This window comes from Microtus oregoni, unplaced genomic scaffold (assembly GCF_018167655.1).
Source record: "Microtus oregoni isolate MIOR12 unplaced genomic scaffold, Mior012 000022F_ref0000154, whole genome shotgun sequence".
NCBI classification, from domain to species: domain Eukaryota; kingdom Metazoa; phylum Chordata; class Mammalia; order Rodentia; family Cricetidae; genus Microtus; species Microtus oregoni.
The window spans coordinates 33,557,721-33,701,899 of NW_024543081.1; positions in this window are offsets into that span (position 1 = coordinate 33,557,721).

Consider the following 144,179-nt stretch of genomic DNA (forward strand, 5'->3'; position numbering starts at 1 on the left):
TGCTATGCTTGATTAAGCAGAGCTAATTAGTTCATAGTTCAGTGTATTTGCTTCCTTTTTATTTTGAGAAGGGACGGTGATCAGCTTCTACATGACACAGTACAATGGAGGAGATGAAAAAATTTGTCACTCTCTGTGCAACTCCATTTTGCCAGCCAAAAGCCCCTAGAGGGCAGCTCAACAAGTTCCAAAGTCATTCTGGAAATTTTGGTATGTCAAGTTAGTTTAGGGCCCTCATACCCTAACATTTCTACTACTTCTAAACAGTGCCACCACCTGAGACCAAACCCTTGGAGTTTGTGACTAAAGTTAGGCCTTAATTTATAGCCAGGAAAAGGTGAGGGCAATTGACTGAATAACAAACAGCCTGTGTGAGCTTGGAGAGCAAGGAGAGCAAGTCTTCTCCAGTCAGACCTGCAGATGAGAACACAGCCCATTTGGAACCCTGGTTACAGCCTTGTAGAAAACCCAGGGAATCTGGGCTCACAATCCTGATCATGGAAATTGTGGATTGATAAATGTGTGTTGTCAGTGTCTTAAGTTTGTGTCTATTTGTTAGACAAAAATAGACAATGATGACTATAATTTCACATTAAAGTAAATGCAATAATAATAATCTTTGTAGAAGTGGTTTTAAAATTCATATTTTACAGTTCAATAACCAATAGCCTGTGTAACATACCTGTATTTTGGCTTTGCATAATGGTTTGGCAACTCAGATTCACTTTATTGGAATATCCTTCAGCAAGAGATTTGAATGCCTTTGTTTGCACTGCCAAAAGTCTTGCATTCTGGATAATATTTCTAGGCATATGGTCTATCTGTCAACCTATCAGCCTTTTCCTTATTGTCATAGATCTCATGCCAAAACCAAGGTTCATAAAATCCCCTAAATGCTTTGATTAATTTTAATTACAATAAATCTATTGATGTGAAACTAAATACCATTTCTAACAATGATCATTCTGCCAAGAAATCAGCAAATCTAGAGGAAGTGGCTTCCAAAACCAAGCCCTTCGACAGCCACCTCTTCCTGTGTAATATGTCCTGTGCGTTTTTTCACACCCCAGCTTTGTCCACTCCTATCAGACTGTGAAGTTCTTCTGAATTTTTAAGGAAGTTGAAATAATTTCCTACCATGTCAGAAAGCTACAAAGAACTATACAGGAAAGAAGAAAAAAGAAGGAACACATTAGAGATTAGGTTATACACAAGGCTATTAGTTTGGCTCTAGAACGTCATCAAGTGCTCATCCTCCAAGGGTTTGGTCTCAGGTGGTGGTACTGTTTAGAAGTGGTAGAAATGTTAGGGTATGAGGACCCATATGGGAAAAAGTAGATTACTTGGGGGGGGGGGGGAGAGTCTGACAGTCAATGGTACAGACCTCTCTCTCTCTCTCTCTCTTTCTCTCTCTTTCCCTCCCTCCCTCCATCCCTCCCTACCTCCTTCTCTCTTTCCCTCCCTTCCTCCCTCTTCTCTTCCCCTCCCTTTCTCTCTCTGACTCTCTCTCAGCAGCCTTCCTTCATCCCACCCTCACACCAAATTACAATGCTTGGTTACCGGCCCAGAAGAATGAAAATACAAAGGAGACCTAGGGCTAAAACTTCTGAAAGAAGGTGGTAAAGCAAACATTTCCTCCTTTTAACATGCTTTTCCTCTTTTAAGATGATTTTCTCAAAGCATTGGAAGCCTATCACGGAGAATTGGCAGTGTCAGAATTGATGCGATTATATAAGGACAGAAGCATTGGAAAATATTCCATGGGGGTCATTTCAACAAGTATGGGAGAAGCTTGGAACATACTGGGAAGTGAGTAGAACTCTGAGGACTTGGAGGCTGATAGGCACGTGCCTCACAAAGGTTATGTTTATGAGACTTTAGCTGGAAATTGAAAAAAATGTAGCATTAAAGCTGTTCTGCTGTCTTCTGACAAAGGTCCTGTGTTCATTCTGTCTCTTCCTTAAGAGTGCGTGGCTGAATCAAAAGGTAAAGGGATATATTAGCTTGCAGGTAAATCATTTCACAGACTTTCAGGTGGCAAACGTTAAACGCCCAGGATGCGATGTGGGGATTTAACCCAGAGGGTCAACAAGAAATCAGCGGCAACATTTAGACTGGAAAGACAGAAACTTGTAGCCTGGCCAGAGAAGTGTGTGTCAGTTTTGCTGGTGGCATATGTGGTTGCTATAGCATGCCTATCATCTCAGCACCCAAGAAAGAAGGGACAGAAGCTCATGAGGACCAAGCCATCACTGTATTAGTTTTTCCAGATGTTCATTTCTATTCACCCAGATGTAGAAGGCTCTGCAAGTCAAAGGAACCATTCCACCCACGTGTAGCTTTGGCAATCTAATGACTTTATATGGGTTTCTTACAGGAACTTGAAAGAGATAAGGCAATACTTATAGGAACATGGGGAAATAATAATAGTTGCACCATCGAACTGTACCCCTCACCCAGCAGCAATTATTAACCCCTTGTATGTCCTTGGGGAGGGAAGGGAGCCCATGAGTTACTTCAAGTTTCATCTCATGAACTCTGTACCCTTTACATTTGGGTAACATGTCCAATCTTCTGGGGGTCTCCTGTGGGTAATCATGGCTATTCCAATCTCAAAACTGCAATCAATACTCAGGTGACACCGAGGTGATGTCATTCCACAAGGGCTTTAATGGGCTTCCTTGGGAACTCAAAGCCAACCAAGGCAACATAGTAGGACTCTGTTTTAAAGAAGTACTAGGATGAAAAGCAGCAAGGACGGTACTTGGATCTGGAGTAACAGAGGCCACAATGAGAGCACCTCGGGAATTGACTCTATGGGATGCTAGATCAACAGAACAGAAGAAAGGAAGCCTTCAGACTTGAGTTTCAGCTAACCCTCAACCCCAAATTAGTTGTACTACTTAAGATTGTTTAGCTCCTACTCTCTATAGATAGGGGGTTCCTATCACTCTGGAGCTATTATATTTTGTGAGCCTGTGGCCAGTTTATTCTTGTCGCAGATGGTTATATATTTACCTAACACTAAATTATTTCCAGTACAAGAACTGCTTAACCCCTTTCAAAGGATTATCTAAGACAAGTGGAAAATAAGCGGTTATCATATGTTGACCTATATACTAGGCCTTCCATTCTTCATATATCACAATAATCTTGTGATTAAATGTCACAGTCACCACTTTATAGATAAGCAAAGGAAACCAAGAGAAAAATTCTTAGGAACACCAGGGCAGGGAAGAGCATTATACCCGGGCACATTCACCACAACCATTATCTCCACTCAGCTTGCTGCTGTGTTTTCTGGGTATAATTTAAATGATAATTTAAAATTCATTTTAAGGCAGATGCCTGTTTTTTCGCTTTATTGTATAAATAATAAGATGTGCTGAAAGAAAGAGAGAGAGTGAGGGAGAGGAAGGAGGAAAAATAAAGAAAAACGATCAGGAGGTTTATTCTTAACCTCCTTTGAACCATTTAGTAGGCATGCTTCCTTCAATAAGGAAAAAAGGGGAAGGGAAGAAGGAAGAGAGAGAGGGAAAGAGGGAGGGAAGGAGAGAGGGAGGACAGATTGCAGAGGTAAGAAAATAATGAGTCAGGGTTTGTTTTCCAGCAGAGATATATGTGTAAATTGAGGCTGAATTAGCTCACATTGTTCAACATTTTCCCACATAGGTTTCACGTTAGACTCTTTCCTTTCTCTAATGAGATCTTTGAGGAAAGACTGAAGGAAAACTGTGATGGCATTTAATTATGTTCAAAGAAAGTTCCCGAATTCCCAGCAGATGTCAAGCTTGCATCTGGGAATCCTGTAACAAACACCACTCCACTATCTTGCCTTCCACATTATTGTACCAAAGCAAGACCCAGAAAATGCCCAGGAGACACACTGGCTGGGGCTGAGTGAGAAAAGATAACAAATCTCAAGGAAACATGTTGCCTATTACTCCTCGTAATGAGGACCGCCCGAGTGTACACTAAACAGGCCTCTGGCTGATAGGGGATACAAAGGCTCTTTAATGCATCCCACACCGGGATGTCATTTGCAATCTTGAGCGGCAGAAAGTGATGGAAGCCTTGGAAGGTAGACCTTGCTTCTTCATGCGTTAGTTTCCAGAAAGGACAAATAACAACCACACTGTTTGCTCTCTGCAGCTCTATAAGCGTTCAAAGGAAACCCATTGACTGCAATTAGAAAGCCTCAGCTTTTAAAAGCCTGCCCTCTCGGGAAGCAGCAGGACTCCATCATGGCTGATGCGATTCCGGGCATGTTTCAGATTTACCACGGAGGCAGGCTCACTGAAGGAGATGACAAGGGGCAAAACCCTAATGACTTAAAATTCATGGCACCTACCCAGGGGGTCCCCAGTGGTGCCTCCCAGAAAGAACAGGCTGGTTTACATTTTCGCTGAAGAAAAATGATCCCACTTCTATCAAATCGGCCCACCTAAGAGTTTGCCTGGATATGGTTCCCTATGCTAGCTAAATTTGCTTCAGCCCTCCATCTGATGAGGAGCTGCGGAGGGTCAAAGTATAAGCTACAGAGGAAAGACTGGTACTTTCAGGGTTGAAGGTAGACTAAATGGAGAACAGAGTGTGGGCAGCAAAGCCTCGGAATCCTCCTGCCCGGGAGGACAATCTAACTCCTGGCGTTTCCCAGCTTGACCATGATGGATGTCACCACATACATCTGACATCCACAATGGCATTCCTCTTTCTCTGTCTCCCTTCTGTGTTCCCTTAGCTTGATTCCTGATATCGAGCCTCAGGGAAGTTACTCCAGTCAAAAACTTTATCTTGTGATTCACATTTTTGATATCTAGTTTAGGAAGATGGACGTCTGATTGCAGGAGGTCTTTCTGTGTTTTATTTGTATATATTGGAGAGTTTCCTACTTACTTCTTCCCCATCGGAATAAGTAGAAAAATTTCAGGATGATGTCTGTGATTCCTCATAGCTCAGATCTCATACAGCTTCCATACCAGTTGCAGAATATTCTTTATACGTTCACTTTTTAATCTTTCTTTCAGTCTAACACCTTCACCTAGCAAATAAATATTTTTCCTGTAGCCCCTATTTGTATACATTGGTTCCACAAAGGATTTTATGGCTCCAGTAGTAGAGTGACATTTTCCCTTGCTAAAGCACACAATTCTTTCCTTTTTTTTTGGGGGGGGGTTCAAGACAGGTTTTCTCTGTAGCTTTGGAGCCTGTCCTAGAAGCAGCTCTTGTAGACCAGGATGACCTTGAACTCACAGACATCCTCCTGCTTCTGCCTGCTGAGTGCTGGGATTAAAGATGTGCACCACCACCACCGGCAAGCACATGCTTCTTTAAATCTGCTAAATGCATTTGCAGCTTTCACTACTAGACAGCAAGCGGCATGAGTGTGAGTCTCTCCTATGGTTACTGTATACTTCCAAGTCCTGTGGCAACAGCTCTTACTTCAGAGATGGCCAATGACACTGTTCTATCTCAGTGACCAAAGAAAGAAAATAGCTGTCTCCTTTTCAAAGACATATATTAACATTTCTGTCACCACTTCCCTAGTTCAGGTGAAGAAAGATGATACACATTTCCTTCCCAGAGTAAAGTTATCTTCAGAGTGAATAATATTTTTCAATGATATGTAAAAGACAAGCATCATAATTTACTGTGTGGGAGGCTTTGGAGGAGCTTTGATTTGTGTCATTCTTTTAAGTATATATGTTAACTATAAAATACTCTTTTTTATAAATAACATGGAGAAGGGATGGTGGCTAAGAGCTGAGAGTGGAGAAAGAGATCTCTGCAGCTAGACAGGAATGTTGGACACAAAGTCTGTTTCTGGTACTCCATTTGTCTATATGTTTCTATCAAGTCACTTCCAGCTTTTTCTGTGTTAAAAGGGAAAGTAAGAAAATGTTAGGTGCAAAAACACACTTTGTAAAATGTATAAAAGATAAATATAAGTAAATGTAAATGTATAGCCATAGCTACACATATATCTACATGTGCAAATATACTAATTTGTAGCTCTTATTTTAATGTTGAATGTTTTAGGCAAAGTGAGCTTTCACTGGCTAAAAGGAAGACAATGAAATGCAGCCTCCAGTTCTGGGATTGCCAAGGGTCTGATAAACAGGATTAGAAATTTGCCTTGAGAATGTATCCTGTTATTACTAGTGAGTAAGCCCTGCTATTTCTCATTGGTCTTCACAATTCGAGCAATAAATATAAATAGGACCTATCTAAATGTGTAATGCAACACAAGGCTGCCTCTTTCTTCTTAGATATAGGAGAAGAAACTGCTGTGATGAAGATAACACAGAGGTGTTTTGTTTTATTCTTTTTTTCCCAACAAGAATTGTTTCCAGGACTGATACTTGATATCTTCCTTGCTCTCACAGAATAATTCAAGTGGTTTCCCAGGGTGTTGCAAAATGTAATACTTCTGTTTGTGATTATTTCCAGGAAGAAGAACCCTTGCTGAAGAGAGTGTGCCAGCAGTACTCTTGGCATGTGGGATTGTGCAACCACACACACTGACCAGAGTTCAGTATCTGTCTGCATATTCAATAGTTTGGATTTATGGGGTCCTGTGTGTGATTTGTCTGCTCAAGATCCAGTGATGAAATAAAATGAGGTAAACAGAAAGTCTCAGGAAAAGCTGAGTGCGGGAAAGACATTGGACCTAGGTGGAAGTCTGTCCAGTCCAACATAACCTCCAAAGGAAAGCGTACCGGCACAAGAGTAGTCAAAAGCATTCATTATGAGAAGGATGGCAGTGGGCATATCTAAAGAAAGCTGTCAAGGGCATGGAAATCTAGACCAAGAGATAGGGATCCAAGCAGCTGGAAGGTATTAAAAGGAATCTGTGATTGGGTAAAACTGCCCCCAGCATTAGGCAAAGAGCCAGGTTAGGACTTTAGCTCACAGCAACTTGTCTAAGAATTACAAAACTAGATCTCTTTCTTAGAGGACTGGGATTCTGTTAGGGTTTTTCTCTGAAATGCCCTGTGAAAGGTTTCTGTTGTTAAAAATCCTGATCTACCTCTACTGGATCCAATCACTGAGTTATTATTGATCATAAAATGGTTTCACCAGTGGATCAATCCATTCAGCGATTCATAATACAAATTGCTGGGAGGTAGGGGATATGAATGCCAGCAAGAGGATGTAGAACAGTGGAGATATGCTTTTTTAGGAAGTACTGGAAACTCGGACTTTCCTTCTGCCTCTCTCTGCTTAAGGCCACCTCAAGGTGAGCATCCTTCCTCTCCTATACCCAAAATGGATATTTGTCTCATTCTGGGTCTAGAAACAATAGAGCCACTCAGTTATAACAGAGTGAAAGTTGAAATCGTGAGCCAATTTTTTTCTCCCTTTAGATGCTTTTCTTGGGTATTTTGTTGCAAAAAAAAAAAGAATGTAAGTATCAAGTGTGAAGAAAAATGTGAACCATATCTGAAAAATAAAGGCGATCTGCATTCCAGGATATTGGTGGCATGTTTTGTATCTTGAGCTACAATGTCCCGTAAAGATGATGCCCTGGGTAAATTGGACTAGGTTGCTCTGGTTTGGACAAACAGGTATTCTAAAAAGCAGGTAGAGACTTACATACATATACTGAAGCAGTAAAATAGTAATTGCCTATTGATTTCTAGAGAGGCACTAACTGTGCCTCATTGTGCAAATCTTCATAATCTCTTTTAAGACATCAGGTCTGCAGCGTCCTGTACCTTCTCTGAGCAGAAGCACTTTTCTCTCTCTAAAGCTTTGGGATTAGAGATCTCTCTCCTATTTTGTCTTGAAGGCTACAGTGATGACTTACTCAAGTTTCTTGATGGGAATTATCCTTTCCCCAATCCAACTGCCATCCAGCTGGCAAAAGAGCACTGGCTCTCTCTAAGCCCAAACATCTGGAATAAGATTGAATTGACCATTTCCCTGCCTCTTATATCTTGAAACCTTTCTTAGATAGAAAGTTAAAATTAAAAAACTCATCTCTGTTTGTATAAGATGAATATATGTATTTTAGCCTACCAAATATCTAATCAGACCAAATAATTTATAGACAGTATCACAATATTTTATAATTAATTTACTTAAAGTTCTTTATACATTAAAATGCTAAGACCAAGAAAGTGAGAAGAATATTGTCAGTAAACTGTATTTTGACCCTACAAAGATTAACGTGACCACTTGTTTGTGGTCAAGTGTTCTTCTGTCATCAAAAAGGTGGTTCAGCTGCGGAAACGCTGATCTCAACAGAGTTGCTGCTAGACACTATGTAACCCCAGATGTTATAAAGAGGAACTAACTTATCATTTTCAAATTTGATCTTTACTTTAGGGTTAAACATGAAGCAAAGCTTCAAGGGAACTCATAGTGTGAGTTACTAGTCTCTAATTTTTTACTCTAGGAATAGTCTTGTTAGACCTGTTGGTCTTTGTTATGCCTTTTCATCTGCAAACTGTGGGTGGTACTCCTTTATAGGTTTGCTGTGAGAACTTCAACCGACAATGTACATGAAGACATGTCAAAGGGCAAGTCCTCCATTCATGGGTGTTACTGCTGTTATTAGTTTTTACTATTACCTATGAAGCAGAGATCAGAGGGGCAACGCAGGTCTGCCAAGGCCACTGCTTAAAAAGGACCTGGCATCACAGCACACAGTCCTAACTGGTGAGATGTCTCAGGAGTGGGCAACAAGAACAACCACAGTGTGGTCCTCTGCATCCATCTTGGTCTCTGCCTATCATATTCTCCTTTATAACAGCCACATAAATATAAGACAAGTGTTGTCCTTTTTCCTCGTTCCCAGCTGAGAGCAAATCTGTGCAGAAGGTTTCCCACTGAATTTCCTTTGTCTGTTTTCCTGTTACCTGCTGTGAAAATAGATTTGATAATACCCCTCATTATCTGAAATTCTTTGTCTAATCCCAGGCATTCTGAGAGTTGGTTTTTGAAAAGACTAGAAGATTAGTGATAGTTTATGTCCCCTCATATTCTCATCCTCCCATTAAATTTTATAACCCTGTATGATAAATTTTTGAAAAATCTAAGTCACTCATAATGTAAATCTATATTACTAAATAAACAATTATGTATGGGAATAATTGACCTAATAAAGCATTAAGCACTGATATGATAATGTTCTACATTTTATTAGTTTTTCCATATATTTTATAAAATGATAAAATAGTGTTTCTCAGAAATCCCCTGAAATTCTAAGTTTCTTGACTCATTCAATGAATATTTATGTGAGTAAATAATGAACCTCAGGAATAGAATTGTCTCTTCCTTTTATTAAAAAAAAGATTAAGAAAGCACTATTCTTGCCTTCATGAACTCTATAGTCTAATAAATTAATAAATACTAAGCAAATAAATAAAAAATTCAACCTATTGTTTTTCTACTCCTGGGCCTGGGGCTTGTTCTTGAGTGTCATTGAAATTCTCAGTGAGATTTCATTGGAGAATACTGATATTTTTCCCCCATTGCCAATGGGTCTCCATTAAAAATAGCTTCTTTGTTAGAGCTGAGACCCTGTCTTCACTCCATTCTCTCTACTTTGGGACTCCATCTGGCTTGTATCTGTGCAGGTCCTGTGAACACCATCACAGTCTCTGTGAATTCATGTGTGAACCAGTACTACTGTGTCTGCAAAGCACTGTTGATAGCTAATGTAATTTGTTTTATTGTCATGAAAGGAATGTGACAACATTGTGTATAAAGTGAGGTGCAGGGACTAATACATATTGGTAGCAGGATATATAAAACAGGGTTAGCTTCTTTTGGGGGCTATGGACATAAACAATTTAATACAATTTAATTTATATTCTTATTAATTTTGTGTCCGTTATTTAAAAATGCATTGACACTATCTTTGGGAGATGTTGTCCTGTGTGTTGAAGTAACTATAATAATGAATAACTACCTATAACACTTAAGTCACTTGCAGACCAAAGTGTGCACTACATAGATGTAAAAAGTACTAAATTAGGAAATAAAACATGGTTGAATACTTTAACAAAACAAAAAAGAAATTTATTTAAAATTTAAAGTTTGACAAAGAAGTTTTGAGTAAGCCCTGGTAAATAATTACCAGAAAAATTTAACAGTTCTCTTTCTTAAAAAATTAATATTTGGAAATCTCTCTGCTATTGTGTGGTTTGGGACCTTTTATAACGATGCCTCAAAAATGAAGGAATTATTGAATCAAGATTTCCCTTCCAGAACTAAGCAACAGGCCAATTGTGTCTGACTAGAACAAAAACATGACAAATGAGTTCAAAATAATGAAGTAACAGATATAAACATAGAATAAGTGGATAAAAAGATAGAACCCAACTAAAGAGGCCAGCAAACAGAAACAAACAGTGGGAACCAACAAATAGCAGAAGGAGAGAGCAAGCCTAAGCCATTATCTATGGTTTTTAATTTTTTTCTAGTCCTCACAGTAAAGCTACTTCAGGTCTGGAAAAGATGGCTTCACCACTGTGACATCAATCTTAGGCAAAACTCTGCTATAGCATATTTGCTCTCATTGGCAAGCTCACCGTGTGGGGAGCTGTACTGTTTGACCTATGAATCACCAAACGCCCTGCATCTGATTCCATGTCTATGAAGCAACCTTCTGATTAAGATTTGGCTTTGCCTGCACATCTGCCTACAGGGACACAAGGGGCTGATTTTATAGACTTTGAATATGTCAAGTTCTCATGAAACTGTGCAGTAGCTTCTCATTATGTTTTGGCATCCTGTTTATCTTGACTACACGGAGAAAATAAATTGCTTACATGAACTCTTTGGTTGTGTGACAATATACTCATTGTAAATTCAAACACTGTGGTTTACAACATTAGTCTTAGGATCTTGATTTGAATTTATCCTAAGACAGAACTGTCCTTGGTTGATGCTAAGTTTGAATACATAAACCTGAAATACAGAGATTCTGAGACACACTCCCTACAGCAGATTCTGTAGTTGACTCTCGGAAAAATGATGCCTTTTTTCTACTGTCATTATGACAAGGCATGGTCTTTCTTTTGAGTGTTTTTCTTTCCTGCATAGCTATTGTTTAGTTCTGCTTGCTTCAACTTAACACATTGACCAACCCCAACATGCTACATAAGGGCTATTTCAGGGGTGATGTATTTGTTAGAGCAATATAGCAATATGTAACATCCGGTAACAACTTGGCTCATCCTGTGAGGGCTTAAGTAAGATGTTAAAAATCTTTTTGTCAGAAATATATTCATGAAATGAGATGGTGGGTCAACCATGAGATGGTTTTTCTGCTCCATGACTTGATACAAGGCATCTGAACTCCATATGTTTCTATATTCATAGAAACTCACTCTCCTATTGATATCTCCCCACTTCCATGCAAGTGCTAAATGAATAAAGAGGGAATTTATGGTAGTCGACCAAATGCTTGTGAGATGCTAGTCCAAATTCCTTTATTTTAGACTCAGTGCCCTTCTTTATGGTAATAGGAGATGTGTCCACATTGTAATAATTTTGTAAACATTAAAGAGTTAATACATACTTTAGTAAATGTACTTGCTCATATACTAAGGACTTCATGTGTCATTATTAACTTCATTTTCATATCTTGAGTTAATAATTATAATACTCTTATATAGCTATGATGTGTTTCAAACAGAGAAGGCGTGCATCTCTGAATACAAAATAACAAGAATGTCAGTATGTGTCTCTATGATTTTGTGCTTAAAAATTACACAGGGTCAAGTATGAGTGAGAATGACTATTATGTAATTTGTCCCCATATTTTACATTTCAGTGCTTTAATCCTTTGGATTCACCAGGGATTTGCTTTCCTTCTTTCATACTTTCAAGACATTAATCTCTGCTTTGTAGTGATTCTCTCTCTCTCTCTCTCTCTCTCTCTCTCTCTCTTTCTCTCTCTGACATGAATACACATGGTTGTTTGGTGATATAGCTATAAAAATCCAGGAAAACTTACACTTGGGAACTAGCTGAAGATTGCAAGGACCCTAAAGACCATGAATTTGACACACACCATCAGAGGCATTGTTCTGGAAACTATCAAAGTTGTTGTATATTTCCCATATGTCATTTTACAAATGGCATGTCATTTATGACTGCTTCAATAAATATTTATTGAGCATCCATTATGAGTCAAAATTTGCATTTGGCACCAGAGTAATAATGTGCCTTGCTCTGTTGGAGAATAGAGTTTGGTAGAGATGCAACCATTGCAAAAATAATGTATTTAAATATTAAGTTGCAAGCATGTAAAATGGCACAAAAATATTCTATATGAAATCTGCTCTATATGTTTGCTTGTAAAAAGTGGGTATCAGATACAGACCTGAGATTTGAAGACATTTTCTTCAGGTACGAAAGCTGAACAGATATCTCAAAAGAAAGTGTTTGTTTAAAGAATGCAAGAAAAGTCTGGAGGAAATTTCTTAACTGGCCTTGTGAACAATTACTATGTTGTAGAACATTTTTAGATTATCTATGATTATGTGCAGCTTTCTCCTATATATTCAATGTCATTTCTTCCATACGGGATTACTAAAAAGTGATTCTTCAGGTCTCTGTTATATTTGAAAATCTATTTTATGGTACTGCAATGCCTTATAGGTCATGGAAAAATGTGTCACACAGAAAGAAAAAAAATGGCAACCCAACTTTACAGTTAATAATCATATAAGTTTTATGAAGGTTGTCACTTATCTGATTATCAAACTAAAAGTATTTTCCAAAAGCATCTATTATGCTGCGTCTCATAAATGTATATATAATAACAAAAGTGCCTAGCAGAAAAATAGATGTTTGCTAATGTAGTAATGCAAAGAATTAAATATAGTTCTCAGAAATAAAGAATAATTACATGATTCAAACTAATTATCTATCAAAAACACATAATGCCCACAAAATTAATTCCTGAATCTAAAGTGAAACTAAGGAGAAGATAAGTTATCCATGCAAGGTAGGTAAACAACATTTTGTCGAAGCAAATTTCATCGTATCTCATTTTGTATCTGTAATTCAAGAAAGTATATGTTATTATTCATATTAAAGACTTAGAAATTTCCACCCTTATGGATCTAACATGGCAATATTGGTTGTCAACTTGACAAGACCTGGATTTATCTAGGAGACAAACTTCTGGATATGACTGTGAAGGATTTTCTAAATTAAATTAACTGAGGTGGTGAAACCTATTTTAATGTAGACATATCATCTCACTACCCAGAGTCCAGGACTGATTAAGATAGAATTAATAAATGAATTAATTAAGTTATTAGCACCAGAATTCTCTCTCTACTTTATGAACGTAGATGGAGTCACCATCATCCAACATACTATACTTACTATAGTGAGCTGCCCCTGTTAACCAAAATAAATACTTTTTATTTTACTGCTTTCACCAGGTGATTTTTCCCCCATGGCAATAAGAAAAATACTATATATCCCCAAAGAAATTATTGTAATCAGAGATTCAAACCCTCTTGTATTTGTGAATAGATTGATTTCCATTTGATTTAAATATTTTCTTCCTACTTAATTCTTTTTTAAAAAAATATTTATTCATTTATTATGTATACAAAATTCTGTCTCTGTGTATGCCTGTAGCCCAGAAGAGGGCACCAGACCTCATTACAGATGGTTGTGAGCCATCATGTGGTTGCTGGGAATTGAACTCAGGACATTTGGAAGAGCAGGAAATGCTCTTAACCTCTGAGCCATCTCTCTAGCCCCTTCCTACTTAATTCTTATTTGCAGTCCAAGTTTACATTCTGGGACTTCTGACTCTCTTACTTCAGTTTTCTCCTTTCCAATAAGGATTTCAATTTCTTTTCCTACCTAAACTTTTTTCAGAGGACAAACAAAGGGCCATTATGAAAATCTAATGTCGATAATCAGGAGATTTTTTTGTCTTTGAAATATTACCATTACTTAAAACTTGAAGTTACATTAAAATCCTGACACTAACATTTCAGAAGACCAGAAAGCTATCTGCTAGACATGACTTCATGCTGTTGTACTTGAAGCCGTCTTCCTAAGACAATTGCTTTCTCTACCCAGGTGGTATAGTTTGAATATTAAACACAAGCCTTAAGGTATTTGGTATTTACTAGGTCCCTAGATGGTGGCATCAATTTTGAAAAGTTATGAAAACTTTAGGTGATAGGGTCTAGCTAGCAGAAGAAAGTCACTTCTTGTGGGTCATTGGATATGACTATGGCCATTTTGTTTCTCTCTCTTTGCTTTCTGCCCTACAGTGAAGTGAATTCAACTGCTTTCCCCATCATGATGGACTGGGATTTCTGAGACTGTGAGTTAAATAAATCTTCCACATGTAACTTCTGTTTTTAAAGAGCAGGTTTAAATCCAAGTTTAAGTTTTAATTTAGCCAAAACTTTTCAGTAGAAATTTGGAATAAACAATGGAAAGAACTATTAATGGGTAATGTACCTCTTGTTTCCTGGGGATAAAAATTAACTAAAGATTAAGCTGTAATTAACACCAAATGAATGACACGAGAAACTACTTTATGAAGTACAACCACATGTGATTTTTGTATTTTTCCTCGCCAGTAAAGTCAATCATGCAATATTTCTGTTTTGCAAGGGGAGAATTTGTCCACATTTTCAAAAATTCTGGTTTCTTTTCCTTTTTCTGTGATAAAATGCTTTGACACAAGCAACCAAAGGGAGAAATGGTGTATTTCAGTTCTCAGTTCAGGGAACAAACTGTCATGTCGGGAAAGTGACAGCAACAGGTCGCATCACATCTACGGTCATGAAACATAGAGACGAAAGTATGTCATCTCCCTCCTCCCATCTTCTCTAGGGTTCAGACTATGAAATGATCCCATTCAACATTATGATGAGTGTTCACACATCAATTAATATAATTGAGACAGTCTCTCCACAGGCATATTCAAAGGTCCATCTTCTACGTTATTATAGGTTCTGTTAGATTGACAATTAATGAAGACTGTATATACCAAGTGTGGATACACTTCTCTCTCTCTCTCTCTCTCTCTCTCTCTCTCTCTCTCCGTCACTCCCTCCCTCCCCTTCCTTCCTTCCTTCCTTCCTTCCTTCCTTCCTTTCTCAAATAATATTTTAATGACATCCATACTTCAGAATTTTGTAATTATTTTTATTTTTATTTCAATTTATTTTTATCTATGTGCATGTGTGTATGTCGATGTGTAAATATTGTCTGTACCCATGAAGGCCAGAAGAGGGCCTTCCAGGAGCTGGAAGCTAGAACTACTGATGTTTCTGAGACATGTGATATGGTTTTCTAGCAACCAAATTTTATTTCTCTGCAAGAACCACAAGTGCTCTTCAGTGCTAAGCTGTTTCTCCAGTCACCATTTTGGAAATTTGAGTAAAGATTTTATAAACATTTGTTCCCAAGATTTTTCTGTGAGAATAAATTTTCTGGTCCTTTGGGAATATATCAAAGAAGATGATTTGAGGGGTGCGTGATCATGGAATTGTTGGTATTGTGAAAAAATGGGCACACTATCTTCCAGTGATGCTATAATCTTTATTCTATTCCCACCAGCAGTGAATGAGTTCCTGTATCCCATATTATTGATGTCATTTGTTGTCAGTGATCTGAATTTGGACTACTCTAAGTGGATGTATATATTGGTAGCAAATGTTGCCTTGATTGGCATGACTTTGATCACACACAAGGTGAGCATCTCTTTGAGTATTTGTCAGTGTCATATCTTATTTAGTGAAACATTTGCCAAAAATAATTTTGTATAATTTCAATTGTTTACTTTATTATTGTTATGCTCTACAAATTACTGCATATTTTGTTAACACTTTCTTTCAGACATCCCAAAGTCATTTTCAAATATTTTCTAGAAATAAATACTGTATTTTTATCCTTTTTGTAGTTCTTATTCAAAAGAAAAGAGAAACACAATGAATTTCAATAAATCCATTAACAGATTTTTCATGGATAAAATATTTGTTATATCTAAAAATTAATCATCATTCAAGGTTATCCAGTAATTCTCTTTATATCATCTAGGAATATTATGGTTTTAAATTTTAAAGATAGATTTGTGATTCATTTTAATTAATGAATTAAGAGCAGTATGAGGGTTCTAGGTATGCTCATGGTTGTAAGTGCATGCTTATTTCATCACGACTGGGAAGATTCTTATTTTGCCATTAATTCTTTTTGGTTATGTGATAATGCTAAATAAGTGTGCGTGTGTGTGTGTGTGTGTGTGTGTGTGTGTGTGTTTGTGTGATCTCACGATTGTCTTCTGCTCTGTGATTCATTTGATTGTTCATTAATCATTTTACACTGCTGGTTGGTTTTGCATTAAGCCAGACCTGAGGTAGGTTAAATCTTCCAACTTTGTTACATTGCCTTATTCTGTTGGCTACTGTGATTCCTTTTCTGATCCAAAAACATTTATAACAATTTTGTTACTACCTAAAGCAATTATTAATATTTTGAATTATTGTTAGGAAGAACTGACATATGAAGAGAATTGTGTCTTCATTTGCACATGGATTAGATAGTTCTCTGTTTAGTATTTATTTCCACCATCAGAATTGGATAGTTTTCCTTGTGAAAATTTTGCCCATATTTGAATATTACATCTGAGCATGAGCATACTCTGCTTTCATTATCACTTGGATAAGGTCCAAAATGGGAGTTCAGAACTATATTTTAAATACTTTGCTACTTAATAGTTATGTTAATCTTTTTCAAAGTAAAACTCCAAGGGCATTTAGTATAGTATCTCCATCGTTCCATCAGCTAATTGGTCTATCTGGAGCAAAACAAAATACTAAGGACACAATTTTAAGAATCAATGAACAATAGTGGAAGGCATATGGCATTGGATGATATAATGACTATAATTTTTTAATTTCTATGAATGGACCTTAATATTTCTACAGTTTTGTCTAAATGTTTGCCAAGGTAGAAATACTGAGATTGACTATTTGATTTTATCAAAACTGATTTAAATGGAGAGTTTGAATTTTAGGGCTTTTACTTGGTTTAACTCTCTGAAGGCAGAATATTTTTATTGTACATGATCTAGTAATCAAAGACCTCAGATTAAAAGGTAAATATCCACATGAATATAGTTAGTAACAGCCACCAAAAGAAATAAGCATGATACAGGATCCAGTTGTGCCACAATTAATTCAAATAATTATCAAATATGATACCATTTTGTCTAGTTCTAAGATGTTTCACAGATTATTATTGATACAGGTCCATGTTTAAAATAAATTTACCCAAGAAAATATGCTGCCTCAATGATAATTTAGTAGCAGAGGTCAATGTCCCTCACTGTTTCAGTAAAAGAGAGAAGACAGCAAAAGAAAAAAAATACAATAACAGTCAAAATTTTTACAGAAGATACTTATGGAGCACTTTCTCCTCCTTGGGATGAGCAATTGCTGATTACCTTTGTGGGATAACAAAAACAAGACTTCATAAGCCAGATCTCTTGGAAGCCTGGGATATGAGCACAATTTTGGGCATGAAACACACAAGGGAGAAGTGCTCTGGCATCAGGACCACATGTGGTCACGACAACATGAGTGGGTAAAGGCCAAAAGAACTTTTTTATTAAGCAAAATAAAATTTTGCATTGAAATGTGTGGCTTTCCCAAACAATTGCATTATTTGAAAAATAACAGAGATGCATTCCTCTGATTTCACTGGGAAATTTTGCCTCATCATTCTTTCATTTCGAAGACTTTTCTTCTTCCCTCATATTTAAAAAAAAATGGAAGAATACGAAAGGAGAGATTACTTTGTCACACTAAGAAATCTCAACATGATACTGTTTATTGGATCCTCTTTATAACAGAAAAGTAGAAACAGATTTGGTCTCTGCTAAGATAGCCAAAGCAGCTGAACTCTCCCGTGGAGATTGACAATCGAAATTTCTTTTTAGTGGAGAAAATAGTCTAGCATTAGAAACTGAAGTAAACAAAACACATTAAAATTATTTCAAAGAACTCTAAAGATGGTAGAAATAAAATAGTGCAGGTTGAGAAATGACAGTGCATCCGGGTATGTTCATTTTTCATTTTGTCTAATCAAAACTGAGCAACAAAAAGCAGCTAAGAAGTCTGGGCACTAGTTACTTGGTTTCTGGTAAAGTTCTCAGTAGAGCAAAATGAAGCGGTTGCCTGTGGTTACTCTTGCCTGAAGAACATACTTTTAAAGTGTTCACTTAATTAGGTGAGGTGCATCCAGGAAAATTGACTAATTCATAGTCAATTGATATGAACCTTAATTATGATATGCAGCATATAACATACCTTTTCTATTCTTTCTATAAGTCTGTTCTGAATTCAAAGTGATGGTATCATATACAACAATGTACATCTTCTTGGAATTTTGATGGCAGTGAGTAAGCACATGACCTTGGCTAGGTGGTCATAGAAGACTTCTCTAAAAAGTAATATTTTGACTGAAATTTGAAATTTAAGGACCATCTAGTCATATGATAGTTGTAGAAAAAGTTATTGCAGCAAAATAAATAATCTGTATAGAAATAATATATAGCATTCAAGTATCAAGAACTGATCACAATTCATCTCTCAGGGAAGTTGAGACAGGAACTCAAGGCAAGAGCTGGAAGCAGAAAAAAAAAACCAGAGGATTACTGCCTACTTGCTTGCGCCTATAAGCTAACATTCTTAGATAGCCCAGGCCCACCTGTCCAGGAATGACATAATCCATGGTGGACATGGCTCTCTCACAAGACATTATTCTTTATAAATAATTAAAAAGCATTCAGGTTATTTTCATAATTGCCGGTAGTAGTTAAAACATATCACAAAAGATAAATGACTAGAGAAATTCTAAGTTTGAACTCATTCACCGAAAACAATTTGTGGTGCACTTTGTTTTAGATTGTAGACTTTTTTATTAACCTAAAAAACACTCATTGTCCAATTTTCCCACATTTTTGCCCGAATTTGATGTCATTTCATTTATTTATTTATCTACTTATTTATTTATTTTGGTTTTTTGAGACAGGGTTTCTCTGTAGCTTTGCAGCCTGTCCTAGAGCTAGCTCTCATAGACCAGGTTGGCCTCGAACTCAAAGAGATCCACCTGCCTCTGCCTCCCGAGTGCTGAGATTAAAAGGAGTATGCCACCACCACCTGGCCCTCTTTTCTTTTTTAAAAATTTTAAAAGAAATTGAGATTGAGTAAGAGGCAGGGCATGACCTTGTAAGCCACCGAGTGACATTTAATGGATGTGAAGTCATAAGAAAAAGGAAGATTCCGTGACAAACTTCACCTAAATACATATGACTGTTCTGTGATTTAAAGGTAAGTGAGGTCAGTCAATAGGAAGTGCTATGCTTCTACAAACATTTTCTGAGGTTTTGGTAGGCTTTATGTTTTAAAGACCATAGCATTGCCCTAAAACTATTCTTAAAGACTTAGTGTAAAGTCAAGTCTTTCATGGGATGAACCTGGAGTTTAAACTTAGTACTGTTTCAACATCATTGGAGCTGGGGATGGCTCTCTACGAGGTCTATTTAATGCCTAGATAGCGGCAGACTACCTGGTAGTACTTAGGCAGTCCTGGAACTGTAATGAGATGGTGTAATGAAACAACTCTCGGACTGAAAAACTCATCCGCTTCATTATTCATGTTTAGAATTTTGCAAACATGTGTACATGTTGTCTGAAGATAGATGAGCCAAGAAATCTCAGATTTAATTAAATATGGGAAATCAAGGTGAATTGTACCCATGAAAGGTAAGGAAGATGGATGGAGCTTCTGCGGATGAGAATGCTCTTAAGAGTCTTGCAATTGTAAAGTTGATAGGGAGTAGAAGGAACGCAGAGAAAAAAACAGAGAGAGAGACAGAAGAAGAGATGGAGTTGGAAGAGAAAATGGTAGGGGGTAGGAAAGGAACTGGGAGGTACTGAATGGGAGTGGATTTGATCAAATATTTTTCAGTCCTACAGCAAAACAAAAAACATTTCAACATTGGATTTCTGCCCACCTTTTTCTGGGTTGGATTTCTCACTGTGTATCCCTACACTTTCTCACCAAGGAGGTGACTAATCTCAAGGTCTGTTTCTTTCTCCAACAGAACTAACTTCCTTTCAATCTGTACAGGTGAAAACAACTGGCAAAGGATTTGAGGCTCCAAATAGATAAAGAATAGATAGTAAGACACGGTCCTGTACTGCTTGGAGAGTTTGCTGTTCTGCATAAAGAGCATTGATTCTTGTCAGCCAGACAAGAATAAACTGGGATAAGCAGCATAGAGTCTTGTGGTACCCAACAGTGGAGCACAGAGCACATGGGGTGACACATGGTTCACGTGTCACTAAATGAGGCGTTCATTAAATATTTAGGATCTCAGGTTCCAGATTTAAGATGTTTCACAACAAAGCTCCATTCGAGCCATAAAGCAAATTAGCTTTTTGCATCATTTAATGTGAAGTTGAAATGAGAATCAAACTGAGCTTAAGTGATAGGAAGTATAATAAGCAAGGCTTTTCTTTTGTGCTTAAAGTATAAGCTCTCACTGAAAGTCTTGCCCTGCTGATTTTATCAGAAGCTATGTATTTTCTGAGGATGAGATATAAGAAAGTAGAGATAAATAAAATAAGGCAAAACCACAAATTGGAAGGAAAAGAGTCACAAACTGGATTCTAGACCCCTGCCAGTGATGAACAGTGACCTATAATCCCTGGTCCTTGATTGCTCTGAGACCATGTCCTTACATGAAACATATTCTGCTCTCAAAAAGACAATTTAAAGATACATAATAGTATCTTTATTAGGTGTTTTTATAAAACCTTTTGCCCTGTAGTTCCTTTCCACTCTACCTGTCTAATGGGATTAGGAAAGGCAAATCCTCTAGTCTAGATATGGAGCAAGCATGCTTAACCCAGGACCCAGTGCTAGGGCACAATGGTGAAAGACAATATTAGATTGGAGTCCCCACAGAATGGGAAAGTATTCAGTCAATCTGCTTGAAAGGAAGGAGACACCAGAAAGGAGTATTTGATTTGCGAGTATTTGGGAAGAGTTTGGGTGGGGTCAAGAGGGCCATCTCATGATGTGTGTGGACAGACACTCTAGCACAACTCTGTGTATTTGCTGTTGCTTTTCCAATAACTCCTCAATGCCATGGGTCTACTCTCTGGTTTACCTCCTTATATAGGTCCACAGCCCTTTCCATTTCACTGTGTTTATATTCCTTTCCTTACCTTAACATTATTGCTGTTTCTAAGGTTCATAAGCACCCAGAGAAACCAATGACCCAGCCAGCGCAGTGCATAAAAATGGAAAGACAATTGTCAAGACCACTGACGCTTGATTTAATTGAGATGGCACAATTGTGGAATTGGTAATCACAGAACTATATTTGTGAAACTGATAAATTTGCATTCCAGTTATTTATCAGAGAAGACCATCATTCATTCTCACGCATTAACTTGCTCATTCCTTCTACAGACACTAAGAATTATTTGTACTGTGTTAAATAATGTACTGGGAACTTTAAGATAAAATTTCAAGAGGAAATGTAGGGAGCTCAGACAGGACAAGCATTTCTGAACACGCACCACTTCTTCCTCTCATGATTGTGTTGGCTCTCATGACTTGCTTACATTGCCTCAGATCTAAGCAAGCATGTAATGTTTAGTGTAAACATTTCCAGGTTTCAGAGTTGGCATGAGTAGTGAGCCCTTCTGTCTAGTATCACTGTAAAAGTATGTGTGAATGTATTGCTATGTTTCTGCACTGTGTTTGGCATCCATTAGACACCAAGTTTCTGCCACATAAATGGGCATATTGAAAATGGATTAACTCTTGTGTCAACATTAGACATCGTACTTTCAGCAGAATCTGACTCTGGTACCATTTCTGACAAATCTTGTGATCTTCAAATTGAGAAGTGTGTGTGTGTGTGTGTGTGTGTGTGCGCGCTTATAATTTTGAGGAGAGATTTGTGCAGCTATTAATGATTTCTTATGAGAAAACTGCAGTATCTTTTCATTATGCATTTTTAAATGAGAATTTTTTGACCTCACCTTGTGAGAACCATTCTATCGGGTACTATCCTTTGGAGCAAGAAGATACCCATTTTATTTCAGGCTACCAGATAAAATCTATATGAAAAATAGACAAATCACATTAAACAATGACAGAAGAGTGCATAGAATTTCAGGGGACTCCAAAAGAAAAACTAATCAGTTTATCTGTAAACACAAGAAATTTTCTTTAAGCCGGGTGGTGGTGGCACACGCTTTTAATTCCAGCACTCAGGAGCAGAGGCAGGCAGATCTCTGTGAGTTTGAGGTCAACCTGGACTATAAGAGCTAGTTCCAAGACAGGGTCCAAACAAAGCTACAGAAAAACCCTGTCTGGAAACAAACAAACAAACAAAACCAAAACAACAAAAAAGAAATTTTATTTAGAATAAGGAATGTGGGTGGGGCTTGTATTTTTGAGGCAAGGTGCGTGCAAAAGACTTTGAGGACAAAAAGCACATTCTCAAAAAAGGAACACAGAGTGTTGACTACACAGAGATTTGAAGAGGTAAAACAAGGCTGCTAAACCTTGGACTCAGGTTATTAAAATCCTTGAATACCAGGGTCATCATAAACTGTAAGAACAAATAATCCTTCTGATTTGTTTATTGACACTATTCCCATATTCTGTACTTTCTAGGCCAAGTGAACATTTACAAGCCAAAGAGCTGTTGTAGCCTGCCATTCAGTGAGGCAGTTCATTAACAGGGTAAGCCTTTCATGACATTAGAAAGAAAAAAGAAAAGAAAGAAAATTGGCAAATGGATGGAAGAAAAGAGAGAATATGAGAATAAGGTAGAAAAATACATAGCTGAAGGAAAAAAGGAGAAAAGTAAATGGGAAAATACAAAATAAGAAATCATTTGCGTCAACTGCCAACAAGAGTTAGGAAACCTGATTTCCTAAGATAAACTGAAGTAAAACAAAATATACTCCATATGTTGAAACTATATACTTAGCTTCAGATAAACAAAAACATGTTTGTTGAATAGCTTCCATAATTAAAAAGAAATTAAAATAAGAAAGACAAACCATATGGGGATAGATGCACATTTAAATACACATACATGCACACTCCTTCATGGAGACACATGCACTATATACAAAAAGACTGCAAAGCTTGAACTTTTTAAAATTTATATAAACTCACTGATTGCTAAAGAAAATTGCAATAGGCTCTGTTGAAAACATCTCACACTTGGGCTTCAGGCTGCAGCTATGAAGGCTACTTGGAGTTATTCAGAAAGAAATACCTTTCCAAACTCTCTCCATTGCTCCTACTTTATTCATGACTATGAATAGACTAATTCCCTCTGCTCTCTGATAACACATACTAACCTCCCTGTCCCTCAGCAGTCAACTCAAATTTCACCTGTTCCTCGTACTGTGCTTAGATTCTCATACACTAGTAGGTGTTGCAAAAAGAGAGCCTGCTTGTTTGTTCCTGACTGCCTGGCTAACTTACACCTGAAATAACCACACAGGAACTGTATTAATTAAAACACTGCTTGGCCCACTAGCTCTAGCCTCTTATTGTCTAACTCTCATCTCTTGATTTAACCCATTTCTATTAATCTGTATATCATCACATGACAGGGGCTTACCAGGAAAGATTCAAAATGTCTGTCTCTGGTGGCTTCATGGGGTTCCTCTCCTTCTCTGCCTTTCGTCCTCCCGGCATTCTGTTCTGTCTTCTCCGTCTATCTAACTTCTGTCCTATCAACTAGGCAAAGGCAGTTTATTTATTCATTAACCAATAAAGGCAACACACAAACAGAAGTACCTCCTACACCAAGTAGGAATTTCTCTTTTTTTTTGAGCATTACACACATGCATTAGTTACTTAAGGATGCCCAAACACAATAGTGCTGAGTGGATGACCTCAGACAGTAAAAGTTTGTCTCTTCCTGCTGTAGGACAATGGTTTGTACCCTGTCAATTGTATTTTAATAAAACAGTGATTGGCCAGTAGCCAGGCAGGAAGTATAGGTGGGACAACCACACAGGAAGTAGAGGCAGGTCAATGAAAACAGAAGAATTTTGGGAAGAAGGAAGTCCTAGTCTGCAGTTGTGACCCAGCCACAGAGCAAGCAAGATGTGACTGTCTCCCCGAAAAAGGTACCAAGCCATGTGGCTAACATATACAAGAATAATGGGCTAATATAAGTTATAAGAGTTAATAAGATTCTTTCTTCTATCTCTTGGACTTCCCACAGGGCAGGGAACCCTGACTGCTCTTTGGGCTGATGAGGGAGGGGAACTTGATTGGGGATGGGGGAGGGGATGGGAGGCAGTGGCGGGGAAGAGACAAAAATCTTTAATAAATAAATTATAAAAAAGAGTTAATAAGAAGCCTGAGCTAATGGGCTAATCAGTTTATAACTAATGTAGACCTGTGTGATTTTTGGGGGGGACTTAACGACTGCGGGAATCAGGCAGGACAGAAACCTCAGTCAACATCTTCCCATTGAGATAGTTGTACTAGAATAGTATGCTTCCAGTCATACTTACAACATGACTAAAACTTCATACAAAGATGTTCATCTAAGGACAGAGAGACACAGGAACATGGCATATGGAAATGGACAAAGAGATCAGGACAATACATTTACAATATAAGAAGAACTCCTACCCATTGTCAGAAGCTAGGGAATGGAACATACTTATCTGTTTCTATGCATAGCTAGTACTTTCTGGATTTAAGATTGAGAACAGTAAGTTTTGTGTGACTGTGGCTAGTGTTTGCTAGATTTAATTACTAATGAGTTATAGAAATTGTAGTCAGAGCTTTTGTTTCTGAATCAAGCTAAAAGAAGAAGGCTAATAAGAGTCTCAGTTTATCTCTAGCGTAAACAATGTGTATGCTTGCCAAGCTGACATCTCTTTCCTGATGCAGAAGATAACTTCTGTTGGAATGACTAAAGTAAAGCTCCTTGGGGAGCTGGAGACGCAGGTTTGTATGGAACTCTGTCTGTCTGTATAACTGTATATCTTTCACAGATGAGAATTAGAGATATTAGAGGGAATGTAAGGGCAGAGCAGAACTACCTTCTCTTTTCAAGTAAAGTATTGTCAACAGTTACAGTTTATGCAGCATCCATGTGAGTCTTTCAGAGTTCAAGTGAGGAGCGTGAGCCTAGAGTCTCACTGGTCAACTTCCCCTGAGAAGTTCCCCAGAGGGAGAACCGAAAGAATTTTGGAAACATAGATGTGACTTTCCTTGGCCAGAAGAAAGGCTTTCTTTAATGTAATCACACAGATAGTATTCTTCTTCTTCCATTCCAGAACTAGCAAGCATTACAGGTCATACATCTCCACAGTGTTTATTTATATTTACTAACACACCCCATGCAAGTGCAGATGTTTGGAGCACTTAGTCATATAATGCATGTTTCAGGAATTAAGGAATTAATTATGGAACACTTGAATGTGATTAGCTAATTTTCTGCCATCCATTAGCAGGCCCTGAACAGTTCTCAACTACTTAATTAGAAATGTATGTCCATCTACCTGGTGATGCAGAATGTAAAAGTGGGATACAAACTCCTGATCTGCTGAATAGGCTAAAATCAATAGCTAAAACTCAATTATTTCTACATTTGCTGAGGTGGTTATTTGTCCCGTCTATTCTCCACTGATGTGTGAGACTAAGTTTTGTCTATTAAGATTGTCATCGATCTTATTAACATAATCTGACGATGGGAACACATTCTATGTTTTCTTTAGGAGTAATATAGTCCAGTAGATTCTGACATCATCTTAGAAATGGAGGATCACAGTATATTTACATCCCTGGAAATCTCAAATTTGACACCTGTGACAGGCAGGCAGACCCAATATCAGAGCCTTAATTTAAATACATAAATTTTACCTTTTTAATGAATTTCCAGAAAAAGCTGTTGGAAAGGAAACCTATAATCTGTGTCACCACACAATGAACCTTTGAATCAATATGTACATCCCGACTAAGTTGACATGTTCTTCTTGCAGGGGAAGTTCACGGGAACATTTTAAATGTAGAGAGAAATTAAGTAAAAAAAACAAACAAAACAAAAAAAAAACCCCAGCAACATAGCAACATAATAAAACTGAAGTATTAGTATGTCATTAATGGCTTTCCCAAAGAAATATAATGTTGTAAATTTTCAAGTAAAATTTTTTCTATAGATTTTTTATTTGTGAGAAGAAAAAAAAACCTATGACTTTTTAATAGTTATGAACCTGTGTCTTTTTCTTTAAATTTTCTTTGTATTTGTGTGCCTGCTATAAGAACTCAAATCCTTGTTTATTTGACACATTTTTCGTTGGCAATTTTCTTTGTACTATTTACTAAGGATGGGTATTTGACAAATATAACATAGCTTAAACATGAGGCAGTTTAAACCTAAGGAGAGAATAGGTATGAATGGATATCAAGGAACAGAACATCAGTCAACATGCTCAGACCAGACTGTCGGGTAAGGAGATAAGGCCAAGGAGTGGACCAGGCCACACACAGTATAGGTCATGGCTGGAATTTGAGATGCTCTGAAACCATAATGGCATCTCAAATTGCTCAACAAATGTTTGTATTTTATAAAGAAATAATCATATACACATATATAATCATATATTATGTATGCTTATATAATATTATATATATAGTAACAATAACATGAGGATCAGAGAATCTTACATTAATAAATTTGTTTTGATTATCTAGAATTTCCCAGAATTTTGTTATTAACACTTTGACCTAAATAATTAGTTACAGAATGTTGCCTCATGATCTGTAAGAAGGTTAAAATCAGCTCTGTCCTTCACCCTCAGGAGAGTAGCATACCTCCTCTAAGTGTGGCAATCAGATATGTCTCAGTGACAAAAGACAAATAGTTCTTCTTTAGAACCATGGGTCTCTTCTAATCTATTTTATAGATTCAGTAATGGTGGTTTTTTTTTTTTTTTGTAGTGTAGGTATTGAATGCAGTGGTTTGTATATGTTCGTGTTCTCTCTCACAGGGAGTTACACTAACCTGTAATACATTTTGACACTATTAAATATCTTGTACGAGAAAGAAGAACCCAGAAATCCCACACTAGCTCAGAACTGAGAAATAGATGGTTATTTATGTAGAGGTAGACTCACAAATCAGAATCCTCTGTTTGAACAGAGATCAGAAACTGAATCTCACAGCTGGAAAAGAGGCCGGACGCGTGCTCTATATTGGCATAATTAGTATAAGAGGCCACGCCCCAGAGCGCCAGTAATTATTGTCTGTAGGATTTCCTACAGCAAGAGAGGACCAGAAAACAAAGCCAGTAAGAATAAGTATGTATGAAATCCCATAACAAAATTCATTGTTTTCCATAGCAATTAAAAAATAATCTAAAACTAATGAATAAATATCCAGATGAGCTTCTGTGAATATGTTGGTGAATTTAGCTCATTTAATGAACAGAGTATGAAAGAAAAACAGCTTGTTCACTGGACAGAAAGTGGTCATAATGATGCCAAGGGAGTAATATGGTGGAGATGAGGAGCTCAAAAACACAATTAATTAATTTACAAAAAAAGTCTGCCTATGTAAGGAGGAAACTCAGGGAGAAGCCCTAGGGATAACCAATGCTCAATCTGCTCTCTAGTATTTCCTCTGAGATTAAACATTTTAATTTAGTTAAAATATAATTATATCAATCTTCTCCTCCTTCTTCCTAAGTTTCCCTTGCCTAACACCGCTTTCTCTCCCAAATTCAAGGTTTTGTTTTCTTTAATCATTGTTGTTACAAGTACATATAAATGAATCAACATACACATACAACCCGCTGAGTCCCTTCAGTATGGAATGCATGTATATGTTTCTAGGACTGGCCACTTAGTAGTGGATAACAAATTAGGTGGTTAATCCATGGGAAAGACCAATTCTACTTGTCTCATCTATTTTAAGTTAATTATAGTCCTAATTCTTGAATTGAGGGAACAACTAAAGAAGTTAAATTGCTCAAAGTCTGTCACGTGTATTCTGAGGGACTAATGTCTGAACCCAGACAACTCACACATTTAATGACTGGAGTGAGTGAGTGCCGCACATTTGTATTTCTTGTGTTAAGGATACAATAAATAAACATTACAAACACAGTCACTTTTCATTTGAAACACAGGAAATAAGTGAACATATTTCATGCAAAGATATAATTAAAGTCAAGCTATCTGAAAAATGATTAGTTATTTTCCTTTGCTTTGCTTGCACAATCCTCTGTGTGTGTTTACGCATGCCTGGGTGCAGATGCAGATATATGTGCATGTGCATGTACAGGACAGAGAACAGCCTAGAGAGTAATTCCTTACACACCATCTACCTTGTTTTCGGGGGGTAAGGTCTCCCACTAGCCTGGAACTTTTGAAGTAAGCTGTACTGGCAGACCAGAAAACCCTAAATATCTACTTGTCTATCCCTCTCCAGCACTGGGATTACAAATACAGGTCATCAAATCTGGAAATTTTCATATGGATTTGGGAGATAGAACTTGGTGAGCATTTTACTGATTATTCTTAGTTTAGCAGTTCTCAAACTTTGGGCTGTGATCCCCCTGACAAACCTTTATCTACAAAAGTATTTACATTATGATTCATAACAGTAGCAAAATTGCACTTATGAAGTAGCAACAAAAATAACTTTTATGGCTGGAAGTCAGCACATGAGGAACTGTATTAAAGGATCATGGCATCAGTAACATTAAGAACCACTGCTTTAGCTCCAAGAATAGATCTTTTATGTAAGGCTAATCTTTGAATATTTTGTTAATGTTGTGTTGAACTTTGAATGTTGATTTGATAATTAAATTGTTGAAGGATAATTAAAGGAAACTTCTAAGCATCAAAGATCTCAAATACAGTCTCAGAACAATAAAGACATGAGCATAGAATGAGAACTACAGTTAGGGGTGGACGGAAGAGAGATACAGCAAATAATACCAGAAATGCAACAGAGAGCTGAGCTGATGGTGAAGTTTCTTAGGGAAAGTCATAAGGATGCTAAAATTCTGCCTTAACTGAGATTTAAGAAGTCATTGAATGAAGCGAGGCAGAGAAATGACATGATCTGCCATGCTTTTATCAGCCTGACCCTCCAAGTATTCAGTGTGTGTTAGACCTGCTGAGAGTCACAAAAGTAGAGGTATAGAGAGACATTATATTCTGGTTATATGTTGATGGTAAAATACCGTCATGTAACGGATGTGAATTTCATATACACACATTAGACAGTCCTGAGCAACTAATATCAAGAATGCAAATATGCAAAACTGGAGCCTGTGACTGGGAGAACAAGAGATATTTTATGGAAATGATACTTTTGAGATGTTTGTTAGGTCCATAGTTGTTTATACTAAAACGTCAATTTGATGCATATCTAGAAGTCAGCAAATAGGGTGAACTTCAGACCTAAATTCAAAGATTCAGAGATAGTAGTAAGTCCACACCAAAGAATGCTGCATAAAGACCCAAGTGCAAACAAGGCAGAGATTCAAAAGTTGCATTGTGGAAAAAGTGGATGATTAGCTTTATGGAGGAGCCAACAAGCAGGTGGGGCATAAATAGTACCAATTGAAACGTATATTTTGTACCCAAACATGGAAAGAATTTAAGGCAGGGGCTGGAGAGATGGCAAAACATTTAAGAGCACTGGTTGCTCTTCCAAAGGTTTTGAGTTTAATTCCTAGCAATCAGGTGGTGTCTCATAGTCATCTATAACATGATCTGATGCCCTCTTGATGAAAAGACCTGGTCAGTCGTCCTCATCAACTTAGACCATGAAACCCAATGTAGACAAGTTCAACAGAACCGTCATATACGAGCTGCCCATGCATGCTTCAGCATTTCCAGGGAATAAATTTTATTTTCTGTACTACAAAGATTGTAGGCCATGTATAGATCAATACCTCTACATTTTTCAAAATATTTTATGATAAACTATAAATACAACATTTACAACCTTCTTCAGTCAACCCTTATATGTGAATGCTAAAAGTTTGTACTTCGTGAAGTACATAGTCATTCTTCTACTAATTCCAAGACATTTCTGTTCTGTAAGCAGGTCAAATTTATGACATGCAAGATGAGATTAAAATATTGTGTCAAGGTCCTGATAAGGCAGGTGGACATATCATCTAAACACAGGTCTCATATAATAATTAAGAAATAACTCTAAAAGTGTAGGATGATAAAACACTGAAAGTATGGAATGTCTTTGAGATCAGATCACCACAGAATGTCACTTTCTTCCAGCGGCTCACTTAAGACTAAAAGGTAGAGCGGGAGTATGTGCAAGCAGCATTTTCCACAGTCTGTACAAAGGTTCAAAGGAATTCAAATGCCTACACTGACTCATATTTTACTAATGGTGTATGAGCTGTTAAAAAATGATCAGGAATAAATGTCAACCATGAATTCACTGAGAATTCTGTAAGTTGGCAAAGTTTTAGTTCAAGTTTGAACATGGCCTGTGCCTTTGCTTTGGTTATGTTGGCACACACAAGCATAGTTTCATCAACCTTTGTTTGCCTATGAAGGTGAATTAACAAAATTCTTTAGCTTAATAAAAGCTAAAGAAGGACGGGGTTAAGTGGTTGCTTGTTTCAGAACAGAAAGTCCCAGTGCAGGCAGGGAAGAAAATTCTTGGATACGTAGTTGTATGAGAGGCAGGGAGAGGCAGCGACCTTCTGTATTTGCAAGGTCATGGTATAAACATGGAGCTGTGTGATGCTCAGAGAACACGAGAACACATTGAGCTGGTCACCACTCACTCACTTCATAGTACCCAGTGGTGGTGTAAAAACGCCTTTTGATGGTTGTCCCAACTGTGATTCCTTGGGGTTATACAAAAACTAACCAGAGCAGGAGAAAAAAAAAGAGAAAACAGTAGTGATTAGTTTTCTTTTCCTGATACATTAAGCTGCTGGTCTTCCTGAAGAAACAGGTGTGTCCTATTCTAAAAAAAGAAATATTCACCATCAATTACTTACGTCTTCAGAGCACTTGAGAACAATTTGTTTCATGCAATGACTCATAACAGGTGAATCATTAAATAATCATTGGGGAAATAGTCAAAAAATGCTCGTAGCATGACAGGGACACTCCCTAGCATTCTCTATACATAAAAATAAAGTAAAAATCAAAGAAGATTATATTCCACTGACATATAGAATAATCAGTTAAATATTCAACTGGGTGAAATAATATACTTTCTGGAGAGACTGCATTTTAATATAAAATCAAAGAGAAACCATGGATGAAGAAGAAATCCTGGAAAAGGAATCAGCAACACTGGTGTTTATGATTCTGTAATGTGAAACAGTTATTCAGAATGGTATTACTAAGTTTTTCTTTGTCTTCCCCCCTTGCCTGTTCTCATGTCTGATTTATTCATCAGGGAACCCACCAATATACAACTATAAGCCTCTCTTTCTACATCTCTGAAAGAGCCATTTGAGCTGTTCCTCTGTTAAGATGTGTGTGCTGGAGAGTGATAAAATACCATGAGTTATTTTTCCAACTTCGACATACTGTCTTTCATACCAGAGTGTCTCTAACTCCCTTCCCTAATAGAGGGACGACTGTGAATCCAACCTAATTAGCCTGATTATCAACTCTGTCGTACTGAGACACTGAGTAATCCTGTTTTGAAGTTGTGCAGTATATTACCAAAAATAGCGAATCTCTATTCTTCCTCCTTGGAATTTTACACCTAGATATAATGTGTATATCCACTCTCTCCTCTTTAAAATAGCTGTGACAATAGCTGTCATTTCTTGTCTAACCCAAGCACTCAAAATAACATTCCCTAATACTTCCTGTCTTAAAGACTTGCTCTTTATCTTTCGGTATGCTATACATATATTTACCATATTCATGTGTTCCATATCCATCAAAAACTCAGTTCTTAAAGAATAAGAATTCTACTATTTTGTACAATTTATTTCTCTGTTCTCATCATGATGCCTACCCTAGTACCAGAACAGGAAGTGTAGATAGGCACTAACATAGATGAAGTGTTAATGAATGACATCATACTTGTCCACTGGCTAATGAAAGAGAAGCAACAGAGTTTCAGCTCCTGGGACCCCAAGTAAACCTTTATTGGCCTCTTGTACTACATGCTTTAATGACCCTTTTCTTCTGTGAACACTGTTTAATGACACAAATCATCTCAATTCTTTTTAAAAGAAAGCCTATACTTTGGTGGCTTGGTTCCACATCTCTCCCTTATCAGTGTCTTAATTGATAAAGCTACTATTGGACTGAATCCATAAGTTATTAGGAACTGATGATATTTGTTGTTTTTGTTGCTGGTTTTAATCTTAATATTGTGTTTCGGAAGTACAAAAGAAGCTGGCCAAACATTTCTCAGGAAGAACCAAGCATTTCCACATAGCCATGTACTCGCTTGCTTTGGCATAACGAGTGTGATGTGCTCTCAAACTGACTTTCTTGGTCTTGAAAACTCCAGTCTACATTGTGACTGTCTCTTGGCTTCTGAGAGTCATTTGTTAGGGTGAAAAGTAAAGATTGATTTTGTTTTTAAATTCAAGTTGAAACTTCTAAACACACTTATGCTAGTATTTGACTTTTTACAAGTGTCTGTGCTAGATACAGGTTTGCCAATGACAGACTGAAATAAAAACTTTGAAAACTATCTCAATAACCACTTTCTCCAAAAAGGTAAATTTGTATGTACTTAATGTAGTTTTAAATGTTGAAATGTCCCAAGAGTTCATTTTATGAGCATATTAGCAACTTAGTGATTGCTACGTTGGATCTAGGGCCTAGGGAAGAGGATAGTGAGATATGATTAGACATGTTTTTTAAACTCCAGCTTTTGCAGTTTAGGATTCAATTACTAGTTACTAATAGTAACATTAAATTTGTAACTGCCTGTGAGTGGTTCAATTCAAGACACGTTTTGTCTTTTTTTCCCCTAAAGTTTAGAAAACTAGTCTAAATTTGTAAATGTTTGTGAATTTGTGAATAATTGCGGATAGACAGTTTGCTAAAGTCTAGAAAATAATATTATGAGCTGCATTTAGATGCATAAGAATTTAAATACGGGGTTTTGAGATGCTGTGAATTTTTTCCAAATTAAAAATATTTTAAAATTGTAGATAATATATTGTCTTTTAAAAATTAATTAACCTCACTTCACGAGTAAGTAAAGTGTCCATGGTTTCTATGTTAATAATCTGTAACATTTATAACATTTAATATAACAAATCCATTTTAACTGGCCTCCTTTAATTTTGATAACTAGAATAATCTTCATAAAAGGCATCATATTTTTGCAATTTTGCATTATAGTTATATATCATATTAAATACATTCAACTTTGAAGTGGCCATCATCTCTGAGACTGAAATGATGAAGTGAGAAGCCTCTGGTCTATTTATGCCATAATGGTTTATATTACAGACAATGGCTGTAAACAAGCATTCTTATAATCTGAGCTATTTTAATCAAAATGTCAATCTCAACAAAGACAGAACTTTCCAAACTGATGATAAAAATTGACATTTCTAATATTTTTATCCACTATACATGAGGAATGGTAACAGCAAACAGGGTCATATAGAAGTCAATTAAGTTTATTTATAACTGTAGATTGATTGTTGATTAATTTTGCCCTTAAATCACTCTGACCAGTTCCATTTTAATTCATTGAACTTTTGTATCTGCGCTTATATATGTGTAATATGTATATGTGCATGTATGCATATACTTACATATCAAATACACACATATGAACATCTTCACAATATTCTTTTTGTAAAGATAAAGAACTACCACTATTTATCAGTCACCAAAAATGATATAAACATCCCTGCCATCCTAAAAAACTCTGTATTAAATTGTTACTGAGTTGAGTATTTATTCGGAAAAACAAAAGAGCTCAGTGCATTCATCTAAAGGATCAGGTAACCGTAATAACTAAGAATACAGTCATGTGTCTAATGCTCTTAAAATTCCGTTTTTTCACATGAATAGGCCTGACGGAGGAAATGTTGAAACTGGATGATTTTTTTTCCTCCCTTGGATGGAGTTTGTTTTCAAACGGAGGGCCAACAATGCAGTGTGAGTTTCCTTTGACTTGCTAAACTGTGAACAGCTCTTCAAGTTAAGTCTCTTCGACAACAAAATTTAGACAACCTGGATACATGATCCAGTCCTCTGAGCCTTATCTGACATTTGAATCCATTTGTCTTTTCAAAGTCACTCATCGGGAAGTGGACAGGGAGCTCAACTTCTCAAATGCCTACTGTTTACTCATAAACACAGGAAGTTCGTGTCTCTCTTTCGCGGAATTAAACCTGATGACTATCTTTGTGAACTGAATTCCACAGGGTTCAGAGGAAACCCAGGTGACGAATACTTGTAGGAACCTGTCCATTCATGTACGCTTTACCGATTCTAGTCCTACTATTTTACAAGCTGGAGTCACCCAGACAGTATGTGTAAAATAGAATATTTTATCTGTTCAGAGAGAACAACCTTCTAAGCAGATCCACAGTGAGAATTTCCAAGAGACACTTGCCATTCAAGATATAAGTCATATTTTAAATGCTTTGCTTGACTGTTGTTAATTGATCTGTTTTAGCATAATTGTCATCACATCTGAAGTGCCTACCATCAGTAAATGATCAAGACACCTCTGAGAGGCACAAACCAATGCAAGCATTTCCTACTCCTATCTCTAATACTTTGTAGAGCACCATCCATTGAATCTCACCCCACACTCTCACAAATGGAAACTTGCAGAGCAGACTGGAAAGGCAGTGCTGTATATAACCTATTCCTACACCATCAGCATCCTAAGAAACAAAACTTTGTGTCTCCAGCTTGAGTTGTAAAACCCTTTTGGAAAGCTGAACAGACATAAATACAAGTGCTATTGGTATGATGTTATTTTGTTTATTTATAGTTCCTCCACAGATCGAAGAAATGTGCTTGATTGTTTACAGTCAATGTATTAAAACTTCAAGGCTCCAAATATAATGCAAATAATTCAATGCTGAACAGCTATGTAGGTAATGAAAGTCATCCATATATCACCTTCTTGGATTTTGACTATCATGGTCTGTCAAAGACACTATTGTTTACCTATTAAGTGCTGCAAGCGTAGAACCCTGAACACAGGCCTTTAGCTAGCATTTCATGTATGTTCACTTTATTTTGGGAAAGTGTGTATATGGACAATCTACCTCTGAATAGGGAACTTTGTCTTCTTTACACTGAGGTCCATGAAAGCTGGAACATACTGTCACACGGCTCAAAAGATTTAGATGAAATGAATGTGTTTAGGATTATAGGGACTAATTCATAAACTCAGTAGAGAGATGGTACAGAGGCAGTGGTTATATTAACAATGTCTATTTAAATGAAATAGAAGAATAGCTGGGTGGCGCAGGCCTTCAATCCTAGGAAGTTAGAAAACTGAGTCAGGAAGGACTCAAACTTAAGTTTTCCTTGAGCTCAAGGCCAGCCTAGAGAACTTAGTGAGCCTCTGTCTCAAGCTAAAACGTAAAGGATGGTTGGAGTAGGCAAACCAGTAAGCAGTAGAACTCTTGCTAGTGTGTGTGAAGCCCCTGTTCACTTGCCATTGCCACAAACAGATCCAACACAATAGAAAATGCTACTGATAATCTGTGAGTTAAACAGACGTTCTCCAAGTTTCCCTTGGGACACAGTAGGCAGAATTCTAGAAATTGCTTTCAAACTTGAACACTCTAATTCTGAAAGCTCACAAGTATGCTGAGATCTCTTCCAGTGTCTCATTATCCCATGTGACCTACATGTCATAGGAGTCAACTTTTCAGGAGGAAGATTTTTCTCTGTTGAGTTACTGAATGAGTGACTCAGAAGGATTCAAAGCCGGAGAACTACCTTTTCTGTCAAACTGAGAGCCCTAGCTTCAAAGAAGAGAGTTCTGTGAGCAAAAGAAATAAGCATGGAGGGGACAAGAGTACAGTAAGCCAAAGACTTGTCTTGTAACAGAAAACGCAGGTTTTCTCAATCGCACACTTGTGGACCAATCACTGACTATGTGATAATACGCTCCATAATGATAGAAGATGGTCACACCTAATGCAATTCTAAAACAAATGACATTCAATACCCTTTTAAAAATAAAAGTGTGCCAAGACCATTAGAAGGAAGTTTGGAGAACGATCCCCATGAGTTTTGAGGGGTTCAGCAGGGAATGGCTTTATTACTCAATCATAAGTTTACCTTATGCAGCTCTAGTTGTTTCCAGAACACAGGGGTGGATATGTGTGCACAGCATTTAATGTATTCTGTGAGTTTTCATCCATATTAAATAGGCAAATGCTTTTATTTGGGGGGAAAGGGCATTTTAATGATCTATGAGAGATGCCAAGGCCTTTTTGTGGCCTCATCCAACTTCTCCCAGAACTTGACTCAAACCCTGTCACACTGAGAAAATATATGACATTTTCCTTTATTCTTTCATGTGTTTTGAGTTTAATAACATATGCTGTTTATAATCAGTTTCTATAGAGCTCCTCTTTGTCTTGTAAACAATTGCAAGGATTTACCTAGATTTGTGGGGGGTTTCTCTTTCTATATGCACCATACCGTCTCTGCCTTGGAAAGTCTGAGTAGGTCCAGAAATTGGCAATGATTTAACTTCAGTCTTGTTTTCTGATAGATAATGCAGTTATTGTTCAATTTGGGCTCTTTGGGGTGGTGTGGAACTAACTAGTTGTCTTATTCTTCCTGGAGTTGGCTCACAGTTCCCTTCTTAACGGTCGTGCCTGCTTGAGCTTCATCGATTTGTCAGAGAATCCTGTAAATGAATCCTCTGTGGGCAATGAGGCACCGAGGTCAAGTTATTCTTATTCCAAATGAATTAGATTCTTCTTGAAGAGGTAATTGGCTCCTGTCTCTTAAGGACTTAACCCAAGGCAGCTATTAACTACTTAATAACATATTCTATTTTTGTTGCTATTCTCGTATTTCAGATGAAGGTGCTGCCACTCCGAGCTGAAAGACCTGTGAGCAGTCATAGATACTAAGTACAAGATTAGCACATTGCCCGATCCAAGGTGAATACATGCTGCTGACATGGAGGGAAGGCTCATAAATTGCCACGCTATCATCTACACGCTTTTGTCTCCTGGGAAATGTTTTTCTCCTGACTCTGACACTTGAAATTTATTACAGTAGAAGGTGATAGTTTCTTTCAACTCCATATCAAAAATGTCAACAATAAAATGACATGCCCACCTGTAATGTTTTATTTCTAACCTTTCATAGTCTAGGTCATTACTAGTCAATGAACCTTTTTCACTTTTAAGTTGCTTATGCTTTTCTGGGTATGGTAGCTTGCAACTGTAATTTTTTTTTATTCATTTAACTTATCAGTCAGAATTCCCCCTCCCATCCCTACTCTCATTCCCCCCCCCCCCATTGCCACCTACCCTCATCCACTACTCCAAAAGGCAAAGGCCTCCCATGGGGAGTATGCAAAGCCTGGTATATTCAGTTGAGGCAGGACCAAGCTCCCCTGCCCCTCCTTATCAAGAGCAAGTCATTCCACCACAAGAAATGTACTCCAAAAATCCAATCATGCACCAGGGATAGATCTTGATCCCACTGCCTGGAGCCCCACAAACAGAATAAGCTACACAACTGTCTTCCACATGCTGAGAGCCTAGTTTGGTCCTATGCAGGCTCTACAGCTGTCTGTCTAGAGTGTGTGAGTGCCAATGAGCTTGAATTGGTTCTCTATAAATCTCATCTTGAGCTTGATCCCCACCCAGCGGGCTCCTATTATCCCTCCTCCCTCTCTTTTACTGAACTCCTGGAGCTCTGCCTGGCACTTGCATCTACTTCCATGAGTAATTGGATGAAGGCTCTATGATGATAGTTAGGGTATTCACCATTCTGATTACAAGAGAAGGCCAGTTCAGGCACCCTCTCCACTATTGCTATGGTCTTATCTGAGGTCATCCTTGTGAGTTCCTGGGAGTTTCCCTAGCACCAGGTTTCTCCCTAACCCCATAATGGTTTTCTCTATTAAGATATCTCTTTCATTGCTTTCCCCTTCTGCCCCTCACCCAGCTCAACCATTCTGTTCCCCCATGTTCTCATTCAGTCTCCTCCCCTCCACCTCCACCTCCAGCTTACCCAGGAGATCTCATCTATTTCCCCTTCCCAGGGTCATCCCTATGTCCCTCTTGGGATCATCCTTATTTCCTAGTTTCTCTAGAGCTGTGGGTTGTGGTCTGGTTATCCTTTGCTTTACATCATGAGTGAGTACATACTGTGTTTGCATTACTGAGTTGGGGAGATGATATTTTCTAGTTCCATCCATTTGCTCACAAATTTCATGATGCCACTGATTTTTTTTTATAGCTGAGTAATACTCCATTGTGTAAATGTAGCACATTTGCTTTATCCATTCTTTGGTTGACAGACATCTACATTTTTTTCCAGGTCCTGGCTGTTACAAATAACGCTGTAATGAGCAACTATGAACATAGCTGAGAAAGTGTTCTTACTAATCATTTTTTCAACTGATCTCCAGGGCCCTCATTTATAAAATAGATATGAATGTGTCTATCTCAGAGGTACTTCAAAGAATTGGACTAAATAATAGATGCGTGTTATTAAATGTGTGGTAGAAAGCTAAATAAAGATTTGCATAAATAACAATGCATTTTGGTTTTCCTTCATAATAATTATCTCTATGACTATTGGTGGTAGTGATGGCCTTCCTTCTCATGCCCATTGTCTCTTTTTCTCCCTCTATTTCTTCTTTATTTCATCTGATTTCTACCTCTGCTGTTGGTGTATTCATATCTGATCCCCACATAGTGTTCTAGGTGATGACATACAGAATATAATTATACATTGACTTATGGGACAAATGAGCATCTGCCTTGCACATTTAGGGCATGATGTTGCCTATAATTCTTCATAGCTCATAATTCTAATTTATATTTGAAATGTGTATATAATGTTAGATCGATGGGTTAAAATTGTAATATTATTTTGGCAGATAGTATGTTTTCCAAAGACCTCTTCTCTGGGTGCATATTAAATAGTTTCATCACATAGTGAACTGACTTGAGCACCCTTAACCACACAAATTAGAAACTGACTTAGTTGGCAAAAGTTCATCTACTTTCTGGAAGAAACTTAAAACTCTACATTTCACTTGTATTGTGCTTTTCTTGTGCTATGAATATTTGTGACATGCTTGCCTGTTTCTCTCTCTATCTATCTATCTATCTATCTCTCCCTCTTTCTCTTTCTATTTATATCTTTCTTCCATTTGTTACTTCTGAGGAGTTTACAAAAGACAAATGTTCATTAACCTTGTCTTCAAACCTGTTACTCTCTCAAATATTATGTGATATTTGTTGATATAAATGTTGGTAGATAAAATGGGACCCAAATGTGGCTGTCATCTAACCTTTGAATTTGGTGATTATGTAACTTGCCTAAAATGAGTTTGCAGATATTATTAAGAAGATTAAGATGGAGACCTTGTCCCATATTGTATGGTTGGACCTTATACAGATAATACAGTTCACTCAGAGTATCAGATGAGGCTAGGAAAAAGATTGATTAGAGTGATAGAGTGTAAGAACTGGGGACCAAAAAATGCAGAAGAAACAGCAGTAGTACCATGAGCTTAGTCGCAAAGAACTCATTTGAGATTGCAAGACTGTAAAGTGATTGTGCAATCCTTAGTAATACCTGTAAAGCACCAAGGCTTTTGTCATTTATTATGGAAGAAATAGGAAGTAAACACAATGAATTAAAATAAGAGGGTTTATTATTGACTTTCTGCTTGAATTTAATCATCTTGTTAGGTTTGGTAGCACATGCTTACAATCCAGAACTTAGGAAGTGAAGGCAGAAAAACTGTGGGATCTGGGCAAGGGTAGGCTACATAGTATAATCCTGTCTCAAGAATGATAAGAACAAAAATAGTAAGATAATTAAAAAGAAACATTTTGTTCTTCATTTCCAAACTAAATTGCCACATGTAGGAAATGCCGAATGATGTACCATTTAACATGTTCTTGGGGCTGGAAAAATGCCCTGCAGTTAAGAACATTGGTTGGTTTTCTAGAGGGCCCAACTTTGATTTCCAGTTCCCACATGATGGCTCACAACCATCTGTCATTCTGGGTACAGAGCATCTGAGGGCTTTGTGAGGGCTCCATGTGCAGGAGACACACAATGCACAGAAGTAAGTTCTGGCAATATATCCATATATAACAAAACAGTGGACTCCTCAAGTCTTTGAACACATTTTTTTTTTTGTTGTTGCCAAAGAGCTTCACTGGAGGTTGTGAGCTAGAGGAAGCCTTTACTTTGATTTTGTAAAGGAATGAAAAGTCATCATAAATTTGTACAGTCATCTAAGAATTGATATATTAAGTATATATGTGCTTATTTTTAATTGATCCTGATCAACTATACAAAGTTTACCTTTATACCCTGTAAAGATTCAAAGAATCAGTCACTGGCATACTTGGGAGACCTTAATAGACAGATATCTCGAGTTTTGTCTGTGGGCCACAAACAGTGCCAAATTGAGGGGATGAGAAGATAAGTAAACCATTTAAGGTAGTTAAAGAATCCTAGAAAGAAATTTTCGTTCACTGTTTGGGAATAGAATTAATTTTCACTCTCTTATTATCTTTAGTAACTTGGCATGATAGTTCCCAGTCAGTTTAATCAAACAAAGCACAATAGAGGCTTATCCTGGTTTGGCCTCAGGCTCTATGTGAATGTGTTTGGATCATCATACACCATGTAATATTTTAGTGTCTTCCTGTTGTTGCTGGTTTGCTTGCCTTTATGAGTTAAACCTCTCTGAATCTGGGTATATTCCAACAGTAAATCCAGCAGCTCTCTTCTGTCCTTGTGTTCTTATTTCATTTAAATGTCTCCACCACTGCAACCTTCTCGTTGGGCTCTAAGATTCCGATAACACAGACCAAGCAAACTTGTCTCTGATACTCACCTTCAAGCATGCAGTATGCGCATCCCCTCCTGCCATGTTTGTTGACCATGACCCTTGTAGCCCTATTCCTTTCACATGCGGTAATGACTCTAAAGAAGAATATGGATATCTTTTTATAGGTTTAGCATGTATTCTCCAAGTTAATCAAATGCTCTAAGATTAGAATATTTGCATACGTATTAATTGTCTTTAGTAAACAATGATTGCTGTCTTCACTAGTAGTACAAAAAAGCATAAAATATGTTCCTGATTCTTTTGGAATATGCAAGTCCATATTTGTGTGTTTCATTTTAATGGTGAAAGTTACCTGTAACAACTAAGCAAAAGGTAGAAGATGGCTTGAAAAAAATAACAAGAGAAAATAATGTGCCTAGAATCACTGCCTTTGAAACCTATATTTTTCTTAAAGGCTAATGCTCAAATAGTATCCTTTTGATGAGTTGCCATTTTCACTCTCTGAGATAGGCTTTTAAATATGCCTTTAAAATGTGGTCCAAACTGACTATTGCTTGATACTTGACATTGTTTTCCCTGAAATGATTTTAGTGGTTAGTTGGACTTTGGATATTGTAATGGCCTAAATTCTCTTTGTCAGTCAGTTCACTGGCCACTGCGAAGAAGGCATCCAATATGCAATGCTAAATCAGCCCAAAGTGTCACTTTGGCTTTAGTTAAAGGCGTCCGAACATTCCAGTGTCGTAAAATAGAATCAGAAAGCTTAACCTTGGCCTGGGCTGCACACCAGGATCAACACACAGCTTTAAATGACTCATTTTCTTAGAGACTCCATTTCTTCATCTTTTACAGTTAAAGGAAAATATGCCCAACTCCAGTCATAAAAAGGCTATGATGTAGGCTGTAATAATCTAAACAGATTAAGTAATTGCTCCTGTTCTTGGCTTTCATACATTTAGTCATCCAGTTCTGTACATTGACAAGCATATACAATCTTCAATTAGACCAAATTTTAAGGTATATGTTGGCTTCTTTGTCAGAGCCAAAGGGCAAAGGCATCTATCATCTTTAGTTGCTGACATTCTCTGCCAAACCCATCACTGTTTTTCCTAAACTAAAGTATGCCTAAATGTCCAGAATTCTCTTGAGTATAGATTAAAAGGAAGATTGCCATATATGCTTAGTCCTTCCCAATCAAATTAGTTATCTCCCCTCAAAGTTAAAAAGGCAAATGAGGATTCCAACCAGGGAAGAAAGAAGATTAACTAGAAATCTTCACCTTTCCCTCCTCATCTGCATATCAAACCAACCCATCTCATCCTCAGCTCTGAAGCAAACCACATGTGGTAATCTGAATACCTCCCTGCTCCAGGCTCTAGCTCATAATGGAGACTTTCTTCACCAACAGCCTGGGAAATAGCCAGCCAAGTCTGCCAGGTAAGCAAGTAGACAAACAAAGCTGGAAAGATTTTTATTCTCTCTTCTCTCCTCTAAAACCAATCTCCCAGTTTTTCCAAGCTCTAAAATGGACTGTCTGATACTATCATCATCATCATCATCATCATCATCATCATCATCATCATCAACAACAACACCACCAAAATGAGGGAAGTCTGGAAATGAAAAACTTTGGAACTCAAACAGGTCAACCTCATCAACAGAATACTAGAGATGGCAACGAGAATCTTAGGCATTGGAAACATGATAGAAGAAATGGCCACATTGGTCAAAGAAAATGTAAAACTTTATATAATCCTGATACAAAATATTTATAAAATCTGGGACTTTATGAAAAGACCAAACCTAAGAACAATAGGAATAGAGGAAAGAAAAGTCACCCAGATCAAAGGCTCAGAAAACATTCGCAAAAAGATGATAAAGAAAATGTCTCTAACCTAAGTAAGAAGATGTCTATGAAGGTACAAGAAACAAAGAACATCAAATAGACTGGTCCAGAAAAGAAATTCCCTTCACCATAAAATAATCCAAATATTAAATGCACACAACAAAGAGAAAATATGAAAAGCTGTAAGGAAAGAAGACCAAGTAACACACAAAGGTAAATCTATTAGATTAATACTAGATTTTTCAGTGTAGACCTCTAAAGCCAGAAGGGCCTGGACAGCTATTCTCCAACCTCTGAAGAACCACAGAAACAACTTCACACTATTATACCTAGAAATTCTATCAATTATAATAGATGAAGAAAGAAAACCATGCCATGATAAAAACCAATTTTAAGCACTATCAACCAAACACTACAAAAGGCACTAGAAGAAAAACTTCAGTCAGAAGAGGTTACTACATTCAAGAAAATATAAGGAATAAATGATCCCAGATAAACGAATAAAAAGGGAGAAGGCCCTCGCTGTAACACAGAATAATATGAATCAATATACACAGCTCATTGATAACTGTCAATATTAAAATTGTCAATTACCCTTCACCCCCGCCCCCACTAGCACAGTCTAACAGATGAATCCAAAATCAGAATCTATTGATATGGGATGCCCCTCTGTATGCTGTGAGTAAGTTTTTATTACCATTGGTTAATAAAGAAACTGTTTTGGCCTCTGGCTGGGTGGAATATAGCTAGGCGGGAAATCCAAGCAGAAAGACAAGGAAAAAGAAGGCAAAGTCAGGTAGATAGCAGCAGCTGCCAAAGGAATAATATGCAGAGCATTACCAGTAAGCCACGGGGCATGTGGTGATAAGTAGATTATTAAAAATGTACATATAAAATGTGTACATATAAAAATTATATGTAAAGCTAGCCAATAAGAAGCCTGAACCATCAGCCAAACAATTATATTTAATATTAAGCCTCCACATGATTGTTTGATAAGTGGCTGTGGGGACCAGTTGACAGGAGAGAATCTAATCCAGTGGGACCAAACAGAGAAAAAGACTTTGAGCTATAATCTATCCTTCCCTTGTATTCAAGAAATATGGCTTACCATCAAATACAATCATCACCTCAGGGTAAAAAAATGGAAAAAGATATTTTATGCAAAAAGATTAAAGAAGCAAGCCAGTGTAACCATTTTAATATTTAACAAAATGGACTTCAAAGCAAGACTAATCAGAAGAGTTACAAAACTTCACTCAATAATCATCAAGGAAAAAAATTCACCAAGAGATGAATCGAAATTCTAAATATTATGAACGAAAATCAAGAGTATCCAAGTTCATAAAAGCAACACTACTATAGCTTCAATCTCATATTGACCCTTACACAATAAGAATAGATGGCTCCAATATCCCACTGTCACTAGTGGGCAGGGTATCTAGACAAAAATTAAACCAAGAGAAACACTTAAACTAATAATTTCATTAACCAAATTGATCTAATAGGTATTTACAGAACATATCACCCAAACACAAAAGAATATATCTTCTTTGCAGCACATCATGGAACATTTCAAAAACTGATCAAAGATATGGATAAAAAGCAAATCTGAAGAAATACAAGAAAATTGAAATAAAACACTTCATCCTATCTGTCACCATAGATTAGAATTGTAACAAAACAAGAAGCTTAAATTTACTTATAAAACAATCATCTTACTACTGATTGAAAAATGGAGGAAGAAAGCATTCAAAGGTTTTCTAAAATTAAATATACAAACTTATAGTACATGATGAAGGCAATTCTAAGAGGCAAGTTCATGTACTAAGTACCTAAATTTGAAAAAAAAAATGAGAGTTCTTATAATAATAACTTAATGGCATACCTGACAATTCTAAAACAACAATAACAAAAAAGCACACCTAAAAAAAGTAAGTAGACAAGAACTAACCAAACTCTGACCTGAACCAACAAACAAAAATTTATAAAGGATCAATGAAATAAAGAGTTAGTTCTTTGAGGAAATCAATAATATTGACAAATGATTATCCAAATTAGCTAAAAGGCAGAGAGAGAAGATCCAAGTGAACAAAATTAGAGATGAAAAGGGGAGCATAACCACAGACACCGAGGAAATCTGAAGAATCAAAATTACATACTTTGAAAAATCTGTATTCCACCTAAGAGGAATATCTTAAGAAAAGATGGATAATTTCCTTACTACATACCACCTACCAAAGTTAAAGTAGGATCAGATAAGAAATTTAAACCAGCTTAAAACCCCTAGTTAAATAGAAACAATAATTAAAAAATCTACCAACCAAAAGAAGCAGAGATCTGCATAGTTTCGGTACAGAATTATATGAGATATTACAAGAAGGATTAATGCCAAAACTTCTCAAATCATTCTACAAAATAGAAAGAGCAGGAACATGGCATAAGTTATTTTTTCAAAGTGACATTTACCCTGATACTCATACCCCAAAATTTAAGGGAACCCTGATTGCTCTTCAAGCTGATGAGGGAGGGGGACTTGATCGGGGGAGGGGGAGGGAAATGGGAGGCGGTGGCGGGGAGGAGGCAGAAATCTTTAATAAATAAATAAATTAAATAATAAAATGTTCAATAATCACATACTAATAAAAAATACTAAACATAAAAAAATAAAATAGAGAGAAAGAAAGGAACTTATGGACTAATTTTCCTTATGAACTGGATTCAAAATTCTCAGTAAAATACTTTCAAACTGATTCCAGTCTCACATCAAAAAGATCATCCATTCTGATCAAGGATGCTTCACCCTAGAGATGTAGGAATGGTTCAAAATAAGTAAACTGAAAATTCAATTCACCATATAAACCAAGTGAAAAGACAAAACCATATGGTCATCTCATTAAATGCAAAAAAGACCTTTGAAAATACAACAGCACTTCATAATGATAAAAGTCCTATAGAGATTAAAAACACCAGCTATAAACCTCAACATATTAAAGACAGTTTACAGTGACCCCATAGACAACTTCAATTTAATTGAAGAGAAACTCAAACCAACTCTAATTAATTTAGAATGACAAGATTATTTACCCTTTTCCTACCTATCCAATATAGTACTTAAAGTCTTAACTACAGCAATAAGACAGCTGGAGGTATTCAAGGGGTTACAAATTAGAGAGAAAGAAAGAAGCCAAAATACTTTTATTTTCAGATGGTATGATAGTATATATAAGTGATTTTAAAATTTTTACCAGGAATCTTCTACAGTGAGAAGCACTTTCAGCAAAGTAGGTGGATACAGAGTTAACTCACAAAATCTGCAATTATCTTACATATAAATGAACTGAGAAAGAAACCAGGAAAGCAACACATTTCACAATAGCCTCAAGTAATACAAAATATATTGTAGTAACTTTATCTAAGTGAAGCACTTGTAGTATGAAATCTTCAAATAATTGAAGAAAGTAATTGAAGAAGATACAAGAACATAGAAAAATCTCCCATGCTCATGGATCAACATGATTAACATAGTAAAAATGCCAAGCTACCAAAAGCAATCAACTTTTGGTACAATGAATCTACAAAAGATTCAATGCAATCCCTCATTTAAAAAAAAAATCCAACACAATTCTTCACAGATCTTGAAAGGATAGTTTTCTGCTTCATAAGAAACACACACACACACACACAAAAAAAAAACCTGAGGAAATGCTAAAATGATCTTGAATAACAAAATACCTGCTGAAGATATCACCATTCCTGACACCAAACTAGACTACAGAGCTATAGCAATAAAAACAGCATGGTATTGGCACAAAAACACAAATGCTGGTCAATGGAATCACATTGAAGACACAGACATAAATCTCCATACCTTTATATTTTTGATAAGGAAACCAGAAATACACATTGAACAAAGACAGTATCTTCAACAAATGGTGCTTGCCAAACTGAACAACTAAATATAGAAGAATCATAATAGATCTATACTTATCACCCTGCACAAAACTCAAATCCAAATGGACCAAAGACCTGAGCATAAGAACAAATACACTGAACCTAATTGAAATGTCAGGAATAGCCTTAAACTCAATGAAACATGAAAAGACTTTTGAAATAAAACATCATTAGCATAAGCACTAAGATTACCAAATAATTAATTGGACCTCATGAAACTGAAAGCTACTATAAGGAAAAGGACACTTTCATTAGGACAAAGTGGCAGCTGACAGAACAGGAAATGATTTTTACCATCTACCCATCTGATAGAGGGATAATATCTAAAATACATAAAGAATTACAAACCTAAATATAAAGAAAACAAATAATTTAATTTAAAAGGGGTTATAGATCTAGAGAATTCTCAATATAGGAAACACAACTGGCTGAGAAATACTTAAAGAAAATATCAACATCTTTAGTCATCAGGGAAATATAAATCAAAACTACTTTGACATTGTACCTTACACATGTCAGAATGGCTAAAATCAATAAAATAAATGGCTATCCATGCCTAAGAGGGTGTAGAGTGAGGGGAACATGCAAACATTGCCAGTAGGACTGTAAGCATGTACAGCCATTATGGAAACCAATGCAGTGTTTCCTCAGGAATGTGGGAATTGTTCTGACTCATGATTCAGTTATACCACTCTTAGGCATAACCTCAAAAGACACTTTTTCTGACCACAGAGACACTTGCTCAACCATGTTCATTGCTGCTCTACTAATAATTCCCAGAAACTGGAAATAACTCAGATGTCCCTCAGTAGATGAATACATAAAGAAAATGTGGTGTATTTGCAAAATGAAATACTTCTCAGCCACTTAAAAAAAATGAAACCATGAAGTTTTCAGGTAAATGAATAAAGCTAGGGGGAAAAAAACATCCTGAGTGAAGTAAGCCAGACCCAGAAAGATAAATGTGGCATATACGCTCTTATATGTGGATATTAGCTGTTGAGTCAATGATAACTAAAACATAACCTACAGGATCTCTGAGGTTAGGTATAGAGTAAGAGGCTAGGCAGAAAAAAATAGATCTCCTTGGAAATTGAAATAAAATATACATGAATAGCGGGGGTAGAGTGGAGGTGGAGGGGAGACAGGAACGGGAGGATTGCATAGAGAGGGTGAGGGAAGAGGGGGTGAGGGAGGGAATAAGGGACAGAAAGCTAAAATTAAATACCATTTGAGGAGTAGTATGGAAACCTAATACAGTAGAACCTTTTATATATTGCATAAAAATACTAGTATAAATATAATCTAAATGAAATAGCCAAATAATGAGGTAGAAAGATCCAAAACTGGATATCCAAAACTGGATAATTACTAATACTGAAGCTTCCAGTATTAGTAATTAATTTCATTTAATTCTGTTTTTTGTCAAAAGAGCCCTGTGGTAATCCCCAAACAGTCCAGGCTGTTGCTAAGACTACATACAGGTTGTTCTCCACAAACTAAAGGCAAGATCCGATTGCTTTTACAGAGCTACACACCTACACCTACACAGCTTATTGAACATGGAGAAGGCAAGCTGGTGCCAACAGAGAACCTTCATTCCACAGCTAGCATCTTTGGTAAAGAAGGTATTCCACATGCTACCAAAAAAAGAAATGTAAGCATGGATCTCTGTATAAACGCTTCAAGTTACAATGATTTTCTGACTGCAAGATAGAGCGGTATAACAGGGGCACAAAGCTTGTGTGAGTAACCAACTGACATTAGATTTAAACTGAGCCCACTCTGTAAGATGGAACTTAAGGCACCGTTGCTTGAGTGAGCAACAACCTGACAGTAGATAGCTAGGGTAAAACCAGATGCTACTATTCTTACAAAAGAACATAGCAATAAAATGAATTCTCATGGCGTTTTGCTTCATGAACAACTCAATTCCTTGCTCAGCCATCATAAGAGAAGCTTCCTTCTGTAGCACATGGGAATAAGTACAAAAACTCATAGCGAGATATTATGAATAGTGAGGGACCTTGGAACACTTAGCCCTAAAGAAGGTATCTCCATCAAGTCCCTCCCCTCAGGGCTCAGAAAAACTACGGAAGAGGAGAAAAAGAGTGTAAGAGCCATGTGGGATGAAGGATACCAAAAAAGCAAAGTCCTCTAAATCAACAGAATTAATGCATATATGAACGTACAAACACAGAGGCAGTATGCAGTGTTTTCACAGATCGTCACCAGATGGAGTCTTAAAGTAGATGAGCTTTAAAAAGTGGTCAAATGCCCCTTCCCTAACCTACAAGGTATCTCCAATCTATAAACTCTTGCAATTGAACATTTAGTGTTTCTCAAGGAAATTTTTCTGGGAAAAATAACCCTCAAGGGTATGCCACATACCCTTGGATGACCAACAGAAAAGATCAATTACATCTTTGGAAGTTTGCATATATATTATGGTTTTCCAGTTTTATGTTTTAATGAGATTCCCGAGTGTGCAAACTAGTGTGTCTCTGCATTTATATTTGTTTCTTGTGCATTTACTTTGCCTCTTTCCCTCGTATTTGATTGGTTTGTACTATTTCAATGTGTTTGAATTTGTTTTATCTTATTTTATTATTACTCCCTAGAAGCCTGTTTGTTTTCTAATGTGAGACAGTAATGGGTTCACATGAGAGGGGAGGTGGGGAGAAAATGCGAGAAATAGAGAGAAAGAAAATCTCAATCAGAGTATGTTATAATGAGAAAAAAAACATCTATTTTCAATAAACAGAATATAAATAATTTAAAAGGGTAAATGAGGAAAACAGGTGTTACACCATTAGAAAGCCCCTCACTATACAAGGACATTGTAATGGAATGGGGACTTATTTGTTAAATTTCCTCTTCTAAGAACACTGTTCAATTAACTACATTTGTAAGAAGCCTTAGAACATAACAGATGGGAATGTGTTAAAAACTTATCAAGTGAAAATTAGCAATATCAATGACCACAAAGATTATTAATTCATTGCAACAAAGTTTAAAAGGAAAAAACACAAAAAAATCATGATAATATGAGACCCCAACTTTATCACTCATTTCTATATACAGGAAACAGTGGGTAGAATGGTTCTCTTCCATCATCACTTCATTATTCATTGATCATGTTTCTGTCTTCTATTTCAAACCAGGTTGCCTGGTATCCATCGCCTGTCTACCCAAATAACATACGACCTTGTTCTATAATGTTCTAACTTGAATCTAGCATATTTGCAAAGATATTCACGATGCCTTCCCCTACATCATCCAAATTATGTAAAAGGATTTTTCTACTTCTGAAATATTCTAGTATTATTTCTGTTTGGGGGCTATTAAGAAGTTCATATTCTATCAATCATATTCATTTCTCCATAGTATTATCACACTTTCATAAAAGCTCATACAGGTCTTTCTTGAGACATAGTTAATTTTATAGGATGCTCTCAAATTTGTGATGATTCTCTTGCCTCTTTCTCTTATGTACAAACATTGCATGTATGAGCCACTGCTGCCTCTCTAGTAGGCGACATGAACCTGGGAGAGTGGAGCCTAAAAATGAGGTAGACTAAATTCTCATGAGACAGCCAACTTTATTCAGAGAATCAGATGGTTTATATTCTAAGGTTATTATTGAGAGTTGATCAAGCTGATATAGTGATCACATGATTTTAGGCTTACAAATCAAAGGGCAACCCATACTTGGAGACATCATCTAAATAATAATAGTAAAATGATGTGCAATCTAAAACAAAATTCATTCCAATTTAGTACACCTGGTAGGCACAAGCCAGCACATTCCAGGAACAACTCATGAGACACAGAAACAAAGGTTACAAGACCCTTTCTTATCCACTTGGAGTTTTCTCACAAGTTGTCAGAAATCTCCTCATCCAGCTTCATTCATGGACCATGTTCCGACGAGCCACCATTCCCAGCCCTTATATTTCCTTTTTCCCTCTTTGATCTACAGCTCTTATTCTCCTTCCTTTTATTTTCAGATGTTAAGAGTCTCCACCAGCTGAGATTTCAACCTCTCCTATTCTCCTTTTCTCCTTCAAGTGAGGCAGATAGAAAGCTTCATTCTGAAGTTGAATCATGATAAAGTCGTGGTCTTACATAGTAAACCAGAGTTCTGTGATGACAGTCAGTATACCTACTTTATTCTCCACATTTGACTGACTTGGCTACTCTCCACATAAATGAGCAATGGATATTTGCTAAGGAGTTGCATAAAATGTCCTCAGAGTTCACTATGAAATCATTTTTAATCATAAAATGGAGAGATCTCGGTGGTATTCTTTAGAGTCTAATTTGTATAGGTCCTCTCATACCTACTTTTTATCTTATGCTCTTTAACTGTATGTTTCATATAACAGAAGACAGGCAAATTATTGTTCCTGTAATTCTGCTAGGGCAACATGCCCATAGCCTGGACCCATTGCTTGGACTTGGCCCTGCACTGATGCTCAGAGAAATGACTGACATAATTCTACTTTGGTTTATGATCATGGTTGGTATGGTTACCATCTTTGCTTCCCACAAGTTTAGCCACATTCTCATTGCTGTGATCATGTTGCTACCAGTTGTTCATTTAATTATCAAATAGATTCTATACATTAAAACAATTGTCAGAAGGCACATTAAGATGCAAGACAGTCTGAACAGTTCTATTTCCAAAGTGTGGCCTTTCCTTCTGACAACAAATGAAAACAAAGATGAAATAAAAGTTTGAATCTAGGAAAGTATTTTCAAAATAAATCCATCTGAGATGAGTTTTTGACTTTTTATTTGTACCCCTAGGTTGAGAAGGTGAAAGGACAGCATCTACACAAAAAATCAGAACAGAAGATTTGAAAACATAGGCCATTTCTGCAACAAAATTATCTTTAGTCTACATTGTCAAAAGACATAGCTTTATGGATTTTCAAGATCTCAAATAGTATTTCAATTATCTGTTTCAGTTAAAGATAGAAACTAGCAAAACCATTCTATTGAAACAAGCAATTAACCTGCTATAAAAATATCTGTTGAAAGTAGTTATCTAAGCATGATTGTACAAATTTAGAAAAACCTAGCTATACACTGCATGAAACTATGAGATCACACTATGAAATTGGAGGTTGCTTAATCTCTAATAGTATCTATTTGTATGAGCAAAAGCAGTAGGCAAGTACATTACTGTCATGGTGGTAAAAGTTAACAATATATAGAGTTGTTTGTCATTGTGGATTATGTCAGACTACTTCGGTGTACTTGGGTGATCTTTAGTAAGTAACTTATCTTTTACTCAATTACCTCAACCATAAAGAAGGCATGGCAAACAGCACCTTTGTGCTGTTTTATAAATCAAAGCAAGTTGCAAACTTACTCTTACTTTGTATATATACAAAAACAGAGATCTAATTCTCAGTGCTGTGAAAAGAAACGTACTAAAGAATCTTAATGACTAGAAGAAGGTCAAGACCGCAGGAAATTAAGAAAACAGAAAATTCGTACAACCTAAAATTTAATGTAAAGTGAAATATACAGCAAGATGAAAGAAGCTGAATAATATTTAAGAAACAAAACAAGTGTTTTTAAATGAAACCCAAGTTTTGGATTGAGTTACTGCAAAGCATGTCATACAATATTTAAAATAGACACACAGAAAAAAGATAAATATGAGATGTAATGTGATGGCTAAAATGTCAGGCTAGAGGCAGGAGAAATACACAACAGTTAAGAGCATTGGTTGTTCTTCTGAAGGACCCAGGTTTGATTCCCTGTACTCACATAGTAGCTCAAAAATATCTGCAACTCCAGTTCCAGGGGATCTGACACCCTTTCCTCACCTCCATTGCATGCATGCGTGTGGTGTATAGATATGCATATAAGCAAACCAATTATATACTTAATTTAAAAGCTATTAAAATTTAAAAAATGATACCAGGGCAATCAAAGGAAAAAAAACATCAATAATAGCCAGAAATAAAGTAGAATTTATAACTGAAGTAAAACTGAAAAGAAATTAGCTTTTCAGCCCAGACACAGGGAAATGAAACTATAAGCAACAGACAATAAAAGAACAAGTTTATCTAAGCACATCTAACCAAAGCACAGTCAGACTCGACATAGAACATTAATTTAAGTACTTTAATACAGAGCCAGGTGGATCGTTGTGATTTCAAGGCCAGGCTGGTCTATATAGCAAGTCCTATGCCAGCTAGAAGTGCACAGTGAAAATCTCTCTTAATAAAAGGAAATGATATTTGGGATTGAAAGATTTAATGTAATATTAGATTTAAAAATACATGTTCACTAATTCTATATTAAGCAATATATTCCAAACAACTGTACAAAACGGCTATCAGGGTCAGATCCTGGTGGCGCACGCCTTTAATCCCAGTACTAGGGAGGCAGAGGCAGGCAGATCTCTGTGAGTTTGAGGCCAGCCTGGTCTACAAGAGCTAGTTCCAGGACAGACACCAAAGCTACACAGTAAAACCCTGACTCCAAAAACCAACCAAACAAACAAACAGACAAACAAACAAAAAGCAGCTAGTTCCAGGACAGGCTCCAAAGCTACGCAACAAAACCATGTCTCAAAAACCAAAAATCAAACAAACAAACAACAAAAAAACAACAATAAAATGGTCATCAGGATGAAAATACTAAATAACTTTTAAAAAATTAAAGGAAAGGAGCTTCATTCCAAAATGAAGAGGAAGGAATGGAAGCAAAATGACAAGAGCCATGTGAACATTTCCTGGAGAGAAGCACAAATGAGGGAAGGATGAAAAGAGAAACAAGGAAACAGCTCCGCTCGACACAGGTTGGTGAACCAAATGTGCTTAACCAGGTTACTTACAATGGGTACCTTTTGGGGCCACTAAACAACCGAATAAAAGTGTCTCCTACCCAGAAACCTTTAATGACTTATATCCCCACAGAGACAATATTTATCTTCATGAGGCCTCTTAAATCCACGATAGAACCCTGATGCCACCAGTTTTGTGAGGAGCTCATTCAGGTAACCAGAGCTGCTGAGAGTTCAATGGGGCCATCACCATGTCGCACCAGGAAAGCAGCCCTGTGCAACAAATGCCAGGCATTTAGTCACTCTTTAATTATAAAGGATACAAATTAAAGAGGAAGGATTTGGGATCTCACATGATACAATGGACATTTTGCAGCTTTCCTATGGGATAAACTGGTAAATCTGTAACTGTAATGAGGGGGTGCATATATATTACAAACAATATAGATTTGTGCAAATATATACTATATTGCTGTATTTATAAATTTAAATTTTAAAATAAAGCAATCTATAATTAATAAATATCAACTTTACTGACCAACATTTCTTAGCAGGAAATCATTCTAAAATTCTATGTTGCTGGCTAGTCACGTAGAGAAAGAAGTCCTACTGTGTTCACTCACAGATAAAAGTAAAACTGGTAGATAAGTTCAGTTTATGAAGACACAAGGCATGTGCGCAATAGAATAGAATTTTGATACTCAGTTCCCAAGGATTTTCAAGCCTGTACTCCTAATTGCGGCTATGGTCTCATTAAGTCACAGTTGTCTCTTAATGTATCACAGAAACAGAGGTTAGAGTTTCTTAAGAGCAATCCATGAAACACTAACAAATTTATTTGTACCACTCTAGACTTTTTTAGTAAGAATATCTTGACGGAATACCAAAGATATTCAAGAAAGAAGTCCACTTGCACGATTCTTAGGTAAAGTATATTAAGGATGACATTAAATTCCCTCTATGTTAAAAGGTTTCTTTTTTTTCCTTTTCTATCATTCCTTGATTTTTACCTAATTTGGGTTCTGATCCAAATGATGCCGATACGCACAACACACTTCCATTTATACCAAGGTTATCTGTATATGTAGCCCATTCTTTTCTAAGGAAATCATAAAACTATTAGTAAAGGGGTCATTAGTGGCACAACTTTGAACGTTTCCCTATATAACTAAGTTTGGTGACTATAGGGTGTTAAAAGTTTTGAATAACTCATTACTATAAGTACTGCCCTCAACTGTGTTGATATCTTGAAACTGAAGAACTCTGAACTTTTCCAATGGCCAATAGTTATAGGGAGCAGACTAGGATGCAGAAAATCTCAGTGATTTTTACATAGTCCACTCATTAATGTCAGAGATAGAATCTAAACTCACAGATATCCAAACCTTCAGGATATTCTATTTCCTTCCACTACACGAGCTCTGGGAGATGGCCGTTCCCACTGTTGACACCTATTCACTAATTTTCAGTGCTACTGCTGCTACTGTTGGCACAACTCTCTCTTCAAGCCAGCTTTTTTGGTTGATGTTATCAGGCTAGCCTGCTCTGTTAATTAAAATCAAAAGTAGGCATAGAAAGAACATTTGGTAGATTTCATTGGCGTTAATGTTTTAATACCAAAAGAACATCTCACCAAATCATCTCCCCAAGTCATCTCACCAAGTGAATCGAACCACCTGATGCCAAAAGCCAGAAAGCAAACTGTGTACCAATAGCAGCAAACCTTCCCCCAAATGAAGAACTCTGTTTGAAAGAGTTATTTGTCATCTTTTGGGCTACTGGAGGAATTAGTATGGTTAAAAAAGGCCACAGAGGCATCTAGAATTCCTTGGGGCCTTAGATGGCAAATTGTTGAGTGGGAACTTTTTTAAACTGCTGAGGGTTAGAAGGCTGAGGTGGTTAATATTGTCAACTTGACAGGATCTGAAATCCTGAGAAAAAACCTCTAGGCACATCTTTGAAGTAGGCTCTACATTGGGTTAACTGAAGTGGGAAGAACCACCTTAAATGTGAGAAGCACAATTCAATGAGAAGGGGGTCCAGACTGCATAGAAAGAGTGAGCTGAGTACCAGCATGCATCATTCTCTGATAACTGGGGATGCTACATGGTCGACGGTGGTACGCTCTTGTCTTCATCATACCTTTGCCAATGCAATCCATCTTATCGTCACCTATGTGTCACCATAAAGTCTTCCTTCAGTTGCTTTCTCCAGGTATTTTGATACAGTGATAAGGTAACTGGAATGGAGGCACCATTGACTATCATTGTCATTTCACAGCTGAAGGGCTGGGCCCCTCAGTAACTCAAGTACTATCAGCAGGAAAGGAGTAATTCTACTGTGTATGGTTCTCACTCTGAACACCATAAGTTTATGATGCTCTAAAGAACCACAATACTCTTTATGTTCACATGTCTTCTTTATTCTGATATCACACACACACAGAGCTGCTCACTGGGTATTAATGTGTCCAGTAAGTGCAAAAATATCTGCAATGAATTCCATCTGTGAGACATGGGGAAGAGTGTTTTAAATTGTTTGGAGATTTGTAACTTGAAAACCTTACGGGGAATATGGGCCTGACTAAGGGAAAAGATGAAACTGTGACAAAGAGAACCAAGAGAGACCAATTCAAAGAATTTCATATGTGTACTGCTAGTGCCTTTCTTTTGGCCAAACAGATAACAAGGACCCAATAAAGTGATGTGAAATGAGCTAGGGTTAACTGTCATGCAAAGTGTTTACATACTGAAATGTAGGCAGTCGGGAATATGAGTTATGTATCATGATGTAGCTTATCTCTGGTTATCCATATAAGTACTGAATCGATGTCCACAAAGTAAATAAATTTATACTACCTGTCACAATAAAGGTAGAAATGAATATTGATTAAAATCAGTACTCTAATGAGATAAAGTATCGGAACTCTATGTGAAGGCCCTAAGCAATGAGGGGTTTCAGTCTCTGTGGCTTACATATATGCTTCCTTCTAGCCACTTAGCAGTACACATGCTTCATTACCTGTGTCTTATGTGCTAAAATCTTTAAATTATCCTCCTTGAAAATTTCCACCCTCTCTAACTTTTCCTAGCTGAAGCCAATACTTTACACAATCTCTTGAAGACTCCCTTATGATTTGGATTGTCTCCTAACTGTGTTTTTTTTAAACATAGCTTGACATTTCTCACAATAATTTCTCTTATGCTACAGTTAATCCAAACTGTCAATGTCATGTGCTAGCAGATGGATCATTGATTGCTTGTCACTATTATAGAGAACCTGGGTTCCGTTCCCAAAATCCACGTGGCTGTTCACATCTGTCCCCAACTTTAGCTCTAGCAATTAAAAAACTCCTTCTAGACTCTTTGGACTCTGTACATTCAGGACACACTTATATGCATACAGGCAAAACATTAATGCAATAAAGCTAAGACACATTTTTTAAAATGTGTATTTATTACCTTTCTCTATTCTGACAGAGAAAGTAGGTTACATACTCAGGAAATCAAGTACCATATTTCTAGACATCAAGGTCAGTGGAAACAGGGGGAGGCACATACTTATCTTTAGCATCTGGTATTTTCTGAGTATCCAATTAAACAGTCATTATAATAGCAAGAAGTCAAGGCTCCCTCAAATCAGAGGGTCTCAAAAATAATTTGAAGCTATGGCTTATGATTTACTCAAGCATCTTTGAGTTATTTGTTGAAAACCCATAATAAATTGTAAAACGTGATCAACTTCAAGGTACAGATCTAAAGATTATTTTTCACGTAAAGAAGACTTTGCCAAGTGGAAGGCACTTTCTTACATTTAAAACTTTCTCATATGAAGCTGCCACACCCACTTTATTAGAGGGACAGGGTATGTATGATAATTTGCCCCTTACAGATGAGTATATTAAGTTAGAGTCTCATAGAGGCAGTGTATTTTCAGTGTCCCACAGCTCATAAACAGAAAAGTGATTATTAGACCTGGGGCTCTGGAACTTCCAGTCACACGTTCTTTTCCATTACAGCACATACGTCATTGATTGTTCCTATCTGTCAGGTTCAGGGAGGTAGGAACTAAAGAGCCCCATTAAAGAACCATCAGTCACATCAGCATGAAGAAACCAGCAAAAGTGACAAGCCACCTGATGAGGTTCAGTCAGACTCTGAAAGCTCCTCCAAGTTACTAAACATACAGTTTATGTTTATTTGAGAAACAGGCAAAGCTGTGTTCTAAGGTAAGTCCTAAAGCATGATTTACTGAGCATAGGGATTTACTAAGAAGCATCTGCCAAAATCAATCTAGCCTAAATATGAAAATGCATTAAAAATCAAATTTCACCCAGATGAGGTTTGACAAGTACCACTCCAGTGGGTTTGTAGACAAGTGGGGGCTCTGAATTTTCATCACTCACACAGTCAGACCTTTCCCCAGCCCCTAAAAACAAAGCTGTGTGAGTCATATATAAGTACAGCTTGTTCTGGTAGCCTCTAGAATTAGCTCACACATTACAGATTTCTTTGGAATACTGGGCTCCATTCTTAAAAGTTCTTGGCATTTGTGTTTTTACCCTCGGTAGACAGCACTTCAGTTTCCCTCCTTCTGGTACTAGCCTTTTTATTTCTCTTACATATCGTTACTTCATCGAATGTATGTCCTCAACCTGATTCCAATTTTAGTTTGTTTGTTGGGCCAGTGAACCTGGGTAACCCAAGGCACATAGCCAAACATCTGGTAACAATAAAAGCAATATTGCAGAAAGGAACATCAAGAATCCTGTAGCCATAAGGTAATGTTGGGTAGCTCTGAGAAATATATAATAGTGTGTGTTCTTCCATGAGACTTAGTTCTCCAAGCTGACACAACCAGGTCAAAGGTCCCTGACAGCCTACTTTCAGGACATTAGGCTGAGAGGAAACAGTGCTTGCCTTTGCATCTGGTATTTATTTCATTCTTGATTTATCATCTCTTCCACTACATTTAGACTCACAGAACCCTAAAAACTACAGTGTGTGTGTGTGTGTGTGTGTGTGTGTGTGTGTGTGTTAGATGACCAGTTTAAAAGGAAAGGGTGAACAGCTTTCGTATGATTTGGCTTCTTGTGTGTGTCAGGTTTTGATGTCATAGTTAGTCCTTGTAGAGACTGGAGGAGTCTATGACAGTTTGTTTCACCCTACCCACAACCCGAGTGGTCCTTTCCCTTCCTTCTGTGAATTGCTTTGTTACTAGAACCTAGGAGAGCGTTCCTAGATGAAATGGACTGTATTTGATAATCAAGGAGATGTGAAAAAGACTCTCCATTTTCTCTCTGTTCTACTGTGAACTGCACTTCTCCTGAGATCTTCAAGAGCTGCTAGGTTTACAAAGTTTCCCCCCACACTTTCTAACTGTTTCACTGAACTCTGCCTCCTCCCATTAACTCAGAGGAGGCGTCTCAGTTCTTCCCTAGACTAGTTTATTGAAATCAAATTTGATTGATGTTTAAATATTCCTCACTTCAGAATTCAAGGTTCAAACCGAGGTATATTATTCTCATTTTAGTTTCATATAAGACACTTGCTTTACTTTTCAGTATCAGTGTTGAGAAACTGCTCTCCAATATAGATGAATGCATTTTCTATTTTAAATCTATAAACTAAGGCTAACAGTGTAGAGGGTTTTTAAAGTGTTTCTTTAATTTAGTCCTGCATCAATTGAGTCTTATCATCTACTATGTCATAAATATCTTTGTTTTTCTCCTCTGTTGCCACCCTGTGTTAGACATGGACACACAATTGGCCTCTCTTAACATTATCCTGTGAAAAATCTCAGACCCAGAGAGAGAAATGCTTCATGTTCTCTCTCATGTGGTCAAAGTTTTAAACTGTTAGATTTCTGTGTTCAGTGTGGCATGCACATAGAACCCATCAAAACTAGTAAGGGGTCACGGAAGTGTGTTAGGTAGTTTCTTTTTGTTGTATAGTATAACTAAAAAAAGAAATGACTTTGGGGAGAAAGAGTTTATTTTGGCTTTTAGTTCCAGAGGGCATGTCTGAGAGGCATGGCCATCAAATGTGAGGTTGGCATGACAGTCAGGAAGGAGACTGATTGCTTCCATTCACACAGAGAGTGGGTGAGAGGCAGAAAAGAGGGAACAAGAAGTGTGGACAAACTAATGCTGCAAATTTCTCCCCAGTGTCACACTTCCTGCAGCAAGGCTCCACCATATGAAGGTAATCTTTCCAAACAACCGGAGACCATGTATTTGAACATGTGAACCTATGGAAAAACACTTTGGATTCAAACTACATCTAGGAAAGGGATTATTTTAATGGAGCAAGTAGAGTAGAACACAGGTGGTAAGAATGGGTGTGGGGAATAATGAGCAGTAGAGTTTCAAGTTAAGAAAGGGATGGGAGGGGATGGCAGGGAAGGGCATGGGGACAGGAGAAACTGACACCAAGGATGTTTGAAAAGTCCTATGGAAGCCTACAATTTTATAAGCTTACTAAACCTTATCATAAAAAGAGAGCTTACAGATGCTTTCCATGAAACACTTCTTTAGAGCCAGCTCTGAGTTTAGACAATCTGTCTTAGAGTTTATGCTGTCCAGCTACCAATTTTACATGTGTTTTATGCCCTTCTCAACCACCCTGTCTATCACTATGATATTTAGGACTGTTGGGAATTTTGTAATGAACTTTCTTCCTGTTTAAAAATGTTGGAAGAGAACTGAATCAAGTTATGTGAATCATCATAGATAAAACAAAGAGAGCTAGAATGAAAACTACTTAAAATTGCCTGATTCTCCATCCCCTTTTAAAGCTACTTTGTATTTTCTTTAGCTCCCCTGTATAAGTTGATAAAACTGGAAAACATTTTAAATATCATATGAAAAGACAGAAGTAACTATTGAAAAATTAAAATATCTAAACTTAAACTTAATCATATATAAAAAAACCTGTGTCAAATCTTTGATTTGTTTGTTGGAAAATAAATTGAATTTTCTGCATTATATATCTGAAAGGTGAGGAGACCTGTCATTGATACATATGGGTTTTTTGCTTAGGAAAGAGCATTTTTTATGATGTCATTCTGATCTCAGCTCCTTCTCCAAAGACACAGTTCTGTGAATAACATTAAAAGTTAATAGATGTGTGATAGTACTTTAAAGAATTTCAATAAGAAGATGAGAGAGAGTGAAGTGAAATGTTTTGTAGATTGCTTCTCCTGTAAGAACCTTGAGACACTAATGTCAAAAGAAATAAAGCCTCAGTCTTGCCATCTATAGAATGGAACACTTCTCGTTTTCAGTTTTTGAAGGGCCCCAAGATGTGTGAAGTGCGCGCGCGCACACACACACACACACACAGCATTTTGTTAGTTGAGAATGTCCTATAAATAAATACACATGGATGAAGACATAGATCTCCAGGGTCTAATATAGTTGCTCCATTTGTGAAACAAACTTGTAAAGGTTTTATCTAATGTGCCACGAGCACATTAGATAAAACTGTAGAGTCTTGAGCAGTCATGGGGGCCTCAAGGAGCAGTTCATATCTGGGATTATAGAAATTAGGACAATGCGTCTAACAAGGATGAAAATATGAGATCCAGTAGAAGCTCATCATTCTCAGAGATTACAAATGACATGAATGTAAGGACTGAAGTTTATACAGTTTTACCATCAAAAAGGAAGTCAGTCTGCAATTGAGACAATGCATGAAGGAGTGGAGAACCAAGAGTACCACAAAGAAGCTGGATGGTACCTCACACTGGCCATATACAATACATCTTCCTTGCCTCTGTCTTTTATGAATCTTCTACTATATAATTTTTAGTCTTAGGCCTATTTATTTGGAAGTTAAAGCACTCTAAATCATAAGTGAGGGAATATAGAATTTGCTTTGTTTTCTAATCCAACATCACAACAAAGAATTTTGAAGGACATGCCTGATATTGACATGATAGCACCTTGAAGGCCAGTAAGTCCAATGACCAATCATAACCCCTACAGATCTTGAAATATTAACCCCAACTTTCCCCCATAGCCCCTGAGTCTCGAAGAGTTGCAAATATAACCCCAAAATGAGCAAAAGGATGACTAGCAAGGAAAAATGGAAAGAAAAACAACCACGAGATCTGTTCTGCTAAAGAATTTGCATGGTCTAAAGATGGAAAACTGGACCACTGATAAACTTCTGAAATAGAATTATGAGAGTGTTGAATAATTACCTATAGGAGTAATTCTTGCTAGCTATCCAAGTGGGATTGGCTTAGCACATTGCAGATGTGCAAGGTTAAAAAAGCAGTGCAGTGTCAACATGTCCACAACATCAGGCATCCAGAGCAGATGGGAAACAGTGGCAGAAGCCAACTTTGAGATGTCCTACGGCAGAAGCTATCATGGAAATTGCTTCGAGTCAAAAGAAATAGAGAACTCTTAGTACTAAATTTAGTCAATGAGTAAGTGATGAAAGTCAAAGTTCTCTGCTTTCAGCTTTCTTTCCTTTATCACTGCTCATTGCTAGAACAGATTTTAAGTATTTGAATGATGGGCTATAGAGCTTAAAGTGAGAGTGTATTTTGGGATAACTTACGTGTTTTATACATTCTAACTATACCTTGATATTCATCCTCATCCTAGAGACAACCTGACTTGTTAAATTATTCTAATTTTTTGATATAGAATGTTCTCTTTTAAAAGACTAAATGTGGAGCTAGAGAGATAGCTTAATGGCTAATAACACTGACTGCTCTGCCAAAGGACCTGGGTTCAATTCTCAATATTCTAATTGTGGTTTGAAATAAAATGGCTCCCATAGTCTCATAGGGAATGACACTATCAGGACATGTGGCCTTGCTGGAGTGGGTGTGACTATTTTTGGAGGAAGTTTGTCAGTAGAGGTTGGGCTTTGAGGTTTCAGTAGCTCAAACTTCATCCAGTGTGATCCAGTTCACTTCCTGCCACCTGCAGATCAAGTTAAGAAATTTTCAGCTCCTTCTCCAGCATCTGCTTGCATGCTACTATGCTTCCTACCATGACAAAAATGGACCAAACCTCAGAAACAGTAAGCCATCTAATTAAATGTATTTCTTTATAAGAGTTGCAGTGGTCATGGTGTCTCTTTGTAGCAACAGAAACCCCAAGACAATCATCACAGCTAATAACTGTCTGTAATTCAAACTCCAAGGAGATATTGTGCCTTCTGGCCTTCAAGGGTTTTGTATGCATGTAATACACAAACTTGGCTGCACATACATATAATATAAAAATAAATAAAACTCAAAATGCTGTTAAGGAATGACAATTTAAGCAAAAATTTCAACCAAAATAAAGGAAAATATTTTGGAGGTATAACATGCCATTGTTTAACAACAAATAAATTGATAAAAATATTATTGATTATATTTTATAGTGCTCTGACTCTTGTCAGGTGTGTGTTTGTGTGTGCACTCATTTTATTCAGTGTAAGCACATGTTTGCTTTTATTTATAATTTTTGCGTTGAAATATTTTTTCTTCAAATGATACAAATGATGAGATACCAATTTATCTGTGCATAGATCAAAAGCTCATCTAATGAGTTACATTAAGAAGAATTTTGCAAAGTTACTAGATCATACTGGAGTTAAATATGTTAAAAAGACATTATTTCTGACCTTCAAAGCCAGAGACATCATTTGAGCTTCACTGAACATCTCAAGTCAAATCACCTCCCACATTCCTTTCCATGACACTCCATTCTTTTATATCTGTATGCGCATTTGGACATATAGCTGAGGGGATTTCCAGAGAGCTTTAGGTCAGGAGAGAAGATCTACTCTGAATGTGAGTGGTGGCCTCCTTTGGCCTGGCCTCCCAGAATAAATAATGCAAAGCATCAGAAAGCCACCACTCCCTCTCTCGGATTATTGACTGGTGCTTCCTCCATGGCCACCAACCATGTATTGCTGATGCTTCTTCCCACTTCGATGAGCTATCCCCAAGGCCACAAGATAAACTCGTCCTGCCTTAAGCATCTTGTTGTCAGCTACCGCATCACAGCCACAATGAAAGTGATGAGGCACTTGTGTTTTTTCTGTAGATTATGCTTCCAGATCATTTTGTGAAATTGATCTCTTTTCAGTTATTGAACACACTAAGAAGCCCGGAATAATGGAGAAACTAGTAAGTCTGATTTTTGCCTGAAGATGTTTTTCTGAAAACATTTTTAGAAAAGCATAATATGTATGTATTTGTGTGTGTGTGTGTGTGTGTGTGTGTGTGTGTGTGTATGTATGTATGTATGTATGTATGTGTCTGTATTTATCTGGCTACTGCAGTAAAATGACATCTCTACAACTGTCATTTTAATTTAAAAATTTAAGGAAATTTCTCAGTTCATAAATCTAGAATAATGTTGATAATCTTTCCAAGAATTTAGAAGCAATCTCTGTACTTTTGATGTAATTTTTTTAAAAATCATATAGAGTTCCGGGGTGGAAGTTACATTTTGTAATCATGAATGAAAATGCCAGAGAGATATCAGTTTCAGGCAAATCTCCAAGTTGTCTTAAGAACAGGACACAAAATTTCCCAACATCAGCTTGAGGCTGTCACAAAATCTCAACTGACAACTTATTGTCCATTATTGTTTGGAGCTAAAAGTGACCTGTGCAGTTCTGGTAGAAAAAAAATGGCTGTATGATAATGACTTAATCCTCATACCCTTCCTGTTGATACAACCTTTTTGTTTGAGATGAAAAGGTTCCAAACTCTTTATTTACAACCCTAACCCTCTTGTCGCTGAATGAAGCTAATTAACACATTTATTTCTAGTCAATATTTCAGTCTTTTTCAAGATTGTGTATTCTTGATAAAAGAACTGGGCTGTACATGGCACCATTTGTATTTTCCTATCCCCTAGGATTTGTATTTCCTATCTGAAGGCAGACACAATGATTGGAGATGAAGTACCTGTTTTGTAACAACAGGGATTAGAAGTAAGGAGCTACATGTTTCTGGAGTGCACTGGGTCCACTGCTCAGGGAATGACATGTTCATGTTCTAACTCATATAAGAAAGGAAGAGGGTTTTTTGTTTGTTTTTTGAATAACTATTAACTAAATTTCTGATGTTCATATATCAAAGCGTTCCCTAAAATTATTAATTTTGATGACTTTATTTTTAAGATAAAAATTTAAAAAGACACTCAAAGAGAAGAAGAAGTTTATAGTCATGAGAACTTTTAGTAAGAAATAAATTTCAATGACCTTTACTTCCTACACTTATACAAATATTCTGTGGCCAGAAATCCATAGGGATTATGGGTCCACAGCAATTGTTTCCTCAAAGAAAAGAAACACTGAAGGTAACAAACAAATTTGCTCCTGGTGGTAGATGCCAAAACTGCTGATAATCCCAGGTGAGAGTAAGATGAAAATTTCCCTGCAATATTTGCTATTGATAACAGTGATCTTGTTTATTATCTTATACAATGCATTTAAGCAAGTTTTTATCTTCTGCTGTTGCTCACTGGTGCATCAAAATATTTGGATGACAAGGCAGGATTCTGTTGTGCATCAAGCTGCTCTTCATGCATAGAACTAATTCTATCATTGGGTGTTTGGTCTTATTGTAGATCTGAGAAAGCTGAGCTCTATGCTAGATAAACCACAGCCCCTGGATGTGAATATTTGGGGACTTTCCATATTCATTTCCTCTCGTATTTTTTTGTTCTTTTAATTAATGATCCCATAGGTCTCCAAATTGACTGCATGTCATACACATCTTGCTTCAATCTTCAGTTACGAATTTATGTTAAATCAAGTGAATATTTCCTACCATTTTATATCTTTTTATGTAACTTTACACACAGAAAATTTTTCTCTCATTTTGGTGTGAGAGGTCCTTTTGTCCATGTGTAGCTTTTATTGGTTAATGAATAAAGAAACTGGCTTGGTCTAACAGGGTAGAACAGAGCTAGGTGGGAGAACTAAACTGAATGCTGGGAGGAAGATGGCCTAGTCAGTGAGAAGCCATGTAGCCTGCTAGAAACAGACACAAAACGAAACTTCAGCCGGTAAGCCACAGCCATGTAGCAATACACAGATCAATGGAATGGGTTAAATTAATATATAAGAATTAGCCAATAAGATGCTAGAGCTAATGGGTCAAGCAGTGATTTAATTAATACAGTTTCTGTGTGATTATTTATGGGCTAAGCAGCTGGGAACCAATAAGCAGCTCCTCCCTCCAACATTTACTGGTGCTGAGGTCCTGCCCAAGCTCGGCATCTCTGTCACATTTCCACATATATTACTCACAAACAAATCCTTTTCGTAAAGTGTTTGGTATCTTTATCTCCTTTTGCAAAAACACAATTTTGAGATTTCCAATTACACATATGGGCCAGATGTAAGCCATGACTTAAATGAACAGGGAATTCAGTATGCTTTTGCAATAATGAGATATGTATTGTATTTCTTTGATGACAGCATTTCCTTACTAATTCCCTGCTGCTGCAAGTGCTTGGCCCTCCTGGCAGGTTTTGTTTTTGTGCCTTTTCCACTTTCTCTGATCCATGGGGACAAAAAAAATCTAAAAATGGAGGAAAAAATGAAAATAGGACTTTCTGCCTGATCTCCACACATCAATGCGAATTAATGAAGGAAACGTTACTCGCAGTTACAGAATGGTTGAATTATGGTACTACCTGGTCCCAGAATTCCCATGAATTCTTCCCAACACAGTCAAGGTTACCAGCTACCTTTATAATCAGATTTCATTTGTTTATTTCTTAAAACAAGGTCTCACCAGCCTTGGCTAGCTTAGAACTCTTTTTGTAGACCAGGCTGGCCCTGAGCTCAGAGATCTGTCTGCCTCTGCTTTCCAAGTGCTGGTATTCAAGGATTTCGCCATCAGGCCCACCTGAATCAAGTTCTAATGTACATTTTGAAGCTCTTTCCACTGCTATGGTGTTAAAAAAAAACCTGTTAAATGTATTTGTGATACAATGACAGAAACCTTATGTTTATATGGTGTGTGTGTTCATGCATACTCAAACTGACAGGGTTGATTACTCCAGATTCTAGGATATATATATTTACCCCATCATTATATCCAAACTTCTTTATGCAGAAGTAAACATGAAAGTCCTACAAACATTACTGTCACGTTCCCACACTGTCTACTGGTATCGTTTGCAACTTTTTCTGTCTATCATCGCGTCCAACAGTGTCAGAGCCTTTCAATAACCGCATCTGTTGGACATTTTGTTCACTGCCCTCTTTAATGAATCTCACAAATGTCAGCGTTTTAGCATCATCTAGAGAATTGGATGGGCTACGACTCAAGCCATAGCTTTATCCTGCTCATCCAATAATGCCCTCTGTCAATGTACCCTCGACTTCTTATGACATCTCTACTTTTCCCACACCAACTTTTCTGATTATTTTAAAATCCCTGAGATTATATCTTAATGGGTCCATCTGAATAATCAGGGCAGTCTCTCCTTTTCAAAGATTTAATTATCATATCCACAAAATATTTTCACTATCCTTGGACAGCGTGAGCACTAGGGCACATATATTTTGTTTATAGGTGCAGGAACAATTATTTATACACCTTGCCAAATGGCAAGGTACAGGCTTATAGAAAGATTAGGGCAAATGTTCTCATGATCATTCAAAGCAGAGGCAAAGATGCACTTAGTTGTAGTGCTTTTCTTCTTTAATTATGCTATCACAGAAAATTTTAAAGCAGGTACCACTAAATTTGTCAGTCATGTAAAGAGAAAAGAAAAGATGGCAGATTTACAAAGAGAAATGTATACCAATTGGGAAAGTAGCTTAGGAATTTGAATGCCTATTGAAGTTTCATGGGAATAATAAGCTCAACAAAAAATGAGCATATAGAAATACTTTGCCTATGCGAGGCATAAAACAACTCTGAAGATCACAGCTTTTGGCAGAAGTATTGCCCTCATTTGGAAGCAAAAATCATAGATTTTGTGATGGAGCTAGCTTGGAAGTCCTCTGGACTTAGGTTCATATCCAATCACGCATCCCCACATGCTTCTGTTTCAGAGCCCCTTTCTGTTATCTGTCAAAACAATTAGAGGTATAGTTTCATCATCCACCTATGTATGACCTTTGCAGCATTTGGACAGCATCATCTGCTGTTCCTGCTAGGAAGTTAAATCCCATGGATGAACAGAATGTTCCAGCACTGATAAACTGTCCCTGAATTCAATTTTATGGTTTAGTTAATTTAATAAAGCTCCATCAGGATATGCTGCCATCAATCTTTCCAAATCTTCCCAAATGCCCCAGTATGATCCTAAAATGCCTTATGAACAGTATTTCTTTTCTCCCTTGCAAGGACTAGACCAATACCAGCACCTCCCAAGATACCCTAGTATAGCTATTTAACGAATTATGTGGAGAGAATATGTTACTGTTCCAAGTATTTGAATTAGGATATTTTTTGTCAATGAAAAAAATTACTGAAGAATGCATAATGTAAGAAAATTCAGTTCATATTCAGCAGATGTAGAAGCTTGTGTCAATGAAGCGTGTATGGATTATGTGCTCATCATGTTAATCTATGTATTATGTGTGTTTGCATGTGCATGTGCATGTGCGTGTGCGTGTGTGTGTGTGTGTGTGTGTGTGTGAAGGAAAGAACCAAGAGTTTATGGCACAGAAGTCTGCATGAGCAAGTAGAGGCAGAATCAACATAATCAAATTATTTTACATTTTCCCCATCATTATTGTTATTACTGAGCTTTACTTGAATGTCTAAGGATTAGGGATCCTGGTCCCACACTTTTGACATAGTCCATTCCATACAAGGTTCAAATAACACTACTGTAAATTTTTGTAGTTTAGGTAATTTTTCTGCCAATACAACCTCAGGTATATATTAGACATTCCATTGTCAATATTTATTTTTTGTTTGAAAATTTGCTAATTCCACAGGGCTCCTGAAAGCTACTAGAAAATATTTATTTCAGTGGACATTTAGACTGAAATTTAAATCTACTCATAAACAATTGGTAGGATTGGTAGATGCCCCAGTTGGCAAAGTGCTTGCTGTACAGGCCTGAAGATCTGAATTCCATCCTCCTACCCATGGAGAGGCTAAGCATAGTGGTGCATATTTGCAATCTCAGAGCACAGAGAAGCAGGCACAGAGAGATCCTCAGAGCTCATCTAGTCCAGGAAGTCATTCTAGCTCATTGGTGAACTCCAGAGTCAGTGAGAGACCTTGTCTAGTAAAATAAAGCATAAGGCCAGAGAGGTAGCTCAACAAATAAAACTTTTGTTGCTCAAGTATACAACTGATTTTAGATTCTCAGCACCTACATAATGACCTACTTATAATCCTAGCTCACAGTAAGTATCAACAGGAATTCCATGGAGAAAAGCACGTGTTGGTTATCCACACTAGCTGAAATGGTGACCTCTGGGATCAACCAGATACCTTGCCTTATTGTACCAGATAGAGAACTCAAGGAAACCTGACATCAACCTTGGGCTGCTTAGGAACACAAACTCATCTGAACAAATATATGTACTGGTGCCTGCATAACACCAACATACATACACACATGCATCGAGCTCTCTCTCTCTCTCTCTCTCTCTCTCTCTCTCTCTCTCTCTCAAATATCCACAATAGGTAAATAAAAATACATAAATAAATAAGCAAAGAGTAAGAAAAAAGGACACTTGCTCTTCATCTCTGGCTTCCACATACATTGACACATGTATATGCAGGCACATATACAAACATTCACACATACACACTAAAAAAACAGTATTTTTTGCATATATGTGAAGATAAAGTGTGCTGGCACTGAAGTAAATCACACAGTGATTCTTAAGACAAAGAAGGATTGATATTTGTAAAGGATCCATGATCTAAACTTCAAATACAACAGAAAATAGAGCCATGAATTTTAGAAATTAAATTTTTCATATCTAAATCAAAGCATGTGTTCAGTGTTCTTTAAAAATGTCTCTTCCTTGCCCTTCAACACAAAACCCCCATTGAGTTTGTCTATGTCTTGACTGCAAAATTCTGAATAGTCTGAGCAATTATGGAATCCCCCTGTGAGATTTTCACATGTTGCAAATGAGAATATCAATGAACATGTACTTGGGAAGTGAATGACAGGTCATCTGTTAGTGAGCATCTCCTTTATCTCTTTTGTCAACTCAAAATCAGCATCATATGTGTTTTGTATCTTTCTTTGCATACATAAGAACACATCTGTTTTACTAGCCCATACAATTTTCCTTAGTTTGACTCGTTTTACCAACTATTTAAATGCCTTCTAGACTGATGTTCTTTATTGCTTTCCGTTTCTCTTATTACTCTTACTCAGTTCTCAAAGGAATTCTCACACCTGTTTCTCCATACTCTTCTTAAGTTAAAATGCCAACTTGACTGGGTATTTTGCTGCAATAAGACAATTCCAGAAAACTACTGAACCTGAAGAAATGGCACAGTATCTGCTGTGCCAGCAGAGGGACCAGTTCCCATCATAGAATCCATATGAACAAAAAAACAAAACTATACTTTCAATGCAGTGCTAGAGAAACAAAGGCAGGAAGAGGCATGGACATCAGTACCACATAACCTAACCTAATGGAATGCCCTGGTCCCAGTGGGAGACCATGTCTGTCACAATATACTGTGAATACTAAGTAACATTACCCAAGGTTCTCTTCTCGCTGCCACACATATGTGCATGTATGTGTATTCACACATATAAGTGCTCACCCAAACACATACACATCTATTATAAATTCGTATCTTTGATGAGTTCTCATTTTTAAGCATATATTGCAATGAAGATCTCAAATAGTAAAAGGCAAAAGCAGAATTATGTCCTCTCACTTATCTTCACCTTTCACTTTTCTTAACCTGGAGAATCTGGAACCATCATTGTGACTGTGAATGAGTCTTGTTATAAGAGATGAGGCAGAAAATATCGTCCCTGTGCCACAAGCTTCACTTTAGAAGCAAAGTGACAGATGAGACTTAGGAAAGGGAACATTTTTGCATTGCACCTCAGAATGGAGGAGTTAAGATTTTGAATAAACATGCCAAAAGCTGTAATCTTACATAGAGAATTCAGAATATCACCTTAAAAATATTATCTATCAAAAGCACTTTACTTAGAACTTTTGAAGACATATATTTTGTTTGAGTAAATTTTTAAAGATTTAAGAACTTAAAAGGGAGCTACAAACATGTGGAGTACTAATTTAACTTGGGGGAAGCAAGTGAGGAAGGGAGAGAGGGAGGGAGGAAGAGCGAGAAACAGAGAGAGACAGACAATGACAGAGAGGGGAACATGAATTGACCATATGTAGGGGACACAGAGGCATTGAAAGAGGAAAATAGCAGGGAGATGTGGCCATACTTCAGTGTATACATGCAGAAAATTCTCAGTAAATAAACTGTAATAACAATGAAGAAACAAATTGACCTTTATGTAAAAATGCAGAAATTTCAAGTGCCACATCTAGTGATATAATATTGATGAAAAAAATGGTTGCCACCCAAGTCTGACAACCTAAGTTTGATTCCCAGAATCTGTGATGAAAGGACAGAAACCAACTCTAGGAAATTGTTTTTTGACTTCTACATGTGAACAGTAGCATTAGCTTACCTGCACACACAAACACACACACACACACACACACACACACAAACACACACACATACACACAAAGAAACACAGACAAATACACATACTCACAAAATAGTAAACAAGTGTATAAATGGTCTTTGGGAATCTCAAAATCTTAATTTAAAAATTAAGAATAGAAGAATTTTACTGTAAGGTTGTGAGTTTAAGTAAAAATTAATTAATACATTTATCATAAAACAGATGCATTGAGAACTCTAAATTAATTCTTGTTCAATTCCTTTCCCCATTCCCTATCTCTGGCCTTTTAATAGTTTTTGTTTTGTAGGAACTGTATGGAAAATGTGTGGATAAAAATGTTCTTTTGTTCTACATGATATAAAAGGTCAGAAGGACGACATACATGAAGGCTGTTAGGAGGACACTTATTAGTCCCTGACTGTTCAGCCCCAAAATAATTACACAGAATCCATATTATTTAAATCACTTATCAACCCATTACCTCTAGCTTTATATTTGCTAACTTTTATATCTTCTGTGCATCACCATGAGGTCCTGTCCTACCAGCAAAGTTTCAGCACATCTGTCTCTGGCAGTGACACCATGACTTCTCTAAAGTCCACATTCCTTCTCTTGGCATTCAATTTAGTTTTCCCCACATACCTATATTCCCTGCACAGGCACAAGACAGTTTCCTTATTCACCAATGGTTTTCACAGCATACAGAGGGGAGTCTCACACCACATGAACAAAGAACAAAAAGCACAATATTACCAGAGAACATAACTATGTGGGGTTTAAACCACAGCGTTACTAGAAAATTCAGAGAAGATAAGGCAAAGGGTGAATTTATCCTGCATGTTTCCTAGAAAACAACCTTAAATTCAAGTCAACAAGGAGACTTGTTTATCCTTCCATCTGTCTTTTCTCAAATTGAAATGTATCCAGAACTGTTTCTAAAAACCAGCAAACTTAAAAATTGGAACCCTCAACAATAGATGTCATTGTATCTGCCTGTCTTCCAAGACCCAGATCTGGACAATCCAGATTCTGACAGAAAGCTTTTCACTGCTGCCCTAGTCAAACATTTGTAACAGATTATTTGGAAAATGTTAAGGGCAAAGCCACATCTAACAACTCCCTTTCCAAATGCATCAGATTTTGATTTTAATAAAAACAAGAACCAAAGCCTTTGAACATCAATTTATATCAATGGGAGTTGTAAATAAAATATAAGACCTCTTTACACAGACAGAGTTTACTCATGTAAAATTTCTATGAAATCAATGGTTTGTTTAAAGAATTTAAGGTCAGTTTACCTTGGACTCTGAAAATGTTTCCTCCATTGCATGTGAGAGCTGTAAATATGCATATGTTAAGGCAGAATGTAACAATACTTAAGTGGTTACATAGATTCATGCTCCTGCCGGTCTCCAGCATGGTCTCTTGTTTTGCCAGAGTTTAATACTCTTCTCTCCTCTGGTGAGAATATGGAATATTGAAGCAGGTCAATTCTTACTCTTATAAGGCTTATGAAAAGTCAAAGAAAGAACATTCAACATTAGGGAAAGAGCCAGATGTAATATAGGAAACATCAATTCAGTATATAATGTGTATGAGAGGAGAAGATAGGAAACCTTGTGAGAGGCAGAGTAGATCTGATTTGACTGGAAGAAGGAACATTATGAGTCAATGTTTCAAGGAGGGTCATAAGTGCTAACATCTCGAGTGCAGGGTATGAGAATGTGAGAAGAGAAAACACAGTGTGAGTTTGTCAGCAAGGTTATAAATTACGTATGGTTTAATGTTTTATTTTTTAACTTTTTTTTTTCAACTTTATTTCAGCTAGTTTTGTGAATATGGAAAGTAGATTTAGAATAGAAACCATAACATTAGGATGAGAAGGGCAAAGGTAAGAAGAGAAGAATAGAAGACAAGGAGAGGCACAAAGGAGTTGGAACTCAGTAAGGGAAAATAGATTATTTGGAAGTTCTGGGACTTTAGAAGCACTTGGAAGAAGAGCTAAGAAAAGTTCTAAAAAGACAAAAGCCTCATTTAAAAATGAATAAGAAGTTCAGAAACTTGTAGTCTTCCTCCTCTCCACAAAGACATCCACATGTGAATCCAACAGCAGGTTAATCATCTGGTAAAGACAGAACCTTCAGAACCTTTCAGTGATTAGATCCATCAGCTGGGTACCAAGGCTTCAACACACCAAGTTTTGGAAGAACATCTCACATCCAAACTGTAGGACAGGTAAATACTATTTTAAGAGTAGGGAAAAATTAATTCACATTGATGCCTTGTGAATAAATTATATTATCACCAAAATAATGTAGCTTATCAGAAAGAAAATAAGAAGTGTTAATGAGAGGGCTGACATTTGGATTTGTTTATAACTGAAAGCAATGCCCCTACAAGTCACAGGATTATTTTCAATAAGGGATTATTGAAAGAACAAGCTCAGTATTTATTGGAGATTACACTGGAAACCAGTATTGTGGTGAACCCATAACTTCTGGCATACTTATTTAAGAAAACATTCAGAGCTTTAAGAGAATTCTTCCCAATTGAAAAATGCTTGAATCAGACGTAATTTCCAGTTCTCTTGGTGATCTTTTGTGAGAGATGCCAAAGAGCAATGAAAGAGGGAGAGGACAAGGAGAATGGGGTAGACATTGAGAAACAAATTGTCAACACACATGCTGATTCAGAGGCTGCGCTCAAAGTATTTAAGGAATTTAGTCAAGAAAACAACAAATGGAAATCTCTATTGGGAGAAAGTGAATGTTAATAAACCATGTTGTCCCTGCATGAAATGCTCTCATGATGATGCTTATAAGCTCCAATAAAATGTCTATCTGGGACAAAGGGTCACCCATCCAGGTCAGATAGGTCAGAAAGAGAAAGAACTGCATCCCATCTTCATTTACTCATTGTCTTGTCATTTGGACAATAGGTGTAATGAAATTCTATTTTTCATAAAACCCATCTTTAAAGACGTATTTACTTTTATTTTGTGAGTATGAGTGCATGTATACAAGCACCATGTTCATGTGCAATGATTTTGACAGCCAGAAGAGGGAGCTACAGACAGGTTAGGAACCACCATGTGTGTACTGAGAAATGCATTGGGATCCTCAACAAGACCAGCAAGTGGTCTTAACTATGAAGTCATGTCTTCAGGCCTAACCCTCCATTTCTTAAATGTAGGCATAGATAGTTCTTCCAAATTAAATGTGCATCTTTTTTATTATCTAGATACAAGTAAGTCTACTGCCATTTATTAGAAAATGCTATATTTTCATCTGAAACAGTTCCTCATTTCTAAGCTTATGGAAGCCATAGAACATTGAATCAGTCACAAGGTAGTACATTATTTGGATATATTAATATATTACTTTTTCTTTTATTTTAGACTAATGCTTTATTAATTTAAATATTGCCAAATTTGCTAATTTATAACTCCTAAACCATAGGAATTGATCCTTTGCAGAACTAATACCAAAATGTGGACTAGAATGGATCTTGTCCTTCTGACCTGTGTGTAGGGTGGAACAGCTGTTAGGTGAATAAGGCATATGAACACTTGAAGTGTGGTTCTGCTAAATGAAGGAGGTCTCAGGACATCACATAAACTCTGCAATGTGTTTATATCAAAACATTGCCAACAATGTCTCAGTTATTATTTTTCTGAGCACTTTTGGGCACTACGAATTTTTTTTAGGCAGGCATAGCATGGGAGCAGTAGCTGAAATCTCTTATCTTAGGACAAAACTATAAGGCAAAGAGAGTTAAATGTAAAAGTCATAGGTATATGAAACCTCAAAGTCCACCATGAGTGACACCCTACCCAACAAGGTGACACCTCCTAATCCTTTCTAAACAGTTCCACCAACTAGAAATCAAGCATTCAAATACACGAGTACATGGAAGTCATTATTTATCAAGCCATCACAGATAGAGACATCATCTACTCTATGGGAGCTATTGTGGTGTTGGTATCATAATCATTTTACCGTATTTCCTAGAGAATCAAGATAAGATTCAGAACTGTTAATGCACATTGACCAAGGGGAAATTTCAACTCTATAAAGGTGCTATGACTTCTAATGCCACAGCATTCTACTTTTAACTAAAGCATAGCGTATGGGTGATGGAAAAGTATTAAAATGTGGCTTAAATAGTTTTCCAGTACAGCAATATCTGAGTTGGGTCTTCAGCAAGGAGCAGGAAATGAATAAATTGTTAGCTACACAAATCTCTTTTACATGTAAAATGAAGCATTAGAATTAGTAATTACATTAGAGTACTCATTTACTAAATATTTTTCTTGTGTGAAAAACACCAGGATCCTTCATTTCCAGAAATGGCAAAAGATTAAAGGGCTAGTTATACAGCTGATTCAAAGAGGAAGAGAAGATGGGAAGGAGGCAGACAAGAGGTGAAAAGAAAATAGAGGAGGAAAAGTATGAAGAATGAAGAAGGGAGAGAAACAAAAGCATATTGCTCATAGTAATTTGTTACTTGGCTTAAAATGATAAAATTAAAGTATTTCACAAATCTAGCCCTATAAATTTCACACTTACTATGTCCAAAACATTTGTCAAAACACCACATTGATCTCCCAAGAGAATGTCTATTTAAAATAAACAATCCCCATCTCCAAAAAGCACATGGTTCATCACAAAAATGGTGCAGAAATATAGTAAGAGCCATCACTTGGGAAGGACTCCTGCAATACAGTGTCTTTGGGACATGAGAGGGCTGTTGTAGTCAGAAATGTCTAGTTGCTGTAGTTAACTACTCAAGAGTCACATGAAATGAAGCCAGTCAAAACTCCAATACAGACTGGGGGTGTCTTTCTGAGGACCTACCCTTAGCTGAAGGTTTACTGGCAGTTGTTAATTGCTGTGGCGAGGGAGAATCAGTTGTCTTCATGGATGTTGCCCTTGGTGAATTGCCCAAGCTCCAGTAGACAGCCCTTGTCCATGTACATATGAAAATCACCAATTGAGCTAAAGTTACAAAGGAAGAAGATATTGGGGGGCAGACAAAATGGAAAACAGATCTCTGAGGAATTAGAAGGACAAGAATGGAGGTATGCATGATCAGTTTACATTTAACATTTTACACTTACACATATATGACATTTTTAAAAAATAAAAATAAATAAAAGCACATGAACTTTGGAGGGAGCCTTTTTGAAGGAAAATGAAGAATTGAAAGGGGAACGGGAGCTGAAATAATCAAAAATGATTACATACAAGTACAAAATTTACAAATAATAAAAAAAGAAAAAGTAAGCTTGATTATGAGGCCCTAAAAGATTTACATATGATACATTCAATTATCATCAATATAATAGAATATTTTACTAATTTAAAAGATAATGTCTTTGTAAGTCATGTATTTGAGGAATTCTGCTAACACTAAATTGAAAAGAAAGACATGTTGAATGGGAAAAAATATCTGATAACTCATATCTTCATAGATCAATGGAAATGTCTGTGTAGGAGGGGAAATGCATGCAAGGGAAAACTACTAGTAGGCTGTCAATACTTGAATATCTGTGGAAAATTCCTCGGTTTACTGCCCCAGAGATATAGTGCATTTATCAGAAAGGATTATCTGTCCCAGGTCATCAGAAGGAAAGGGAAAGTCAACACAAATGACCAGAAATCAGTCTTTAAAAGCCCAAATCAAGAAACAAGAGGAAAACTAAAACAAGGGTGACTCTAAAGATGCCCCGTGGGTTACAACAGGATTCTGACTTTGCTAATAGCAAAGTCCTGATGAGGTGATGAAGCCTCCACTAAGATGTCAAGATTAATTAGATTTCAATCCATCAAAGTATTGACACCAAAGATCTACCTGTCAGAGAAATATGTTAGATGACAGCACATGAGTGAGACCAGAGTATCATACATATAAGAAGAGATGTGGTAGATAGATGAGGGAAAGGGTAGGTCAGTCCATTTCCTGAAAAATCTTGTGGATAGTTTTCAAACCTTGGAGTGGACCATTTTGGCAGCAGATACCAGTGGAATACTAGAGAAAGTGGAAAAGGTTTATAGAAACACAAATTCTAAAGTTTGCCTTTTCTTTCTGGTCTCCATAGCTATCTATCCCTGAAAGAGCCTCTCTGTCAGATATGTCCTTTCATCCAACCAAAGAGCCTTCAGTTATCAGTAAAGAGATAGTTTTATGTTTACTAGCTCACCCAAAATAAGACTTTTGCTCAATTAGAGGTAATTTTTAATCATTCCACAAAAAGCATACTACAAAAAAATGAAGACAAATATTTCAAAACCTTTAGAGTATACCAGCAAATACTTTCTAGTCTTCTTGAATAAAATATAGTAAGTATAGAATATATAAACCTATTTTTTTTCTTGTAGTTTCCTATGGCAAGAGATACGTTTTACGTCAAGAAACCAGGAACATGCCTTCAGATCAGGGATATATTTTACTCCTTTCTCAAGGTACTAATCAGAAAGCATTAGGCACACTATGAACTCAAAACGTAAGAGCATGCATGACTCACAGGAAAACAAAGTGTAAGGTCAAAGATTGCCAGTTATTATCTCTATGTTCTTGAGCAAGATACTTAATTTTCCAAACCTTTCTTTTCCTAGACATAATATCAGAGTGGCAAAACCATCCAGAATTTGTGGCAGATTTGTATGTCAGCAACTAAGCTATTTTGGGGGAGTTTATTATAGTACTTAATACTCCCATGATGTCAAATCAACTTCATCCCAATTTTACCAATTAGGAAAACGTGGAACAGAGAGTCAGCTCTTACTCAACATTCTGTACAAAGAAAGCATGAAGCTATATTTGAACCCATAAATCTGTATTCATAACACACATTTTTAATCACTAATAATGATAAATTGTTATTTTTACATTGGTGCATAAAAGCAGTGAATATGTTGACATCCACTGTTTCAGGATAGGAAGCAACACTGTTCAGTTGTGTTTGAGATAATGCAGGTTAAAGGATCTGTTGTCAAGCAGTTAATGTTTTATATAGAAAAATGATTTCCCACAGATTTATTCGTAAAAAAGCTATTCCTGTCTCCACAGACCCAGTATGAAAAAAGTGTCAACTGTCAGCATCACTGTTTCCTTTTCTCTTCCCATAGTTTTCAGTCTTAAGAATTGAAAGCAGAAGCATAATGCTACCAGATGTTCTGTAGGTGCTTTGATTTGAATTCACCTATATTCTGAGCTCATCACTGATAGGTATGTCTTCACTATGCTCATGTGAAGCCTATCTGAAATTGCTTGTGGGGCAAAATGAAAGAAGCATAATGCTAAAGTGAATCTCTAGGATATATTTATAAAATGCCTAATTCCATATCCAAATACTTAAAAGACGTCCTTGTTTTTGTGACCATGTATTCAAAGACAACTTTGGTGAGAAGATGGATTCTCTGCAAGAGTGTCCACACAAAATGAATACCACATTTGAGACACTGATCCTAATTCTATCAGTAGGTTTAATCAAAAGCATTCCCAAAGTTCATATCACTAAATGCTTACATAAAGAAGCTTGAAAAGTCCCACACTAATGAATTGACAGAACATTTGAAAACTTTAGAACAAAAAGAAGAAAACAAACCCAAGAGAATCAGATGGCAGGAAATAATTAAATTGAGAGCTGAAGTCAACAAACTAGAAGCAAGAAAACAATACAACAAATCAATGAGACAAAGATTTTGTCCTTTGAGAAAATCAACAAAATAGAGAAATCTTTATCCATACTAACCTAAAAGCAGAGAGAGAGAGAGAGAGAGAGAGAGAGAGAGAGATAACAAAATAACAAAATCAGAAATGCAAAGGAGGACATAACAACAGACATGAAGGAAATCTAGAAAATCATCATCATTTTGTGAAGACCTGTACTTCACAAAATTTGAATACTTAAAGGAAATGGACAACTTTCTGGATAATTATCACTTACCAAAATTAAATCAAGAGCAGATAAGTAAATTAAGTAGACCTATAACTTCTAAAGAAGTAGAAACAGTCATCAAAAGCCTCCCAACCAAAAAAAGCCCAGGACCAGATGATTTCAGCTCAGAATTCTACATTTCCAAGATGAACTACTATCAATACTCTTCAAATTGTTCCGCACAATAGAAAAAGAAGGAAAATTACCAAACTCCTTTTATGAGGCTACAATTACCCTGATACACAAACCATATCAAGACATTAGTTAAGTAAGAGACTTACAGACCAATCTCACTCATGAACATTGATGCAAAAATACTCAATAAAATACTTGTGCAAATAGAATCCAAGAACACATCAGAACCATCATCCACCATGATCAAATCAGTTTCATCCTAGAGATGCAGAGATGGTTAAACATACAAAAAAAAATCTGTCAACATAACCTATATAAACAAACTGAAAAATAAAAACTACATGATCCTCTCATTAGATGGTGAAAAAGATTTCAACAAAATACAACATCCCTTTTATGATAAAGGTCTTGGAGAGATCAGGGATATAAGAAACATACTTAAACATAATAAAGCCAATATGCAGCAAGCCAACAGCCAACATCAAACTAAATGGACAGTGATCACACTGAAATCACGAACAAGACAAGGTTGTCCATTCTCTCCATATCTATTGAATATAGTTCTTGAAGTTCTAGCTAGAGCAATAAGACAACAAAAGGGATACAAATTGGAAAAGAAAAAGTCAAACGCTCACTATTTGTCGATATGATAGCTTACATAAATGACTGCAAAAATTCTACCAACAAACTTCTACAACTCATAAACACTTTCAGTAATGTAGTAGGATACAACATTAACTCAAAAAAAACATAGCTCTCCTTTATACAGATGATAAATGGCTAAGAAAAAAATAAGAGAAACATCAACCTTCACAATAGCCACAATAGCATAAAATATCTTGGAGTAAATTTAACCAAACAAATGGAAGACTTGTATGACAAGAACTTTAAATATTTGAAGGAAAAAAATAAATAACACACCAGAAATTGGAAAGATCTCCCATGCTCTTGGGTAGGTAGAATTAACATAGTAAAAACAGCAATCTTACCAAAAGCAATCTACAGATTCAATGCAATGTCCATCAAAATTCCAGACAAATTCTTCACAGACCTTGTAAAAATGGTACTCAACTTTATATGGAAAGGAAAAAAACAACAAGGAGAGCCAAACAATCCAGTACAATAAAAGAATTTCTGGAGGCATCACAATCCTTGACTTCAAACTCTGTTACAAAGCTACAATACTAAAAACAGCTTAATATTGGCATCAATACAGACAGGAGGACCAATGGAACCAAGTCAAAGACCTGGATGTTAATCCACACACCCATCTTCTTCCCTAAAAACCACAAAAAAACTGGTAATGAATGTAGTATTATGTTAACCACATATATGAGGAAATTGTAATGCTGGACATAGGATAAACCATGATAATAACCATAGGAACTCTTATTGCATTGAGTGTCATTCATTTAATCTTTGTACCAAACTTCTTGGCCGAAGATGTAGCTTGTTGTGGGAGCTCTTTCTCTCCTCCAGCCAATAGCCTTTAAGATACCAGCCTACTTGGGGATGGTCTCTTATACTATGAATAGAGCTGTAAAGCCTGCACGCCCACTCTTGCTTCCAGCTCTTATTTCCAGATGCTAGTCTCTGTTCCTCTTCTCCATTTGTGCAGAGGACAGTGATCTAAGTCAATGATCTGTAAGTCTGCTCTTAATAAATAACCCTTTATTATACGTAATTCTAAACTAGTGTGGGATTATTTTGTGTCTTCCACCAACAATAGCTCAACTGAAAATTCAAATTTTCTTCACAAGCACGAAGTGTTGGTTCCATTCATTAGTGCTGTGAAAAAGTAAAAGCAGTGTTTAAACTATACACTGAATCTATTCTGTTAGTTACTTTTATTGTCGCTGGAAGAAAAATGCATGACAGATGTACTACGGAAGAATAGATTTACTTGGGTTTCTCAATTCAGAGGGCCGCAGTCCAGTGTGGTTGAGAAGGCGCTACAACAGAAGCAGAAAGAGGCGACTCTACAGTAGCGGAGAGAACAAGAAAACAGAACGAAACAAACAAACACCTTTAAAGCCTACCCCAACCAAGTCCCACCTTGTAAAGTTACCAGCAAAGTAACACCACATGCTATATTCTATTGAGCATTCCATAAATGAGTCTGTGGAGGACATTGCAGATGTCCATTTATGACAGTTTTAAGTATTCTTTTATTAAATTCTCATAAAAAACCTAAACAGATGTGAAATAAATTATCCCAACTTAGAGGGTTGCCAAATTGGAACTATCAACTCGGCCTGAATCCAAGTTCTTTCTCTGTATACTATAGGTATACAGAGTTCAGTAACTGCCTCCCATATCACACAGATGGCAGAGGTACTAGAATCTAAACTAGGCCTTCCTGACTTTTCTCTAAGAACACATTGCCTTTATAAAACTGTTAATCAAACATTAATATCACTTAAAATTCCACCACTGAAAAAAGACCTAACCCTTGATCTAACCACAGAGCAGAGAGACAATTCACAATGGGACTCGATGAAATAGAAGCTTAGAAACAAATACCCTCTTGACAGTGATCCCACACCCCTCCACACTGTGCCTCTTTCAAGAACTGCTTTGTAAATTCCTTCTGTTTCTTATGCTTTTATCTGTCACAAAATGAGAAGTGTAAAAACAGTGAGAATAAAATTTATAATGAACTAAAACATAAATTAATATAAATTATAGCACTATGGCATTAAAAATTATCACACGTCATATATGTGAACTCACAGCCTTGTCAACAGAACAAATTTATTAAATTGCTAGCCCATCATATGGACATTTTATAAAATAGTCTATTTATTCAACAACCCTGCAATAAATGTATACTAGTCAATAGTCATGAGAATGACTTGGAATTTATTCAAGCCCTGAAAAACTGTAGTGTTTAAATCAGCAATGTTTATGACTTTGATCTCATGGCAGAGACCAGTGGTTTGCTGAATACATGAATGAGCAAGTGAGTAAATATGAGAAAGTAATTTATATGGATGATACATAATCAGTAACAGTCCTATTGTATCTCCCTCATAAACACCCTGGGGAAGACAGCTGAGTTGGCTATATTTTTATGTTAAGAAAATCTTTGAAAATGTCCTGAAAAGTCTTGCAACTCTCTATCCATTTCTGAGATCAGCTTTCTCACATTGCCTCTATCTTCTGTTAGCTTGAAGATTCTTTCCATTGTGACAAGAAATGAAAGTTGATGAGAAGAAGGATAGCGGTCGAAAAGCCCAAGCCTAAGATGGCTGAAAGATTTGTGTGTCTTTTGCAGCTGTCAACAGTGGTTTTACCTTATAGTCTGCAAAATGAGAGTTAAGGCAGAAGTAGTTTTAAGGTTGACTTGAGTGTGGCTGGAACTGTTGTTCACTCCCCACCATGTCTCTTATTTCAGTGACCACTTGGTTTATTGTTCTTTGGGTCCAGTGTTACTAACAATACATCACTGACTCATGTGTTGCTCTATGTTCTCTTTGGTATGCATTCACATAGGGTGTCTTCTCTAATACACATTAAGATGTGGAGGTATATTTTTACATGGACTTCCTACACATGGGACTTGATATTCTAACAGCAGAAATAAACACTTTTCAGATGCCCAAAGCAACCATCCAAATATGATTTAATTCCACATTCAGCTTAGTACCCCCTTTGCTTTGTTTTATCCTACAGGTATTTTATTTTTGTATCCCTGAGATTTCTAAAGTTGTGTGTGCACAAAACACCTACAGACTGTGTGGCATTGTAATAACTACTCACAGAAAAATAAAAACACTGACTTGTGAGCTGCTTTTACCATAAACATACTTGATAAATTCTGTTACTGGACATTGTCACTTGACATTGTTTTGATCTCCCAGGCCCAGTGGCTGAATGCTTCTTCCTCTACCCTGCACTAGAAGTTTAATGATCCCTATATGTGCAGGAACACACATCGAAGGAGTTGAGAACAATTTAATAACCATGTTCTGAGTGCTGTGTAAGCCACCCTTCTAGCTGAGACACATGTCTTCTCATTCCACAGCATGATGTCCCCCCAACGATCCATCACTTAACACCATGGCTCCTTGATGACTCAACACTAAATCCTGGGTTTCAGTCCCTTTGGGAATGTTCCATTTACTGAGAGATGATTAAGAAACATTTGTTGAGGACCCACTGTGTGAAAGTGCCAATGGGGAAGAGTTGCAAAAAATTGTGACACTTTGATACTTTCCTCAAGGAATCCAATTCCATTTAAGAGAGAGAGAAAGTATTGAAACAACAAATCAATGTTGAGCTTAAGTACCAGATTATGTTGGAAGGATGTGATTTATTATTGATCATCTCCAATCAACGTCATTAAGTACAGGAGTCTTCATATGTCGATGTACCAATGCTAAGGCAGTAAGAAGTCCTGGAAAAAACTTTATGCATTTGAAATTTCCAAAGAAAACCACAAAATATTGATTTAATAAATATGTAGCTATATATTAACTACTATTTTATTTTTAAATTTGAGCTCATTTAAATTATCGAATGAAGGAAAAACCTAGAATATAATTCTATCCAAAACCAAAATTAGTTCCCATCTTTCCCTGGACCCATTACAGCTTACAGTGGGCAGGTACTATATCATGGGACTTAAAGGAACACATTAGGGCAAGACATACAGAGTTGAAATTCCCACATAAATGCTTTTCCAATGTTTGCAATTTAGGAAGCTGCACAACTTTTCTATACCTCAGTTTCGGGGGTTGAAAATTAAAGACAAAGCCAATGCTTCCATCAGTGCAGATGCTAAGTTCAACCTTATCTCTCACTGTCGTACTAAGTGCAGTGCCAGGAACGGAGCTCTCTGTGTCAGAATGTAATGAGTATCGCTTTCTGGAAGGATGCTTTGATTTAAGGGCATAATCTTTGTAAAAAATAAAACCAAATTCTTGAAATTGTGTAGATTTTTAAAAATGTTTTATTCATTTTACACACCAACCACAGTTCCCCCTTCCTTCCCTTGTTCTGATCCCCTCAACCACCCCCTCCCAACACATTTACCATTCACTCCTCAGAAAGGATGAATCCTCTCATGGGGAGTCAATAAAGCCTGGCACATTTCTTCACCAGGACCAAGTCCCTCTCCACTGTGTATCAAGGCTGAACAAGACATTTCATCATAGGGAATGGGCTCCAGAAACCAGTTCATGCACTAGGGTCCCCAAAGTTTTTATTAGCTCTTACATAGATACATCACCTCATGTGTGCATACTTTTTGAGAACAGTGTATATAAATATACAGAACACATTTTAACATTTGATCTTATTTTTTTCCTTTCTTAGAGTTGATTTTTTTCTATTGTGTGAGGTTTTAAAAATTAATTTATAATAAATACTTTATTATTATAAGAAGATAATCACCAGTGTTTATAGGGTCTCTTAAGGTTGGCAATTAATGCATTTGAATTAGTAGCTATCTTTCTTAACCAAGTTGAAGCCATTTTCAAAGTTCCAAAGTGTATCTCTATATCTCATTCTTTGTGGTTAAAATAATTTATTTATGTCAGGGGGCATAGATATGGCATGATGCAATTGAAAGTTCAGAAGACAATTTGAAGAAGGAGTATCAGAAGAAACAAACAACATGTGTGTCTTTTACCCATTGAGCTAAGTGGCTGGCCCTTCATATTCATGTCGATGCAAAAGAAGTTTCACAAACTGTGAGCCCTCACTTTAAGGTGAATTTATCCAATAATAAATGCTCATTATGGACATGTTTTAAAACAGCTGTGAGTTCAACTCTGCTATCATCCATTGCATGCTTCTCTGTCCTGGCTGCCAAGAAATCATCTGAATCTTTGCCAAAAGAAACTCAGATATGTGGCTAATTAAATTCATCTACTCTGCACACTTGTTAACCTTCTCATGAAAGGAAATGAGGTAAGTTTGGCTTGACTTAAAGTACTGATGTGAGCTCATAGCATCCTCACTTAGAAGTACTCACACACTGTTTGCGAGATGGCTCATTCTGTACCTTTTCTGGGAAGCCAAAGTACAGCCTGTAATTTTTAGGAACTGTACCTATCTCATCTCTCAACTGTAGTAATTTTTAGACCACACCAGTATTATCTTTTGGGTACAACAAGTTACATCCATAGTGCAAAATGTACTGATTCCAAATGACCCAATTCTCTGTCATCTAGTTACATCTTGAGATTTTATTTTCACTTATACACATGTGTCTTAACCATTCCTGGTGCTGATCATTCTCCTTGATAAAGAGGTCAAGGTGTCTGTTTGTTGAAAGGAGCAGAACTTATAACTGCTTCAAATAATCAAAGAACATGTAACTGCTCATTCTTGGCTTGAATCACCCTATGCTCTTTTTGTTTGTAGTTCTCCAATCTATTGACTACATCATTATCATAACATGGCTTGTTTTGCTGCTAACATCAAACCTGGATTTATATTTCCTTATTCCTATTTCACTGGAGAGAAAAGGAAAGACGGGGGAAGGGATATATTCCAATGAGAGTAGGATGTATCATTTTTCCAATAAAATAGTTGGTCACCCATGTGTGACAGCCCCATCTGTATTTCAAGGTGGTCCAATAAGAGCCCACTTGTTGAAATCCACAAATAGATCAAGAACTGGGAAGAACAAATCAAAGAAAATATGCCTCTTAAAATAGAGTTTGTTAAAAGATAATGCGGAATTCTAGAATTCTATGTAGGAAACTCCTCAGAAACTAATAGGCAATGGAAAGAGTCTCTTTATCTGTTTAATATTATGGCATTTACCTCAAGCTGAATTATTAGGAGTAAGACTTTCTATTATCCTTATTGTTTTCTGCTCTCTCTCTCTCTCAGCCTCTCTCTCTCTCTCTCTCTCTCTCTCTCTCTGTGTGTGTGTGTGTGTGTGTGTGTGTGTGTGTGTGTGTCTTTTAACAGTGGCTCATACAGTGACGCTTTCTGGCCTGTCCTGGAACTCATCCTATAGACCAGGTTGACTTCAGACTTTCAGAAATCTTGCCTTGCATCCTCTGCCTCCTTAGTACTGGGATTATAGGTGTGAACTGTCATATCCAGTCTTCAGAATATAACAAGAATCCTATTATTAGATAGTTAGTTCTAAAGGACAGACACTAATTGACTGTATAGGAAAGACAGCAAACCAAAATAAAGAAAAGAGAGAGAGAGAGAGAGAGAGAGAGAGAGAGAGAGAGAGATTTTTTTGCAGGCTAGGTTTATGTCAGCTTGACTGTCAGGGCCCACAGAACTGTAAGCCTGTTTCACCTTGACTAGAGTTTCGGTTTTCTTTTGCTCTCTCAAAGTTGTTGACAACAGGTCCTTCTACAAAGGAGAGATTCTGACCTAGGGTCTGGTTAATTTGTCTTTTGGGTATAGAGATGGATCCACTCAACCAGGTACAAAGGTCAGAGAATTAAAATTTATTCCCTATGTATTGTTCATGAAGTCTATTGCCTCCCTCTTCCCCTTTTGGAGCTAAGTATAACAGCCTGTGGAAAATAAAAGAGGCAGATTCCGTATTCACCGAATGTCCCTCCCAGTGTCCCTCCCGATGCTGTTCTGTGGTTCTGCCTCTTATTTCTCTTATATCTCTTTTTTAGCTTAATGATTTTAATCACCTCTCTTCTACCCTGGAATGTACGAGTTTTGTCAAAGCTCGTCTTCGATACTTGACTCATTCTATAGTCATCTGAAGGGAGGTAAACCCAATTGAGAAAATTTCTCCATGAGAACCATCTGTATTTTTGTAGCTAATGGTTGATAGGGGAAGGTTAAGCCCATTGGGAGTGATGCCATTCCTAGGTTCTACAAGGAAGCAGGCTGAGCAATGCATGAGGTACAAGGCAGTTTGCTGCACTCCCTCAGGGCCTCTGTATCAACTCCTGCCTCCAGCTGCATGCCCTTCTGCCATTCTTTGAGTTCCTGACCTGACTTCCTTCAGTGATGGACTACTATGCAAAAGTGTAAGTTGAATAACTCCTTTCCTGCCCAACTTCTGTATCATCATAAAGTTTTATTACAGCAACTGACTACCACAACTTTATTGAGGAAGGCTGAAATCTCTTGTCAGGATGAGAGGGGAAAGCAAAAGTTTGGAGTCCACCATAGGGGCTCTGGTTAGGCATTGTATAAGATCCCAGAACCTTTTTTCTTCCATATCCTCTCATCCAGCTGTTTACCTCTGGGCATTCATTCACCTTCCTCACTGCTGCCTTTCCTATTGAAAAAGACCCCAACTTCTCAGAAAGCCCGTCTCTGATCTCTATAGGGGCCTATAGCCTTTCAATCTTCTGTCAAAAACTTGTCAGCTTTCTTTTATTTTTCTCTACCAAATTCAGTACACGTATCTCAGAGAAATCTAGAAAATGCAACTTTAATATTCCCAAGAGGTGGTGTAGGTGACTTTTGGTCATTCAATAAGTTATAGATGGTTGTCTTTGTTTAGGGGGTTTGGTTACAAGTTGTTATTGGTCATGATCAGGAGAAAAGCTAAACAAGGGAGTTAGATTCAAGGATTCCTTTCTGAAGGAAAAAAGGGGGGATAAAACATAGAAATGTAGAGATAAAGGGTGGATTGTTAAGTCTACTTTTAAACAACTAATAATCTCAAATATTTTACATTGTGGATTATTTTTTATATTGATACAATTTAAAGTTATTTTGCTATATTGTATATATGTTTTTCTATGACTCTTTATACACATTTTTTTTTTTCTTAAGCCTACACACACTGTTAAACACACTGTAACCTGATTCGAGGTTTCTTTTCCCTTGCAAACAAAGCAGTCACAGCACCAGTGGCCCAGCCTGGGAGTTTTAGTTACATCAGATCTTCTCTTCCTGTTTCCTTTCTGACTGTGTATCCTCCTAACTATTCCTTCCTCTCCATTTCTCCTGGACATGAAACTCACTCTCTCTTGCCTTCTTTACCATAGTGATCACCCACTTGAATCTGCTGTACTTTCCCTGCCATGATGTTGCTGCCATATCATTTGCCTAACAGAAGACAACATAGACGCGGACTACACCCTCTGAGACAGTGAGCCCAAATACAGCTTTTTTTCCTTTAAAGCTGCTTAAGTCTGGTATTTTGTAATCACCAAGGAAAGCTGGCTACCACAATAGCTCAGAAAAAAGCAAAATAAAAGCAAAGTAGATGGAAGCCTTGCAACCAAAGCAGTCACGGCTCCTGTGGCCCAGCATGGGAGCATTAATTACATCAGATCTTCTCTTCATGTTTCCTTTCTGCCTGCTGCCCCAGTCTGAACCCCCTGGCGGTTCAGGTTCATGAGCAAAAATCTCATCTCCTCATTCCTTGTTTCCTGATGAGTGAACACTTTCTTTTCCTCTCTAAGCCATAATAGAAATTTGATTCCATATTGAACTAGCCATCTGGTGGATATTCTTGGCAAAACTATCTTTGTGACTTCTATTGGAGTAGGCTTGGTGAGTCTGTAGAATCCTACATGGAAGAAGAGAGAATTAACTTAGGCGGTGCAAAGCTTTTGCATTCTGACCTTTTCTGGGAAAGGAGATAGTCTAAAGCTTGTCATGGGGGTGGGGGGAGGTTAAAAGGAAAACATAAATAATGTCACTCAGAATGTAATATGGTTCCGAGGACGAAGTGGGGTCAGCTATTACGGAAAAGAAGCTGAGATCGTTAGACGTTAACAAGGCAAACTGCGACGAGAGGAAGAGAGTAATGAAAGGGGACTGTGGTCCTGAGGGCAGTATGGGAACACCAGGTGGAAAGTGGAGCCTTCTAATGGAAACCACATTCTCTGCTCCGGAAATGAAGTCTCAGCTCTCACGCAGTAACCAAGAAAGGTGGATGACATTACAGAGCTGAAGGAAGTGGACAGAGGAAGTTGTAAATACAGGGAGGAGCAGAGAACAGTAGGCAGCCTGAGAGATGACTCTAAAGTCGGAGCCCAGAGAGCTTTGAATTGCACCTGGGCAGTTTCACAAATCCCACAATCTAGATCCTAACGGTGCGGGAGAAAAATCAGCCTAGAAGGAGACGGCACAACAGAGTGAGAAGCAGAATTAGTTAATGTTAAAATGTTAATGTTAAGATTTTTCCAGGGGAAATGGTACATGAAAGCCTTTGGAAATCAACCTGTGGTAAGTGACTTGTTTCTTAAGTGTTGGTGTGAAGTGCAAAGCCCGCCTGATGTTCTGCCTGGAGAATCCTGTTCTTCTCTAATTTGACTTACAGTCATGAAAATTGTTTGAGGACCCGGAGCTGAGGGCCTGATGGGGACTTTCTGAGCGTTCACAGTCCTTGTCAATATTGAAGCAGCACTCTCCTCTTCAGGCTCACATGCTGCCCAGCACCAAGTCCGGGGGCAGCACCATCCCCTTCCTGTAGAGAAGCTGGCTGGGGAAGCATTCCAGCACCTGAGAGTTCCTTCTTCCCAATGGATTGGATGAGACAAGCAGAATTCCCAAAGAATGATGGTATCATAGCTCACACAGCTCCTGTTTTCAACCAAGCCATCCATAAATGTTTCTTCCTTTTACCTACTTTCTCTATAGGTTTAAGAAAAGCCAAATTAGTGTTTTAGAGTCGGAGCTTGCTCGAGCTTGGATCTCAACAGTCCCTGCATCGCTGGGACTCTGGGCTCTCCTCTGTCTGACTGCTTTCAAGCTGTATAGGTGCACATTCTCCATCTCTTTCTACCTTGATTTACTGTCTTGCTGCAGACACAAATGCACCTGAGTATGGACTGGAACTTTTTGCTTTTCTTTTGTAGATGATCTCAAGCCTTTTGTTGCAGTATTCTGTCTGACACAGATCCTTACTTTCTTTACAACAAACAAAACATAATGCATAACACAAATGAAACTCTTTCTCTTAACGAAAATCAGAATCGCTTGAAAATTTCTACCAACTAATTTGGGGATGTAACACATTTTTGGTTTTTCATTCATTTTCTTTCATTTTGTTTGTGGGGGGCATCACTAATATATACTAAGCATTGCATAATTGCTGGAGATTCATCAGGATACAAGACATACTCAGTCATTGTGAACTTATATTTAGTAGGAATACAAATAAATTCTCAATTACTTAGTCAGAGTTGCTCTTGGTGCTATCGGGAAACCTTGGGAATTCCTTTGAGGGCTCATAAAAGAATGTGTTACCTAGACAGAGTGATATTCAGAAGTCTTCAGTAAGGATGAAATAATTTTCTTTAATACTCAAGGTTAAGTGGGTTACAGGTTATACAAAAGGTAAAGAGGCTAAGAAGAAGGCATTTTATCTGGAAAGAACAGTCTGTACAAAGGCTCATGATGCAGAAGAGTCAATTCAGAGCATGCTTAAAACCTTTAAGAGGCGCAAAGACTTCAATGAAAGTGAGAGTTTCCTACCAGCTAGGTAGAGATTTGCAGGCCACAATAAATTATTAGGACATTGAGTCAGGAAAGTCAAAAGTCTCCATTGTTCTTTAAGAAGTTTTTCTCAGTGGCCCTGATGCTATTGTTCACATGTTTTGCTTTATGCTTTTTCCTGTCTTGTGATGTGACATTTGAAGCTGATTTCTTTCTGACTTACCCTTCTCTGTCCTGGAAGGATCCTTCTTATGGTTTGTTGGATTCAGTTTACACTACCTATCAAACATGGGATGTGCACACTTCATTCCCAATTCTATGTCTGGTGACCAGAAAAGGAAAAATAGAAACAGGAAGTGATGGGAAGTGGGAGACACTAAGTAAAGTAGTTTGTTTTAATTCAGTAAACTCTGCTTGTTAGCATCTCACGGGAACTATCGCTGGAAACAACTGATGGGCAAAATCATCAAGATGACAAGAACTATTACCAGAAAATACATATACACAAAATATAGGATCCTACATATAAACATAAAAGTGTATGTATAGAAATATATATAATTTCATATTCAATATACATGTATAAATTTATATAATCACATCTATAGCCACATATATATATATCATATTTTTACTGTGGGAGAGAGAGAAAACATTAAAAAGAGTGGCTTCCACTTAGAGATGGAGGACTGTTTCATTCTTTCTCATGAGTTCAATGCCTTGCATGGTATTTTGAGCACAATATATAGTACATATTGCGTGAGGACAAAAGTTCTGCCATGTGATATGCATAACCTTCTCTTCTACCCATTATTATTTGCTTTCCAATATATACACAGAGAGATAAAAAGGAAGCTCACAGTGTACTCCAGCAGAATTCAGAGATATCCATCTGGGTAAAGCAGCGACAACATTCTCAAGCACATATGTAACTTGTAATGCCATCTCAAACTGCCCTCTGAATCCATGAACTAGCAGAGTTGCTAGAAATTCAGAATTGTGATGGACGTGACAGCTGAGCGATGTTGAAGGCTGTCCATGCTGAGCTGACCGCTTATCAGAAACTAATGCTAATAGGATAATTTCCAGATGATACAGAAAAGAAATCTTGTTTCTATTTCCAGGTGAAGTTGCAAGACTGCTTCCTTCTGAGAAATTTCTTTTAGGAGAAAGAAAAGCTTGTCATCTCCCAGCTCTTTGTGCTTTGAGTTTATAGTTCAAATGGTACATTTTATTGTATTAGGCATTTAAAACACAATTCCCAGCACATAGTATTTCAAATTTTTGAGTGTATAGTCTTATAATGCTAAAATATATTTTTGGTTAGCATTTATCCCCTCAACAGATGATAATAATCCTGTCTTGTCACCCTCTGGCTGATACAGAGAAGCCACCTGACAAACAAAGTGGACGCTAAGATGGAAGTAAACCAGAATGAATGTGGAATTAACATCCCCAGGGAGAGGAAATTTCAGTCTCTGGCTCTCTTCTAAACAGCTGCATTTCACAACTGGATTTGGGTTAAACTCATGAGGATGCAGCATCCTTTGATTTGCCTTGTGACAACTGAAAGCAGGGAATACCTTGTGACAACTGAATACCAGCACGCAGTTCAGGTTTAGCTGTGGATCCCCAAACCCAACTAGACTGGAATACATATTGGTACTTTGGACTCCTCCAGAGCAGAACACTCCCATTAAAAAGGTGGTAGACTATACAAGGTCAATACCACAAATGAAAGTCAAATAAATACTTTGGCTGCATCGTGATGAGGGATGGATTCTTTTTGATGTATTTTGTGCAGATTGTGAGGACCTTATCACTGGGTGTATCTTGTTAGTCTTACATCTTTCTAATCAAAATCAGACTTAGCTGGAAAATGGGTGCTCTTCACATATTGCTGGGAACTCACGTTCCAGGCTTTGTTTGAATATTTGTAAAGATAGCCAACTAGAAATTTTACAGAATTTCTCAATTCAATAATGTTACAGAGTTTTGAATATTTAAATAGACATTTAACACAGGTTTGTGTTGATATCCCAATGCCTCTAATTTCTAGTCTCTTTATTTCTTCACTAACTTGGGAACATGTAAAATGTAATATTCTGGTTTATTGGAATTACTTTTTAAGCTGTTTGGTAAGCTTTACAGTTTCTTCTCTAAGCTTGTGGTTCATGTTTGTTCAATTCTAATATCAAGTATAACTAAAAATAGCAAGAGGAAACTAGCAGGTTCTGTCCTGATAATGACATTTTCCTAGGATGAACAGAGAGAGAGAGAGAGAGAGAGAGAGAGAGAGAGAGAGAGAGAGAGACTGGTGAGTTTATGCCTTATTTTCATGTAAAAGAAATAGAATAGTCAGGTGTGGTGATACAAGCCTTTAATTCCTGCACTTAGGAGACAGAAGCAGATGAATCTTTGTGAGTTCAAGGTGAGACTTGTTTACAGAGTGAGTTCCAGGATAGCCAAAGATACACAGAGAAACCCTGTCTCAAAAAAATTAAAAATAAAAGAAATAGAGTTTTAAAAATAAGCCACGTAAAAATGGAAAACACACAGAGTATCTGGATACTGTATGTAACAATAGGCTTTCTGCAGGAGGGAAACAGAGAAAAAAAGGAAAGCAAAGTTCAACAGATATTTGCCATGGATTAATATGAATGTCTTATGAGCAAACAGTGGAGAATAAGTAAAAATAGAATGCCTGGCATCAGCTCAGAAAGGCTGCATTGTTGTGGAATATTAGTTGAAGATGTGTTATATTTGTTTATGCTGTGGAACATTTGTTTAATGATGCAAAGATGTGTTGCATTCTTTTCTTTTGCATTTGCTTAACTTTAAGAAGCTGTCTACTTTGCCTGTCTGAAACACCTTCCTGGTCTAATAAAGGTTTTGCTGACAGGCAGAGAATAAATAGATGGAGAAGAGCAGGAGAGGAGGAGTGAGAGAGGAGGAGAGAAGATGCTGGGGGCCAGCCACACAGCTACCCAGCCACGCAGCGACCCAGCCAAACAACCACCCAGCCACACAACCACCCAGCCACACAACCACCCAGCCACACAACCACCCAGCCACACAACCACCCAGCCACACAACCACCCAGCCACACAACCACCCAGCCACACAACCACCCAGCCACACAGCGACCCAGCCACACAACCACCCAGCCACACAACCACCCAGCCACACAGCGACCCAGCCACACAACCACACAGCCAAATATGGAATAAAACGGAAAGAAAAGTTATACAAAAACAGAGAAAGCTAAAAGCCCAGAGGCAAAGGTAGATGGGATAAGTTAACAAAAGAAAAGCTGACACAGGTCAGGGAACCCTGATTGCTCTTCGAGCAGATGAGGGAGGGGGACTTGATCGGGGGAGGGGGAGGGAAATGGGAAGCGGTTGTGGGGACGAGGCAGAAATCCTTAATAAATAAATAAATTAAAAAAAAATAAAAAAAAGAAAGAAACATCTAAAAAAAAAAAAAAGAAAGAAAAGCTGACTAGAAATAAGCCAAGCTAAGGGTGGGCATTCATAAAAGAATAAGTCTCTGGGATTATTTGGGAGCTGTCTGGCAGGTCCCTAGAGAGCAAAGAGGAAGAAAAAAATCTACACTCGATTATTAGGAACTGCACAGGAGAATGAATCAAAAAAAGAGACAGAGCTAGACTGTCCATCTAGTGAAGTAAAAGATTTAAATATATATATACATCTGTATCTATATATCTCTGTTTCTGTGAAAAAGAGAAAAAAATAGAACAAAGGGTGTATCTGTGCAGAACATTTAGGTCTGAGATGTTAAGAGGAATGAGAGCGGCTGTGAAAACGATCACAAGAACCAATCAGACGAGAAGGAAGCCCGAGGGGGCAAACTAAGAAACCAACGCCGGAGGAAACAAGAGTTTCCATTCTCAAATGCACAGAAGGGTAGCTGGAGTCAATTTGACTCTAAGGAGCATTTCAATCTCAGTTTCCAAAGAAGGAGCCATAAAACAATTTTTGTATGTTGTTGCAATTAAGACAGGTACAGGGAGACACTGACAGTGATGACTGACAAGGACCCTGGAAGTCAATTTTCTAAAACTTAAATGACCAAAGCACCAGTGAGGTTGATGGGAAGGCGGTCAAATAATTCAGATACAAGTCCAAGAAGCTTAGCATGATTGGCCAACAGAAATAAAGGATAATTCCCATACTCTTGTTTTATTTTCTCAGTGAAATACAAGGAAAGCACTAGGAGCCTTGCTGAGAAGAGAGAATGAGGAACTAACTAGGGTGAGTGAAGAAATATGGAATTTTTAGACACTGTCCTCTGACCACACCCAGAAGCTATTTCTAAAGAGATGCCCATTTTTGTTTTATCTCTCATTTCCTCTCTGGCTTTGCCTTCCCATAACCTCTGACTTCTTTGCTCCTGGTGTCACTCCGATAGTTTGTAAAGTTGGTGACAAAGGAAGGGGACCGTTTATTATTGCTCCTCAGGCCCTGCTTTGTTTCGCTGGAGGATGCAGTACTTTCTTTTCGGAATAGGGCTTCGTGTATATTTTGATAAGTTCCCTAAGGCCTTCTAGATCCCAGGACTGAAAGATGAAAAATGACTATTATTGTTGCCCCGTATTGCCCACCATCCCCAGCCAGCACATGCCTGTAACTTCCTGGTCGCCATTGTACCTCCTTCACTGGCACTGAGCTGAGGGTCAAGGGAAACTATTGTTCCTTATGCAGTGATCACAGAGAAATGACTGCCCAGAGAAGATTCCAGTTTTAAAATCACTTCAACTCACACATGGGCTCAACAGTGTTTGCAAGATTTGGTCTGTGTCCTGCCCTGGAAACAACAAGGATAAAGCAAGTAAATAAACAAGGAAAGGAGAACCAAGTCTGTGTAGCCAAAGAGAGTTGTTTCCTCAGCACCAAATCTGATATTTTGGAAGAATCCAGACAATGAGTTCATTTCTTTATTTTCTGTGCAGATATGTGTCATGAAAATTCAGACTCATGATTTTTTCTTCATTTGGTTAACTTTAAAACCTACCACACAGACACACACAGACATACACACACACACACACACACACACCTACACACACACACCTACACACCCATGCACACACACATGAATGCACATGCACACACACATGAATGCACATGCATACACATACAAACACGCACACACATGCACACATACATCTACACACATACACACACACACACACACACACACACATATATTTGCTAACTGACTTTGTGATATGGCCAAAGTAACAAAACTAAACCCAAGAAAACAATCAGAATCCCAGACCAGGTTTTTATTCCTTAGAAAGGAGAAACTGTATATAAATGAAGTACATCTCCCCTCCATTTCTTTTTCCATGTCTTATAGGACTTTTATGAAACATGCCTCTTATACACTATGATGGGAATGCAAAGGGCAGTATGTAGCATTGTTTGAAAACCATCTTTATTAGCCTCAAATAATTTACATTTGAGAATGTATGTGAGAAGAATGAGTGATCATATTTTTAAAATGTAAGAATTAGTTAAATCAGCTCCAGTGTCGGGATATGTTACCAGACAGTGAATGATTAATAGCAGGGGCTTGGGCAGAGAGAAGGGGAGTCCAGTGCTGGCTGTAATCACCAAGGGACAAAGGGAAGGATTACCAAGCATCCAGAAGACTCAGCTGAGCTTTCAGAAGGTCAAGTTAGTACAAAGATGACAGGAGTGTAATTCTGTGAAGTGGAATTGTCACAACCTGATGAACAGTTTCCATACACAATAGCCAGACTTTTTACTTCAGACTTTTGAATGCAAATGTCAAAATGGGAAGCGGTGATGGTAAGAAACCGAGGAATCAGAGAAAAATGAGTTTGAAATTTTCTTGCTTGTTTTAGGTCTCACCTTGAAATTCAGACATATCCCCAGAGACAAGCAGAGTAGTACTTGACTCATGGAAGATTAATAATTAGCAGAATTAAAGAGTCATGTGTGGGAGTAGGTGGGAAGATGTCAGAGAGAAGGAGTGCTGTGTCCTGCAACCTTAGAAAGAGCAAGTACTTTGAGCATTGAACGAACAAAGAAAGGTAGCTGCTCAGAGCACGGTCTATAGTTACGTGCATCTGATGCACAGTAAGGACCGGTCTGGCTCCTTTACTCTGACATGTTATAGAAATTAGGTCCTCTTGATGTGCAATGTGTTAAACCAAAATCAGAGTCAGTGCAATTCTAATCTAATAGTGACCGATTCAGTGTTCTTTCATGCTGCCTCTGTCTCGTTATCTGAAGTGTCCATTTCTTCTTCAGCCTTGTGGGAAATAGGACAAACTGGATCTACATATGTGTACGTGCATGCTCCACATACATGTTGAGGGTAAAAGACAACATGCAGGACTGGATTCTCTCCGTCCATCATGTGTGTCGCTCAGATTAAACTCAGATCAAGTCTGATGGCAGACCAGGCACCTTTACCTGCTGAGCCACCTTGGAAGCCCTCACTTCTTTATTTTCCACTCTATCCTTGTTTGGGAACTGAATTTGCTATAGTAAAATAAACTGAAAGCAAGATGGGAATAAAATATGTGAAGCTCACATATGAAGTGACTACTTGTCATTGTCTTCTTTCTCCTCCTCTCCTTCTCCTCAAAGATGTAACATTATCTACCAGTATACACCATGAATTATATATGTTAGGGCACATATAGCATTGGGATAGAGGATAAATATACAAAAATGACATACACATTTAACATCTTGTCACTACAAACTGCCCTCTTTTTATACCAAAGGTATATTATTACATATGTCAATAACTTCTCCAACAGTGTAAGCCCCTACAGTCTAGTTCTTTGAATTGGAGCTTTCATCTGTAAGCTGTTGTTTCCTGGCCTCCATCCTGTCTTGTCTCCGGAGTTATTATTTCCCATCTTAAAGTGCCAAATGTAGCAATCATATGTATGCAAGCTGTTTGGTGATTGGATATGATGGCTCCAAAGTCCTTGTATGAGCTATCTTCCTTCTGCAGTGGCCTATGTAATGCTTTCTGGACACATACTTCACTTTTCTGAGCTTTAGGCTTTTTCTCTAAGATAATAGAATGACAGGATGGATGACAGTACTTATACACAGGAGCATTGTGTAGATTATCTCACCGATTATGTTTAAAAAAAGCAGTACCCTAGGGTAGCAATTGTGACTTTGATACCAGCAATTAAGAGACTGAAGCAGGAGTAAGTTCAAAGCTAGCCTGGGCTACAGCATTGAGACTGTCTAAAAGAAATGAAGCAAAATATACATACAAACAACAAAACAGAAACAAAAGGAGGGAAGAAGGAAGGAAGGAAGGAAGGAAGGGAGGGAGGAGAAGAAGAAGAAAGGAAGGAAGGAAGAAGAAGAAAGGAAGGAAGGAAGAAGAAGAAAGGAAGGAAGGAAGAAGAAGAAAGGAAGGAAGGAAGAAGATAAAATGGGATTTCAGATGAAGGACTCCAAAGCTCTCTGGGATTCAGACCTTCTTCCAATATATCTTCACCACACTAAATATTAAGAGCAGGAATTATCTCATTCTTGAAACCATGACCCTTTGAATTGGTTACTGATAGATATCTCTTTTTATTGCATAAATCACTTTTAAAATGTCTGTGTTCTTTCAGATTCCACCTCATTTCAATTAGAACGGTTATACACAGAAAACAAACGACAAGAAAGATTCGTGAGGCTGTGGGAGAAGGGAACCCTCATCCACTGTTGCTAAGAATGTAAACTAGTGTAAACCTAAAGGACATCAGAATATAGGGTCCTACAAATTGAAAAATAGACTACCTAATGACCTAACCTATACTGCCCTTGAGCGTATAGCAAAGGTTGCTATGTGCAACCAGAGAGGCACTTGCAGATCCATGTTTATTGCCAAACTGTTTACAAGGCCAATAAGCATAGCACTCCAATGACAGATGAATGGCAATGAAACTGTGCCAAATACATACAATGGAAACATCCAAGGAAATTTCTTTTTAAACGAAATATTTTATATTCAACATTGGCTCACAAAATATTCTAATATGCTTTCAAGCTGAGGGAACTTTTGCTGAAACTATTATTTCACCTTCTAGAGCTTTACACTGTTTCTTCCATTCTAAATGTTTAGCTATTTACTTCTCTATTTTTAAAAGATATTTTTTCAGACAGTATATTCCATGTTTTTTTCCTCTCTCCCAACTCCTCCTAAATTCTTCCTAATTCTCTAACTTGATTTTTTCTCTCTTTCTAAAGCACACACACACACACACACAAATAAAAATTAAAGCAAAGAAAAGATCAGTAAGACAAAAAAAAAAGCTCACAAAACAACCATGAAGTTAATTTTGTATTGACCAATTTCTCCTCTAGGACATGGGATTCATCAAGGAGTGTAGTTAATCATACCAGTGACATTCCATTGGAGAAAATGAATTTTTCCATTGCCAGTGAGTACCGATTAATAATAGCTTCCTGGTTAGGTAGGTGAAGGATCCCATGCCACTTCTCCCTCTCAGTGCTGGGACCCTGTCTGGCTTGTGTCTGTGCAGATCAAGAACCTGAGACTAGTAGATGGGTGATATTAATGATTGTTTTTCTCCTCTAGTAGCATGCAGAGAACATTCCAGCACTATGCATGCTAGTCAGTACGGGTGAAGGTTCTAGTGAAGAAAGTCAGTAGAAGATGATCTTTACTTCTCAAGTATAGTAACTATATATTTTTCCACCAAGTTACTTGTTCCTGTGATTTCAGTTTTACCAGTTGAAACAAGGGAACAACTAAAAAGACAAACATTCTCATTAGCTCAAATAATTATATGCAGTGCTTTATGTCAGGATAGTCACATACCAGATAGACACCCCAAGATAAAGCCAATTCCTTACTGGTGTAGTTTTAATAACAGCTTTCATTTCACGGCATTCGTGGAGATTTATTATTCTTTCACAATTCCCTATTTCCTAATATAGCATAATATTACACAGATAATTGCCTCTCTACATAGTAATAATGCCTTGAAGATTCCTCTCCCAGAGGGTTTCTTTTTATCTGTTCTATCTGTGCTTTTAACCCCATTACAACATATGATACAATTACACAAACTCTGTTATTCTATTTCTGCATTGTGCCTAAAGGAAAGAGGCCCCATGCTGATCAGAGAGTGGGTTATGTTCAAGCCTCAGAAACTAGGATTTTACTCATAAGCTGTTTTGCCTTCAGCATTCAGTAGTATATAGGTCATGTGCATCCCATATATATCCCATCAAATTCAAGTTTGGATTTTTGAATGAAAACTTATCTGAAAATGTGTGAATACACCCGAGTCCTGGGAGGGCACCTTTATTTGTTATAGTATTTATTCCCTTGGGGTCTCTGTGGTCTGAGAAGGGAAGTAAGAGTGCCCTGCATTCTACTTAGCATTCTGTAATTGCTGCCTGAAACTCAATCCAGGGCTTTCCAAGGACATGCCTCCCTTAACACATCTGGCCTCCCTATTTCGCTTTCTTTGCTCTGGCCCTACAAGAGGAGCTCTTAGATAAATAAACAGAAGCATGCATGTGGCCACCAAAAGATCTCTATGGAAGCAGAATGGCACCAAAGCAGCCCGAGGGCCGGCTCTGACTTTGTTCACTGTCCGTGAGGGATATAAGCAACCCAGAGTTGAACACAGTAAGATCATTTGTGTTCTAGCTGGGTCTATACTTTCTATGACAATAATGCATACCTGGGGGTAGACAACTTTGGTATCAACACTGTCTACATTTCTAGAAGGAAAAATTAGGTACCTAGGCTTTATATGTATTTAAACCAACATTCAGTTTCTCTTTAGAGATAATGAGTCATGTTATTGTAAATTTGACCAGGATAAGAAAAGAATCTCTAGAAGGAGGCTACTGACTGAGACAGTTTGTGTACATAAAGCTAACGAGAGAAACTAATGCTTACTAAGCATCACAAATCAAATCAGACATGGCAAATTTGCGCAGCTGATTTTCAACATGGAACCGTTGATACCGAAGACTTGGGATTAGAATGTCATCGTTACAGATAGGAGTCAGCAGGTAAAGCTAATACAGGGGCATAGGAATCATTTTCAACTCAAACTTCAAAATAGGGATGATAGAAAATAATAATGCATGTGCCTCAATGTAACGGAGAAGAAATCTGCAATGAATTAATTAGCTTAGTTATGATAAGCATATGCAAGAAGGGTTAATCCCCTCTCATAAGTGAAGAAATGAGTCTTGCCCGCTCATACTGTGTTCAATTGATTGTCCTCATTTATTCATTAAATGTGTATACTGAATGCCTACAATGTGCTAAGTATTAACTGGAGCTGTAAATTATTAATGACTGAATGGATGTAATTGAAAATAAATCTTAGCCTTATAAATCTTATATTCTACATGAAGAGACAAGTCTAATAACAGAGTTTGCTCAATCATGAGATGAGATAAGAAGGGGAAATCCATCGTGAAATAAAACAATGTATAATAAATGGAAAAGCTGTCATTTTAAATGGGGCAGTTGGGAACCATTGCAGAAAGATAGAAAGATTTACATAAAGACCTTAAGGACACTAAGAAGAGGATCACAGAGACAGCTAAGGAGTGGCAGTCTAGGCCCAGGCACAGAGGACATAAAACTCTAAGCTGGGAGAGTTTTTGACATGTGTGAGAAATGCCGTAGAAGCCAAGGCAGTTGGAGTAGAGTAAACAATCACAAGGACAAAACGAGTGCAGAGAAGAAACCCAGAGGATATGAGCTCATGCAGGGCACAGCAAAGCACTGAGAAAACTAACGTAGGCTTTGGCTAGAGGAGAGGTGTGAGGTAATTAGAAAGGGCTGAGCTGCAGACTGTGTGATCTGGCTTATATTCTTTGGATTTGGTGGCAAAAACAGAACAAAGGGCAAATGCAGATACAGAGAACTGGTTAGGCTTGATATAAAAGTACAAGTATGTCATGATCTCCTCAAAGTCACACGCGAACTGTGCTGGATTGCAGGTAATTCGCTCCCATATGATCATAGGGGTTTGGAACTATTAGGGGGTGAGGCTTTACTGCAATGGGTATGACGTTATTGGAGGAAGTGTGTCACTATAGGGCTGGTTTTTAAGTCTCATATATGCTCAAGTCACGCCCAGTGTCTCAGTTCACTTCCTGTCGTCTTTGAATTAAGATGTAGGGCTCTCATCCCCAGCACAATGTCAGCCTGCACACTGCCATATTCGTAACTGCTGTGCTTCCCACCATAATGCCAATGAACTAAACCTCCAAGGCTGTAAGCTCCCACTCCTTTGAATGTTTTCCTTTATACGAGTTGCCGCAGTCATGGTGTCTCCTCACAGCAGAAGAAACCATAACTAAGACACAAGGTAATGCCAGCCACTCCACAATGCCATCCCCTCATCCAGAGATTCTGAGGAAGAGGTCACGGTGATGGATATTGCCAGTTCCACTTTCACTTGTGAACAAGATATGAAGTTACTGTGAGATTGGCTCTTTTGCAAAATAGTCAAAATACATGAAATTGCACACAATATACATGAAGAAAAGTTATTGCAAAAATCTGGTGTTATATGATGTGAATCAGTTGCTCTCATTTTTCTAACATATTACCTATGGTTATCAATAACTTTGTGTTGAGAGCACAAAGGTCCTTCCACCCACAGATCTCCAAGGAAACCAGGAATGTTAAGTGCACGGATTGTTCTTTCAAAGGAAACGATATATAACCTGTTTTTAAATCTAGAAGGCTGGGAATTGGAGGTTAGTAGCAACCTGGTGATAAGAGTTATCTGAAGGGTCACTCCGTATCAACCTCTTACAACCATGACCAGAGATGGCTCATAACCCAAATGACCTCTATGCTCTCTGTATGATGATAGACCAGATCCTTGCTTATGCTCCAAAGCTAATATAGGTGATCTAGCTCTAAAACCCATATTCTTGGAAGAAATGACATATACTTTGAGTTGAGCTTCAGTATACCTATGCCTGTTTGAGAACCAGATATTGTATTACACCAGGAAACATTTTCCAAATTATATTGTGTTTAAATATGTTGGCTATGAGTCACCTGGCATCAGACTCTGGAAGTTTCAACCAGAGAGACTAAGTCAGGCTGAACTGAGTTTTCATTCTCACTTCTTCTGTGGTGTGTTTCCCTCCCTGTTATAATGCTTATAGGGACCCCTGCATGTCTGAATTTTGTTAAATGACTTTATTAGGTTATATCAACTCATGAAATGTTCTTTCTTTTTTATCACTTAGGTTCTACTTGAGAGCAGGCATCATGTGGCTGCTCCTCATTTGATGTCTTTGAGAAAAATGTTAAATTCACAGTAGCTCCTAACTGCACGAGTTTATTCCTTCTGAAAGATATGTGTGGATAAAGGAACTGAGGGCACAATTTCCCCATTCAGAGATATCTGTGAGATATCATGCAATTTCACCCTGCCTTTTCTATCCCTAAGACTCTGTCTTAAAATTGAGGAAGCAAATAGCTTTTGAATTACATGTGAGAATTTCTAGAAAAAAAAAAGGAATTTAAACATAGCCATTAAATGTCCTCCAATAGAACCAGTTCTGATCAGTGAATTGGTCTGTGTCAAGTGGCAAACACGAAACTTTGTTGGCACCACTTCAAGAGAGGCTTTCCTCCTTCTTTTAGGATCCAGACTGATGTCGGTATATTCCAAAATAGGCTGACAAAGCAGACCTGGGCAGTCAGTTTTAAGAAGTTGAAAGTTTGTACTTTTACATCCTCTGGTAGAAACCACCAGCAGAAAGGGCACACCTGAAACTCTGTCTGCATGTCTGCCATTGGCAAACATCTAGAAAGACAGCTACTTAGTACTTGAGAGGTTTGGATCTACTCAAGTTGTATCTGGAACTACAGGCAGTTTTTAACTGCCTGATTTGAGTGCTAGGAAGTGAAATTGTGTCCTCTGCAAGAGCAGCGTGTATTTTTCACCACAGAGCCATCCCTCCAGCCCCATTCACCTCAATATTTGAGAAGAGGTTATCCATGAACCCAGCACGTACTAATAGACTAGAGTGTCTGGCCAGTGCACTCTAGAGAGCCACCTGCTTACACCCCACCGCCATCCTATATGCATTTGTACTACTTAATCCTGTTTTTCAGTAAATGTAAATACGGGTATCAAAATTTTGCCTTAGTCTTGCTTTGTTTCTGTTTTAAGCTAGTAATTAACATCCTAAAGAAAAGACCACTGCTCTAATATCTCCCAAAGGCTATCAGAAAAAGCAAGAAAAAGAAAGAAAGAAAAATTAAATCCTTAAAATTAAGGTCAGTCAAATTGGCTTAGGGAAATTTGGAGCAATTAACTTTTGAACCTCCAGGACCAAAGACATCCTGTGGATGAACCAAATCCTGGCAGGCAAGCGCGGAGATAATTATCAACATGCCTTCTCATGCCTGGACCCCAGAGATTAAACTCCTCATTGCAGATAATCTCTAGGGGAAAGGACCCAAATTGGGCTGAGGCTGGGAAGGGGATAATTGATAGTAGCAGCAAGTCCTGGGGACTCACGGTGAACTGTACACTGCTCTCAGCTCTTCACGTGGATGGGTTCATTTATTTTTTTTCAAACTCCTCTGGGAGGTTTCTTTTATCTGAATAGGAAAAGGAACTGCAGGGTAGTAAGCACAAGGATTGCCGAAGTTAGACCGTTCAGAGATAAAGGGGGCCAGGATTCAAATCAGAGCCGCGTCTTCTCACATTTCCCATTACGGCAACTCACCAGATTGCTTCCCATGAAGAACAGTTCCTTGGTGACTAGCTCTTTCTATCACTGTCCTCAGTAAGAGGACATGGTTGTCAGGTGGTGGTGATGCACGCCTTTAATCCCAGTACTCAGGAGGCAGGTGGATCTCTGTGAGTTTGAGGTCAGCCTGATCCAAAGCAAAAAAAAAAAAAAAAAAAAAAAAAAAAAAACCTGTCTTGAAAAACCACACACACACAAAAGTATGAGAACATGGAAGTCTGGGTGTCTTTCCTAGGAGTCTGATGTCCACTGAGAGTAAAATCCCTTTGTTGTGGTCAGAGCAGGGCCTTCCTGTTTCAAATCATTTCATTTCTCATCGTTTGTCTCATGTCCCCACAATAACTCCAGGAGACTTGTGGAAAAGTAAGTGTTACCCCTGCTTTACCATGAGAAAAATGACACTTGCAGATTAAATAAATTAGCTAAGGCCACCACAAATGAGCCAAAGGAAGGAACACAGCCCAAATGGACTTACCTACGCAGCAAGGAAAACAAAAGCCTCATAGCTATTAGGTAACGCATAGGCAGCTGACCATTTGTTGTCTTCCCAAAGCCAGGATCATGTGTTTGATTCAGTGAATTTTCAGAATTTTTGATATACCCTCATTTTTCATGTAGACTGTATGTGGGGGAGGGGTAGAAACAAGGATTCTCTCTCTTCTCTCTCGTCTTTGTGAGCGAACTGACACTCACAGAGGGGAAATGAGATCCCTCAGCTTGAATAGTCAGCGAGTGTGAGGAGTGTGAGTCGAGCTCCAAGTTTGCTTCCTTGTCCTGACAAGGCAAGCTGCACCCCTTCCTATGGGGGCTCCTCCTTAGGTGTGCTCTTCCTCTGGTTCTCCCTCTTGTCTTTGGCTTGTTTTCCATCTCTTAAAATCAGCTGCCTTTTTGCCCCACTGTAAGGCTACTGGAGGCAGAGCCAGCAGAAAGTGAGGACATTACATATCCCTAGAACAGAAAGCATTTTGTCAAGAAACACATGTTGTGACTCCTCACCAAGGCAACGGGAAACTATGACGAGAGCAAAGGAATGCCTTCGGAGTGTTTGGCGACAGTGTGTGAATCACAGCTCTACGGTCAGGGATTACAGGCAAAGATGTCTTATCCTCTGAGCCACTGTCACCGAACTTCCCACCCAAACTGTGGATTGAAGAATTACCAGAATTTGAAGTCACTGATGCAAAGCAGATAGGTTATGGAGAAAGCAGAGGAGCACATGGGAGAGCTCCCTTTTGCAGAAAATTCTTAGGGCTTGGCAGACTTTATTATTCTCAGAAGCTAACTGTCCTTTAATGCTAAGACTAAAAGTGGGTCTGATTTGCTAGGCTCTAGATCTCTCTCCTCTGGTAAATGGGAGTTTAAGTAACTAACTTCATTAAAGACTAAGCCAGTCTATGGAGTCATCCACTCATGAATCTTGAACCTTAGTGACCCGGTGATAATTCTCTGCCGCTGCCTCGGCTGTTGCCCTGTCCTTTTGGCTGAAGATTAGGTGATTTATGATGGAATTTGCATAGGCAAACAAATCCACAGATGAAAGCTGCCTGACCCAAGTTTCATGGTTCACTAAGGATTAAGATTCTCCTAGCCCCTTCTGGGTGGCTAGAGGTTCTGACAGATATATTTTCCCAGTTAGTTTCCTGACTGTGGTAGGTATCCCTTCACTCGGTGGCATGATGAAGTTTGACTTCGCCCAGGAGGAGTGAATTAAAAATGGTGGGCTATGAGTGTCACATTTTGCAGAACGTAATTGCAAGGGTACTCCTTTCTTTGGGAGAAGTATTCTCTCTTTGCCATGTGCCGTATTTAGGGGAGGGTTGCAAATGACATCCATGAGACTGTGACAAACCTATTTGTCTTGAGGAGATTATCCAATGGTATGAACTTTATTTAAAAGATCTGATTGACGAAGTGACGCTACTTCATAAATAAGACAAGCAAATCCGGTTCCCAGTGTGACAATAACCTTAGCAAAACAAGAGACATAATATTTTAATCACCGATTCAACATTTTACTCAAACAGTGTGAAGGCTGAATTGAAATGTTGGCTAACACAGAAAGTCAGGCAAATTGCTCAAAATAAGAGTCAGGGAGACTGGTCCACCTTCTGTCTGATTGGTATGAAGTTTGTGATCTTGGCATGCTCGCAGGAATTCGTGGCCGATGTTTTCAGAGCCATTGTACATTAATACTTAGAGCAAATTAACAACAATTGAAAGCACTGTGAATAAACTGGAAAAACATGACCCTTCAAATGGAAAGACATCTAGTAAATCTCATGCCCGAGTCAGCTACACCATAGTATATCAGTGGTGACAAAGTCTCTATGTGTGTTCTGGGATTAGATTCAGTGCATCCTGGGCCACATGCAGCGTATTTGCACGTGTTCCTGGTGCAAATAAATACTGCCTAAGACAAAGCTCGCATCATCTTCCTGATGTCTTTGTTAAGGGAGCAGGGCTTTCTCTCTTGATGCTCGCAGACTATTGTGCTTTCAAGAAGTACAAAATCAGGGAATTAGTCTCATAAACTGACTTCACGTGAATACTAATTGGCGTGGTGAATTACGGGCAACCTCAAGGTTCTAGTGTCCTGGTACCACAATACTAATCTTTCCTAAGGGGCCTTCCCGTTATACAGGAAAATAGCCTCAAGGGTAAGCCTATTTCTTTTTCTGGTGGACCTGTCACATCTGACGTTAAGGGAAACAGTGGCAAGGAATCGTACTGGAAGAATTTGAAGTTTCACCTGTGGAGTGTCAGGAAGGGCAATCCTTTTGAAGGGGATTATTTGACCACTACAGTAAGCCTCTTTGTTATCAGAATTTAATTGGTGTTTGTTACAAAAGAAGAAAACTGAAAGCAGTTTATGGGGCAAGCAACTCAATCTGGCTCCTAAAGGCTAGTTAATGAGTTGTCAAATTTGGTAAAGATTATCCTCTTGCTTTTGCGCTGTGTGCTAAGGACAATGGAGGGCCAACTACTGAGTCGAATAATGTCAACTGCTTGTTCACATGACTGAAGCAGTCAATCAAGCAAGTACACGCTTTACACATGTTAGTGTATGTATTCCAGATATGAAGCTGTGCACTTTTCTCTCTGCACTTCCCGTCTACCTTCCATCCCTCTCTTCCCCTTTCCCCTCCCTTTTCCCTCCCTCTTCTCCCTCCCTTCTCTCCCACTCTCCTTTTCTTCTGCCACATATGCTGTGGACAAGTGATCTCTAAGGCCATCTAAATGTGGGTGATCTGTTAATATTGTACACGGATACATGCAAAGTCGTAAAGTAGAAATGAACGAAATCTTAAACACAGAATCCCTAACACTCAGCACATGGTCTGGGCTAAATTAATAAACCAATATCTATATTGATGTCGTCCTTTGAAGAAAAAAGGAATTTCAGCATACATCTCAGTGTGGCCTTCCTTGATCATCACTAAGAGAACATACACATACATTTTTCCAGTAAAGGGGTTGAAAGTAGAAAGGTGATCAATAAATTTGGGCTGTTTCTCTTAATGTTCTGACACATAATCGTTTTTAGAAACTACAGCCATGAATCTCAACCACCAGAGGGCACTGTACAGCTAATAGCTAGGTTGTAATCTTTAAGCAGGCTTTTCAAATGTGCTTAAAGCAGTCACGAACTGCCTTTTCAGCAACTGGTTTTATCTCCATTTAAATTTATGTCGGTCTGAGTTATTGAGACCACTGAAACATCTTCATTGTAGTTCTTTCCCTTTCTTGCACCCTAGAGAAATCCCCAGGTAAGTATAATCCTAATCATTAAGGTCAATGACCCTCTGATGCTGCAACTCTTTAATACAGGTCCTCATGTATTATCATCATGGGTGGTGCCCAACCACAAACTTACTTTTTTATTCTTAGTTCATAAATGTAATTTTGCTGTTTTATGAATTGTAATGTAAATATCTGATTTGCAGGATATCTGATATGCAACCCCCGGGGAAGAACTGTTCAGTCTCCAAAGGTATTATGACCCACAGGTTGAGAACCACTGACTTAAAGGAAAGTTTGAGTATGGAGAACAGAAAATTTACAAGTCATTTCATATGAATAAAAGGAATTTTAAAAAACAAAAAAGAAAAATGCCAAACGATGGGTAAATATCTACAACTTTTGCCATCAACAGTTATTTTAGGGATATTTGAAAAGTTTCTAAGTATTTAAAAGAAAAAAAAAAACCCTAAATCTTGATTTAAAATAAACAAGGTATAGGAACAAATATTTCACAGGACATGCCTGCAAATTAATGGTCCAAGTTAAAAAAAAATCAATTAAAACTATGCCAAACTACTATTTCCTTTTTCGTGTTAGTATAGCATTTAAAAGTTTAAAGATGTAACTGTTGTCAAGGGAGTATGGGAGCAGTATGTCTCCTACACACGGCCAGTGGCACTGTAGAACAGCATGAATCCAGGGGATAAGAAGTTGTTATAACTGACAATGTTACATATGTGTTGATATTTTGATATAGAATTTCTGCTTCCCAGAGGGTACCCCAGGGTGCCCCAAATATCCCTTTGAAAACCCACAAATGATTCCATATCCAAAGATATATATCTCTGCAATATGTATCAAAGGATGTCACCCATTCAACTGTATATCAGTAACAGTCATGGTTTGAACTAAACATATTGTAGTTAATACACATGCTATTATGCTATACAGCTATATGAAGAAGTGACCCATATTTATAGTCTTCCATTATACTCTTAAGGAAATAATATTATTAAGAAAAAATAAAATCCATAAAAGAGTATTTTATTGAGGAAAGTATGTTATTGAGAAAGTGTTTTATAGAATTATTGAGGAAGAGAATATTATTGAGGAAATAGAAATAAATGTTTTTATGTATAATACATATAGGCATTTTTTATTTCATAAACAAACAATGGAGTAATAAGCAAAAATATAATAAAAATGAGTTATCTATAAGAAAAAGCAGGGAAGAGAGGAGAGGAACAAGGATGAAAAGCAGACCTCTCAGAATTTAGCTGATTTCTATCTTTGACTATTAAGCTGCATAAATATTTTGCTAGACAAATAAGCAAAACTTCAATCATAATAGACAGGGAAGGTAGTTTAGTGGTAAAGCAATTATCTTGAATATGAAAAGCCCTGGCTTCAACCCCCAGCACTGGAGAAAGTAAAAAATGAAGAAAGTATAAAAATGAGGGAGCATATGAAGGAAGGCAAGCAAGGGAAATCCTTTAGAAGTTGAAAGAAAAATGCACACACATCGTATCAAATTGACCATACAATCAGGCACATAAACTATTACTAATCTCAGTATGCATTTTTTTTGCCACTTTGTCTGAAAAACAAAGACATCTTAAGCTTCCTCAATGGAATGATCATGCCCAGATGCCCAGAAGCAGGGTCCACCTGGTGACTAATGAAAGACATAGGCAAAAACATGCTGCATTTCACTGAATGTTAACAGCAATATAAGGGAGCTATAACCTTATAACCTGGGCTGGAGAGAAGGCTCAGAGGTTACGAGCACTGGCTGCTCTTCCAGTGGTCCTAAGTTCAATTCTCATCAACCTCATGGTGGCTCACAACCATCTGTAATGAGGTCTGGTGCCCTCTTTTGACATGCAGGAAGAACATTGCATACATAATAAATGAATCTTTAAAAAAATAAAAAGCCTTTTAACCTGCAAGCAAATGTACTGACATTTGAACCCTGGCCACTTGCTGACCACTGAGGAAACTCCATCCAGATCCATTCTTCCACGGTAGGCTAATGGAATTCAATTTGAGTCCCTGGTCTAAAGTGTTGAAAGGAGCTGCTTGTTCATCCCAGTCACCTAGAACTGAAATAATCACACAGAAACCATATCATTTAAATTACTGATTGGCCCATTAGCTCTAGCTTCTTATTGGATAACTCTTCCATCTTAATTTAACCCATCTCCATTAATCTGTGCATTGCCATGAAGTCGTGGCCTACCAGCAAAGTTTCAGCACATCTGTCTCCAGCAGTGGCTCCATGGTTTCTCTCTGACTCAGTCCTCTTTCTCCCAACCTTCAGTTTAGTTTCCCCCACCTATATAAGTTCTTCCCTGCTATAGGTTACTTGACGAGTATACGGTTGCTGACCACATACAGCTATTTCAAACACAAAGAGGTAGAAATTAAGAATACATGAGTACATCAACATTTTAAGGCACTATTTCCCAAATTAAAGCAATGAGTAGGGGCACCAATTAGAATGAAGTTTCAAGAGACCTGGCCTAGTGTGCACTACTCTTGAAATCCTAGCTTCTACAAAGGGTGACACAAGAAAACTACAAGACTTTCCTTGACTATGGTATAAGTTCAAAGGCAGACTGGAAACATAATGAGATCATATCTCAAAATCAAAAGTAAAAACAAGGACTGGTGATATAACTCGGTGGTAGAGTGTTTTAGTGATTGTGTACCATGGAGTGAGGGGAGAAGAAGAAGAAGAAGAAGAAGAAGAAGAAGAAGAAGAAGAAGAAGAAGAAGAAGAAGAAGAACAACAACAACAACAACAACAACAACAAAAACAACAAGAACAAGAACAGAGAGAGAGAGAGAGAGAGAGAGAGAGAGAGAGAGAGAGAGAGAGAGAAGAGAGGTAAGGAATGGGGAGTGACCACTTCCAAAGGATTAACTTTATCGCCTTTAGAGAGACTTCTGGAGATTTCTGTGATTACAAGCAGCCATCACCACCAGCCTTAGAGGAAGAAAGCTTGCTGGATTCCTTCCAGCCAAGACTGCAGGAGAAATCCCCAGCAAATCAAGGAAACAGCAAGTGACACTGGGGATTTCCTGACTTCTTTGATGCTAATCACATATCTGAACAGATCCGGAACTTCGTGGCCCAGGTTTACGCACTTGGCAAAATTTGGACATGTTCTGGTTGCCCTTTCCTAGAAGTTTACATTGATTTTCTTTTCTTGAGGCTTGACAAACCTTCTCCATTTTCAGGCCCCAGCCTGCTGGTTGGCTGGTGATCACAGTGGCAACGTCTAAAAATATGATAAAAACGCAGGAGACACAAGAGGTTTTTGTCTCTAAATTGTGAGGATGTGTCTATTTTTCTAATGGAGAAAAGAGTGAAGACCTGCTTCTAAAAGAGATACTGAAGCAAAACCTTTGAAATAAATAGTCAAACTGGCATAAAATATATTTTTTATATAAATGTCTAGAATGTGTGGGGAAAAACCTTCCCTGTAGATCTATTTCATGCTTGTGTCATAAAATCACTTGCTAAATATTAAGATCCTGTCCAACTAACCCATTCAGAGAAGACAATGATGTCACCACCATGTGGGGGATAATCCAAGGTGTATCATAAAAGACACCTTATGTGGACCCAGCACAGCCCAGAAGAGTTTGAAAATCTATCCATGGCTCTATTTCTCTATAGAATACACACATGGACCCACTCCCCTCCGCACATACTCACAGTTTTTAACAAAAGAGAGGTTTCCAAATGCATTTATCATCATCACAGGTCTGTCTCTGACTTCAGGTCTAGGCCTAGGATAATAGATTATTAATTACATATAGGTCTGGCTTTATATTCTCCCTTTCTTATATCTTTTCTCTGTGTCTTACCTCAACTATGTCTGCAATTGAGATATTGACTTTAACCTTAAAGGAAAGACATTTTTGAGCATTTCTAAACTTAATATGCCAACCACCCATCTCTAACAAAATAGATTAAAATTGGAGCCAAACAGAGCATCATTTAAAAACTGTCCTATTTGAAGCCTCCATTCTTTGAACTGCCACCATTATCTCTTGATTTTATTCACATATATGCCATGCAAGTCTTCTATTGCTGCTGTCATTTTTTTCTACTAATTTGTGCTTAAAATAGTACACATTTATTATTGCATTGATGTCTAGGTCAAAACTCCAGGACTGCCTCTTTGAATTGTTAAGGCTGAAGCCAAGGGATCAGTCTGTCTGATGTATATCAGTGTGTACCGAAAGGCCTGTTTGTTTAGGGCTTGGTGGGAGTATTTGGAGCTCTTGGAAAGAGGTAGAATTGTTGGGATATGGGGCCCAGTGGTTCCAGGATTAGGTTTCTGGAAGAGTGCAGTTGAAGGGAGTGTTACAGCTCCAGGCTCCTCTTTCTCCTGCTCTTAGCTTCCTAGTCACTATAACATGAGCAGCTTCTTCCACTAAAGGGCACCGCTGTGATGCACTGCCTTGTTACAGGCTCAAAAACAACAAATTAAGCCTGATACTGACTTAAATTCTAGAGTTGTTAACCAAGATGAACATCCCTTTTGGCAAGTTGGATAATAACAGTTGTTACTTTAGCAAAACACCTGACTAAAACAGCATGTTAAGAAGAATCTGCTACTAAACTTCCAAATCATAGTATTTGATCGCTTCCGATTCTCCCCACACCTGGAATCTCTCTGGGTTCTCCTGCTATTTCCCTTCTAACTTCCCTTTCTGCTACATCTTCCTGATTCATATTATGGCTTTAGTTTAAATGCTATTATATTAAGCCAACCAGGATAGTTTCCCTATTTTAGGTCTATAACCTTAATTACACCTGTAATAATTTTTATCATATGACATAAGACAAACATGGTTTCAAGAGATTAGATTTTAGACATTTGATTTTGAGGAGAGGAGGAGTTACTCTTCCCAACTCATGAATGTGTCAGGTTAGGACACTTATTTTCATGCATATATAATCCCTTTCATCAATTATTACAGAGATAAAGTCCAAGTTAGCATGCTAAGAATACAGACAGCACTTAGTTTAGGACACGATTTAGTTTTAGGAAGAGCTGGAGACAGACATGAATTAAGAAGGAAAGTAGACAGATGCTCGGGATTATTCATTTGGCTGATATAGTACAAAAGTTACCCAACTGTGCCAGCTCATCTTACTTGTGTTTAGAGTAGAGTATGAATAACCACAAAGGATACTAGAGTCAGACAAAAAAAAAAAAAAAGTAAGTCTCTAAGGATCGCAACTTCCAAAGGAGGCTGAAATGTAAAATCTGTATTACTAGCATCTGCCTTGTTTGTGTTTCAATCACACAATGATGGGAAACAGTTGAACTGAAGACAGCAGAGAGGCCAGAGAATCTAGACTGAATAAGGTAAAGACAGATATCTACTGCTTTCCCTTTTACTAACAACTCTGACTCTCTCATACATTCCTTAGTGGAGCCACGATAATTTTAGATGAAACAACACCAACTCATCAATGCTAAACTCCTTTGAACTAACAACTCTGAGACATATTGAATTACTACTATTACCTCCTTTCATCCAGAAACATATTTTCCATGGAGTCAATGTCTTCTTTACTTTTTTAGTATGAAGTCTAGTCGTGAAAGGACTTCTCTACATCTGAATCTATCCTCACATTGACCCTGCCCTAAGAATCTTGGCCAATGTCTGACACAGCAGATTCTAGAAAAATCGTAGAAGACTGGATACTAGATCTTTTCCAAAGAGGAAAAAAAGGTTTCTCAATTTTTTTTCATTAGCCCAGCAAACTAAATTCATTCCTCAGCTACTGTATGGTGAAGAGAAAGTCCAGTTCCTGCTAATTGTCCTCTGGCATGCACTCTTACATTGTAGCCTTTGACAGAACACACACACACAGATGTACACACACATGCACACCCATTCATACACACACAGGCACATATGCTTGATCACACATGCACACACACTCACGTGAAAATAAAAGGAAGGAGAAAATTTAAAAGCAATAAAGGGACTGTCCAGTTCTTTAAACCCACATAGCTGCTTGTCAGTTATACCTTCACCTCCATCTAGGCTTCAATGTAAGATCAACTCTTAGAAAAATAATTAAAGCAAAAGTTTGTGAAACCTAATGGATCTGCCTAGCTTCAGAAAATGACATCCTAATTTTGGTCAGCTCATATTCAAATAGAGATTTCAGAATATCTGAATAATTCAGGTCAAAATGTCTTGATAATTGAGAGAAGTATCTACCAGATAGGTACTAACTAGAGAACATTCAGACCTTGGCTTACATTCTGAATGCACAGACTAGCAAGTATTTAAGTCTATATTGCATTTTGCTGATGAAATATCTGTTAAATGGGATTCTAAAAGAGAATGTGGGGAAAGAATCAAGAAGTATGTGACTCATAAAACTTTTAATGAAAGCCCAGGCTCCTGTACTACCTCTTTTAGATTATAAAAAGATGTCACATATCTTTTTTTTTTAAATGTGCCTTAGAATGAAGGTGTCAGATCTTCTGAAACTGGAGTTACAAACAGTTGTGAGCTACTATGTGGGTTCTTGGAATTGAACCTTTGTCCATATGAACAGCAGCCAATGCTCTAACCACTTGAGCCATCTCCCCAACCCCAAAATTCCCTTTTTTTAAAAAATAAAAAGCTCAGTCTTTAAATGCTAACTCTACCCATTGTGAGTCTTTAAGTGTGAGCTCCCAAACACATGGTTACTTATGTCTTGAATCTTAAATCCTGAAGACTACAGGCTCTATACCCACCATTAACTCCCCAAGATTTAAATTTCTAGAATAAGCAAACTCATTATAACATTGATCCTGGGGCACAAAACAGTGCCCATTGTTCACATATTTGCCAGTAACCACTTCTTCAATAAAAAATAAGTTTAGTTTTACATGAAATATGAAATGATTGGAAGTCTTGACCTCAAGGAATTATAAGGTTCCATGATGCATTTATCAGCTTGTGAAATTTTAACATTATTTATCATTAAAATAGTCTAAATACTAAATGCTACTTAATCCCAAGACTAAGATATCTGGAAGTTGGAAATTTACTTGCGAATAAAAAGAGAAAAGAAACTCACCCCCTAGAAGTATTACACCAGCTCAGACCACCTCATAGCCACTTCAGAGCCCTCAAAACCAGCCAATCAGAGCCCTGTGGCATCGTTTCTATCTGAGGAATGGCTAGTTAAAAATCACCCCAGTCCTCTGTATTACATACAGAGTTCTCTTGTCTCTTTAGATGAATGGTTGCTATCATTACATCAGCCTCCAGTAACTTCAATACATGAATGGCTAGCTTACGGTCCAAGAGTGGATGGGCTTTTCTGTCCCTTTCAGATGCATCTGCCAACCAACAGGAGCAGGGAGACAAAGCTATCTTTAAGTATTCTGCCCCGAGCAATGCCTAAAAAGCAGCTCCAGATGAGACTGTGTGAACGTAGAGGATACTCAGGCTTCTGAAAACCTCCTTCCAGTGTGTGAGAGAACTCCCTGCGCATGTAGGAATGCAAGTAAATTGAGCTGAAAACAGAGCTGTGTCTACTTGACTTTGAAGGGGCCTAAAAGAGGGGTCTGGTGGACTCAATTCAGTAAGTTACAGGGACACAAGGGTGTGTGTTATATGTGAACAGTCCTGCTTACTCAAACTGAGGAGCAGATTCCTTGGCAGTGAGGAGGCAGAACATATAAGCTCTCCTTCCGCACTGAGTGATCTTTTCTTCCCATGATTCAGCTTTTAATATTATTCCACTGCTAAAATAGTATCAGGACATTGGAGATGAATTAGACAAACAGAAGCATAAAAATGCAAAGACATATCTGTCATTCCAGTGAACATGGGGAATTCTTGTTATCTGTGTGTGTGTGTGTGTGTGTGTGTGCATGCGCACGTGTGCATGTGTATGTGCATGTGTGTGAATGTGGACGGTACGGGACGATGCAGACACATGTGTGTCCATGTGTATGGAAGCCAGACATCAGCCTTGGATGTTGTTTCTCAGGAGCCCTCCACCTTGTTCTAGGGACAGACTCAGACCTCCTGCTAGTGAACTAGCCAGACTGGGTGCCTAGCAACAGGAGGCTTCCTCCTGACTCCACTTCCCTAGCTCTGGGCTCAAATGCTTGCACTATGACATCCTGTTTTTATGTGGACGCTGGGCAAGGGGCTGTCAAACTTATGTCCTCTTGCTTGTGCGACAAACGTTTTACTGACTGAGTTATCTTCCCAGCAGGGCTACATTTCTTTCCAGTTTCATTACGACTTGAGAGTTTTAGTCAAATGACACCAGAATAAACATATAAAAATACATGACGTGACTCCCTCTCTTTATCATAGGAGAAAGGATTTTCTCCACTAAGTTCTGAGTTTTGTGGATGTTTAGAGTGATTGTCAACATTTCAGGGTGAGTGCGCCTGTATGCGTGTGCTCTCTCACACACACACACTCACACACACACACACACACACACACACACTACATTTATTTATTTATTGGTGAGAAAGGTGTTTACACACCATGGAGTATGTATGGAGGTCAGAAAATATCTTTGGAGAATAGGTGCTTTCTTTAATTCATGTGAGTCCTGGGATTAAGCTCATGTCTTCAGGCTTGGCTACAGACACCTTACACACTGAATCATCTCACTTATATTTTTGTACTATATTCATAATACTTTATATTATGAGCATTTTGCACATAGTAGGAAGATGAGTGAATTCCTGAATGAGTGTATTCCCTGATATAAGCAAGGTCTTGGCAACCACCTTAATGCTTCAGAGATACAGGAGTGCCAATGCTCCCTTTTGATCAAGTGTAAATGTTAGCAGTGTGTGCAGAAAATGTCCACTCTATCTCCCCACCCCCAGGATGTTTACAGACTGAAGACTATTCCTTTACAGATACTGCACGTATCTTCCCACTTGTGTATCCGTGTATAATTACCATGCCTCCTTGTTCATCTGTATGCAATAACCCTGCCTCTGTCAACTTTATATAATGAATGCATTGAGTATCTAGGGTGCTGCAGCCTCAACCCCAACTTCTGTGTGTCCCTCTATTTGACATTTCTTCATTCCCTTGACACCCAGATAAATACAATAACTGTACAGAAAGATCTGTACATAACACTACATCAAATCCTATTTTTAAATTCAATATAATGGTTTTAAAACGGTTGCCCTAATTTTGTTCCATTTGGTTTGTTTTTTCATTCTTTGTTTTTTATGTTCCCATTTGGGTAGGAAACGTGACTTTTAAAGAATTAACTTAAATGATGCAGAGAAAAGCAAGTGGCCTGGCTAATCCCCAGGTGCATTAAGTGACCCATTGCCTGAAATCGGAAAAAATGACAACAGGAAGTTTGCTTAAAACTTCATGCCACCACTAAGCCTGTGCCTGTAGACTTGGGGAAAGCCATAGAAGGAGGGAATTCTGGTCAGAGAAACATCTACTCAGTTGAAAGTAACTTCCTCATATTTTCTCAAGATTCTTGTTTAGTTAGAGATTGAACTGGTTCTCTCACAGAGAAGTACAAAGAAGATGGAGTCAAGTCTTTAAGTTAGAAAATGTAATGTCCTCCAATATGTCTTTAACATTTCAGACTGAACAAAGAGGAATGAAGCGTGGCCTTCATGTGTGTGTTGCCTCCAGGAGAGCCCAAAGGAAAAGCTGTTTGCTGACATCCCCACACCAGTGACCATGTTTTTCTGATTATGAGATGAGGCACTTGTTATCTCTGACAAGGAGGAGGGTAGGTCCTTGAATTCACATTGGAAGTATGAAAGCAGCCACATCTGGAGGATTGGGCCCCACCCAGGCCTCATAGTTTCAATCCTCTGGCATTTCAGCCTTTCTTGGGAGCCCACATGGAAGCTGTCAGAGCAAACCCACAGGGGATTGGTGACACTAGGCTGGACGCCTGCAGGATCCTCCCAGACACAGCTCACTGGTTCACGCAAAGTGAGAGGAACACTCATACCAATTGTTTCAGTCTACAAATTTGCCAGAAGTTTCTCGACCTCCAAAATGTTAGTCTCTAGTTAAAGGGAAGAGTAGAGATGGAAAAAAAAAAGGTAAACTATGCTTTGTGCCAAAGTGCCTGAGCTTGTGAACATTTGAACCCCTCCCCTCCCGAAGAGAATGGCTCTACAAATCACTTAGACTATGACTGAATTTCATTCTTAATGTGTAAGTCGGGATGGAAATATCAAACGCTAGCATGAAAAGGTGCACATGGAAGGAAGGAATTACAAGGGTATAAGTCTGGATGGCTGCTTTTGCTTGAAGCAGAAGGTTCTGATTAGTCTACTAAAGAGCAGAGAGGAGGAGAGGAGAGGAAAGGATGTTTCCAGAGATCAATTTTTTTGTGGTATGATTTTTGTAAGATTATAAGAATGCACATCTAGACTTGCTGGGCAGTGGTGGCACATGCCTTTAATCCCAGCATTCAGGAGGTAGAGGCAGGCGGATCTCTGTGAGTTCAAGGCCAACCTGGTCTACAAGAGCTATTTCCAGGACAGACTCCAAAGTTTCAAAGAAACCCTGTCTCGAAAAACAAACAAAACAAAACAAAACAAAACAAAAAAGTGAAAATATTTTGGATTTTTATAAAGGTTTTTCAAATCTTTATCACTTTATCACTATAATTCACCATCTCAAAGTCAAAGGGGATTTTAGGAATTTAGGGTCACTGTTTATTGCTTATGAACTAGTGACTAATTGCAAAAATGAGTGAATTATGCAGGTTATGATTAAAGGTATTTGAATTGTGTGTATGAGAATTCATATAAAAATCTTGCTTAGAAGTCTTTCAAATAAGTTATTACATTGCGAAAAATATTTGAAGATACTTACAGAATGCATGCTATTGTTTATAGATTACCAATGAATCTTGCAAGTATTATTTAGCAAGTCATACAATGAAGAAATGGGTCTTTGTCTTTTTGCAATATTATAAATTGAACCCAGGACCCCCTGCAGGCCAGACAAGAGCCTATCACTGGGCTACATCTACAGCCTTGGGGCAGGATGTGTTCTTCAGAATATGTATATTCAGGAGATGGGTGAGTATACAAGCCTCATTCCATTTTATAAAAAGCAGGTCTAACTTAGCCAGAGTCCTTCGCTTCTGCATTTTGCACTATCTTCCTCTATTTACCTTCCAGAACAACAGACAAGCTGAAGGATGGATCCGGAAAATCAGGAGTTAAAGGTTATCCTTGGACAAATAGCAAATCTCCTAGCCTGAGGTAAATGAACTCTGTCTCAAAAGGCTACACACAAACATGTACATATATATATATATATATATATATATATATATATATACATATATATATATTTATGTGTGTGTGTATGTGTGTATGTGTGTTTGTATGTATGTATATATGTGTGTGTTAAATGTATGTATATTACATGTTTTGTAATTTTTATGTCAAAGACTCAGGCAATTAAATAGACATAAATCTAGTAAAATAAGTAGAGAAAGCTTAGATAGTGAAACTTTATGGAAATGAAAACAAAGGTACCAAATAGTAAGGTCTAATAGTAGTAAGACAGTTATCTGCTCCTTCTAAACTCAAGATGATATTTGTGAACATATTTAGTAAATATTATAATCAGTGCAAATGCTTCTTATTAAGTAAGTAATAAAAATAGCAAAATACTTTCAAAAAGTAAAGAGTTTGGTTTAAAAGTCATCTTAACAACATTCTAATCTGATGTTTGAATGGAATAAATCTATTTATATAAATTATTTCACATATTACATAAAAGAGCACATGCAATAGTAGTCATACAATGGCTGTATATTTTTATGTAATTTTTAGAATTGTAAATCTATGTCTCCTCAAATTTTAAGATATTTTCCAAGTAATTAGAGATTTTTTTCAAAGCCTTGACATTGCTCCTCATGATAGTCTCAGCTGGAATAATGGTACTAATTTTTTAAATATTTTCTAATACAAGAGTACTTATCTGCCAGTATGTTCAGTATGTATTTTTTCTTCATTCATAAAGTATATTTAAAATCTATTAGCTATGTTTGTGTGAACCCAGAACACTAAAATCTGTGTGCTCCTTGCACTTCTGAAAACTTGGACAGTTAAGCAACTTGAATATAGCTCAATAGTAGAGTATTTACTCTCCTGGCTTTATTCGCCAGAATTTCCAAAGTTAATTAACAAGTTAAAAGCTAACTTTTATTTTGAAAAGAAACATTGCTCCAACCCATTGTCAGCTGAGTACTTTTCTGGTTGCGCAGGACAAGATGATACATTTTTTTCCTCCTGATTCTTAAAGTTTGATATACTGAATCTCATGTGGTTAGCATCATCAGTGTTGATTCACTGAAGAAAGACAAGTCTGAGCATTTCCTTGATGAATCAGGCTGACTCGTGGTGGTGGCAAGGACCTCATTCCATCAAAGCTTGTTTTCATTGGCAAACATGCAAATGGGCATTCTTTCTCACCATTGTACACAGTGGCTACCACAATGGACATTCGGAATGTGTGGAAGGATCGTCATTGGACAGCTCATACATGACAACTCTGAGGTCAACCTGCTGGACCGTGGATAAACCCTTATTTGTACATTTCTAAATCAGAGGCTTCCGTTTCCAGGAAAAGTGTTGTTTCATTAATTGGGGTAGACTGGCATTTATTTTTTACTTTCTGTTTCCCATAATAATGCAAAGATATAAATAAAAAATGGTGACTGGAGGTGTCAAGATTCTATATTGCACAAATTTCTTTCATTAAAGGATTCTTCTAATTATGAAGGCAATACATCTTTACATTTTGCTTTGAGACTCAGACAACAACCACTGGTAGGACAGTGTTTACTACTCTCCTAGGACAGGACTGGACATTTTTGGTCAGTGAATAATGTGTTGAAGTGATTTTCATGTCGTATGAAAGCATCATATGTGGCAGCTTTAACACTGTTACATGATTACCACAATCCAAAGCAGAAGGCCTTCTTTCACCTTGATGGCAAATTTAGTAAGGGATGCAGAGCAATGGACTGCTGTAGAGTTGTATCTGACTTATGCTGATGTGGAAAAGAGGGAATCCTTAGCCTTAACCCTAAAATCCATGTCAAATGTTCCTGTAGTGAAAGAAACTGCAAAGTAAATTATACACCATATAAATAGAAATTAGGAGGTTAATAATGAAGCCAAGATCCATCTGCTCTGAGTTATTATTCTTCTTTGCATTTCTGGTGCTAGAAGAGTATCTGACATATATTACGCATTCAAGAAATATCAGTTAAGTAAATGACAGAAGTTTAATCACAAAACAATGTACACGAAAGAATCTAGAAGTGAAGTAGAATTTACCAACTGAACAGGTTCTCACATAGAGTACACTTTTGGAAATTTCTGTTTCTTCAAATCTTATTGAAGACATTCCACAGGCAAGACAATTTATACTGGCTCTCAGAATACTCATACGGGTTCTTCAGACAAGTTTTAATAAGTGATAAAAATGTATATGTCATGGCATGGTTGTACATAACTGTAAACCCAACTCTTGGGATTTCCAAGAAAATGTTGAATCTAAATACTCTTGACATAAAACATCCAGGAAATTTGGGACACTATAAAAATACCAAACCTACAAATAATAGGAATAGAAGAAGGAGAAGAATACCATCTCAAAGGCCCAGAAAATATTTTAAATAAAATCATAGAAGAAAACTTTCCTAACCTAAATAAATAGATGTATTTAAAGGTATAAGTAGCATATAAAACATCAAATAGAATGGACAAGAAAAGAAAGTTCACATAATAACCAAGATACTGAACGTACAGAACAAAGAAAGAATATTAAAACCATCTAAGGGAAAAGACAAAGTAACAAATAAAGGCAGATCTATTAGATACATCTATTCTCAGTGTAGTCTCTAAAAGTCAGAAGGGCATGTATAGATATGCTGCCAACTCTAGGAGATCACAGATGCCAACCTAGATTATTATTATAACTAGCAAAATTATCAGTCACCATAAATGGAGAAAATAAGATACACCATGGTAAAGTCAATTTCAAACAATACCTGTTTACAAATCCAGCACTACAGAAGGTGATAGAAAGAAAAATACAAACCAAGGAGGTTAGTACATATATAAAACATGGGAAATCAAGAATCTCACATAAGCAATACCAAAAGAAGGGAAAAGCAAACACACACACACACACACACACACACACACACACACACACACACACAGAGAGAGAGAGAGAGAGAGAGAGAGAGAGAGAGACAGAGACAGAGACAGAGAGAGAGAGAGAGACAGACAGAGAGAGAGAGAGAGAGAGAGAGAGAGACAGAGAGAGAGAGAGAGACAGAGAGAGAGAGAGAGAATCACTGCCATCAACAGCAAAAATAAGCAACAAAACAAGAGGAATGAACAATGAACAACCACTGGTCATTGGTATAACTCAATATCAATGGTTTCAATTCCCCAATAAAAAGGCACAAATAATGGATATAAAAAAAGGACCTATCCTTTTCCTGCATAATAGAAACACACCTCAATGTCAAGAATAGATATTACCTCAGATTAAAGGGTTCAAAAATATTCCAAGCAAATGGATCTAGGAGGCAAAAAGGTGTAGCCATTTTTGTATCCAGCAAAATAATCTTCAAACCCAAATTAATCCAAAGAGACAGGGATGGACACTACATATTGATCACAGAAAACAAAATTCCAAGATGACATTTCAATTCTTTAACATCTATGCCACAAACACTAGGGTACTCGCTTTTGTAAAAGAAACACTACTATAGTTTAAATCACATATTGACCCTTGAACACTGGTAAGTGAGAAACTTCATTACCCTGTTATTACCAATGGACAGGTTATCCAGAAGAAAACTAAATAGAGAAATGATGTAGGTAATTGATGTTGCAAACCAAATGAACCTAACAGATATTTATGAAACATTCTATCAAAATAAACAAATATACCTTCTTCTCAGTGCCTCACAGAACTTTCTCCAAAACTGACTATATGCTCATATACAAAGAAGATATCAATAGATATAAGAAAATTGTAATAATTCCCTGAATCCTGCTAGATTCTCATGGATTAAACCTGGATATCAACAACAGAAACAACAGAAAGCTTATAATCTCATGGATTCTGAACAATTCTCTACTCAATGAAAAACAAGTCAAGACAGAAATAAAGAAATAAAAGACTTTCTAGAACTCACTGAAAATGAATACTCAACATTTACAATACAAAATTTATGATACCCAATGGAAGTGGCACTTAGAGGAATGTTCATAGCACTAAGTGTATACTAAAAACTTTCAAGAGATCTCATGTGAAATCTTTTGAAAATAAAAAGGAATAGGCACACCCAAGAGGAACAGATGGCAAGAAATAGTCAAACTGAGGGCTGAAATCAATAAAACAGAAGCAAAGAGAACAAAACAAAACAACAACAACAACAAAAAAAAAAACAATGAGAGAAAGATTTGGTTCTTTAAGAAAATCAATGATATGGACAAAACCTTATCAAAACTAACCAAAAGATATGAAAAATATCCAAATTAATAAAAACAGAAACAAAAAAGAGGACATAACAGATACAAAGGAAAAACAATGAATCATAAGGACATGCTTTAAAAATTTTTCCTCCACCAAACTGGAAAATCTAAATGAAAAAGATAAATTTCATGACAGGTATCTGTTACCAAAGTTACATCAAGATCAGATAAACAAATAGATCTATAACCCCTAGTGAAATAAAAGCAGTCATTGAAAGTCTTCCAATAGTAAAAGCAGCCAGGTCAGATTGCTTTAGTACAATATTCTACCAGACTTGCAAAGCAGAGTTTATGCCAATACTTCTCAAATTATTTCACAGAGCAGAAACAGAGGAAACATTGTTCAACTCATTTTGAGGCTACAGTTACCTTGATAACCAAATTACACGAATAAATAATCAACAGAGAAAGAAATTCAGAACAATTTCCCTTATGAATATAGAAGCAAAAATACTCAACAAAATATTTGTAAACCAAGTCAAAGAACACATCAAAAAGATCATGCAAGCTTCCTCAAGTCTTGCAGTGATTTTCAACATACAAAAAAATCAGTAAATGTAATCCACCATATAGAGAAATGAAAAGAAAGAAAAAAAGAAACAAAAACAAATACATGATTATCCCATTAGATGTTGAAAAGGCCCTTGAAAAAAATCAAACACCCATTCATGATAAAATGTTGAAGACAGTATGGGTAAAAGGGACATATATAAACAGAATACAAGTAATTTACAGCAAGTCAATGGCAAACATCGAGTTAAATGGAGAGAAACTCAAAGCAATTCCATGAAACTCGGGAACAAGACAAGGTTATTCATTCTCTGGATATTTATTCAATATGATACTTGAAATTTTAGCTACAGCAATATGAAGGCAGGAGATCAAGGGTATACAAATTGGAAATAAAAAGACAAAGTTACCATTATTTGCAGATGATATGATAGTATACATGAGTGACTCTGAAAATTCTTCTCTGTTTTGAGGGAGACTGTTCATTTTTTTCTCAGCTGCCCAGACTCCAGAAATAATCACACAGAAATTTGTATTAATTACAATACTGCTTGGCCAATAGCATGTTTCTAGCTTGCTCTTATATCCTAAACTAGCCCATCTCCATTAATCTGTGTATTGCCACATGGCTGTGGCTTACTGGAAAGGTTTCAGTGCATCTGTCCCTGGCAGATGCTACATAGCTTTTCTCTGACTCCACCTTCTTTCTCTCAGTGTTCAGTTTAGTCTTCTACTCTTTTCTATCACAGGCCAAAATAGATTCTTTATTCATTAACCAATAAAAGGAACACATATATAGAAGGACTTTCCACATCATCTCACCTTTTCTGTCTAAATAAAAAGAAATGTTTTAATTTTAACATAGTAAAATTACATATAACAAAACAGATATCAAGCAAGATTTACAGTTACAATATTTATATCTACTTTATCTTTTATCATAAGTAAGGAAAACTATAATTATAAATATCTATTCTTCTACTCCATCAATGACTCTGGAAGGATATATTATTACCTAAGTAAACAGGAAGTTCATTGTAAGCAATTGCAAAACTCTAAAAATGTTCTCTCATACGTAAGTGCTAGCTTCAAAAGCCTTGAGTTTTGTATGCTCCGACTAGAGTGCATATGGAAGCTAAGAAACCAATGATGCCTGAGTGGGAGATGGAACACTGGATGGACAGTAGATTATAGGTGACATGAAAGTAGAGAGGGAGAATGCTGGGGACAAAGATCCATCCAGGCAGTGGCATGATATGGAAGAAAAGAAACGGGGATGAATTTACCAAAGTGAAGTGTGCATGGCAAAGCTTCATGGGAACCTGTTCCCACAGATACATGTATTTGAACATTTTATTACCAATTGATGCCCCTGTTTCCTGGGTGGTTATGAAACTTTTAGGAGGGCAGGTCTTGCTAGAAAGAGTTAAGTTACTTGAGAGTTTATAGTCTAGCCCTACTACTAGTTCACTCTCTCTACTTCCTGCTTGCGAGTGGAGATGCAATCTCTCAACTTCACCCTCTGGCAGTCTGCTGCCATGCCTCATCTGGTATTATGGCTTCTCACTCTGGACCCATAGGCCAAAATAAACTCATTCTTCCCTAAGTTGCTTTGGATCGTGGCATTTTATCAAAGTGGTGGAAAATACAAGCATTGGTGCTCAAACATTACAGATATACTGTAAAGGAATTTAAATTTATTCTCTTGAGTCAATCAGCTTATTGTGTTCATTTTATTGTATGGAGCACTCACATTTGCTCATGATAGCAAGTCTCAAAGGACCTTTGGAAGCAAAGTTGATTCAGTGTAGCTTCATTTGTGAGCTAGTTTCACGGGTGGTGACATATTTGAAACATCTTAGCTCTAAAAGAAGGAACAGTACTGGTTTTTGAGATTTCAACACATATAGGAGAAAACAAGAAATTTACAATGAAAACAATTGGCTCCACTGACCCTGCGATTCAGAGTCACAGTAAACACAATCATCTGTGTGATGCTGAGGTCATTGGGACACACCCAAAAATAATGAAAAAAACGCACACCTACTAGGTTTCATACTAGCTGTGTGCCCTTAGATAAGTTACAAACTTCTCTGTGCATCTGTTTCTTCAAATAGTACAGAAAACAATAATAATTACTTCTAATGTGACACATACTTTAGATAGTTAAACATAAGGGACATTTTAAAATAAGGTGGTCATTTTATTATTAATAAATCATCATTGTAATTCTTTTCTCAAAAGATAGAAATGTCATAGTTAAAAGGTCTATGTGCTGTGACTAATTGATGTTTCAAAAAGATATCACAGTTCAGTTCTTGGCATATTCACATTCAAGTAAACTCTTAACACTGGGAGGAGAACATACAGTCATAACCTAGAGTGAGGTCTGAGTTTTATTAAGTAACTTTTGAGGCTGCTAGGCAGAGTGTTCTGCCCCATTCATATCTGAATTGTGCCTATTCTAGCCATATGTTGGAGGCTATAGCCACATTTTTTTGTCATACCCTGAGAAAGCCAAAAAGAAGAGTCAAGGGGTTATATCAAATTCTCTTTTTTCCTAACTTATGCCCTTTTGGGGTCAGGGTAAAAAAGATAAATAACTCACTACAGAGATTAGGGGCTTCTATTTTAAGCGATATAGTGTCCTTCTCGGTTTCTCTTTAACTTTCTGGCCTAATCCAGATTCTGCTTCTGTGGGAGTCAGCTGTTATTGGCTCGCACATGCCCACTTCTTGTGAGTCATGCAACCCCTAGATGTATGCTACTTCACTTGGAGAGTTATGAAGATTTTAGGAGAAAAATCCCAAGGAATTAATAATGTGGAAATTTAAATGGGAAGAAGCAAGATGGTACTGCACCCCCCAGTTACGTCATATAACCTCATAGGTATATATGTTTAACCTGCAGTCTACAAGCAGCTTGCACTTCAGGAGAGTTGTAAATATTTTCCAACACACAGTAGCAAAAGTACTAAAAGCATAATGACATTCGCTTTGGTAACTCAACTTCATGTTTCTTAACTTGAAGATTAGCAATTGTTTTTGATTGATATATTGATTTGATTGGTTGGTTGCTTGTCTAGTGTGGTGCCTTAAATGAGAATGGTTCCCATAGATTCATTTATTTGAATATTTGGTCCCCAATTCATGGAACTATTTGGGAAAGACTGAAGAACTCACACCATTTCTGATATGCTTTATATTTCTCTGTGTCTTGTGCTTGCAAATAAGGACGTAAGCTCATAGTTGTTCCAAAGCCATGCCTGCCTGCCTGCTAGCATGTTTCCCACTATGGTGATCATTGACTCATCTTTAAAATTCTAAGCCTAAATTGAAAGTTTTCTTTTATAAGTTGCCTTGATCATGGTGTTTTTGTCAAGGGAATAGAAAAGTTACTAATAGAGTCAACTCCTCACTTGACTCAGGGAAAATAAGTCCCTAGGTAGAGAAATAAGGGGTAAAGTTCTCTACCTTAAAATGTGTGTGAAAAAAAATGTGAAATTATTTGTCTCCTCCAAGCACAAAGCATAGATTTCCCAGTCATCCCTTGATCCAGCAACTGGATAACCCAAGACACTGACAAAGGTGTAGAGAATTTTGTTCATGACAGTTGTTATGAGGTTCATGCAGAAGGAGCTAGTGATGATATTTAGAGATTCTAGTAGTATCTGAAAACTGTAGGACAAATCAGAACACCATGACAGAATTGCTTCTGTCTGGTGACTACTCCTCTTGTGGTTTCTTTCAACTGTTCACACACTTTTTCTTTTTCTCACTGGTATTAGTTCTTGATTTTTGCTAATAAAGCCTCATTTAAAGTAAAAATTATACCTTTACCTAAAGCCATTAAACTACGGAAACAATATTGGACATAAGATGTGGGAGTCCCCTCTGTATGCTATGGTTACCATTGATTAATAAATAAACTGCTTTGGACCTATAGCAGGGCAGAACAGAGTTAGGTGGGGAAAACTAAACATTGCTGGGAGGGAGAAAGCAGAGTCAAGAGAAGCCATATAGTCCTGCCAGAGACAGACACTAGACAGAAGGTTGTCTGTAAGCCGCAGCCACGAGGAGATATACAGATTAATAGAGAAGGGTTAAATTGAGATGTAAGAGATAGCCAAAAAGAAGCTAGAGCTAACAGGCCAAGCAGTGATTTAATTAATATAGTTTCTATATGGTTATTTCGGAGTTGAACAGCCTCGTACAAACAAGTGGCCTCCTACAACAGACATAAATAACCAAGTGACAACTTTCTAATGTAAACCAAATTATGTGCTCACCAGAATGAATATAAAATTCAACATCACTAGGGCAATTGACTGTTAATAATAGGTTGACTGACTTAGTCAACTTTCACATTTTGCATTTGTGGTTGTTAATATGTTTGAGTAGCTGTAACATAATAGACACAGAGGTAAGCAGTCATCAAGTCCTATATTAAGGCATTGCAGAGTTTAAAATCTTCCAAATAATGCACAAATTAAGAAGTAGATGCTCACAATTGGGGGTAAATGTTATCAATATAAAAATATAGGAAATAATGAACTTTAGCTATGGAGTCTAACTTCCCACAGACATTAAAAACCTTTAAAATCAGGAAACAATAGTCTAAGTACCAAAAAAAAAGGAGCCAAAGGAAACCTAGCATGCTGGCACCACAGTTAGCAGAGCCTGTGGTGCTGACAGACAAAAGTTTTGTGAGACCTTATATATTTGCTTATTTTAAGAGATAATTCCCTATAAAATTCCCTGAAAAAAAATCACGCAAACAAACTACTTGAAGTCAGAACAGTTACCTGACAGAACTGAACTTAAACTTGAATGGATAGGGTCTCTTGCCCCCTAAATTGGTAAGAATGAAAATAAGAGTTTGGGCAAGAGTTGGTTCTGGTTCCTCAGGGAAGGGAAGAGCCACAAGAGAGAGCTTAGTCAGAGGGTTGAACCAAGAAATGGGCTCCTCCCATAGACAAGCAGGCTAGGAGAACATCATGAGGAGGAGGCTGATACTACATAGTTAACTGGAAGGGGAAGTGTGATGTGTAGACCAAAACAATGCCAGGGAGAGGTGGGAGCAAAGAAATGCTGGAATGAAACCATGGACTTGGGCAATAAAGAAAGAAAGCTCCAGGAGGGTGAAGCCTTGCTTCATAAAGATGCCCCACTTGAGGATCTACAGCGTGGATGCCCAGGGTAGACCACCCAAGTTCACCTCCTGCTGTGATGGGTTCATCTCTTCAGCAAGTGAAATTTCCTAGCTGGAAGCCACATGACATCAGTTCTCAAGCCCAGTAGTATTGTTTTATTCCCACCTACCTCTTATCTTTGCTTGCCTTGGAATATCTGATCAGTGTAGCCAGAATTTTCACAGCAGAGACTCTGACACATGTAAACACATATTTCTCTGTCTGTCTCTGCCTCTCTCTCTCTCTCTCTCTCTCTCTCTCTCTCTCTCTCTCTCTCTCACACACACACACACACACACACACACACACAACTGGAAAGCTGAGATATGAGAGACAGTATTTCCTATACATATGACAGGCCATTAATGGTTCTGCCAAAAACTTCTGGGAAAATGGAAGCAAAATATTGGAGAAGGATTAAATTTTTGCCCAACAAAAATTTAAAGCATCTTGATTATCTGCTTAATCCCACTGTATTTGCGCCACTAATAAAATAGGCCAACTTTGGCGATAGAAAGCCTTCGTTATCTTTTTAAGACAGATCTACGGAGTCATGCGAAGAATAATGGTTAAACTCCATTATTAAACATTGAACTAAATGGAAAAGACACTACAGGAAAATAAATGAAATAGCAAATGGATTCAGGGAGAAATAAGAAAATGGGGTTATCAGTAGATTAAAAATTAAAAACAATAAGAAAATACTTATTTTTTTTTTTGAGAATTGAATTAAGAAAAACAATGCTGTTAATTGTGAATTGAATGTCAGGGAAAATGTGTTGGCAGTGTGAATTAATTGGATTGTAGAAGCTAATCTCCCAAAGGAAGGGGCGGACTCTTCATCTTGCTTATTAGAGGCAGCACAGTCACTGGCAAGAGTTAGGCTAAAATGACCTAATAGGTCTTTTCCAACTCCGATTTCGATCATTTGGTTAAGGAAATCTCGCCAGGGCTTACACAACTGAGTGTCCTTGTGGAAAAATAAGCAGAGAATTATCAGATAATACAGAGGCATACCACCCCCAACCACGTAACAGCAATGATCACACCACCAATAAAACCACAGCATCCAGCCCAGAACAGTCCAGAAGAATAATTATTGACATGGACCATGAATAAATAAAAGCTTTCATTCCTCTTCTTTTCTTAATCCTCAAATCTGAAAGGAGTGGGTGGCAGGGTCTCAGGAGTGTTGGAAGGCAGACACTTTGCATAATCTCCTCCTGAAGGTTTGCTCTGTTTGGAAGAGGTTATCCTTTGAAGACAGCTGGACAAGATCCAGAATGTATTTTTTTTTCCTGCTCCCACAATCTTTTGCCCACTTTCACCCCTTCCTCTTGGCTCAACCCATCTATGGGAAAATGGGAAAATTATAACAGACCTCAGATCCTTTCTTGGAGAATTGTGTGTGGCGTCTTATATCCTTAACAGCCTGTTGGCTAATCTAAACTCTAATCAAAGAAAACCTGCTTTGTGAGGGTGTGAGCATTCCTGGGAAAATGTATTTTCTCTTCTCCCTTCCTCTCCTTTTATCTAGTACTTTAAATTTTCTGGTTTAATTATTTGACTCCGGGCTTCCATTATTCTGCTCTTGGAAATAGCCACTGGTAGCTACAGAACAGAACAGACTGTGGATAAAGGCCTGTGATGGTTTAATCTGGAGCAAGAATCTCTCCATGTAAACTGGCAAGCTAAGGATAAGAATTTACAGAGCTGGGGTTCAAACACTGGCAAGAATGAGCAGCAGGCCCAGGTCTGAGGCTCTGCTTCTTCTCATCTTTGCCTTTATAATCGCCTATTCTGGGATTCTGTCTCTGAATCACCCAAGTTAGGCAATCAAGAAAACCTGGCATGGAGAGGATTGGTGTTGTCTTTTCCCAAGAGAATATAACAGCTGCAAAGTTTGGGTAAATAGTGTATATTTTCTAAACATGAATGGACAGTTTTTAATCCCATGGATCAAAGAAAAATCATGTTTTAAAATCTACTTCCAGTTGGATTTCTTCTAGTACTCTTTCTAACTATGCTCAGACACTCAAAAGCCTCCAAAGAGGACAAAATTAGATGTAGAACTAGTTGCGACCAGGGTAGAGTTTCCACAGATATTGATAAAGCAGTGGTCAGGTTAACACAACAAAATCTGGCTTTTCCTGTTCCTGATCTTTCCTCTGAGGGAAGGGCCTAATTTTCTCATTTTCTACGATTAAGACACGTAACTGAATTTATTAATTCCACTCAGAAGATACGTTAACTTTTAATTGGGTTCAAAGATTATATATGTTTATGGGATATAGTGGGACATCTCAATATGTTTATGCAATACATGTTCATGTTAGAATAATCTCAAATATTTACCTTTGTTTTGTGTTGTACATATTCATGTTTCGTAATGAAAATCTGTTACCATACAGTATATATGCACAAAATTAACAAGTAAATAAAAAATAATAAAGTAAAATATGAAAACAAGCTTATAAAGGAAAAAGTACATAGAAAAATAGGGATGGGAGAAGGAAAAGAAAGGGGGAATAATTTTTTCTTAAAGTCACTCAGCTCTTAATGCAAAAGAGTCAAAGAAAAGGTGTTAAGGTGTCCCTTCAACTCCCCTTAAAAACTAACTGTTGACTTTCTGCTTCATCCACTAAGTTAAATTGACCTAAGCAAGCATTTTCTTTCATAGCAGTAGTAAATTTTATTTTCATAAGTAAGTTTCCAAAGTTATATATAGGTGTGTGTGTATGTGTGCCTTAAATGCAAATACTTTTGTTTTTCAAAAACATAAGATTTAAACAATTCACAACTGTTTCCTGACATCCTAAATGCAGGGCTATGGAGAACCTGAACTACTTCATGAGTTCTCCACCCACAATACTGTTAACTACAATTGATGTCCATCGAACACTAATAATTCTACAGTTCTCTAACAATTAATCCAATATTGATATACTATATTGCAAGAAATATTGTAAGAACAATTTCAGATGATTGATAGAACTTTGTCATATAGCTAAGATGGCATAGTAATGTTTAAAGGAATCCTAGGTAATGTCACTTATAGATTTTATAGCTGATAAAAGGAGACCATTCTACATTATTTGACACAGCATTTTTATTGTGTATTTTGAACTGTGGTATTAGTGGTAGAGTATACGTTGATGGATCATCTCTACTTCTTTATTTATTTATGACTAGAACTCAGCCACAGTCTCCTCTCTCTCTCTCTCTCTCTCTCTCTCTCTCTCTCTCTCTCTCTCTCTCTCGTCTGCCTGTAAGATGCACTGCATGTAGTCATGCACATGATATTAATATATGAAAGATCTACACATTTTTGTACTTTATATACTATTGGATACTTACAATAAGAAGTTTAACCAGGAAAGTCAATACATTTAATCTTATTAGAAGATAAAAGGAGAAAGATTCTAGCATTCATTACCCATCACTCATCTACAATTAAAGTAAGAAAACTTGGACTTTTCTCACTGGTTAAGAGGGAGACTAAAGAGCCTGCAGTGCTCATAGCGGAATCTGTGATTTCATAAAAAGGTCCCATTTCTTTCCAGGTCAGATTTATAAAAAAAAAAAAAAAAAAAAACAACCAGCCTGGTCATCTGGCTCTAGCTTTATCAGTATCTAACCTAAGATGCAAAGAAGACCTGGAAGCATCCAGATGCTGTAATGGCACATTGTATGTCCTTTCAGATATGGTAGCTCTCCTTCAAGGAGCATTTGCAGTGAACCGAAGCCCATCTTTCCATTGGCTAAGGCTGTAATCCTTGGTGGGCTGGGTGGGTCCAAGAAGAAAAGAGGATGTTTTCTTTCTTCACTGTTTAAATCTCCTGTGAGTAATTTCCCACAGCTGGAAATAAACACCCCTTTCCGAGTGGAGGAAAAGAGGTCTGAGAACAGAACAGCCCTCTGTGTTTATCAAACTAAAACAAATCATGGCAATGACTCCTTACTCCAACTGAAAGGGAGTCTCTTAGACCTGCTGTGTTTGGGGCTGCAGTGGGACAAGCTGATTGTACTCTGGGGTTTAAGGATGGAATAAAATTATTCCGAGTTCTTTTTTAAAGAGAAAAAGGAATAAGGACAAGAAACAAGTTTGAAATTGCCGTGTGTATACAAACAGTTTCTTTTCAAACTGTGATAAGATTGTTCAGCAATTAAATAGTTATAATTATAAGCCCAAAGAGCAATTCACAGGGCCAGCTGCTGGTTTGGTGGAGTTGTATTTCCAGAACAGACCGAGCATATCATTTCTAAAATAAATGTTATTGTGGAAATAACCCTGGAGAGTATGTGTCTGCCTAGAGAGAGAGAGATGTTGGTTTTTTTCAAAGATGCCAAGAATTCCAGTGTCCACTGCAGTGTGGGTACAAAACGGTACCTGTGAGATTGCTGAGAATGCATTCAGTTTTGTTTTGCAAACAAATCTTTGCTATTCACAATTTTAGAACAGCACAGCACAGAATTTTCTGGGTTGTAGACCCATTTATCCATTCATTCTAGCTGGGCAGAGAATGCTCATAGAGCTGCTAAGTGATTTTGCAAGTGATTAGTGGTTGACTTAACCTGTAGTCGTCTCTGCATTACCCTATTACAGTTGTTTTAATTGCGGTAATTGGTTTTATTAGCTCACTTCATATAAAGCTCCTGAGGTCCATAAGGTTCAGAAGGAATACGCACAGCCTGGCTCAGAGCCTCGTTCAGTAAGTGAGAGAGAAAGAAAGCAAAGTGAGAAGGGGAGGTATAGAACACACGGATGCTGGTGAAGGTCCTAACTAAGGGAAATAATCATCCTTATCACTTGTAATCATTTAAAAGTTTTTATATTTATTTACTCTATATGCATGAGTGTTTTGTCTGTGTGTTTATATGAGGGCCACATGTCTCCTTGATGAATGAGGAGATCAGAAGACATCATTGGATCTTCTGGAACGGGTGCTAGGAACCAAACCCAAGTCTTCTGCAAGGTCAACAAGGGCTTTTAACTGCTAACTTGCCATCTAATTTTATGACATAGTATTGACTATCTAGTTTGTACTCTAAAAATCAATGGTGAGTTCTTAAACTAACCCTTCTTATACAAACCTATTCTGGAGATTCTTCTTTCCACTTTAGTCTCTGGAAAGTTGCTTTGCCAGAAAGGAGTATGGAAAGAAAGAAGAAAATTTGCATTCTGAGCCTTCTTTCTTAGCTTCCCTAACAACTGTACTCAAGCTCCCTTTTCTGCGGCATTGTCAGTCACACTGACCCAATCCTAAGCATTGCCACTTGTGTTTCTTAAAAAGAGTTTCTTGGTTCTCAGTCTAGTCCATGAAATCTGGGCACACTGGTGGTTAAAGTGGAAGATCATTCTAATAAACAATTGCCTAGGGCAACCTCACTACCTCCACAGAGTGAGCCGCATACCTCTTACCCAGCAAACTAAAATGTCCTTCCTGTAAACTCCTGATCTTTGCTCTTTTGTTTTCTTTGACACATTTACAAGTTTCTAATAGAGAAGGACAAAGCCTTACATTTATTCCACATTTCGTTAATACTAACTAAGCGCTAGCTATGGCTAAGCATGAGATGCTATGGAGAAATACTGCCTAATTCGATTGGCAGGGAATAACTCTGCATAGTGCTAGCACTTCATGCTTTCTACATAATCCAGAGGACCATGCCTCTCTACTTAATGATCAAAAATCGGTTGTGGGATAAATGAATGAGCGGATCAACATACAAAAGCAAACAAAATTATTTGACTGTATCGTGGCCAAAAACAAGACCATTCAACTTCCCATTGTGCCTTTGTTCTCTGAATATAAAAAAAGCATTCTGAAAAATATAACAGTGGGAACTAAACATGCCTCTTAGTTTACCGAAGACTTCATTGACAACAGCTTATATTCCTTTCATATCAACCTCCTGAGGCAGAAGGTGTAGACTTCCTATGACTGATGAAAAAGCTCCTCTTCAATAGCTTAACTGATGGTTAGCTTTAACACTGTCTTAAATTTTCATTGATGCAAAGTTTAGCCGAAGAGAAAGGACTCAAATGCATCCTCAACCTAGAATCCAGGTTTAAAAGACAAAACTGAAAAGACAGAGTTCACCACTTGCCACACAACGTTCCATTTAAAGACCTTACTTTAAGGAGTGATAATATGAGCAAATGGGTTAAGACCATGATGGGGAAACCCACAGAGACAGCTTATCTGAGCAAGGGGAAGCTCAGACTTCAGACTGACAGCTAGGGAACCTGTGTAGGATTAAACTAAACCCTCTGAATGTGAGACACAGTTGTGTGGCTTGGGCACTTTGTGGGGTCATTGGCAGTGGGTTCAGGATTCATTCCTAGTGCATAAACTGATGTTTTGGAGCCCATTACCTATGGAGGGATATCTTGTTTAGCCTAAATACAATGGGTAGGGTTTTGGTCCTGCCTCATAGTGAAGCAGACTTTGTTGACTCCCCATGGGAGGCCTTACCCTCTTTGAGGAGTGGATGGGGGGTGGAGTGGGGAGAATGTGGGAGGAGTGGGAAGGGGGGGAGGGAAGGGGAACTGGGATTGTTATGGAAAATAAAAATGTTTCAAAAAATTATATATTATATACATATACAATAATTAAAAAGGCATTATTTTTTATTACAATCAGTATCTGTGTCTCATAAAATGGTAAAAAAATAAGTGAACTATGAAAAATCTTTTAACTTTTTAATAAAAATTGAATAAGATCCAAAGCAAGATGATTGCCTTGCTTTTGATTATATGCTTCTTTATGATGAATGCCCAAAGACATATTAGACTTGGGACAAACTAGGTTTTGACCACAATGGCTGAGCTCCCGTTGGCCATATGTACATACAGTTTTGTCTTTTAACAGAAACCTATGTCCCAATAGCCCAGTATACTAAGTAATCATGAAAAATACTATCTTGTGCATAGAATATTTGAAACAAATCACATAAATGTCTACATTTATGTATACACAAAGAGAGAGAGAGAGAAAGAAAGAAAGAGACAGAGACACAACAGAGAGAGGAATAAAGAGAGGGAAGAAGGGAGAGAGGGAGGAAGGGAGAAAAGGAGGGAGGGAGGGAGAGAAAAGAAGAGAATATTTGATTCATCATAAGTATTCAAACTGAAGGCTTATTTATTTTCCTGGTGAAAAGAAGCAGACATATGAGCTGAAAATGGCTTTAAAGCTTCTATCAGGAAATGTTCGAGAAAACGGTATAGAATGCCCATTAAATGCCAGTCACTGCTTGAGTCGTGGACAACTATTTGTGAATAAGCTTAGTCTTGTCTTATTTTACTTTTTTTTTCTGCCATAAAAATAGAGGGAACAGGAACTCCTCTCTGAGGCATCATTGAAAACAACGTGGTATGTTAGAGAAAGAAGAAGGAAGCCCTGTCAACAACTGAGGGCCGTGATTAACCCCTGGGCACTCAGAGATCAGCCAGGCCAGACCTCGGCTGTGACAGTATATGAAGGTTAGAAGTTCACTTTTCCTTAATTGATCCCAGATTGGCTGTGAAGGGCTGTCGTCGTTGGTGGCAGCTTGCCAGGCAGGCTGCTCTGGGTGTCCTGACAAATTCGAGTGGTTGCCCCCGTTCCATTAGACACATTCAGGAAAGGACTCTGTCAAGCCTCTTCAAGCTTCTCCTGTTCTTCATGGAGAACATTTTCCTTTTTGATAATGACGCATGTGGACTTTTACCTAATGGATTTGTCTTAGGAGCAGGAAGTCATTCTTTATTAGTTATAGGCTTTGGTAAGGGCAAAAACACTGCTATCTGGTGCCGTACAGAGCTCAAGATATTATTAATGTATAAAATAGACTAAAAAATTCTCTACCTAATGTAGTTGTCAGGCAGCAAAGTAGATAAATAACAGTAAGCGGAATGCTTTCTATTCAGGCTCCTGGGAATAGCAGCAGGTCCAATTGCAGAGGAATAATAATTCAGAGAATATGCCCTCTTGGTGCCCACCAGTGTTAGCATTCTGTTTACCATGATGCATGTTTGCAACCAATGACAATGGCATGATAAACCATAAATTTTTGTTAGATTGGGTCAACTTTACCTGTACTTGGTGTCTATATGTGCAAGTGTGCACACTACCCAGTGTTACCACATGCGAAGGTACAAACATCCCCCAGCACAGTCAGAGTCAGAACAGCCCCATGAACATCTCCACGGCATCTTCCCTGCTCACCTGTTTCTCCTTCTGCTTCCTTCCAGATGCCACACCCACCCCACACTTGGCTCTCACCCTGGCAACCACAGATCATTTACTCCACTTTTCTATACTTGTCATTGAAAAATACAGCATAAATTGTAATCATCAAGAATCTTGCCTCAGAAAGCGTACGGAGGTGTCAGCTAATATCAAGGTGAGTCATGCTATCTTACTAAAAACTATAAAAGTGGTGGTTATTTCAGAGAAATATCATTTTCGAAAGGAATAGATGTCCTCTGATTTCTGATGTTTCTATAAAAGAGAAGTGACATTAAACAGTAGCCATGAGAGGTGGAGTTTACTACCAGACTTTCCTGTGGGAAAATGATTGTTTAAACAAAACACTGTCAGGAAGAAGCTAGAATCTGTAAAGCAGACCGGCATCGGCTCACACTTTCTTGACGTCTTTGTTAGGAGCCTTACAAAGATAACTCAGTAACGTTTCCCCACAGAGAGACGAAGGTCTTTACAAGATGGACATTTGACTCTGAGATCAAAGTCAATCATGTAAAAGACATCTGGCAAGACCTCTTTTACAGTTCATCTGAGCCATGCCACCTTAAGGGGGAAAAAGAAAGAAGCAATTACGGAGATAGCTTAGCCAAGGTAAACTCAAGATTCAAGCAATAATGATCATTTTCATGTGGCTTCCTCTGTCATGAAAATGACAGGCACCATATTTGTAAGATACAAAAAGTATTTAATTTTTTAAAAATTTGTATGGTAAGGCTTGTAGGTGCCACTTTATTAATAAGATTTTGTTCGTAGGAAAAATAAAAGTGTTGAGTTTAAATAAAAACAACTCACACCTACTAAATGGCATGATTGGCATTCCAAACAAGGTTTTGAGTTCAAAACTTTCATCTGTGCTGAGGCCAGAAGGGTCTTTTACTTGATTTTCTTCCCGCTTTTATTTGTTTATAAATGTAATAAAAATTTAATGAGATAATATGAGAAACAGCAAAATACCTTTGATTTGACTCAGAAATTGTGAAAAACTACACTAGACCTTTGGTGAAACAATCGTCTTACAGACCGTATTTTGACACAATTATTTTTCATTGAAGATGTAAATATTTTTTCATGTTCCTTTGGCTCATTTCTTTTAGAAGAGCAAGAAGTCCCGTGTTCTCAGCCCCTGAAGAGAATCACTAAACACTTGTGAAACGATAAAAGATGGACGTAAGCTGAAGATGTCTGAAGGTAGGTAGATAGTTCTACTCATCTGCTCACTCTTTCTATCACAAAGCTAACACTCAATTCCTGGACAATAGTGCTGATAGTGGTGCAATAGGTATACGGTCACTTTCTTAAATCTCATCCATAAGATGTAGACAGTGATGTAAGAATATGTATTTCTGGTAGGTTAGAGAGGTGTTCAAAAGGCCCAAATATGTACACCTCAATTTGTCATTCTTCATGTGCAACAAAGGATAACTGGGAGAAGTATTGGGCCCTTTCTGGTGGGTGTAGGAGGAGCCGGGGTTTAGATGCTGGATATAGTGTTCTTCAGGTGTATGAGGTTAGCCATCATTTAAGAGGTCCAGTATCAACCTGTTAAAAGGGAACTAGCAAGCACTCAGTAAGAGAATGCTGGTCAAGCTGGGCAGTGGTGGCGCACGCCTTTAATCCCGGCACTCAGCAGGCAGAGACAGGCAATCTCTGTGAGTTCGAGGTCATCCTGGTCTACAAGAGCTCATTCCAGGACAGGCTCCAAAGCTACAGGGAAACCCTGTCTCAACACACACACACACACACACACACACACACACACACACACACTGTTCAAATTCAGGCAAATGAAATGGTCGGGTCTGTTCACAAATATCCTATGCCACACTTCTGTCTGTAGCTTCTTTACTGATCTCTGTTGTTGTTCTGGGAAAAATTCAAAATATGGTATGTTTTCCACATCCTAATCTCTTGTCTTACAGGGATTGGTGAAAGTACGGTCTGATAAGAGGTACAATGTCAAACACACTGAAGCTTCTGTCTGTTTCCCACTAGAATTCTGGCTCATTGGGCATCCCGGATTGTGGTTAAGAAGCTGTTCTTTGGTCTGGCTATAAGCTGTTTTTCTCATGTTTTTGTGGTTTTCTGAGGTTGATCATGTGCTGTGTTGGCTCAGGGAAGGCTGTAAATGGTCTATACATCACTGCAAATTCTCAATATCGTTCTCCCCTTCTCCCATCTATTTATTCACTTTCCCGAAGTGACCCTCTGCTCTTCCGTTTCCTGTTAGAGAGAACTTAAGAAATCCAATTTTGTCTCAGTGCTTGTCATAACTTCTTTCCCTCTTGTTTATGGAGTTTTTTCAAGGTTCAGTTCAACAAGTGTGCAAGGACTACAGGTGCTGTCACGATTGTAGCTGTCAGGCTGGTTGGCCATTGTGAGTGTGGACATTGCATTCAACAACATTGTAAGGGATTCTGTGGGTGGCTCTGAATGAATTTAACATTGAAATCAGTAGACTCAAACAGAATATCCTCCTGTTCTAGTTTGTTTTCGGTTGCTAGGTAAAGCACTGACCAAAACCAATCTAGAGGAGGAGAGAGATTGTTTCATTTACAGTCTCTAGCTCAGCTCTGTGGGGAGGAAGGGTGAGAGCTCAGGACAAGCATCTGCAAGCAGAAACAGAGGCAGAAACAATGGAGGAAGGATGCTCACCGGCTTGCACACATTGTTCTTGTTTTCTTATACAAACCTAACACAACTGACCATGGGTGGGACAGCCCAGAGTGGGCTGGACCTTCCTACATTAATCATTAATTTAAAAAAAAAAATATTCCTCCATTGACAGTGTCACAGGCCCATCTGAAGGTGGAAGTTATTCAGTTGATTTAACCGCTTCCCAAATGACTCCAATTTTTGTCAGACTGACAGAAACTAAATAGCACATTTCCCCCCAGCATGAGGGGAATCAGAGCTCTTATTGTCAGAAAAAGGGTCTTAATAAAACAGAAACACTGACCTCAGTTTAGAGAGAATGGCTTATATACAACTGTTTTTAAACTGGGACGTGAATTGGTTTTTCCCTTTGCATTTTTACTAAAATACCAGCTACTCCAGGGGCCCCATCTGTAAGGCTTATGAACGGGAACAGCATTGATAGTGCTAGGTATTCATCCTGTGAACCTATCTGACAAGATCTTGGAAACCGTCAAAGTCCCCAGTTACATGACCAGCCCCTAAAAAGAAACTCTTTCTCTCAGTTCTGCTTCACTGGAGAATCTTGAGAAAGAAATAATTTTAATCTCATTTAATTACACAACTAATTTGACTGTTACTCATGTTTCTCTCACAACTTTGAGGGGCCTGGATCTCCATGACTTTAAGTCTTCACCTAAGATTATAAATCTAAGTCAGGCAGCGGTGGTGTACACCTTTAATACCAGCACTCAGGAGGCAGAGGCAGGCGAATCTCTGAGTTTGAGGCCAGCCTGGTCTACAAGAGCTAGTCCAGGACAGGTTCCAAAGCTACAGAGAAACCCTGTTTTAAATCCCTCACCCCAAAAAAGATTATGAATCTATTAAATGTCATAATCCTTGCCTGCAATTATCTGCCTCAGAAGAAATGGAGACAAACAGCTAGGGGTTGTTGTAAACAATCCCTTTCAAATACACTGAGTATATCATTTCTTTTTCAGCTTTCACTGTTTTCTAACAACACACTATGAATGTATTAAAAAGTCAGGGGGTTTTCTAGTTTACACATTCATTTACTCAACATTAATTTTCTAATATATGAGAGGTCTACCATGTAGCCCTGGAAATACTAACATATTTAAGACCGGGTCCTTATTTGTGCAAACTAAAAATTATAGAGGAAAAATGTGTGCATATGTGTGTACATAAATGCATACAATAAAATGTTAATGGATGATAAAAACAGAAGGGAGAGACCTTCGTTCTATAGCAGCACTAGGTTTGTTCTCAGACAGCTGATTTGAACTGTGTTTGAAGGTACTACATGCTATAGAGCAAATTAAGAAAATGCTACACCTATCCAGACACTAATCACTTACAGTAATTACACATAAAAATTGATTGAGTTATTGGAGGAACATGACATGATTAGTGCAACTAAGAACTAACTTTCCATTTATCTAGCCATATGGCAGGTACTTTCATTGCCAGTTTGGCTGAATTTATAATTACCAAGGAGGCTGGCGAAAGCACAATTTTATATGTGCCTTGTAGGTCTGGCATATATGCTAGTCCTTACTTGTTTCTGAGACAAAATGAAACACTCAAAGAAACAACGTAAGTGTGGAGGATTTATTTCAGTTCATTGTCTCAGCTATTTCCATCCATGGCCATTTGGCTCTGTTCCTTCTGGGCCTGTGTGGTGAAGCAAGGCATTGCGGTAGGAAGAATGTCGTAGGACACAATGGCACACCTTGTGACAGATGGGATGCAGAAACAGAGGCAGGCCCAGGAACAGACACATCTTTCAAATTCATACCACCTCTGACCTATTTCCTCTCAACAGACCCCACCCCCAATAGTCCACTCAGTTTGAACTTTTTGATGGACTAAGCCATTGTAGAAGTCCACACGTTTATAACCGAATCTTACCTGAATAACACCATTAGCTGGGGACTGGTGCCTTGGCCAAAATCAGCACATGCACACGCCAGGAAACATTTCCTATTGAACCTTGGTGACTGTGAGTGCTGTCGAGTCTGTGAAATCCCTTCATATCCTGATATACACTTGCAGATAGTGCTGCTTAGTGCTTTGTTTCCCTCAACAGTCCAAGGTACACAGCCACAAGGAGCGTGTCCTTTAGATTCTTGTACTTCTTGCATCCTGTTTAAGAAAAGATAAGTTGTTCAGTAAATATTAAGGTCAATCAGGAATCTAAGGACAGAAAAATGTATGAAAGTTTGACAACTTAAAATAAAAGATGGAAGTAAAAATACTTCATTCAATGTCATTGCCCATTATAGTATTACAGGAAACCAATTACTTGGTGTATTTTTCCTTCTTTACTTCTCCTGAAAACTGTGAGGTTGGTTTTCTTAATGCCCCATGTAACAGACAAGTTGGTGGAATCCCATATGTTAGTCATACACAGTCACACATATTATGGTATATATCTTCTACCCATATGCCTACCCATAGTCCAGCTTTGAAATTTTGTTTACATACTAAGTAGCCAGAATGGCTAAATGCTAACCTTAGCTGCTAAAGGTTTTCTTTATGTCCCACAGTGTCCTCAAAAGTCCTGTCCACATAGTTCAGCACTGAAGGTGATCATTTGTAGACACCGGGCTTTTCCACTGTGACCCTCCAGTGTTTGGCAGTAGCCAGGTGGGCTGTAGCTCCCGCTTCTCCCCTCTAGGGAGTGTTCCTGGGTGGTCAAACGAGGCCTGTGGGCTTCCACAGCTGCCTTCCATATTGCCTTCCAAGCAGCGAGGCACGTGAGCCGCTCCAGCAGGCAGGAGTCACATTGTGCAAACTGCTTCATATTCCTGGCAGCTTTGATGCTGGCTGGGTCCCTTCAGGAAATGAGGGAAACGCTTCAAGTGAGCTTGACAAGCGCTGTCCCAGGAGAGGAAGCAACAGACACTTCTCGACCTTGTTAAATTCCCAGCACAGTCTCTTTCAATGGCGCATGCTCTGTCTGAAGCTACTTCAGTTCCCTATGGCCTCTAACCATGTTCATTATCCAGTAAATGCTCAGTTAACTTTTACTGAATGAATGGGTGCAGGCATGCTTCTATGAAAGGCTTGCAATTCTGTTGGTTTCATGTAAGGTCAATTAAAGAAGTGCAGCGTTTGTCTGGAAGTACTTTGACAAGTTCTTTAAGGCAATACTTACCTTGTCTGTTACCACCCTGCTCGCAACATGGCCCTTCTCAATTTTTTTTCTCAATACCAGCAAAATTTATCCTTTTTGTCTGTTTTCTAAAGGCCAGACTCCGATAAACCTGATTATATGGTCAAAATGAGAGACAATCTTGGTATGTTTTTGGATTATCCTCTTACAAAACACATACTGTTCTCTTACAGTCAATGTTAGATAGTTATTAGAACATTATACGTGTTTATTCTTCTTGAATGATAATTTGATACGTGGTATAATATATAATGATCAAATGCAAGTAACATATACTTCCATTTCCTCAAAGACTAATCATTTCAGCCTGGTGAGAAGTTGCACATTATTCTTTTTCATTTATATTAAAGTACAGCTTAGATTGCTCTTCTATAATAGAAAACGAGAACTAATATCTCCTACTTAACACTGTTGTGAATGGCTCCTTCACACTTCTCTCTATGCTTACCTTCTGTTCTTCTATCACTAGTAATCCCTGTTTAGCTGGGTTCTTTGAGGCGCTTTACTTTTAGTTTCTACAAATGAATGAGAACTTGCAATTAGTAATTAT